The sequence below is a fragment of the Lactuca sativa genome, chromosome 3 (assembly GCF_002870075.4).
Source record: "Lactuca sativa cultivar Salinas chromosome 3, Lsat_Salinas_v11, whole genome shotgun sequence".
NCBI lineage: Eukaryota > Viridiplantae > Streptophyta > Magnoliopsida > Asterales > Asteraceae > Lactuca > Lactuca sativa.
The window spans coordinates 306,686,432-306,830,610 of NC_056625.2; the positions used below are offsets into that span (position 1 = coordinate 306,686,432).

The following is a 144,179-nucleotide window of genomic DNA, read 5'->3' on the forward strand; positions in this document are numbered from 1 at the left end:
CCATTCCTTTTACCTTCCAGATAAAAGCGATATATGTGGGCCCCTCGATGATTTGATGATGACAAATAGAAGTGCTTGGCCGGGCCAGGACTGATTTGATTTGTTCAACTAGTCAGTCGTCATAAATCGGAAATCAGGAAACAACAAATGGACAGAGAGAATGATTATAATCCATGTCTCAGTCCATATGATATCTAGAATGGAGGAATATATGATTCCTTATCTAATGGACAAGTCATTGACAAAGGTCAGAGTTCATCTACAAGGTCAGAGTTCGACAGAAGCTTTTGAGAGCTAGGATTGCCAGTTGGTTCCTGAAGTCATACGCAATAATGGTTTTAGACTTATCCAAGTGGGGGACTGTTGGATTAATGTCTAAGTCCATAACTATAATTGGTAAGACTTGACCCGACCCAGCATGGTCCATTTGGGTTGCATGGCATCATGCACTTGGATAGACTATAATGAGAGAAATAAAACACTTATGCTTATTAATATATTATAAGTTCTAGTATATTAATAATAAGAATAATAATATTATTTAATAGTATTGATCAAGAATTAATCTAGGATTAATTAAGTGATCAAAAGAAGACTAATTAAATATATGGGTTGATTGTGTAAATCATCCATACTTGTATAGTGGGCTAATGCTCTATGGATAATCAAGTTGGGCTAAAACCCATAGGATGGTCCATGGATGCTCCATGGTGTATTTGAACCCATGGATCCAAGGAAATGGAAAGTCATGACAATTAGGGTTTACCCTAATTGTAACACGATATAAAGATCTTATTCTTGACAAAATTGGCGACTAGTATCATTCTAGAGAAGGGCTAGCCGATTTCATGAAGTGTAGATTTCTCTCAAGTTATTCCAAGTGTATTTGGTGTTGTTTGAACCATTTGAGGTGTCACACTTGGGGCACTAGGCACTCAATCTTCATGAAGGCTTCCTACATCAAAGAGGTATGTATTCTATCTTGTTACACTCATTGTTTTGGTGTTGTTAGAATTCTCAAAACCCAACAAATACATCGCTCACTACGTGGTTCGTGCTTGTCATGAGTTTCTCATCTTACGAAATCTTCACAACCCCAAACCTTGATATGTGCCAATGAGGGAGCTTTCCCTATCCACATCTCGTGAGGTGTTTTAGCAATCTTCTTTGTAGGGACTCGGTTAAGGATATGGGCGGCAGTCTCGAAGGCATACCCCCAAAATGAGATAGGTAGTGAAGCACGACTCATCATAGAACGAACCATGTCTAACAAGGTTCGATTGCGCCTTTCTACCACACCATTTATCTGTGGTGTCCTAGGTGGCGTCAATTGCGAAACAATTCCACATTCCTTGAGATAGTTGTGGAATTCAAGACTTAGGTACTCTCCTCCTCGATCGGATCGAAGCATCTTGATTTTCCTGCCCAATTGACTCTCCACTTCATTCTTGAATTCTTAGAACTTTTCAAACGTTTCAGACTTGTGCTTGATTAAGTAAATATACCCATATCTACTATAATCATCGGTAAAAGTCACGTAGAAGCGGTTTCCATCCTTTGTGGTGGATCTAAAGGGTCCACATACATTGGTATGTATGAGATCCAATAAACCTCACCCCTCTCACAAGTGCCAGTGAAGGGTGACTTGGTTATCTTTCCAAGTAAACAAGATTCACACGTGTCATCTTCCCTAAGGTTGAATGACTCCAACACTCTATCCTTTTGGAGTTGGGCTATGCGCTTCTTGTTGACATGTCCAAGACGACCATGCCACAAAGATGCTTTATCCATACCATTGGAAGAATCCATACACAATACATCATTTCCTAGGTTATCTACAACCATAACAGTTTCATAAATTCCATTACAAGGCATTACTTCAAAGTATAAAACACCATTTAGATAAGCATAAATAGAGTCATTCATATTATTAAACGAATATCTAAATCCTTGTCTAAACAAACCATGAAATGAAATGATGTTTCTTTCCATATCTGGCGAGTAGCAACAATTATTTAAATCTAAACCTAATCCATTACTAAGCACTAAAGAATACACTCCAATCTTGGTGACAGGAGACGATCTTCTGTTTCCCATGATTAGATTTATTCTTCCTTGCTCCACATCTCTATCTCTTCTTAGTCCTTGCAAATTAGAACAAATGTGGTAACCACATCCTGTATCAAGAACCCAAGAAATAATATAAGGTGAATTATTAGATTTAATTGTGTAAATACCTGCGAAAGATGGCTTGATCTTTCCATCCTTGATGGCTTGCAGATATTTCGGGCAGCTTCTCTTCCAATGCCCTATTTTGTGGCAATGGTGGCACTCTGCCTCCTTCGGGTTAGGGTTGGGCTTAGCAGGATCAACCTTGGTCCCACTAGAAGAGGAACCATCTTGGGACTTTCCCTTGTGGTGGCTCTTTGACGGAGCCTTCCTCTTCTTACCCCTTCCCTGCCATATAGCCAAAACGGGAGCAGCGGTTGGTGCGGGAGTTGGTGCAACAGACTTGTCCTTTAGGTTGCTCTCAGCAGTCCTTGGAGTTTGCTTAGGGTGACCTCTTCCTTGTTCATGTGGTAGGTCATCCTAAATTGATTGTAGCATGAAGGCAAGGAGTGAAGAACAATGTCAATAGCCAAATCTTCCCCAAAGTTAACATTTAACTTGCAAAGGCGATCAACATATCGTTGCATCTTTTGCAAGGGCATGGTTAACGATTCTCCACTTCCCATCTTGACGGTGATCATGTTGGTGATGATCTTGTAGCGATCTTGCCTCGCGCTTTGGTGGTACCTCTCCATCAAGTCTTGATGCATTTCATAGGGATACATGTGCTCATAGGACTTTTGGAATTCTTGGTTCATAGTGGTTATCATGATGCAATGGACTTTCGTTGCAGCACGTTCGTGTGTTTCAAAGACAACCATCTCTTCGGGAGTAGCGATTTCCGGGTTGACCTTCTCGAGCTTTTCGTCGAGGACATACTCTTTATCCTCATAGCGTGCAATGGTGCGAATGTATCTTATCCATTCGCTAAAGTTTGTACCATCGAAGGTCACCTTTTGGCAAAGACTCATTAACGTGAATGAGTTATCAGCAGCATTGTTTTCGTTCAACATCTACAAATAGAAAGGGAAAAGTTTGATTAGAATTGAATCCCTAATTAAACACCCAAAATAAAAAATTAGGGCTAGGACCCAACAACATTATCTACATATTATAAAAGGGATGTCGTAATCCAACATTCAAATAATTTGGAGGTAAGTGAATGACGATTCACTAATTCTTCACCTTGAAAACATAACTTTAAGTTTTAAACGCATTGAGAATTCCTAGATTTTCTTTGAGATTCATTGAACCTTTCAATGGCATGTTTAAATCTCGATATGCCCCTCTCGTTTGTGACTGGGATGCCGAGGATCACAAAGTGGGTGTGAATTACCATGCAAATCTACATGGTGCCTTCATTGTTACAATCATCTATTCGATGTGCCGGTAAACCACACACGCTCCATCGAACTATGATAAACAATGAATCACCCTTTGCCACCTTTGCTTAGAACCAATTAGTGTTCCGGTAAACCACACACGCTCCACTAACTTCTTAGCAAGGGTGCAAAGTGCAATTTCATCAGATTACATCAATTCACTTTTCCTAAAGTAACTAGGATTGGGAATTTGAAAAAAAAATAGTTACTTTATATATTCATTATACTTATTAATGAGGAGAGAGAGTTGCCCTATCCTCCCATTCGGCTAACGACCCTCCACCGGTCAAGCAAGCGGTGGGTGTGAGTGTACACCCATTAAGCGTCATTTTATAGGCAGCAATCTTATACCCACCTTATAGATCGGCTTCGTGAATGAGGCCTACTAACGGTAAGACTAGCATTTTAATTTTACTTATATATATATATATATATATATATATATATATATATATATATTAAGCCTTTAATAATATAGTATAGCGTTGAATTTTAAACTTGTAAAACTCTAGGGGTTGAAATTTAAATTCTTCTAAATTAAACTATTAATCACAACATTCAAATTTCAAAACTTCGGGATAGAAATTGAACTTTTCAAAACAATAGGGATCAAATAACAAATAATTCAAATTAAACAATTAATTTCATAATTATATATATTCGACCTAATCCAATTTTAGTCATTAGATAATTACCAAATAATCTTAAATAGTCCATATTTATCACATAAATAAACAATATTTAAAAGATTTGAAATTACCTATATTTATGTCAAGGATAATCATTAAATTAAGTTAAAATTCGGATTTTTACATAATAAAACGATTTAGGTATCAATCCAAGACAAAATAGCAATAAAATCCCGAATTATCTTCTGTCTGACGCTCGGACTCGCCGAGCCAAGCTTTGGACTCGCTGAGTAGGGCCAACTCGCCGAGTCCAAATACTGACTCACCGAGTTGGGTCGAATAGAGGTGAAGAAAAATGATTTCCAGCAAGCAAAATAGTTAAGCATCACATTCAATTGAAACCAATCATGGCTCTGATACCACTGATGGGTTTTGGACATAAGAACTTTCCCTATGTGCACATACAACCCTATAGCTTAGATCTAGGTTTCTCTAATTGAACATGCAATATATCCAAGACTTTCATGGCTAGATCTAATGTAAACTAACAATCAAAATAATATGAAAACAGATCTAGAATAATACCTTGAGTTACTTGCTTGAAACCTTCTTCTTCTTGGAGCTTAGAGTCACTAATGTCACTCCTCTAATGGCTTACAAACACCAACTAGCAAGAAGATGATTTGAGAGAGATGAGGAAGAGGGAAATCGGCTCCAGGGTTACTCCAATAACAACGGTTCCGATTTCCACATCCCCAAGGGTCTATTTATATTTGTGAGCTTTCTAGGGTTTCACCTTAAAACCCTAATTGGATAACTTAGCCTCAAAGCAATCCAATTCCCCTCTTGATAAGGCCTTGGACGATTTCTAGGTGATCCACATCCCTAAAATCGTCCAACCCATATCTATAACGATTATCAGCTCAAAATACAACTTTCACACATTTGACAATTTATGCCCCTTTATTCAATTAATCTCTTTAAGTCACCAAATTAATTCCTAATTAATTTATGACTTATATTAATCAAATAATATTATTATTTCTCTAACATATTATTCTTATAATACATTAATAATAATATCTCTTCTCTCTAAATCACCTTGTCAAGTTGCTATGGTAAAGGCAACCCAAAAGGACCATGCATAATCGGGTCAAGTACTTACTAAATATAGTTACAGCCTTAGACACTAATCCAACAGGAAGTATAGTGATAATTCTGGAAGGACCATATTGACATAATCTGTAAGGAGGCAACTCTTGTTCAGAAGTGATAGTCAAAATGGAATATGGAAATGTTTCAAAGTTAGAAATTATTCAATCTGTGTAAGATTAGGAAACTTAATGCAAGAAGGATGTTTCCAAGGTGTTGATCTCCTTTGGAATGCTTTGTAATGATTGTTGTCAAGTCTTTCTGGCTGTGTTCATAATCATTACAAGAGTATCAATGCATACAAGTTAAGAATCTAACATATTTTAGTAAATGGCATGAATTTGGAATTCTTGAATTTGCAGTAAGGATTTGGGACTGTGAAAAGAGTATCATTGGTGTTATGTTCAATTGATCTATTTCACAAAGTAAATATCATAGACAAACATAGTATGCATACTTTGTGTGTGGCATGACTAGTGTTTTGAAAATATAGTTTACATTCTTGGAGCATGGGACAACTATTTTTTTAAATTCAAGAATAAAGTTGATAGCTGAAACAGTATAAAATGAATAATATGTAATCATATGGTGATAAATAAAAGGTGTTTTATTTATATTCATAAGTTCTGACATCATATTGGATTCGATTATTATTGTGTTTCATTTTGCATTTTTTAACTTCCAGAATAAACTAGGTTGTTCTTCCAGAATGACTAAGTTATTCAAACCATCCACAGTCGGTCATATGTTGGAAGTAGATATGAATTAAGACCGTCATGGGTTGGCTTGTAGAGGTCTAAGATGTTGGACAAAGGGCTACAACACTCATGAGTGCTCATAAGTTCTGAGTATTGGATTCAACCCGCGCTCATTGGAATCACTTCATGGATTTTATCATGAGTGATCATGAGACGATAATATATTATATTCTTCAAACCTAGAGATATGAGTTGTTACTATGAGTTGATAGTACATTGATTGCACAAAAACGCATTGGTAACTCGATGTTATAAAACATGCCTTTGTGTATGATTCAACAAGTAGTAGAACAAGCCATATGAGTCGAAGTTTATCCATTCCTTTTACCTTCGGGATAAAAGAGATATCTGTGGGCCCCTCGATGACTTGATGATGACAAATAGAAGTGCTCGGCCGGGCCAGGACTGATTTGATTTGTTCAATCAGTCAGTCATCATGAATCGGAAATCGGGAAACAACAGATGGATAGAGAGAATGATTTATAATGCATGTCTCAGTCGAGATGACAAGTCACTGACAAAGGTCAGAGTTCGACATAAGCTTTTGAGAGCTATGATTGTCAGTCGTTCTTGAAGTCACATGCAATAATAGTTTTATACTTATCCAAGTCGGAGACTGTTGGATTAATGTCTAAGTCCATAACTATAATTGGTAAGACTTGACCCGACCCGGCATGGTCCATTTGGGTTGCATGGCATCATGCACTTGGATAGACTAAATGAGAGAAATAAGACACTTATGGTTATTAATATATTATAAGTTCTAGTATATTAATAATAAGAATAATAATATTTAATTAGTATTGATCAATAATTAATTTAGAATTAATTATGTGATCAAAAGAAGACTAATTAAATATATAGGTTGATTGTGTAAATCATACATACTAATATAGTGGGCTAATGCTCCATGGATTATCTAGTTGGGCTAAAACCCATATGATGCTTCATGGATGCTCCATGGTGTTTTTGTACCCATGGATCATGGAAATGAAAGGCCATGTTAATTAGGGTTTACATTGTGTAACCCTAACTATATATGCATCATATTATTCACCAAAATCGGCCACTAGTGTGTGTAGTAGAAGGGCTAGCCAATTTCATGAAGTGTAGAATTCTCTCAAGTCATTCCAGGTGTATTTGGTGTTGTGTGAACCATTTGAGGTGTTACACTTGAGGCACTAGGCACTCAAGCTTCATGAAGACATTCTACATCAAAGAGGTATGTATTCTATCTTGTTATATTCATTATTTTGTATGCTAGATTAGGATAATACCTTGGATTTTCATAATTGCATGTATAATAGAGAAAACATAAATCCAAGGTATTTAGGGTTGCATGTACACTTAGGAGTGTTAGAATGCTCAAAACCCAACAACTCCATGGAGGTTAAAATCCATGGAGCATAAGGAATGGGTAAAGTTATCAGTTACATGGTGTAACCCTAATAGCCACCATATAAAAGAATCCCATGGCTCAAGAAATCATGCACAAGTTTGTGAATATGAGGGCTAGATGATTTCAAGGAGTGGTACATTTCTCTCAAGCCATTCCAAGTGTATTTGGTGTTGTGTGAACCATTTGAGCTGTCACACTTGGGGCACTAGGTACTCAAGCTTCATGAAGACATTCTACATCAAAGAGGTATGTAATTCTAACTTGAGATATTCATATGAATCAATGTTATTATGCTACTTAGGATGAATACCTTGGAAAGTTCATATTTGCATGTATAATAGAGAAAACATAGATCCAAGGTATTAAGGGTTGCATGTACACTTAGGAGTGTTAGAATGCTCAAAACCCTACAGTGGTATCAGAGCCTAGGCTTCTTTTCTTGTTATACTTGCAAAATTAGCTGAAAAATCGAATTTAGGTGTTGTCTGCATAGCAGACTCGCCGAGTCCAAGGCAAAAAGTATCCAACTCACCGAGTTGGTTCATGCACTCGACAAGTTGGACCCCCAGACAGCATATATTCGACTGTTTTGGCTGGAATTGGACTAGGAACATTACCCTAAGATGTTTTTGGACTTATAAACTTGTTTTTGATGTGGTAATGTTCATGCTTGTAACAGCCCAAAATCTCAAGTATTGTTAAATTGCATTTTGGGGTGTTTAAAGGGGAGACTCGGCGAGTTGGAGCCAGACTCGCCGAGTAGGGTCGCAGATTTGGTCGCGGGTTCGCGACTGGACTCGACGAGTCCAGGTATGGACTCGGCGAGTCGACGCTGTTCAGCGGAAACCCTAGCCGTTTCGTATTGGGTCGTATATAAGGATTGTTATGTCGTCAGTTCACGTCTTTTGGCCGATTGAGGAGAACCCTAAACGACTGTGGCATCTGGAGCAAACTTGAAGGCCATTATTGACTTTGGAGGAATTGTGGTGCAAGAAGAGGAAGGATTTTGGCCAAAGGAAGATCAAGGGGGTCGAGTTCTGAGGTTTGGGGACACAGAGAGTACGTTTTCAGGTTATGTTTCGGATCATTCCTGTTATTTTGATGTGTACACGAATTTAGGGTTTATGAAACCCATTTGGAGATTTGTTGGATTGTTGTGTCGTTACCCAATGTTTATAACCTTGTATTAGGACCCTTAGAGGTCCAGAAGGTCCCATGTTTGTTTATTCGGGAATATATGTATCTCAGGAAGCAGTTCGATCGACTGCATGGCGTGGACTCGCCGAGTCGGATGATCAGACTCGGCGAGTAGCTTGAAGATTCACTGGGACTCGCCGAGTTGTTCTTCAGACTCGGCGAGTGGAGTCGGGGTGGCCCCGCGATTCTTCCAGGAGTGACTCGTCGAGTCAAAGAGGATACTCGACGAGTAGAAGGGGAATCTTAGAGGATTGAAGGACGACCAGACTCGCCGAGTCGCCAGGGAACTCGCCGAGTCCAGTCGAGATGACAATGGACTGTTGACCAGAGTTGACTGGTGTGATTTCTTAGGGACAGTTAACGGGGAAGATAGAAGTATTAATAAGGGATATATGATGTTACAGGGAGCTTGTAGCTCGGAGGATCAAGTGCAAGGGATTTTAGGAGTTGCTATCTTCCAGTGTCCGCGAGGTGAGTCTTCTCACTATACTGTACCCGGAAGGGTTTGACTGTGTGACCGGAAGGTCGGATATGATATGTGATATGTATGCTATATGTGGTAAGTTATTTGTTATGTGTGCTATGTATGCTATGGGCCGGAAGGCGATTATATTATGGGCCGGAAGGCAATATGTTATGGGCCGGAAGGCGATATGATGTGTGATGGACCGGAAGGTCGGCGTGGGTAAGGCCGGAAGGTTTACCCAGCAGGGACGGAAGTCCCCTGAGACACATGGACCGGAAGGTCGGGCCTGGAAAGGCGTATGTGCGTAAGTTGTATATTGGGGAACTCACTAAGCTTCGTGCTTACAGTATTTATGTTATGTTGTTTCAGGTTCTTTCAGTAACGCGGAATGGCATCGGCTCGATTGTACACACCGAAGAAAGAGTTGTGTTTTGGAGGATCCTGGTCTTCTATTATAACGAAAATGAAACTATATTTTGTAATTCGAATGTGAATAAGATTTTAAACAAGTGTTTTTAATATTAAATTGATTATTTAAATGAAAATTTTGTTATTGGAAATTACGGTGTTACAAATTGGTATCAGAGCCTTGGTTTGAGGGATTCGGACGCGCCTACGGGTGAGTCTGGACTCAAACTGAGGAATTAAGAAAATGTTTTCAAATAAATAGTTTTCTAAAAGTGAATAAGAGTTCAAAGAGAAAGCAAGAAAGAGCAGTGTGTACAATCAGCCAGAGCCAAACGGTGATTTCCCAAAATACTCTTACTTTTGTAATATGAAATATCTATTATGCACTTTATGAGATATTATTGCATGCTAGAGACAGGCTAGGTATTTCACATCTTAGGACTAGAGTGGCCTGATTTGTGATGCCTTAGTCTAGGGTTTGCTGTTATATGTGCGTTATGCTTTTGTGTGTATGTGATGAGTGAGAGTATCTAGTTAGAACGCACAAGGGGTAAAGCTACGGGGTACAGAGGTACTTCCGAGGATGAGCCGAGAAGGTGGAGCTACCACAGGTGGGGAGCCCTATGTATGCTTCAATGCTCGAATGCTGCTTGCTTTGTGCTTTGTGGAAGTTATCGATGATGGGAGTCAGCTACTAAGTGAGTATGACGATACTCAGGAGGTAGAGGGCTGGCATCATTAGGAACTCTTCAGCAGCTGATAGCAAAGAAGTGGGAGGACAGCGGAAGGGACTAGGGAGTAAACCTAGCCAGATAAGTGCGTTGGTAGAGTAGAGGATTTCGTTGGAAAGCGAGCACGCGCGATGAGATGGGTGAAAGAGCAGGTTTATCAGTTACTTAGGAACTCTGGGATGGTCCGTGTGGAAAGTATGGGTAGATGTGGCAGGTAGTATGGGCCCGTACTACTGAAAGCAGAGGACCCATACTTGATACAGGGGGCATCCTAAAGGTCCTAAGGAACAGATTGAGGGGTGATGTTATGGTTCGGATACCATACATCGGAGCGGATATAGAGTGATGTTATGGTCCGGGCACCATACATCGGAACAGATTAAGATAGATGTTGTGGTCCGAGTGCTATACATTGGAGCAGATTGAAGGGTGGTGCTATGGTTCAGGTACCATACACTGAAGCATGTTGAGGAGGGATGTCATGGGATGAGTACCATGGTTCGTAGTGGATGATGCTTATGGCTATCTTGTTATCCGGTTATGACCGATGAGGTAGAGATTGGACGCTATGGGTTTCAGGCCTGTAGACCATGATTGAGTACGGAGAGGCGTTCCTCGAGGGGAAAGACAAGTGCCTATCAGAGTATTTTGGTAAGAGTCAAAGACAGGGGAGAATTTCAGTTGAGTCGAGCAATCAGACGACAGAGGAGAAGTCACCTTTTGGGTGGGTAGTGTCATTTATGCTCGTGTGCAAGACGCGAGAGGTCTGGTGTTTCAGTTCTGGATTTGGGAGTACACCCTGCAGGTAGTTATCGATAATGACTTCCCTCAGAGCATCAGGTAGCGGGTGTACCGCGAGACAGAGATTTACCGTGAACAGACAGTCAGTTGGGGCTGAGGTAGTCGAGAACCACAACACACCTAATTGAGAATAACAGGTTGGGTTATGGTGGTAGCAGTGAAGAGTTCAGACGAGTTTTGCAGTGCGGAGAGTTGTCGTCTATGTTGAGAGTAAGTCCCTGTTCTTGGGACAAATCCGGCGTTGGATACGGATTGATGAGTTGAGATGAGAGGAACGATGATGCTGCGGTGCAGGTGCTTAGTATTAGATCAGTATGGGATGTGGAACGATTAGAGGCAACCGTGATGAGAAGTTCTTGAAGAGTTAGCTAGAGGTTCAGAGCATAGGGGATTGATTGACTTCATAAGGGGAGGGACTGTCGGGTGTTACACAGCACTTTTCTGGAGCAGATACGACTTCGCTGATGAAAGATAGTCGTGGGTTGGTTGTATACTAATTGGTGTTGGTTCGAACCTTAGTGGGGGAGAACCGGGTGCAGTATGTAAGAAAGCAAGAATTGTCAAGAGTAGTAATAAGTGGAGTATAGAGATGCAGTAGGAAATCATGAGACCATAGCTGTCAATGATCGAGTAAAAAGGGGTTACATCGGAGCTTGCGGGTCCGGTGGTGCATACCGCAAGTGCGGAAAGGAGGGGCACTGTGCACGGGATTGTTGGCAGTCAGTGCCAATTCGGGATTTGAGAAGGACAGGATGAAGCGGAGCCCCAGAGGGCTCAGGGTCGTGTTTATCTGCGTGCGAGAGAGGGAGACGGAGCAGTGCCGGAGGCAGCTGCGGGTATGATGCTTTCATGATGTCTTAATTGTCTTGCATTGATTTGGCGTATTGTTTGTGCTGGTATCTTGTATGGATTTCGATGCGGTATTCGTTGTTTCGCGGGTCTGGCATGGTTATGGATTGATGCTTCAGGTTTTCGCGTTGACATACGTTATTCCCTGATGGTTGGGTATGGTTATAATTGGCGTTTTAGTGTCAGTAGTCTTGTGCGGTTTTCGATGTGGTGTTCATCCGTTAGGCAGATTGTGAGTTTGGTTATGGGTTATTGTCGAGGTTTCCTTTGGTTATCGTTCGTGGGGGTTGTTAGGGGAGATGCGGCACTGGGTTGCTTGTGCTTGTGGGAAGCAGTCAGTGTGTAATTGTTCTCTTTGTACAGGATTGGTCTGTAGGGTCGTTAATGACGATCGGTGGCAGTTAGTCAGTGCTTTAGTGGGGGAGAATTAGAAAATTCTCCGGGAGATCGATGAGTATGTGAGGGTACCTAGCTGTTGGGATTCAGCAGTGTTTGTCAGCGCAGAGTATAGGCCGACGAGAGCGGGTGTCGGGTATGCGGGGCGGGATACAGACCTAGGGCATTCGATTGTGGAGGCCTAAGAGAAGGCCGGGATCAAGCTTGAGTAAGTAATTGGAATTTTGCGATCAGAGTATTGGTACGTTTGAGGTACGTGATGGGTTGTACTGCATTAATCCCACGGGATTATGTTGTGCATGTTTCTAGAGCTGGAACCGGAAGGTTCCCAGAGTTAGAACCTGAGGGTTCGCAGAGTTTGGGTGTACGGACCCACAGAGATATAGCCTCGAGTGGCTAGTATGTGTTGTGAGAGTCGGTCCAGTCATACTGGAGACTCTGTTGGTATTGCTGGATTAGTTTGAGATTTGCGGATCGCGTATGTTGCAGTGTGATTGCATTGGAAGGTCTGGCCCCGGGTTATTGATCTTGTTTAGCGGAGGCAGTGATTTTGATGAGTAGAGAGAGTGCATGGGATTGAGAGCCCCTGCAATGAGAACCAGAGTATGTGAATAGCAGTTACGCAAAAAGGGTGGTGTCGCTTGGGGCGAGCACCGTGGCACCGGTTGGAGTGGCATTATGTTCAAGAGAGTTCCGTGAAAAAGGATAAGAGGAGGGTATGTAACTCCGAAGGGGGTGCAAGTTCACGAAAGTGAAAGCTGCAGAGCAGAGTTATGGTTAGAGTATTTCGAGTATGGTTTTGAGCATCGTGTTCGCGGCAGTGGAGTAGGAACCCATCCGGCTGGGATGTCTGTTGAGGCTCAGAAGGGATGCATGGAGAGAGAAAATTTTAAATTCTCAGTGTGAATCTGATCAGAGTGTAGGGCGGATATTAGTGGTTCGTCTTGGGAGATGTTCAAGGATATCATCAGTGTATCGGGTTTTTCAACCTGCGAGTGTTGGGACTAGATCAGTATGTGTATGTGATGGCAAGAGGGAACTTGTGAGAGTGATCTGAGAGGGAGAATGGATCTCTCAGTCGGTCCGGAAGGGGCAAAGTGGGCTTTGGATCGGGGATCCGGTGGTTCAGGGTCTCCTAACCCTTATGGGTTGAGTGATCGTTGAGATTTAGAGCAGAGTGCATCTTGGGTAACTTCCGATTACAGAGAGTGATGAGCAGTTCAGAGTTCGTACTTTAGTTGACAAAGCGGACTCAGCAGGTTAAAGAGAGTTAGTGATCGTCTAGAGTTAACAGGAAAGTTATGCAGGCAGACGCCGTTACGAGCATGTGATTCAGGTCGGCGACTTCGTATTTCTGACGGGGTGTTTCGATTTAGGAAGAGGGGTAAATGGGGGCCCCGGTATGTTGGGTCTTTTCGTGAAGGTGCGAAGGTAGGAAGGGTGGCCTGTCGTTTGGAGCCGTCAACGGAATTGGGACGGATCCATGACACTGGTATGTGTCGCAGTTGAAGAGGTGTATAGCGGATGAGTCAGCAGTGGTTCTACTAGAGAACGATTAGGTGGATGCGAGCCTGTGTTACGTCGAGAGGCCAGTGGCCGTCGGAGATCGGAAGATCAAGGTTCTGAGGAACAAGGAGGTACCTCTGGTATTGGTTCAGTAGCGGCCTCGGGAGAGATCGGTAGTGTCTAGGGAAGCCGAAACGTGAGATGCGGGAGCAGCAGCCAGAGCTATTTTCAGAGTGAGACTTCGAGGGCGAAGTCTAATTCTAGTGGGGGAGAATTGTAACAGCCCAAAATCTCAAGTATTGTTAAATTGCATTTTGGGGTGTTTAAAGGGGAGACTCGGCGAGTTGGAGCCAGACTCGCCGAGTAGGGTCGCAGATTTGGTCGCGGGTTTGCGACTGGACTCGACGAGTCCAGGTATGGACTCGGCGAGTCGACGCTGTTCAGCGGAAACCCTAGCCGTTTCGTATTGGGTCGTATATAAGGATTGTTATGTCGTCAGTTCACGTCTTTTGGCTGATTGAGGAGAACCCTAAACGACTGTGGCATCTGGAGCAAACTTGAAGGCCATTATTGACTTTGGAAGAATTGTGGTGCAAGAAGAGGAAGGATTTTGGCCAAAGGAAGATCAAGGGGGTCGAGTTCTGAGGTTTGGGGACACAGAGAGTACGTTTTCAGGTTATGTTTCGGATCATTCCTGTTATTTTGATGTGTACACGAATTTAGGGTTTATGAAACCCATTTGGAGATTTGTTGGATTGTTGTGTCGTTACCCAATGTTTATAACCTTGTATTAGGACCCTTAGAGGTCCAGAAGGTCCCATGTTTGTTTATTCGGGAATATATGTATCTCAGGAAGCAGTTCGATCGACTGCATGGCGTGGACTCGCCGAGTCGGATGATCAGACTCGGCGAGTAGCTTGAAGATTCACTGGGACTCGCCGAGTTGTTCTTCAGACTCGGCGAGTGGAGTCGGGGTGGCCCCGCGATTCTTCCAGGAGTGACTCGTCGAGTCAAAGAGGATACTCGACGAGTAGAAGGGGAATCTTAGAGGATTGAAGGACGACCAGACTCGCCGAGTCGCCAGGGAACTCGCCGAGTCCAGTCGAGATGACAATGGACTGTTGACCAGAGTTGACTGGTGTGATTTCTTAGGGACAGTTAACGGGGAAGATAGAAGTATTAATAAGGGATATATGATGTTACAGGGAGCTTGTAGCTCGGAGGATCAAGTGCAAGGGATTTTAGGAGTTGCTATCTTCCAGTGTCCGCGAGGTGAGTCTTCTCACTATACTGTACCCGGAAGGGTTTGACTGTGTGACCGGAAGGTCGGATATGATATGTGATATGTATGCTATATGTGGTAAGTTATTTGTTATGTGTGCTATGTATGCTATGGGCCGGAAGGCGATTATATTATGGGCCGGAAGGCAATATGTTATGGGCCGGAAGGCGATATGATGTGTGATGGACCGGAAGGTCGGCGTGGGTAAGGCCGGAAGGTTTACCCAGCAGGGACGGAAGTCCCCTGAGACACATGGACCGGAAGGTCGGGCCTGGAAAGGCGTATGTGCGTAAGTTGTATATTGGGGAACTCACTAAGATTCGTGCTTACAGTATTTATGTTATGTTGTTTCAGGTTCTTTCAGTAACGCGGAATGGCATCGGCTCGATTGTACACACCGAAGAAAGAGTTGTGTTTTGGAGGATCCTGGTCTTCTATTATAACGAAAATGAAACTATATTTTGTAATTCGAATGTGAATAAGATTTTAAACAAGTGTTTTTAATATTAAATTGATTATTTAAATGAAAATTTTGTTATTGGAAATTACGGTGTTACAATGCTAATCTAATTTCAAATATTATTGTCAATAGATTCATGTTTTGTATTAGTTTAGTGATTAGGCTAATTACATGAAAAAGTTTGATTTGAATTATCTTGTTCATATGAGTTGCTTAGATTAATAGAAAAGTGAATTGATTATGTGTTTCAATCCATTTTAATCTAAGAGATGATTCTAAAATGTGTTTTTGTAACTTGTCCTCAAGTTATATGAAAAGGCACATTTAAGTTTCATACAACTCATAAAAGTTGGCAATGCTTACAAAAATGAAGAGTCTTGTCCTCAATCTATGGAGGTTCAAGAGTCACTTCATTAAGTAATAAAATGTGTAACCTTAATTAATTCCATAAGTTACAAAATAAAGAAAAGTTACATTCTTTTATTAGTTTAAAGTCTTCCATAACTTATCCTAAAGTTATGGAACTTGAAGAGTCTTTTAATTAAAACTACTTTAAACACACAGGTTATGGAATTAATTAGTTTTGAATAGCTTCAAAACTTTCCCTCAAGTTTTGGAATTTGAAAAGTTTTCACTAATGAATAATTTAATTCCAAGTTAAGCCCTTAGAATTTTAAAAGTTAAAATTCAACTCTTATACTTTATAATATTACAAGTTAATAATATATATATATATATATATATATATATATATATATATATATATATATATATGTATGTATGTATGTATAAGAGTAAACTCAGTCTTACCATAAGTAGGCCTCATTCATGAAGTCGGTCTATAACGGGGCATAAGGTTACTGCCTATAAAATGACAGTTTAATGGGTGTCCACTCTCACCCACCGCTTCCTTGACTGGTGGAGGGTCGGTAGCCGAACGGGTAGGACAAGGACTAAAATTCTCCCTTCATTAAAAGTAGTAATGATAAATGCTAAGTAACTAAACCTTTTATAAATACCCAATCTTAGTTACTTAGGAAAAATGTGAATAAGGTGTTCATCCATGAAATTACACTTTGCACTTTGTTTAAGTCGGTTAGTGGATCGTGTGTGGTTAACCGGCACACTAACTCATATTTAACAAGGTAGGCAAAGGTTAACTTAATGCTTATCATAGTATCGATGGAGTGTGTGTGGTTAACCGGCACATCGATTGAGGGGTAAACACTTAAGGGTACCAAGTAATTTGCTTGGTTACTTCACACCTTGTTTTGTGATCCTCGGCATCCCAGTCACAAAACCTGAAGGGCACACTCGAGATTGAAACATGTTATTGAAAAGTTCAATGAATCTCAAAAGAATCTAGGAGTTTCAAAAACCAATTAAAACATAATAATACATTTTGTTTATCTTGGTGGAAATTGGTGAATCATCATTCGCCTAACTTCAAATATTTTATAGCCTGTATTATGGCATCCCTCTTCCAAGTTATAAAAGTATTGTATTCTGTCCTAGCCTTAATATTTCATATTGGGTGTTATATTAAGGACTTTAAATCAACTATCTTGAATATTTCCCAAAAGATGTCTGGCTTAGACATCTATCATCTTCCCAAATCTCTTGAAGCAAGCTTTCCTAAATGAAGATGATGTCCCATGGAAATCATACTTCTTTCACCTCCTCTAATTATTCTCCTTAACACACAAGTTCCTGAAAAGTTTAAGGTCACTCAAGCCCTATTGGCAAGGCAAGGTCTAGTTGTGATCACATCTTGGAGATGTAGTCACATATTGACAAGCTGTGAGAGTTGGGTGTCAAAGTCTTAAGAAAGTTGGTGGCTCAACTACTTTCTAAGTCACATAGTGAGTGTCTTTAGGAATCCTATAAAACAGACTATGACAAGACCCTTAATGATCTTATCTATTTTCTAAGATCAACTTCCTAAAATTTTATGGACATTGACAATGATGACATTAGATATCCAGTAAAGCTCTCTGCCTTCCCAATAGAAAGGAATCGGCCATAGTCAACTTGGTTGACCAAATGGTAAAGAGAGAGGCTAAGTCTGAGATAGTCCCATTATCAAGGGTCCATTTCCAAAGAATGGGGCATTGGTTGTGAAGCTTCCAAATTTACCTAAGGATGTTAAAACTAATAAGTTTGACCCTACTTCAGATAAAGTCCACTATCTAACTCTGATAAGTTTCTATTCTGAGATTCTTATTACATGATGTGACCTGGTCACATATTGATGTTTTAAGAATCAATGAACAGCAAAGAAACTTAAAGGAAAGAATACGCTGAATCTGATCGCGTAGATGGATTTCTAAAGCATAGTTTGAAGATCGGATTCTTGAGCTACTTCTTAGGAGTTATGATATATTACTTATGAATAGATAACAATAAGTTTTCATGTGCTTTTGCACTGTAAGGATAGTTTTTCTGCAAAGTTTTTAAAATAAAAGTAAAAAAAATTATTTTATTTATTTTAAAATATCCTTACAATGGCATTTGTGAAAATTTTTGTTTCTTATAAGATTCCATTAAGAGCAAGAGTGGAAATATGAATTTGACTCTTTCATTTGTGGTAGTGTCTAAATTTACCAAATAAGGAAAGATTCTCATCACCTAAGTTTCAATTGGACCGAGACTTGGAGTCATGCAAGTTGTATAGCATGATAGATGAGAACTTTCGAGCATTGGAAAATTTAAGACTAACTACTTGTTCACATGGATGTGTGAGTCAAGTAAAGGACTAAGGGGATCTAGTACACATTCTTGTGCACTGGTTAAGTCCACCACAAAAGATCGATAAGACTATTTGTCATAATTTACTATAGCTCAGTAAATATGGTTATACTTACAAGCTTAAGTGTAATTCTGAGACATTGGAAAAGGTTCCAATGTATGGTAGAGCGAATAAGAAGAATCAACTTAGGCAGAAAGATAATAGTTTCTCAAATCTTAAAAGATGGGAGAGTACTTTAGTATCATCCTCTTAGTGCATTCTTATGGCTAAGAAGAGGAGTCATGAATTGTTGAAATGCTTAAATCAAGAAGATGATTCATACTTCGTTCCAAAAACAATTCTTAGAGTTATACACTAAGATTGTAACTTGAGTGACAAGTCTTAAAGAAGGTTTAAAACACTTGTCAAATGTAAGAGTATAAGCTTTCTACTCTTGTACATTTGAAATTGGTAAGTTGTGATGTTTTGGATAAAACAAAGACCAACTAAGACCAATTGTGTGAAGTGTTTGTCTTGATTAGAATCCACACTATCTCTTGAATCGCTGACAAGAAAAGTCTTATATGTCAACAGGACAATGAGAGTCTTAAAGTCTTGAAAATCTCAAGAACTAATCAAGAATAAAACCTGAAGTTCTTCACTAGCACATGACTTAAGGGTTATAACCTATCGTGTTGACATATTTCTGTGCCCATTCCAGTTAAAGTTGGCTTTGCATATGATTTCTTAGAGTTCTCAATTGGTTGCATATCAACTTGGAAGTAATGGTAGGCCCTTGAGCTGCCAGGTGGCAAGAAACTCAAATTGAGTTCACTCCATATGAGTTTGGATTGGTCATTATCCTTGTCTTGTGACTATGGTTTTGACAATTCACATGGATAAGAACACACACACTATTAAATCTAAGTGTCATAAGGTTTCTCTCCGATTCATGAAAATGATGGTGAGGAAACACTTTCACTAAGTAGATTTCAGCTAGATAGCAATTGTGATATTTGCATTCTAAAAGTCGTTAGTGGAGCATGTATGGTTAACCGACACACTGACATGAACTTGTGAGATGTGGCAATGGTCTAAACAATCGAGACTATGATATAGCATCCCTTTTCATAGTTCTTAAAATTTTTTAGACACACAAGTGTGTCATCTAAGGCAAGGTGTCTGATTTTGATAAAGTTTTATCAAAGCAATCTAGTATCAGAAATCTGAACATTGGTAAGAAAGTCAATAAAGTGTTGATTTCTAGAAGTCCAGTTGATTTCTGAGTACATGTTAAAGCTAGTGGGAGCATAAGTGTTATGCTAATAATCATCATGTTAGTGGGAGCATGATAATTATGATAAAGGTTGCAAGTTAGAAATGTTAATTATAGAAAACAAAAGGTATTAATTGGGAAAAAGTTGTTTTGCTATAATTAAGGGAGTGGAAATTATACTTCATCTCAAATCTAAAAGATTAGATTGTGGTTTTAATCGTATTTAGTCAAGGAGATATATATATATATATATATATATATATATATATATATATATATATATATATATATATATATATATTAGAATTTCATGTTGGAATGGCTCAACATAAGGAAATTCTATATATGGGTCCGTTATTTGCGTTCTAAAATTCGATTGTGATTACGGCATCCCTTTTTATAATCTGAATTATGAGAACATGGCAAATAGAAAAGGAAATATTATAGCAAAAGACTGGTTTAGTCTTTATGTGAGACATCATGAATCATGTCCCATATGATTCGGATATAGGATCGATTAGTTGTGCTATATTCATCCTTTCTAAATTTTCCAAATGCCTGGGGCAGTAAGAAAGGAAAAGGTCTAGAATGGATATGACTAAAATGATTAAGCAATTGTCGAGGACAATTTAAGGTTTACCAAAGATTGGTTGCTCAAGGACAGTTGGAAGTATAGTGTTAATTCTGGAAGGACCATATTGACATAATCAGTAAGGAGGCAACTCTTATTCAGAAGTGATAGTCAAAATGGAATATGGAAATGTTTCAAAGTTATAAAGTATTCAATCTGTGTAAGATTAGGAAACTTAATGCAAGAACGATGTTTCCAAGGAGTTGATCTCATTTGGAATGCTCTGTAATGTTTGTTGTCAATTCCTTGTGACTTTGTGCATAATCATTACAAGAGGATCAATGCATATAAGTTTAGAATCGAATAGATTTCAGTAAATGGCCTGGATTTGGAATTCTTGCATTTTCAGTAAGGATTTCGGACTGTGAAATGAGAATCGTTGGAGTTACGCCTGAAGGTGCATTCGAATCCCTCAAACCAAGGCTCTGATACCAACTTTAACGCCGTGAAATCTTAAAACAAATTTTTCATTTTTCAAACAACATAAAACTCATATAATATTCTCAAATCTCATGTGCATAAAATGTCATCATAATAAAACGTATCCCAAGATCAAATACAACCCTCTGTCAGTGTGTACGGATGATGTCGACGCTTTCCTACGATCCTCGCTAGTACCTGAAACACATAACACATAACACTGTAAGCATAAATGCTTAGTGAGTTCCCCAAAATTCCACATGCAACACATATTAGCCACTCGAGGCTATAACTCTGTATGACCCTATAGTTAGTGTGTCTCAGTGGGACCCCTACTCCCATAACTCTGTGGACCCTCTGGTCCTAACTCTGTGGACCTTCCAATCCTAACTCTGTAACTCGGAATCATACATAGCACAAATCAAATAAAAATAATATAGTGCATCACATCATATAAATAACATACAAGATACTCTGTCACATAACTCTAATTACCACTCTTGGTAAAGTATAGTGAGAAGACTCACCTCGGGTAACTCAGATAAATCCCGAACTCGATATACAGATCTAGCCTCCGCCTAATCACCTAAAATAAATACTCATAATCAATATGGCTCTCAAAGGCTAGATTAACCCTTCTCTAAATTCTCTCAGAAGGGTAAAAGACCATTTTACCCCTCTAATGGTTCAACAGTATAAATATTGACTAAACCCTAAAAGTCAACATAAGTCTACTCTCCGAAGTATGCAGCGCGTAACAACTCTGTACGTTGGGCGTACTCTAATACTTCCCAGAATCGGAGAGATCAACCCCCTATGCTGCACGTACTGGGATTATGCCCAACGTAAGTCCCCGTCTTATACTATTTTTGATTTTTGGTCTTCAACGGTTAAGACATAAGCTCAAATTCCAGATCTGACTATTCTAAGGCTACTTAATCCATAAAGTCAAAATCTTTAAGCCTTTACATGGCTGTAAAGGTCAGCAATCACTCCAAACACCTTTCCTCTTTCCTTATTAAGCCCTTATCTCATGCATGACTTAATATCAACGTCCAAGATTGGATTTTTATGAACTTACAACACATATTACACGTAAATAGGGTAGGTCTAAGCTTATGGTGACCATTTTCTCATAAAGACTCCTCCTTGGGACCAAAAACCCTAAAAATGGGTCTATAAAGCACAAATCAAAGATGACAAGGAAAGCTTTGAGCTTTTTACCTCCAAGTGAAGCACCAACCTCTGTAGAACTCAGATCTAACCTTGTACTCCAACTTCTAGCCTCCTCAATGACCTTCTCTTCTTCTTCTCCATCACACAAGGACAATATCAAGCTCAAAAACACACACACACAAGCTTAGAACAATGGTATTGCTCTCTTAGGGTTTCACTCTTTGTAAAATGGTGGTTAGGGTAAGGACCATATCATTCCTTTTATAGTCCTCAAGTCTCATTTAGGGTTTTTCATCTGAGCCAGTTACGCCCAGCGTAACTTTGGTATGCCCAACGTACCTAATTGAGTCCGAGTCCAAAATAAGCGCATGAGTACGCGCAATGTGACACCAGTTAAATTTTGGTCAAAAATTTATTGATCTATAATCATAATTGGGATGAACCAAGTGGTAGAGTTTGTAACAAGGTTTCCAAAAATATAAAGAACGCTGAAATCCGAGTTATAACGAAGAAGTTATGACCAATCGAAAATCCGAGATAAAACCGACAAAACATTGTTCAGTGTAAAAAGAGAATTTTCGATAAAAGGCTTTTTAGACTTAACAATCTAAATAAAATTTGTAGAATATGTTAAACCGAGAACGTTCATAAAAAGAACGTCAAAATCTGACTTCGTATGAGGAAGTTATGATTTTTCGAAGTTTCTGTTTAGCTGTAAACAGCTAAAAATTCAAAATATAAATCGTTCAATATTTAGCCGACACAAACTAAATGAGAATCGAAGGTCTCGTTAAAAGTAGCACGACGGTAAAAAGACAGACGAAAACGGACGTCGGATGAAGAAGTTATGAATTTTTAACGGATTCTCGTCCCGGTCTGTTCAAAATAATAATATTAAAAATAAATTCAAAATTAGCCAACGAAGTCTAAACGAAAGTCGTAGAGTATAATTATACCTACGCGTGCATATAAAGAACGTCAAAAACGGAGTTCGTATGCAAAAGTCATGAATTTTACAAGTTTTGGCAAAAAAATAAAGAAAAATAGTAAAAATCGGGAATTTTCGCATGAACAGTAACGCCACGTCACACTCGCATGCGAGGCCTCCACATGTCATCCTCTGGTTGGACCGAAGTTCTCCGTGTCACCATCTGATTGGACCGAGACCGAGGTCCAATAAGCAGCCGACAACCCTAACAGGAGACACCCCGCGGATGCTCCTCGGACACCTCCCTCGCATCGTGGCATCCTCCTATTGGACCGAAGGTTGGTCAAGTCCGAATCCCCCATCTGTCCGACCCTCGCACGTGTACCCTACGCATGAACGACGCGTGGCTGCTGACTCCTCGCCCTTGCCAACTGTCTCCCTTCGGACCACACCCTCGTACCCCTATATAAAGGGTGCGAGACTTCTCGGATTTGAGAGGTTTTTCACCCCAAATTTCACCTTCTTTCACCTTTTCACCCCCTAGACTTTCTCACGACCCCCGAAGTCCCAGGTATCACATCCAAAGCCCGAAGCAAGCCCCGGAGCCCCGTAATTCTCGAGAATTCATTCTCTCTCCTGTCAAAACTCTGCCCAGTTTTAGCCGGTTTTTCGTCAAACAAACTCTTTTTCAGGAAACGAAACGATGCCTGAATCACCGCTTATCAAGGTTAGTTCATACCCTTATAATTTACATTTTTAATGGTTTCTAAATGTTTTTTAGGGGGGGAATACAAGTTTAACATAATATTAAATTGCGTTAATAACTGTATGTGATAATAATCACGCAAATAGTTTCCGTATGCTTTCAAGAATTACCAAATACATCCAAAATGACTTAAAGCCATGTTAAATATTTAAAGTCATGTAAACTCCGTTAAATTCTTTGAAAAATGTTTTATAAACTATTTCAAATTATAAATGCCAAAAATCATGTTTATATATGTATAAATATATAAATAAGATTTGAAGGACTTAGGATTAATGAATTATCTTATTTCCTTTTCCTTGTTTGGATGTGGAGTTAAAGTTGTGTTATTTGTTCGAAGGTCGTTTCCTTCTTAATTATATATATTATACATATATTAGTATAAAAAGGTCACTCGTTTTGGTATCATTACCTATGTATCAGGCTGAGCAAAGGTGTTCATCCATGAGAAATCATGTTAACCAGATAGAGCATATAAATTATAATAGGTATAATTTATGATTCAAAACTAAAAATACGAGTATGATTCACATTCCAAGGAATGTACCAAAACTTATTTAACTATACCAGGATATGTATAATGCCTTTAATATACGAATAACATATTAAAGAAGTAAAGATACATCATACTAGGTTTGCATTAACAAAGGTACGATACAGAGTACCAGGGTTAGCAATCACGGGGTAATAATACATCATACCGGGTTTACATTAACAAAGGTACGATACAGAGTACCAGGGTTAGCAATCACGGGGTAATAATACATCGTAAATCTCTTTGAAACAATAAATTTGTAAGACCCTTCACGGTGTACTTATCTAAGTACGACTTTAATTCCAGACCTATTAACCAGAATCTCTTGTAGGGAGAGCGTGAATTTGTGTATAGATCTATATGGGACTGACAAACCCGCACCTCTACTGTTCGCTACAGTTTGGCCGGCATGCCTAGGGTGTAAAATATCATTCCATTCCAACGCCTGAATAACGTCGCCGCAGGCATATCAGTCATATTAGTGTTGGATTAGTGTCTAAGTCCATAACTATTTTGGTATGTACTTGACCTGATGGTGCATGGTCCTTTTGGGTTGCCTTCACCAAATCAACTTGATAGGATGAATTATGGAGAGAAAGGATTAAATATGATTTATTAATATATTATGAGAATAATATATTAAAGGATAAATCATATTGTTTAATTAATATTAGTCAAGAATTAATTGGTAATTAGTTTTGTGACTAAAAGAGATTAATTAAACTTAAGGGACTGGAATTGTAATTATAAGATAATTGCAATTTGGGCCATGGATTGCCTTATATTAAGAAGTGGACGAATTCTATGGGTAACCCCATGGGGAAATCGTCCAAGGCCTTTAAGGAAAGGAGTCCATGGGTTGCTTAGGGCTTAAGCATCCAAATTAGGGTTTCCTTGTTAGATAACCCTAATAGCCTTACTATATATAGAGCCCTTATGCCCCAAAAACGTGGCTAAACATCCTTCTAGGGTTTCACACGTTTTAGGGCAGCCTCCATCCTCTCTCCTCTTCATCCTCTTGCTTTTGGTGTTTGTGAACCATTAGAGGAGTGATATTTGTGACTCTAAGCTTTCTAAAGTCAATAGAAGAAGGATTTGGGATTGTTATTGCTACATAACAATCAAGGTAATATCTTAAACCCATTCTTATGTTAATACGATTACTTGTATGCTAGAATTAGGGTTTATAGTCTTGGATAACTTGCATGTACAATAGAGAAACCTAGATCCAAGCATTAGGGTTTGTATGAGCACATAGGATGTTCTTATGACCAAAACCCATCAGTGGTATCAGAGCCTAGATTGATTTCTATTGTATTGATGCCTTGTATGTTGAAAAAATTCGTTTTTTGTGGTTCTGCTTGCTGAACTCGCCGAGTCCATAGATGAACTCGCCGAGTCCATGCTGACTCGACGAGTCCATGCCTGACTCGACGAGTCGGCTGGTCAGTAAGAGGGAAAACCGGGATTTCTTGCTGTTTTTGCTTGAGGATACTTGCCTTATCATATTGATCAATATAAATCCGATTTTTTGATATATATGAGTATATTCTTGATCTAATTGAAGATATTTATCAATTAATAAAATATTTGTTTCCTTATGTGATAATTGATTAATTATTTTGATTAAAATGGTAAATTGTTTTGCAAGAAATCATTAAATAAATCAAATATGGATAATTATGTGATTAAATGTTAATTTAGATTATTTGTTATTTGATCCTTGTGTTATGAAATGTTTCATATTTTCCCCTTTAGGTTTTATAGTTTAAATTTGACCTCAAAAGTTTTGTTGTTTTGAAATTTAAATAGTTAAAACCCTAATGTTTTGAAAAAGGTTTCAAAACTTGCCCTCAAGTTTTGGAATTTAAATTTTGATTAATAGTTTAATTTTGATGTATATTTAAATTCTAAACCCTAATGTTTTGAAATGTTACAAGACTTGCCCTCAAGTTTTGGAATTTAAAAGTTAATTAAAGGTTTAATTAGGAATGTTAAATTCTAAAACCCTAGTATTGTTTTGAAAAGTTTAAATCACACCCTTATGGTTTTATTAATTAATTAAGGTGTGTAATTAAAAGAGGTTTAATAAATCCATAAAAGTTTTGGTTTACAATTTAATTGAATTAAAGGTATAATTATTAAATTTGACCACCTAGTATTTTAAAAGTGTAAAATATACCCTATACTATATATAACATTAAAAGTCTAACATTATATATATGTATGAGTAAAAGTCAGTCCTACCGTTAGTAGGCCTCATTCACGAAGCTGGTCTATAAGGGGTGTTTAAGGAAATTGCCTATAAAATGGCGATTGAATGGGTATCCACTCTTACCCACCGCACTCTTGACTAGTGGAGGGTCGTTAGCCGAACGGGTAGGATAGAACGAAACCTTCCATTATATGTATAATGAAGTACAAAAGTAACTAAATGTTTTTCAAATTCCCAATCTTAGTTACTTAGGCAAATGTGAATTGATGCAATTCCATGAAATTACACTTTGTGCCCTTGCGAAGACATTAGTGGAGCGTGTGTGGTTTACCGACACACTAAATGGTTCTAAGCAAAGGTAGCAAAGGGTGACTCAATGTTTGTCATAGTTCGGTGGAGCGTGTGTGGTTTACCGGCACATCGAATAGATGATTGTAACATGTGAGGTGTCACACCCCCAAACCTGAACGGCGGAAACGTTCGGGGGCGGATGACTTCATGTGGTAACGTAACAAATGAATACATAGTAAAGAAAGCAATACAACCATCATATATATAATTGAAAGTTTACATTTGTCAAAAGTTACATGTTCAAAACTCAATTACAATATGATGTCAAAAATACGAGATTAAACTGGCGCTGCAGCATCCCTTCATTAAAAGCGTAATGAATACCTGAAATTACTGATTTCCTGGGACATACAAGTAATTTTGAAAGAGTAGGTCAGCATTTAAGCTGGTGAATTTCATAAATATTTAAGTGACAATGTTTGAATGAAATGAAATGTTTTATCTTTGTTTGTTTGTGTTTAGAAAATCCTATATTTTCTACTAGTATAAAAGTAGCCTTCACTCAAGACCAATGTTTCTCTCCAAAATGTATGTAAGTGTAAAATAACCAATGAGTTTGAAAACCTTGTAAATCAATGCATTTTTAATACCCCTTGTGAGTTTTATAACCATACTATTGACTCGGAATGCCTATACACAACGTTCTTCAGGCGTTGGAATGTTATGACGTTTGTCACCCCAAACGGTGGACTGGAGCTAACAGTCAGGGCGCGGGTTGTCAAGCCCGTATAGATCTATACACAAACACCATGCTCCCCCTCCAAGGGATTCTGGTATATAATACAGGACTTGAAATGTGTACTCGAACGTACATGAAGTTAGTGTCTCACAAAACCGTGGTACAAAAACAGATCTACTTGTTAAAATGTTACGTTTGTTCTTGTATACGAAAGTAAACTTCTTGAAATTCATGTTTCTAGTACATAAGAGTTAGAAATTTGTTCGTAAAACTATACCTATTATAGTTTTCTAAAAGTGTGTCTTGTTTGTTTAGAAATACCTAGAAAAAGAATCATTTGTTTATGAAAGCATAGATTTTTGGTGTAGAGTCTAAGATAGACAAGAATAATCTAAGAAAAGGTTAGTTTATACATGCATTACAACAAATTTATATTTCAAAAGATAGAATGCTATTTTAACATATATTATATACATATATATATATATATATAAAATTTCCTTAAAGGTTTATAAATCACATGTGATTTGGATATATAACAGCATATAAAAGAGTTTCTTTATGTAACACATGATAATACTCGTGTGTTTTACTTGTAATCCCCCCCTTGAAAGCATATAAAAGCATTTACAATATTTAAAAAGGTTGATTAAGGGGTATGAAACTCACTTGAAAGTTTTGGAGATAGCGAGGTGGAAAACCGGGCAGAGTTTCGTCTCGGGAAACGGATTTTCCTCGGGATTCTCGGGAATCTCGGGAGTAAAATCGACCCTCGGGACTTGAGCCAAAAAGACCAGAGCTTCGGGTTTGAACGGACACGGAAAACGAGGAAAGATTGTGAGAGAGAGGAGAGAAATGAGCCCTTTTCTCGGAAGCCCTCGCATCCTATTTATAGTAAGGCTGAACTGCCTTGGTACGCGGGGCGTACGCTCGTACGCAGCGCGTACGCGTACGTCATGCATGACCGAAGCCTCGACTGCCTTGGCTTCGGATGGGACGGGTTGCTGGGGAGACGGGTCGGACGGGACAGCGGGTCGGACGGGTCGGCGATTCGGACGGGTCGGACGGGTCGGCTTCTTCGGATAGGGCGACGTGGACGATCAGAGGCCAAGTCTCTCGGGTACGCTGGGCGTACAGGGGTACGCAGCGCGTACCTCGGATGAGGACGCTGACTCCCCTTTGGAGAATGTCCGAATTTTGATTTAAATAAATAATTTATTTATTTAATAAACTTCAAAAATTCATATCTTCTTCATACGAACTCCGTTTTTGATGGTCTTTATATCCCCGCGTAGGTGAGACTACGCTCTACAACTTTTGTTTAGACTCCGTCGGAAAATTCCGAAATTATTTTTTTATTATTTATTATAAACTCATCGTGTTTAAGGAATTTCTTTGAAAATTCATAACTTCTTTATCTGATGTCGGTTTTTGCCAGACTTTTTACCGCTGGAATACCATTGTCGAGACCTTCGATTCTCGTTTAGGTCATTCCGGCCAAAAGTCGCTTGATCTCCGATTCGAGTTTTTAGCTGTCTGTTGCTAAGCTGAACTTGGAAAAATCATAACTTCGCTATATGAAGTCGGATTTGGGCGTTCTTTTCACGTACGATCATGGTTCAAAGATATTTAAACATAGAAGGAAATTAAATAGAACTATTTGTACATCTTATTATGAAAGTAGATTTTATTACTCAAAAGTGGTTACAATACTTGACCCATTTTGGTCATTACAAAGAGTTGAAATATCGAGTTGTCACATGAGGGCACCATGTAGTTTGCATGGTTATTCACACCCGCTTTGTGATCCTCGGCATCCTAGTCACAAACAAGAGGGGCATATCGAGATTTAAACATGCCATTGAAATGTTCAATGAATCTCATAGGATCTAGGAGTTTTCATAGATTTAAAAACTTAAATTTCCTTTTTCGTTTTTCATGGTGGAAATTAGTGAATCGTCATTCACTTACCTTCAAATGTTCTACAATTTGGGTTACGACATCCCTCTCCCGAGTTGTAGAATATTGTGTTGGGTCCTAGCCTTAGTATCTCATTTGGGTGATTTACTAACGACTCAATCAATCAACTAACTTGAATTCGTTTTCTCCCGTTTTGTAGATGTCAAAGTTTGACAACTATGGTCTTCCCAAATCCCGTGGAACAAGCATTCCGCATGAAGATGATATTCCACGATTCGATCGAGGAACAAGAGATCATGCTTCACTTCCTCCACCTCCTCCAATTGTTCTCCCTAACCCACAAGTTCGAAGGCTTGAAAAGTTCAAACTCATTCAAGCCCTTTTGGCAAGTAAACATAAAGAAGGAAAGTCGGTGTGTGTACACGTCCTAGGGATGAAGTCACACATTGATAGGCTAAGAATGTTGGGATCCATTGTCTGTGAGGAGATGGCTGTTGATTGGGTTCTTCAGTCACTTCCTAACTCATATAGTGAGTTCGTAAGAGAATACTATATGATGAACTGCGACGTGACCCTTATAGATCTCACCTATAAGCTTATTGCTGCTGAATCAGCAATGGTTTGGCGAAATAGAAAAGCAAAGTTGATTGGTGAATCTGCCTTCAAGACCTCTATGGATATAGACAATGGCAATGAAAGACATGCTATGATCAAAAAGTTTGATCATAAGAGAAAGGCAATGTCTGAAGTAGTTCCATGTCATGTTCCAAAAGAGTCAATTTGCTTTTATTGCCAAGAGAAAGGGCATTGGAGACGAAGTTGCGCCATTTACCTAAGAGATCTAAGAGATGGGAGAGTCGAAACGTATGGCTCTAATATAAGTAAAATCCATTAACTAACTCTTTTAAGCTTCTATTCTAGATTCTTAATACATAATGTGCTAAGATTGCAATTGATGTTTTGTAGGATCGAAGAAAAGAAAGGAAGCTTAAGGGAAGAAGTGAGCAGAATCTAACCGTGAAGAAATGGATTTCGATCGCATTTCTCGAAGATTAGATTCTTGAGCTACTACTTAGAGTTAGAATTAGATTGCTAAGAAAGATGTATTAGCATAGTTTTTCAATGAATTGCATTGTAAGGACAAATTTTTCCGCAATAAAATAAATTTTGATTTTATATTATTTATTTATCCTTGCAATGGCGTATATGAAAAATTGATGTTTGAATATTAGCAATAATGGATTTGGTTCTTATTATGTTATTTATGGAAAGTCGAGAATTTACCAAATAGGGAGAGTTTCTCATCGCCCAAGTTTCAATTGGACAGAAACTTGGAATCATGCAACTTGGTTGCACGATGAATGAGATATTTCATATTTTGGAAATTAGACTAATTCATTGACAAAGTGTCAAGTGAAGGACTAGGAGATCGAGCACACAAAGTTGCGTGTTGATCAAGTCCACCATAAGAGTAATAATGATATTCGTCATGATTTACTAAAGTTTTAGTAAATATGATTATACTTACAAGATTAAGTGTAATTATGAATTGATTGAAAAAGTTTAAATCAATAGCAGAACGAATAAGAATAATCAAGTAGGCCAAAAAATAAAAGTTTCTCAATTCTAAGAAGAAGGGAGAGTACCTTTTATGCTTTATAATAGGTCTTAACGATTAAGAACCACATCTCAATTGATCCTCTAAGTGAGTCTTAGTACAATTGTATGTCTAGGAAGAGGAATCAAGAATTGAAGAAATAAGTCAATCATACTTCGTTTCAAGTCTTAGAGTTAAGATTTTGAAATTGAGTGATAAGTATTAAGAAGGTTTATAACATTCATCAAATATAGAAAGTTGTGATGTCTTGGATAAGACAAAGACCAACTAGGACCAATTTATGAAGTGTTTTGATAAAAGCTACATTAACTCTTGAATATTTGTTTGTCAAGAAATGGTTATTGACAAGAGAATCTCATATGTCAAGGAGTCAGTGGGAGTCTTAATGGTCTTGAAAGGTTTCAAGAACAAATCAAAATAAACCTTATCGATCATCACTAGCACACGAGTTGAGGTTTACAGCCTATCGTGTTGACACTATTTTGTTTATGTGGCATTCCAATTGAGTTAATTATGCATGTGAGTTCTATGAGTTCTCATTTGAATGCATAAAAGGCAAGGACCTTGATCAATGAAAAGTACATTGATAGGAAAAGGTGAGCTACTTAACTACTTGGATGACATGGTGGGCAACTGTGTTACCATAAGGCAAAGAAATCAATATTAATAAAGTTTGGTCCATATGAGTTTGAATTTGTCGTAAACTTTGGTTTTGACAAATTCACATGGATAGGAACACATACACCATTAAAATCTAAGTGTCATAAGATTTCCTCCTTCATGAAAATGACTGTGAGGAAATACTTTCACTAAGAAAGATTTTTTTAGAAGATAGTAATTGTGAAATTGTATTCTCGAATTCGATTATGGTTACGGTATCCCTCTCCATGATTTGAATTGTGAGGTTTGGCAATTAGTCTTAATTGTTTAGACACACATATAAACTATCTAAGGCAAAGGTGTATAAGTTTAAGAAGCCTTGATAAAAGATTATCAAAGCACTAAGTATTAGAAACATGAACTTAAGAAATTCAATAAGTATTGTTTTTCTGAAAGTTAAGCTGTTTCTGAATACATGTCAAAGCTAGTGGGAGCATAAGTGTTATGTTTATAATAATCATCATGATAGTGGGAGCATAAAAGTTATGATTGTATGATTATTATGGCAAGTATTACAAGTTAGCAATATTAATTATAGAAACCAAGAGTCATACTTTGCAAAGTTGTAAGAGTTGAATAGTTGTTTTGCTATAATTAAGGGAGAGAATATTATGGTTCATTTCAAATCTAAAGTCTTAGGTTGTGGAATATTAATAAATTTAGTCAAAGGTATATAGTGTGCTCTTAAAATTTCGATTATGATTACGACCTTCCTCTTCACAATTCGAATTTTGAGAACATAGCAAATGAAATATTATGGCGGAAGATTGATAAAGTATCAAATCTTTATGTAAGGCATTATGCATTGTGTCCCATACGGTTCGGGTATAAGATCGATTGCAGATGCTATAATATTTGACCATTCTAAAATTTTCCAAATGTCTAGCGCATTTAGAGGAAAAAAGGACAAGAATCGGTTTTGACTAAGATAATTAAACAACTATCAAAGGACAATCCAAAGTTCGCTGAGGATTTGTCGCTTGTGAGTAGTTGGAAGTATAATATTGGAAAATATGGAAATGTTCCCATATTGGATGGACCATATCGACATTATTATGAATAGATAAGATTCTATTAAGAATGAGTTGTCATATGGAAAATATGGAAACGTGTCCATATTGGGAATTGAATATTGAAAATCTATGTCTAGATTAGGAACTTTTATGCAAAAGGATGTTCAAAGGAATCTACTTTGAGTGAGAGATATCATATCTAAGGAATTGTATTGTAACAATTTCTGATAGAGGACTTTGTAATTTCATTGGCAATAGTCTTTGTGACCTTGGTGCAATGACATTACGAAAGGATCATTGCATAAAATGTTAGAATCTAACATATTCCATAAGTGGCAGGAATTCGATATTCTTTCACTTATGAAAAAGAATTAGGAGTTGTGAAATGAGAATGATTGGGAATGTGTTCAATTTGATCTATTTCACAAAGTAAGAACCATAGGTAAACATTGTGTACATGCTAAGAGCATGGGACAAGTGTTGTAGTTCAAGTAAGAAGTTGATTACCCGAAACGACAAATAATGAGTAATCGACATGGTGATAAATAAAAGGTGTTTTATTTATGCTCAAAGGGTTGAGGCCATATGGGATTAGTATTATTCTTGTGTTTCACTTTGCATGTTTTGACTTCCTGAATAATTTAATTGGTTTAGAACAGTAAATTATTCGAACGGGCCACAGTCATTCATATGTTGGAAGTAGGTATGAATGAAGACTATCGTGAATTGGTGTGTGGATTGTCTAAAGAGCATTAGACATAAGCAAATGTTTGCTGCAACGTTCATGAGTGCTTATGAATATGATTTGAGCATTGGATTAAACCCACGCTCACTTGGATCACTTCATGGATTGTTATCACGAGTGATTGGTGAGACGATAACATCTTATATTCTTGAAACCGAGATGTATGAGTTGTATCTTGAAAATCGGTTGCACATTGATAATATGTAAACGCACCAGTAACTTGGTGTCATAAAACATATTGTTGTGTGTGATTTGGTGAGTGAGTACAAGCGAGCATTGAATCAAATTTTATCCGTTCCTTTTATCCAAAGTAGGATAAAAGCGATATCTTTGGGCCCCTCGATGATTTAGTGATGACAAACGTAAATGCTCGGCCGAGCTAGGGCTAATTTGATTTGCTTAATTAGTCAGTCGTCATAAATCGGAAATCAAGAAATAGTACAAAGAGAATGATTTGAAATCATGTCTCATACGATATCTAGAATGGAGGAATATATGATCCCTTATCTAAAGGACACGCGTATCTGATAGGTACAGAGTTGACAGCGGCTTTGGAAAGCTACGATTGCAGATCAGGATCAGAAGTCATACACATAATAGTTATTAGACTTATCCAAGTGGGAGACTGTTGGATTAGTGTCTAAGTCCATAACTATTTTGGTATGTACTTGACCCGATGGTGCATGGTCCTTTTGGGTTGCCTTCACCAAATCAACTTGATAGGATGAATTATGGAGAGAAAGGATTAAATATGATTTATTAATATATTATGAGAATAATATATTAAAGGAGAAATCATATTGTTTAATTAATATTAGTCAAGAATTAATTGGTAATTAGTTTTGTGACTAAAAGAGATCAATTAAACTTAAGGGACTGGAAGTGTAATTATAAGATAATTGCAATTTGGGCCATGGATTGCCTTATATTAAGGAGTGGACGAATTCTATGGGGAAACCCATGGGGAAATCATCCAAGGCCTTTAAGGAAAGGAGTCCATGGGTTGCTTAGGGCTTAAGCATCCAAATTAGGGTTTCCTTGTTAGATAACCCTAATAGCCTCACTATATATAGAGCCCTTATGCCCCAAAAACATGGCTAAGCATCCTTCTAGGGTTTCACACGTTTTAGGGCAGCCTCCATCCACTCTCCTCTTCATCCTCTTGCTTTTGGTGTTTGTGAACAATTAGAGGAGTGACATTTTTGACTCTAAGCTTTCTAATGTCAATAAAAGAAGGATTTGGGATTTTTATTGCTACATAACAATCAAGGTAATATCTTAAACCCATTCTTATGTTAATATGATTACTTGTATGCTAGAATTAGGGTTAATAGTCTTGGATAAGTTGCATGTACAATAGAGAAACCTAGATCCAAGCATTAGGGTTTGTATGAGCACATAGGATGTTCTTATGACCAAAACCCATCAATTAGTATGGTTAATAGAACTCACATGGATAAAACAATGAGTGAATTACTAAGTAATATACATCTCTTAAAACAGTAAGAAAAGATAATTACATCCCGACCAAATATACCTTTTGTAGTTTTTACTTACAGTAAAAGCTACGTATCATGAAATCAAGTATGGTAAATATACTTGTACTTCTGTTTTTGAACATTTAAAACCACAAGGCAGTATTATGGATAATATAATATTTTCCAGGATTAATACTAAGGTTTTACCATAGAACACATATAACTAAGAATACTTTTACAATTGAAATGGTTTATGGAATTAAACCACTCTTTCAAAAGAAACGGGTTATGGGATTTAACAACTTATACAAAGGAAACGGTTTATGGGAGTTAACCACTTACACAAAGGAAACGATTTATGGGATTAAACCACTTTTACAAATGGAACGGTTATGGGATTAAACCACTTTTACAAATGAAACAGGTTATGGAATTAAACCACTTATCAAATGGAACTTAGTTATTCAATCTCTGTAAACTAGTATAACATAAAAGACCTTTAATGGTTAATTCTATAAGTCCTTAGTTATTACATCAGAGTTATATATAAGTAATATCCGATTAACAGTGAAATGTGTGACTTCCGCCTTGTTGGAATAGTGTCTAAGGCTGCAACTATATTAGGCAAGTATTTGATCCGGTTGTGCATGGTCCTTTTGGGTTGCCTTCACCATAGCAACTTGATAGGATGATTTATTAAGAGAGAGTAAATATTATTAATATATTATGTGAATAATATAATGAATAATATATTGTTATTTGATTAATATAAGTTATAGAATTAATTAGAATTAATTTGGTGACTTAAAGAGATTAGTTAAATAAAGGGGTATAAACTGTCAATTGATTGATAGTTAAGCTTTAGACTGTAATTCCATTTGGATATGGTATGGACGAATTCTAAGAGGTTTAGGATAGATAAAATCGTCTATATGCTTATCTTAGGAATGGATTTGGATAGCCTTAAGAGAAGATTATCCAATTAGGGTTTAGGTTGTAACCCTTAAGGAGTCTACAAGTATAAATAGACCCTATGGCATAGGGAATTCGACACATCTCCTAAAGCAAGGAACCTCTGGTCGAATTCCTTCCCTCTCCTCTCTCCTAAATCATTCTTATTGCTATTGGTGTTTGTAAGCCATTAGAGGAGTGACACTTGTGACTCTAGAAGCTCCAAGACCTCAAGATCAACAAGGAACTCAAAGGTATCATTCTAGATCTGTTTCAATGTTGTTATTTAACCTAATTAGTCATTAGAAGACTTGGATTCAATGCATGTTTATTAGAAAGCCTAGATCCAAGCATTAGGGTTTTGCATGCGCACATAGGAAAGTTCTTATGGCTAAAACCCAACAGTGGTATCAGAGCATAGCTTGGTTTTCTTTAAATTGTTGCTTGATTAACTGAAACAAACCTACAAAATTCGATTTTTTGGTTTCTGTGTCACTGACTCGGCGAGTCCCAAGGTGGACTCGGCGAGTAGGCCTGACTCGGCGAGTCCCCTTGTGCACTCGGCGAGCCAAAGCGTCAGGAATGGCCAGATTCGGGATTTCTTTGTAATTATCTTATCTAAACTTTCCATAAACTAATTAGATCAATGTTAATTCGTTTTTACGATAAATATAACTGCAATCTTGATCTAATTGAAGATATTTATCTTATAATAAAATATTTAATTCCTTATATGATAATTAATTAATTATTTTGACTATTTTGGTAATTATCTTTCAAAGAAATCTTGAATAAATCAAATATAGATAATTAGGATATTAATTGTTAATTGGAATTATTTGTTATTTGATCCTCCATGTTTTAAATGTTTAAAACCTACCCTCATGTTTTGAAATTTACTTTTGTGATTAAAAGTTTTAATTTAGACAACTTAAATTTCAAACCCTAGATTTTAAAAGTTTTAAAATACAACACTATACAAATATGATATTACTAGAATAATATATATATGTATAACTAAATGCTAGTCTTACCGTAAGTAGGCCTCATTCACGAAGCCGATCTATAAGGTGGGTATAAGGTTGCGTCCTATAAAATGGCGCTTAATGGGTGTACACTCACACCCACCGCTTGCTTGATTGGTGGAGGGTCGTTAGCCGAACGGGTAGGATAGGGCAACCTCATTCTCTCACTAAAAGTATAATAAGAAATATAAAGTAACTACATATATTTTTTAAAATTTCCCAATCCTAGTTACTTTAGGAAAAGTGAATTGATGCAATCCCATGAAATTACACTTTGCACCTTGCTAAGATGTTAGTGGAGCGTGTGTGGTTTACCGGCACACTAATTGGTTCTAAACGAAGGTGGCAAAGGGTGATTCATTGTTTATCATAGTTCGATGGAGCGTGTGTGGTTTACCGGCACATCGAATAGGTGATTGTTACAATGAAGGCACCATGTGAATTTGCATGGTAATTCACACCCGCTTTGTGATCCTCGGCATCCCAGTCACAAACGAGAGGGGCATATCGAGATTTAAACATGCCATTGAATAGTTTCAATGAATCTCATCCGAACCTAGGAATTCTCAAAAACACTTAGGACTAATAGTGTAAGTTTTATGATGGAGAATTAGTGAATCGTCATTCACTTACCTTCAATTTATTTGCATGTTAGATTACGGCATCCCTTTTTCTAGTATGTAAATGTTATTGTTGGATCCTAGCCCAAATTTTCTTATTGGGTGATAATTAGGGATTCTTATTCTAATCTATCTTTGTCCTTTTCTAATTGTAGATGTCCAACGCAAACAACGCTGCTGCTAGTTCTTTCACGTTGATGAGCCTTTGCCAAAAGGTCACCTTTGATGGAACGAACTTTAGCGAATGGATAAGATACATTCGCACCATTGCTCGCTATGAGGATAAGGAGTATGTCCTCGATGAGAAGCTCGAGAAAATCAACCCCGAAATTGCTACTCCCGCTGAAATCACCGCCTTTGAAACTCATGAGCGAGATGCAACGAAGGTACATTGCATCATGATCGCCACCATGAACTCCGAATTCCAAAAGTCCTACGAGGACATGTACCCGTACGAGATGCATCAAGACTTATTGGAGAGGTACCACCAAAACGCGAGACAAGAGAGGTACGAGATTTTCACTAACATGATTTCCGCGAAGATGGGTCATGGAGAATCTCTTACCGTGCACTTGCAAAAGATGCAAAGGTATGTTGACCGCCTCCACAAGTTAAATGTTGACTTCGGTGAAGACTTGGCGATCGACATGGTGCTTCACTCTTTGCCTCCGATGTACAACCAATTTAGGATGACCTACCACATGAACAAAGAAGAGGTCACCCTAAGCAAGCTCCAAGGTCTCTTGAGGGTTGCTGAGAGCAACTTCAAGGACAAGTCTGTTGCACCCACTCCCAATCCGCCCGCTGCTCCTGTCTTGGCTATTGGACAAGGGAAGGGAAAGAAGAGGAAAGCTTCATCGAAGAACTATCGCAAGGTGAAAGCCCGAGATGGTGCCTCTTCTAGTGGGACCAAAGTTGATCCCGCCAAACCCTGCTCTAACCCGAAGGAGGCAGAGTGCCACCACTGCCACAAGATAGGACATTGGAAGAGAAGCTGCCCGGATTACCTGCAAGCAATCAAAGAAGGAAAGATCAAGCCATCTTTCGTAGGTATATATACAATCAAATCTAACGATTCTAATCATGCTATTTCTTGGGTTCTTGATACCGGTTGTGGTTATCACATTTGTTCTAATGTGCAGGGACTAAGAAGAAGTAGGGATGTGGAGCAAGGAAGGATCAATCTAATCATGAGGAACAGAAGATCGTCGCCTGTAACCAAGATTGGAGTGTATTCCTTAGTGCTTAGGAATAGTTTAGTTTTAGATTTGAACAATTGTTGCTATTCGCCAGAAATGGCAAGAAACATCATTTCATTTCATGGTTTATATAGACAAGGATTTAGATTTTCTTTTAATAATGAGAATGGTTCTATTTTGGCTTATCTAAATGGTGTCTTTTACTTTGAAGCTATACCATGTAATGGAATATATGAAACCGTTATGATTGTTGATAACTTAGGAAATAATGTTTTGAATATTGATTCTTCCACTAGTATGGATAAAGCATCCTTGTGGCATTGTCGTCTTGGACATGTCAACAAGAAACGCATAGCCCAACTCCAAAAGGATGGAGTGTTGAACTCATTCGACCTTAGGGAAGATGACACATGCGAGTCTTGTTTGCTTGGAAAGATGACTAAGTCGCCCTTCACGAATACATGTGAAAGGGGCGAGGGTCTATTGGACCTAATACATACCGATGTGTGTGGACCGTTTAGATCAACCACGAAGGATGGGAATCGCTTCTATGTGACTTTTACCGATGACTATAGTAGATATGGGTATATCTACTTAATCAAGCAAAAGTCAGACACCTTTGAAAAGTTCAAAGAGTTCAAGAATGAAGTGGAGAATCAATTGGGCAGGAAAATCAAGATGCTTCGATCCGATCGAGGAGGAGAGTACCTAAGTCTTGAATTCCACGATTATCTCAAGGAGTGTGGAATAGTTTCACAATTGACGCCTCCTAGGACACCGCAGTTGAATGGTGTGGCAGAAAGGCGTAATCGAACCTTATTGGATATGGTTCGCTCTATGATGAGTCGTGCTTCGCTACCAATCTCTTTTTGGGGGTATGCCTTAGAGACTGCCGCCCATATCCTTAACCGAGTCCCTACTAAGAAGGTTGCCAAAACACCTCACGAGATGTGGACAGGGAAAGCTCCCTCGTTGGCAATATCAAGGTTTGGGGTTGCGAGGCTTTCGTAAGACGAGATACTCACGACAAGCTTGAACTTCGAAGTGAGCGATGTATTTTCATCGGCTACCCGCAGACATCCTTTGGATATCTCTTTTATAGACCGAAGGACAATGTTGTCTTCGTTGCAAGGAGAGGAGTTTTCCGAGAGCGAGAACTCATAAGCCAAGGAGACAGTGGGAGGCAAATCGAGCTTGAAGAGATTCAAGAGTCGATAGATGAAGGAACCTCTACCGCTGGCACTCAACCCGAGGAGGAAACTCCGGTTGAACCGATTGACGAATCCTTACCTCTTAGACGTTCCGATAGAGTTAGAGTTTTACCCCAGTTTTATGGTTTTCATATTACTACCGAAGGGGACACGTATATTAGTGATGGTACACTAGTAAACCTTGATGAACCTAATAGCTATAAGGAAGCCATGGCAGGCCCGGAGTCTGCAAAATGGAAAGAGGCAATGGATAGCGAGATCCAATCCATGTATGATAACCAGGTTTGGAATTTGGTTGATTATGTGCCCGGACGTAAGACCGTTGGGTGCAAATGGATCTTCAAGAAGAAGACCGACGTGGATGGAAACGTACACACATATAAAGCGCGATTGGTTGCGAAAGGCTTTACTCAAACTCCTGGAGTTGACTATGATGAGACCTTCTCACCAGTTGCAAAGATTAAATCTATTAGAGTGATGCTAGCTATTGCCGCATTTCATGATTGTGAGATTTGGCAAATGGATGTCAAGACCGCTTTTCTTAATGGGAAGTTGGCTGAGGATGTTTACATGGCTCAGCCCGAGGGGTTTGTGGATCCGAAGCATCCGAATAGAGTGTGTAAGCTTGAGAAGTCCATTTATGGACTTAAGCAAGCGTCTCGCAGATGGAATCTTTGCTTCGATGAGAAAGTCAAAGAATTTGGATTTGTACGAAGCGAAGACGAGTCTTGTGTATATGTCAAAGCCAGTGGGAGTATAGTAAGCTTTCTCGTCCTATATGTCGATGACATATTGCTCATAGGAAACGACATCCCGACTCTGCAGGAAGTTAAGTCCTGGCTCGGGAAGTGCTTCGCTATGAAGGACCTCGGAGAAGCTTCTTACATTTTGGGAATAAGGATAGTGAGAGAAAGAAGTAAGAGACTAATTGGACTTAGTCAGAACACTTACTTGGAGAAGGTACTGAAACGTTTTAGTATGGAAAACTCAAAGAAGGGAGAATTACCAATACAAAGTAATGCCAAATTGAGTAAGACTCAAAGTCCGACTACCGAAGCTGAGATAGCAGAAATGAGCCGAGTACCATACGCTTCCGCAGTTGGCTCAATCATGTACGCTATGACTTGTACTCGCCCTGATGTAGCCTTCGCCTTGAGCATGGTTAGCAGATATCAAGGGAATCCTGGCAAAGCACATTGGATTGCGGTGAAGAATATCCTTAAGTACCTTCGGAGGACAAAGGAATGGTTCTTAGTCCTCGGAGGGAGTGATGACTTGAAGGTGCGAGGGTATAGTGACGCCAGTTTTCAGACCGACAGGGATAACTACCGTTCGCAGTCGGGCTGGGTCTTTACCCTAAATGGAGGAGCAGTGACCTGGAAGAGTTCCAAGCAAGAGACCGTAGCTGATTCAACGTGCGAATCAGAGTACATTGCAGCGAGCGAAGCGTCGAAGGAGGCAATATGGCTAAAGAACTTCATCGGTGATCTTGGAGTCGTACCTGCCATAAAGGAGCCCATGGAGATTTTCTGTGATAACGAAGGTGCGGTTGCCTTAACCAAGGAACCGAGGGATCATGGTAGATCAAGACATATCAACAAAAAATATCACTTCATCAGACATCGTGTAGAAGAAGGACAACTCGTAGTGAAGAGGATATCATCAGAAGATAACCCAGCAGATCCGCTTACGAAGGGACTGAGTAGGGTTAAGCACTTACAGCATGCTAGGAGTATTGGGCTGAAGGATGATATTAGCATAGATTAGATAGTATTAGAAACGTGTAATAGATAAATGTAAATTGACATTTGATGATTAAATAAAGGAGTTTTATTTATGAGTAATGATACTATCTTATGTTAATTGTTTAGCTATTGTTTCACTTTGCATATTTTGACTTCCAGAATAATTGAGTTTATTAGGAATAATCGAATTATTCAAATGGTCCACAATCGTTCATATGTTGGGAGTAGATATGAAAGAAGATTGTCATGAATTGGTGTGTAGAGTGTCTAAATGGTGTTAGACATAGCAAAGGATTGCTGCAACGTTCATGAGTGCTTATGAACTAGTTTTGAGCATTGGAATAAACCCACGCTTGCTGGAATCACCTTGTGGAATACGATATAAAAGGTGATCGCAAGACGATAATATCATATAGTCTTAAAACCTAGATATATGGTTTATTATTTGTTAATTGATTGTACATTGATAATACGAAAACGCATCAGTAACTTGGTGTTATAAAACGTATTGTTGTGTATAGTTGGTTAATTAATAAGTAAATGCATATAAGTCGAAGTTTATCTGTAACTTTTATCTAAGAAGGTAAAAGCGATATCTCGGCCGCTCGATGATTTGATTTGACTTATGTGTCGGGCCCGGTCAGAACTCAATTGATGTGTTCGATTAAGTTCTATGTCAAATAAATCAGAGATCGAGAAACCTAAATGCTTGACTAACCATTCCATAGGATTGTCAGCATGATATCTAACAGAGGACTGTACGTTCCCTTATCTAAAGGACAAGATTGATTAGATCAGAGTTGACAGCGTCTTTGAGAGCTATGATTGCAAACCGAATTGTACTTGTATAGTTACTAGACTTATCCAAGTGGGAGACTGTTGGAATAGTGTCTAAGGCTGCAACTATATTAGGCAAGTATTTGATCCGGTTGTGCATGGTCCTTTTGGGTTGCCTTCACCATAGCAACTTGATAGGATGATTTATTAAGAGAGAGTAAATATTATTAATATATTATGTGAATAATATAATGAATAATATATTGTTATTTGATTAATATAAGTCATAGAATTAATTAGAATTAATTTGGTGACTTAAAGAGATTAATTAAATAAAGGGGTATAAACTGTCAATTGATTGATAGTTAAACTTTAGACTGTAATTCCATTTGGATATGGTATGGACGAATTCTAAGAGGTTTAGGATAGCTAAAATCGTCTATATGCTTATCTTAGGAATGGATTTGGATAGCCTTAAGAGAAGATTATCCAATTAGGGTTTAGGTTGTAACCCTTAAGGAGTCTACAAGTATAAATAGACCCTATGGCATAGGGAATTCGACACATCTCCTAAAGCAAGGAACCTCTGGTCGAATTCCTTCCCTCTCCTCTCTCCTAAATCATTCTTATTGCTATTGGTGTTTGTAAGCCATTAGAGGAGTGACACTTGTGACTCTAGAAGCTCCAAGACCTCAAGATCAACAAGGAACTCAAAGGTATCATTCTAGATCTGTTTCAATGTTGTTATTTAACCTAATTAGTCATTAGAAGACTTGGATTCAATGCATGTTTATTAGAAAGCCTAGATCCAAGCATTAGGGTTTTGCATGCGCACATAGGAAAGTTCTTATGGCTAAAACCCAACACGCCTTACTTCCTGTTTCTTGTTTGGTTGTGGGCTTAGGGCAGATACACCCATTTAGCTATCAGTTCGATATTAGGTTATACATAATTAGTATAAACCAATTAATTATAGAGGGAAACTATTGAGGTTATCAGTTTATCACCTCATGAAATATAGGATTTTCTAGAGGAACCAGTGAACTTTTCCAAAGAACCTAGAGTATACTTAACAGAACTAAAATACTTATGAACTCACCAGCTTAAATGCTGATCTACTCTTTTCAAATAACTTGTATTCTCAGGAATCCAATAGACAGGTACACTCCTGAAGCTCTTGAGAAGACTACCTAGTATAGTACCACGACTCTAGTCTTCTACTATACCTACTTTGGTGTTTGAATATGTAATGTTTAAGCACTTATGTAAAACTTATACTTATTAATGCAATGGTTGTTTGTACTTGGATTACTATATTGCATGTGTTGTGATACTTACATGAAGTCCTCCGCCCCCGAACGTTTCCGCCGTTCTGGTTTGGGGGTGTGACACGCAACGTACTCTTCAGTACGCCCAACGTACTCGTCTTCAACATTTTTCACGTAGGGGCTAAACTTGACAATTTGGTAAAGAAGAAGGGTACAATAGTTGTACCTGAATTTCGGGATGTTATAGGTAAACCTTACAACAATAGACTTCTTCTCTAGTGGCTAATGGAAACTCCAGGTGTCGAATTAATCAAAAAAAAAGAAAATTCGATTGGAAATTTCACTAGTTAGTCGGTGATCTAGGAATTTTACTGTTTGATGTTAAGACGAAAGACACCGGTGTGAGTTATCGTGGTGTAGAAATCGACATGGTGGTGTTCAGAAGTGATGATTGTAGAAGATGATGGAGCTCACCAAAATTATAGTCGCGGAGGACAAATGTTCTCACAGGGAGTTGTTCTTCTTTCGATACATAGAGAAATAAGGTTTGATTCGACAAAACCATCATCGATTTCAAGCATATTTTGATCGTGAAGTAAAATAGATTTTGGCAACTAGGGTTCAGAATGGTAATCACATAGTGGTGTTCATAATACCCGCTATATTCTTGTGTATGTCTAATAAACTAGAGAAAATTGTGTGTGTATGCGTGTGTATATATATATATATATATATATATATATATATATATATATATACTGTTTTTGTACATTTTTTATATATAAAAAATACACATTTAACTGATAAAATAAACATATAATGCTAACCAAATATATACATATAATGCTAACCAAATATATACCGTTTTTATATATTTTATATATCGTAAAATACATATTCAAACCAAAAAAAATACACATGTAATGCTATAATATATATATATATATATATATATATATATATATATATATATATATATATATATATATATATATATATATATATATATATAATTTCAAATATATAAATATAAATTTAAGTATATAAATATGTTTTTATATGTATAGATATCTTAAAAATATATTTATGCATTTAAAAATGTATTTTCTAGCATTAAAAAAAATTATATTAAAAAAATATTTAAAAATATATGTAGACATTCATGAAAATATATAAAAAGATAAATAATTATAATAATAATAATAATATCAAATAATAACAATAATAATAATAATAATAATAATAATAATAATAATAACTAGATATGTTGTCTGTGCTCCGCATCGGCCGTGTTCGTCTGATTTGAGTGTCGTTTTTGTTTATAGATTAATAGGCGTCGTTGATTCTTTTAGTTGACTTTGGATTATTTTTATACGGATAAACAGTCGAAGATGGATAGATAGAGGGCATGAAAAAAAAACAAAAAAAAAGTTAAATATGAGAACCAATATACAAAAAATATACAAAAAAAAAAAAAAAAAAAAAAAAAACCAAAATGACAGACACAGAAAGTGCAAGGATGAAAACAGTCAAAAAAACATGAGTTTGACTATTCATAACTCGTTGTTGACTCTTTTAGCTAAAAAACATAGGCTTTGCTCCGGGCCTTTTTTCTGTGTTTTCTATAAAAAAAAAAATGTAAAGTTTTGAATGTAAGAATCAAAAGTGTCAAAATGGATATAGAATTAAATAGGTTGGAATTACCAAGTTTTTGGAAAAGAGACCATAGCTTTCAATTCCTTAAAGTTTATTGGCTAAACTTTGAATATTAAAAGGTTCCAAATATATATATATATATATATATATATATATATATATATATATATATATATATATATATATATATATATATAATTTTTGATTGCAATGAACAAAAATGTCAAAATTGCTAAAGAACGAGTAGCAAAGTTGAAAAAAAAAACATGATATAAAACTTTTGACTGCAACGACCAAAAGTGTCAAAATAGCTAAAAATTAAAGGGGTTGAAATTAACAAGTTTTTAGAAAATGGACCAAAATTATCAATTCCTTAAAGTTTTGTGGCCAAACTTTGAATATTAAAAGGTTCCAAAAAAATATAAAAATTTTGATTGTAAGGACCAAAAATGTCAAAATAAATAAAAAATAAGGGGCAAAATTGACAAATACATGCTACTTTATTATTCCTAACTTGAACATAATAATAATAATAATAATAATAATAATAATTATTATTATTATTATTATTATTATTATTATTATTATTATTATTTTTATCGGTTGTTGTCAATCCTTATGTCCAGAGTTCGAATCCCGTCTGTGGCTATTATCGTGCTTAGTTCGTTTCTTTTTACTAGAATTGACAACTATGCGTCAATTCAATGTCAAGTCAACAAAAAATACACAGAGGGTGTTTGAGATTACTTCAAAAAAGTCCTTCTTATAAATGGACTTTTTCTAAAAGACCTTTTCTTCAAAAGATTTTGTTTAAAAAAGTGTTTGTGATTTTTTTTTTCAGTCTCAAATCTTCAAAAAGACAATAAGTCATGTAAGTATGACTTTTGAAAATGCTATTTTTTGTGTTTTGCTAAAAGTTGATTTTAAAAGTTTTTTTCATTTACCAAACATTTTTTAGACTTTTTTAACTTTTTGAAAAAATTAAAAATTAAAAAGTTATATTTAAAAAGAAAAACAAACACCCTCATAGTCGTCCTTGACGTGGGGTCCCACTTACTCACGTAACGTGCAAGTGATCGGGAAACCCATAAAAGGATTTTTGACAAATACGAGACTTTAATAAACTTAAAAAAAAAAAAAAAAAAAAAAAAAAAAGACTTTAAAAGATAAAATTATTTTTAAAAACTTAAAAGGCTTTCTATTTATATAAATATTAAATATAAGTTCCATCATAAGATTCTCCTATTATATTCACCCATGACGTAATCAAATGAGTTGAGCGGATATTATTTACTTGCATGAAAGAGGAAGAGACAAATAATTTGTAGGAATTCGGTGGGGTTTTTTTTTCAATAAAACGGAAAAATTCTATATTTCTTCTTGTGATTTCATTTTCTATCCTATCTCTCACATTTTATTTTCCCCACTTGCACTCACCAAGACGCCAACGCGTGTTTACAGTCTATTTTGTACATCATTAAACATTTTGTTATGACCTACAAAAATAGTATTTATGGTTTTTTAAAAATCACAAATTTAATTGTTGTTAATTTTTTTTTTGACATAAATCGTTTTTAGAGAAATTAAATTTTTTTCTACTTTTTATGTCTATAAATATTCTTACCCAATAAAATTATGACAAGTATCATCATCCATATTTTTTTTAACTAAGTCATTAAGGTTATATTAAGAATATATCAAATAAAGTTTAATTGAATAGTGATTTGCTATAATTTTAATGGGTATGAATAATTATAAGAATAAAATGTAGGAGATAATTTAATTTTTCTAGTTTTTATGGTTTACAAAATTTGCTTCTAAGACCTTTTTAAGTCACGCCGTCAATTTTGAGGAGTTAGGACATATCACTTGTCTAAGACCGGACGAAGTGGCTCAACGGGGAAGGAGCGGGACCGATCCCGCACCTGTGCACATCACACCGTGGGTCCAAGAAAGGAACCGCGGGAATGGACCGGGGGGAGAGAGTCTCTCTCTCTCTCTCTCTCTCTCTCTCTCTCTCTCTCTCTCTCTCTCTCTCTCTCTCTCTCTCTTCCAACTATTGGCCATGCAATTCTTTTTTTTTTCTTTTTTATACTCAAACGGCTATATAGCGGTTAACATATATATATATATATATATATATATATATATATATATATATATATATATATATATATATATATATATATATATATATATATTCTTTTTTCCTTTCCTTTTCTTAATCTATAAATACTCACCCATTCTATCATTTTTTAAACCATAATCTATATTTCTCTATATTTCTTTCTTAAAAATATTACTCAAAATGTCATCATCTTCATCATCCAATTCGACGGCAGTAGAGGAGGCTAAGTTTATCGGTTCCGTCATGGCGAAAACGGTTGCATACTATCAAAACCGACTTGGTGAAAGATCACGTGCACGACCTAACCTAAGAAAGCCGCCATTGCGTAGAAATCAAGAAGTCGGACACGATCGTCTTATAGAAGATTATTTTGCAGATGACGCCGTCTACGCTGTAAAATTTCGACGTCGGTTCCGGATGAGGAAGGAACTATTTTTACGTATTGTTGGCGATTTGGAAGGCCGTTTTCCATATTTCCAATGGAAAAATGGATGCAAGGGGAAAAAAGGTTTCTCTCCCATTCAAAAATGCACGGCTTCAATTCGTCAGCTAGCATACGGCATGGGCACATACAAATGGGACGAGTATTTTAGAATGTCAGAGCGTACCGTGAGAGACTCTGTGTACAAGTTCTGCAAAGCGATCTGTTTGGTTTACGGGCAACGATATTTGCACAAACCAACTATCAACGATATCCACCAATTGTATACGGTACATGAAGGAAAACATGGATTCCCTAGAATGCTACGTAGTATCGATTGCATGCATTGAAGTTGGTCATTATGCCCCAACGCATGGCGTGGTCAATATATGAGAGGCGACCACAAAGAGCCGACGATTATTCTAGAGGCTATCGCATCACATGATCTTTGGATATGACATGCATTCTTTGGTCCAGCTGGTGCAAACACTGACATTAACGTGCTAGACTAGTCGTCTGTATTCAACGATATCTACCTTAGAAAGTCACACGATGTACCTTTTCAAGAAAATGGGGTAGCATATAAGCGTGGATACTATCTTACTGACGGTATATATCCTCCTTTTTCTATTTTTGTGAAATCGTTTACATGTCCTAACGACCCGAAAAGGAAAAAGTTTAAAGAGGCGCAAGAGTCAGCTAGGAAGGATGTGGAGCGAGCATTTGGTGTACTTAAGAGACGTTGGCAAGTACTAACGGTCAGGGCAATGTCATATGAGGTGAAAATGTTACAACACGTAATGTATGCATGTATCATATTGGATAATATGATTCTTGAAGACGAAGGAAGAGCGATATGCCGATATAATGAAAATGAAGTTTTGCCAAATGTCGAAGGAGTAGCCGTTGGTACACAAGAATATAAGGTGAACAGAAGAGAAGTACACAATCGCGACCTTCATCAGGCCCTTCGTGCTGATTTGGTGGAGCACATTTATAGGGCTCATGTTCAGCCCCCGCAGGAGTTATCTTACGATGATGATTTGTTTGACGAATCAGACGAGGATTCTGATATGTTCGTCGAGAGTGAAGATTCCGACGACGAGAATGACGTTGGGGAGAATGATGTAGATGATCTAGGCGAGGACGAAGATGATGATTCCGAGTGACGTATCTAGATTTAAATAAAATTAGGATATTAATTAATAGTTTTTACTATGTTGTAGTTTGTTTGATATTTTTTTGGGTTTTTTTTCTACTTATTTAAATATTAGGGTTCATGTAATTTTTATTTTACTTAATGAAATGCTTTTTATTTTTAATTAAATTTTATGTTTGATATTAATTTGTAAATTATAAAAAAGAATAAAAAAAAAAGAAAAAGAAAAAAGTGAGGGAATGACTTCCCTCCCACTCATTGGCTTTTAGGTGGGGGGAAAGGAGAGTGAGGGAAGGAAAGATATGGCCCACCAAAATTGAGGGAACCATCCTCCCACTCCTTCCGGTCTAATATTTGTTAAACCATATGTTCCTTTTTATAATTTGTTTTAAAATATATAGAAATGGCAAAAAAGTAAAGAGAGCCTTTCTATTGGGCCCCAACTTAGCCGAGCGAGTTGAAGGCACGTTTGGTTTGTGTCTTTATAAAATTTATATAAGAAACCGTTAAAAGCTAAATGATAATAATAAAATAAAAAAAGGCATTATGTAAAAAGTTTTATATAATCATCACCCTTGTTTTCCTATAAGTTACAACCACAAGTTACCTAGGTTGTGCATATCACTTTTAGAAAAGTTTTTGGCATGTCATATTTTGATAATTGTTACTATGGATTGAGAATTTGGCACAGAAACCTGAACTGAACCGAAACTCACCCGAAACCCAAACAAGTAATTCGATTCTTGATTCGGTTATCTATATTATGTTTATTCGGTTCTCGGATTATTCGGTTCGGGTTACCTAAATAAGAGCTTATTGGGTTTCAAATACCCGAACTAGATAAGCATTCATCGTCCTATTTCTCTTATCGAATGAAATCAAAATCACGATTCACACTTGTGTCCTCATCGTTCATATTAGAGAAAAAAAAACACATTCTTGTTCTCGTCATTTCAAAATCGATAAATTTGCTCAATTATTTTCAAACTTGAAATCACTTTTGTGGATTCTCTTCTTGTTTTAGACTTTCAAAAATTGATCATTCCTATTGTCTCTAAAGATTTACGAATTTCTACTTTGTCTAGTCAAGTAAGAAATTAATTTTTATTATATTAATCTATTGTGTAAATGCTATTCTTCAATGTGTTATTGTGTTATATTAGTCTTTTAATGTTTTATGTTGATGTATAAAAGTACATTATTATTCTATTATTCGGGTTATAGAATCTTAATACGGTATATTCGTTTTTTTTTTTTCCGGTTATATTAGGTCATTAATCATCTTGTACATGCTATTTGGGTTATTCGGGTAATAATCGAACCAAGCCGATTAATACCCAAACCAAACTGAACCCATATTGGTTAATTGGTTCGGTTTATGTTCACGCAATTACCCTATTCGGTTTTCGGGTAATTCTGGTCGATTCTGACCTGAATAACATCCCTAATTGTTACCGAAAACGATTTTTTTCTTTAGGAAAAAAATCTAAAACTTTAATTTAGAATTAAAATGATAGATCATATAGTAGTTTGTAACAATCATATTTGTTTATACTATTATAAAGGCTATTTGTTCTCAAATAATAATAATAATCGTAATGAGATTCAATGATACAATGACTATTTTGGTATAGAGTTTTTTTTGTCCACATTTACCCCTTCAACCTTTTAAACAGTACACATTTCGTTCTTATGACCGGCTACCGCCGGTTAGCCAGTAAAAATGACTTAATAGGGTAATATATTTTTCACTTTGTATACATATAGTTCTTAATATATTTGTACACATTTAATCCTTAATCTTTTTTGTTGCAAAATAAGTCATTTTTGTTTTTTTATTGATTAAGTACTTATGAATTATTTCTTTAGGTTTTCTAACGACATCTTATGTGGGACAATCATTAATGAGTTGTTTGGGGCTTTTGATATGTATGTCCATCTCGATCTCGACTACTTGGTAGCTTATGTCATATGTTTAGAACATCATAACTTCTTCATACGATCTTGGATTTTAACGATCTTTATATCCATGCGTTCGTACTTTAGTCTATTACAACTTTTGTTTAGATTATTCCTATTAAAATTGATATATTTTTTACGTACAATCTTTATATTCATACGTTTTTTTATGAATGCATGTATGCATGATTTTTTATAAAATCATAAGTAAAAATATATTACATTTTAATGGGGGTAATCTTAACGAAAGTTGTAGCAGACTCAAAAAACGAATACATGGATATAAAGATCATTAAAATGTGATATCGTATGAAGAGCTACGACGTTCAGAACACAAGACCTAAGCCAAACCGCAAGATCTACACAACCAAGCAATCGAAATCGCGATGGACATATGCATCAACAGCTCCAAACACCTCATCAATGATTGTCCCACGTAATATGTCAGTACAAAAACAAACAACACTTATTTTGAAACAAAAAAACTATTAAAGACTAAATGTGTACAACAATATTAAGGTCTAAATGTATACAAAATAAGAAATATACTATCCTATTAAATTATTTTCCAGGCTAACCTGGAATAATCGGTCATAAGGATTGAATGTATATAGTTAAACAAGTTGAAAGGGTAAATGTGGACGGAAAAAAACTCAGTGACCAATGTGTATAAATCAAAAAAATATATTACATCCTTCAATCTTTATCCCTTCGGTGTATGCTGAAATAAAATTAGAAAGGGATGAAATAGACAAAATAATATAGTATTTGGTATTCAATAATAAAATTAAAATGAAATAAAGTATCACAAAAAAGGTGAAATAACCTCAAACATGTTTCTATAGTTCTTATAAACATATTTCAATAATTGTAATTTTAAACATATAAAAAAACTTATTTTACGTAAAATAAAAACATACAAAAATATATAAATCGTTTCTAAAAAAATAATTTTTTCCTGAATACGTAAATTTATTTAATTAAAACTTTTTATGTAAAAATATGTTTTTTAAATTATTTTAATATTTATGTTTTACTGAGTTTTCATATTGTAAATAAGTATAAGGTTATATGAAAGAGGTAAACATTTAACCTAGTGCTTTAAGGCATTAGCCAATGAGGCTGATAATTGCTGTATTAATTGTTTCTCTTATACTCTTTGTCATACTTTCTTTTAAGACCAAATTACAAAAAATTCGATATGACCTAACGGCGGAATATGATATACTAAGTATTCAGTCTCAACTTATATTATATTTGAAAAGACCAAAATATTATCACATGAGAGGCATATTATATGGCCTAACGGCCGAATATGGGTGGAGCTATTAACAACGGTCGTATGTACAAGTTTTACAAACAAAAAGGACCATTTGCATAAAAAAACAGCAGTGAGTGTCAAAGTCCTTTAAACAAAAAAATTTATTGAAATCATCCATGTGGTTTGTAAAAATTTCACGTTTAGTTCTTATCTTTTATTTTGCACTTGGAGCGTCTCTATAGTTTGTTTTTTGTTGCATTTTTCATCCCTAGCAAAAAAGAAATGACTTTTTTTCCATTTATATTTTCCTTTTTAATTTTTTAATTTGTTATTTATAAATTTATAAAAAAAAAAAGTAAATTGAATAAGTTATCAATTTATGGAACCTAGTCCAACTCATTACCATCAGCACTAATGCCACCCAGCAAAAATCATTAGTCACCAACAACCGTTAGCGACTACCTCTGACAATCACCGAAAACTTGAAATCATATATGAAAAAATGGAATCCACCACCACACTCACGTAAGAAACATGGTTGGCTAGGGTTTAAAAAGATAACCAAATTCAAAAAAAAAAATTCCGAAATTTTGGATATTCGGATTCGGATACGGGTAGTGATATTCCAAATTTTCCAATAGTTCAGATATTCAAAATCCGAAAATATAAATTTTATTTTCTTTGATTATTGTTGAAACATACAACATTTTAGCCTTATATATATATATATATATATATATATATATATATATATATATATAATTGCTTACATGGTTCTATTTTTTGCAAGAGGTAATGTTTATGTTATTTATATTTTTGATTTCTAGTTCATAATTACTAGTCATATACATACTTATAAAGCTAGCATTTTTTCTTGAATCTCATGCATTTGAAACCCCCATTCTTTTTTCCTTTCACCACATTCATTTGAAACTCCCATGACTTTTCAATTTCTTTATAATAATAATAATTATAATTTGGTAATTAGGTTAAATAAATATCAAATCTAAAGTGTAATCATATATAAACTAAATTTCAATATTAAAATAATATCTTTAATTCTACTTATAAAATTATGTTTTTTTAAATTTTAACATATTATACTTAATTTATTAGTTTTAATATATTGTTAGATGTAAACCATTATCATTTTAAAGGTATAATTTTTGAACAATTTGTATAAAATACTTAAATTATTATTTAAAATATAACATTATAGGCTCAATTTAAATATAAATTTTATTTAACTTAAACAAACCAAAGATTATTTTATAAATAGTTAAAAGTGATAAATTGTAGTGTCTTTCTAATAATGATTATAAGTTGGTTAATAAGGTTAAATAAACATCAAACCTAAAGTATAATCATAAATAGAGTAAATTTCAATTTTAAAATAATATTTTTACTTCTATTTATCAAGTTATGTCTTTAAATTTTAACATATTATACTTAATTTATTTGATTTAAAATGTTGTTGCATGTAAACCATTATTAGTTTAAAACTAAAACTTTTAAACAGTTTGAACAAAATACTTAAATTGTTAATTTAACTATAACATTATAGTGTCAACTTAAATATAAATTTCAGTTCCACTAAAAAAACCAAATAATATTTTGTAAATAGTTAAAAGTGATAAATTATAGTGATAAATGCAAAAACTAAATTGTAATATCAGTTTAACTAAAATATTTCCTAAATATATTTATATAATCGTTAAAAATTTTCAAATAAGTAGCTTAAAATAACTTATAATAACAATAATTAAAAATAACTCTTTATAAATGATTATATTGTTACCTTTAAAAATAACTAAATAATTAAAAATAAATAATTAAAAATAACTCTTTATCAAGTCACTAACCCTGATAATGGCAAATGATATGGGCTGGGAAACTCTGAAAGACCTCATGATAGAGGAATACTGCCCGAGGGGCGAGATCCAGAAGTTAGAACAAGAGCTATGGATCCTAACCATGAAGGGCTCCGACATAGTTTCTTATACTACCAGATTTAGTGAGTTGGTTTCCCTCTGTCCCATCATGGTTCCTACGGAGGGAAAGAAAATCGAGAGGTACATCTGGGGGCTGGTGCCTCCATTTCAAGGAAATGTCTTATCTTCAAATCCCTCTACATTCGATAGTGCCAAGCGATTGGCACGACGACTCATTGACCATGGGGCCCGTACCCCATCATCAACAACAACCCTAGCCATCTACGAACCTTCCAAATCCGCTGACAACAATCAGAAGTTTTGGGATGACAAGAAGAAACAAAAAGTTGCCAAAAAGCAGCAGGTTGTGGGGATTCATGCCACGATAGCGCCTGTCGTTGCTACTCCGATAAAGTAGTACTCTGGAAGCTTGCCAATGTGCAACAAATGCAACTTCCACCAAAATGGACCATGCTGGGATTTGCAGTGCTCCAACTGCAACAAAAAGGGACTCATTGTCCGCTTTTGCAGATCCCCAACAAAGCCAATCAACCAACTCCCAGGCGCTGGTGTAGGCCAGCCTTGCTACGGTTGTAGCGAGGTGAGCCACTACAAGAGGAACTGTACGAAGGCAAAGAATGTCAATGGAGTAGGCAGAGTTTTGGCCATAGGCCATGAGCAAGTAGTTGTCGACCCTACAGTGGTCACTGGTACGTTACTCCTCCATAACTCTTTTGCATGCATTTTGTTTGATATTGGAGTGGAGAGGAGTTTTGTGAACAGAAAATTTGCTGAAATAATTAAGCAAAAATCACGAACACTTAAGGAACCTTTCACTTTAGAAATGGCTAATGGAAAAACTGAGAGCACTAGTAGTATATACATAGGTTGTACTCTAACTCTAGATAATCATTCATTTACAATCGACCTCATGCCAGTCTCAATTCAAAGTTTCGACGTCATTATCGGCATGGATTACTTGAGTCTACATCGTGCCGACATCATGTGTTATGAAAAGGTTGTTCGCCTTAATCTGCCGTCTAGCAAAATTCTAGTAGTCTATGGCGATAAACCCGACACGAGCCTTAGTCTCATCTCGAGTATTCAAGCCCAAAAGTACCTACATAAGGAATATCATGCATTCCTTGCTCACGTTGTTGATACGAGCCAACAAACCAAATACCTAAAGAACATTCCCATGGTATTCGACTTTCCTGACATCTTTCTAGAAGAAGTACCGGGATTACCTCCCCAATGACAAGTCGAGTTAAGAATCGACTTAATTCGAGGAGCTACCCCAATAGCCAAATCGCCTTATCATCTAGCACCAGCTGAGATGCAGGAACTCTCCGGCCAACTTAACAAACTGCTCAGCAAGGGCTTTATTAGACCAAGCTTCTCACCCTGGGGAGCGCATGTCTTGTTCGTCAAGAAGAAATACGGATTGTTCCATATGTGCATCGACTATAGGGAGCTCAACAAGCTAACGGTTAAAAATCGTTACCCTCTACCTCGCATAGAAGATTTGTTTGACCAACTGAAAGGGGCAAATTACTTTTCTAAAATTGATTTGAGGTCCGGGTATCACCAGTTGCGAATGTTGGGAGAGGATGTTCCGAAGATGGCCTTCCGAACTAGTTATGGACACTACGAGTTCGTAGTGATGCCATTCGGATTAACAAATGTGCCCGCAGTGTTTATGGATTTAATGAATCGGGTATGCCGTCCTTACTTGGATCAGTTCGTCATCATCTTCATCGATGACATATTTATCTACTCTCGAAGTAAGGAGGAACATAGGGATCATCTGCGACAAGTCCTAGCAACCCTACGAACAGAGAAGCTCTTCTCAAAGTTCTCTAAATTCAAATTTTGGATCCGAAGGGTCGAATTCTTAGGACACATGGTTAGTGAAGAAGGAATCCACGTAGACCCATCCAAAATTAAAGCCACTGAGAACGGGTTAGCCCCGAAGACACCTACAGAAATTCGTCAATTTCTAGGCCTCGCTGGCTACCACCACATATTCATACAGAGCTTATCGCATATAGCGAAGCCTTTTACGACGTTGACCCAGAAGGGCATGGCCTTTGACTGGAAAGAGAATCAAGAAAAGTCATGCCAAATGCTGAAGTGAGCCTTATGCACCGCATTGATACTATCCCTCCCAGAAGGAATAGAAGACTTCGTAGTCTGTTGTGATGCATTAAATCAAGGGCTCGGTAGTGTTCTAACGCAACGAGGTAAGGTCATTTCCTATGCCTCAAGACAGCCAAAGACACACGAGGTCAACAACACCACACTAGATCTTGAGTTAAGAGCAATCGTGTTTGCTGTGAAGATCTGGAGACACTACTTGTATGGTACAAAAAACACTATCTTCACAGACCACAAAAGCCTACAACACATATTCAACCAGAAGGAGCTCAATATGAGACAACGACGATGGGTCGAGCTTGTCAATGAATACGAATGCGACATTCATTATCATATCGGTAAATTGAATGTAGTAGCAGACACCTTAATTCGGAAAGAATATTCTGTTCAAAGAGTCAAGTCATTGACTATGACTATCCATTCTCATCTATCCACACAAATTAATGAGGCTCAGCTCGAAGCCTTTAAACCTGAAAATGTGGCGGGTGAATCCCCGCGGGGAGTGGATAAGAACATGGAAGTTAAGGGTGGTGGAGCTTTATATCTCATGGACCGGGTCTGGACACCGAAACACAGTGGCATCAGTGACTTCGTCATGACGGAAGCGCACACCATTCGATATTCCGTCCACCCGGGGTCAGATAAAATGTATATGGATCTTAAAAAGTTATACTAGTGGCCTAACATGAAATCAGATATTGCTACCTTCGTAAGTAAATGCCTTACTTGCGCCAAGGTCAAGGTCGAATACCAAAAAACCTCCGGTCTATTACAACAACCACAAATACCGGAGTGTGTCACACCCCAAAACCAAGAACGGCGGAAACGTTCTGGGGCAGAGGACGTCATGTACAGTATTACAACAATGAAAAGTAGTAAACAAGCAACAACATTATCCATTGCATTAATAATATAATTATTATTCAATTGTGTTCTATCAAATTTTGATAAACACTAAAGTATAAATCAAAATGAAAGATGCATCTTGATCGAGCACCATCTTCCCGAACCTTGCATTGGTACCTGTCTATGATGACCTGAGGAAACCAGTAATTTTGAAAGCGAGTATCAGCTTTGAAGTTGGTGAGATCATAAGTATTTTAGTGTCTTAATTTGTATGTAAATACTTGTATGTATTTGAAATGTAAGTATTTGTATGTATATGAATTGTAGGTATTGAAAATGTAAATGAAATGTAAGTATGAAAATGTATATGAATTGTAAGTATGAACATGTTTGTAAAACAACTGTAAACGTTTGAAAAACCCTAGAAATCCCTATGATTCCTACTAGTAACAAAAAGGAGTCTTCTACCGAGACTTAACTGTTCTCAATGTAGCCTTCTACCAAGACCTAACTGCTCTGAATGTAGTCTTCTACCAAGATCTAACTGTTCTGAATGTAGTCTTCTACCAAGACCTAACTGTTCTGGATGCAGTCTTCTACCAAGACCAAGCTGTATTTGTATTACCCTTTGGAACAAGGGCAACTAACAATGTTAACTGAAGTCATCCGTAGATGTACATTTACCTCTGTTGCTAACAGCTGGGTATAGGAATAGTCAGTCCCTAAAAGTATACCTGTAATGGTATCAACCGTTGACATCCATGGATGTGCTTTTACCTCTGTAGCTAACAGAGATTCTAGGAATGGTCAGTCCCACAACGTATCCTTGGGTACTAGGATATTAAATCCAATCTATCTCGTCGATTATGTGATTGAATCACAAGGTAAAGATAAGAATGAGGATTATATAACAGAATCTATACATATAAAATGTACTAGTAATTCTTGTAAGTGTACTCATGTAAATGTAATCATGTGACCAGATCTATGTAATAGTATGGTAATATACTGTAATGTTCTATCTATAGTGTACGTGCTCTTTATCTAGCAAGTATAGTAATGTACTGTAATGTTCTAGCTGTAGTGTACATGCTCTCTATCTAGCAAGTATAGTAATGTACTGTAATGTTCTAGCTGTAGTGTACGTGCTCTCTATCTAGCAAGTATATTAACGTACTGTAATGTTCTAGTTGTAGTGTACGTGCTCTCTATCTAGCAAGTATAGTAATGTACTGAAAAGTATTGACTCGTGAATGAACCGACTCATTGTATGGTATCGCGTTCTAGTATCTTCCTAAACTACCCATACGGTAGTTTACTAGTAACCTAACTGGGACGTATGAATATGGATGTATACCCTTGCTACCCAAGGGTATTGGATGATCTGGAAGGACCCTTTTATGACTATATATCTACACATGATATATAACTAATATTTAAACGACCTTCGGACGAGTACCCGATATCCTATCAGACCACATCCAAATCGAGGAAAAGAAAACAAGGTGGATAGCCTTCCTAAGTCTTTTAAACATTACTTATATAACTATACATATAGAGGCATGCAATTTATAATATAAAAGCATAAAATAAGTTTTGTAAAACCTTTGAACATAATTATTATCTAAGAAAAGATAGACTTTATGTCAATATATAAAACGTTTTGAAGGCATGGGTTTGATAAAACAACTTTAGTATAAGGAAACATTTGTTTGAGTCACAATTGTAAATAAGTTCGAAATAATACATACAGAGTAAAATGTAGAGTGTAAAGAGGAGTTTTAAACACATAAAGTGTTTATGAAAAACATTTGAAGTAAATTGTTTGGTAAAACGGCTAATGAATAGCCAACCATTTGTATGCTGCTTATTAACCACATGTGATTAATATAATAACTAGCATTATTCTACTTGTATCCCCCCATAAAACATTTAAAAATAGTTAAAACATTGATTAAGGGGTATGAACTCACCTGTAGTAAGTGGATCGGAAGGAAGTGTCGGATAAGTGCTTGGTGTCAAGTGAAGACTTAGACACGCACAAAGATCCTAATAACATATAAGGATATATGTATATACAGAATTAGTCTTTAAACAACTAATAAACAAGTTAAGACACTCTAGGACATTCTAAACACTTTATACAAGTGTTATAAGTCTCAAGGGTTGCATCTAAGTGTTGTAGGAAAGGCTAGTGTGTTTGGGGTCCAAGGGTAAACTCCCTTGGAGTTTACGGTTTTGATGGTCATGACACCAAGAGTTTATGGCAGTAAACTTTAGAGTTTACAGTCATAAACTCTAGTCCTAATGACTAGGTGTTGTTTGGTGGTTTAACAATGTCACACCCCGAAACCGAAGGCGGAAACGTCTCGGGGCGGAGGTGACTTCATGTGAATATCATAACCAATGTACATAGTAAGCGAAGTAAAACACAAAAAATTACATTACATAGATTTCATTATATCAGTTGAAAAGTAAAGTAGTACAAGTTTCATAGATACATATGTTTAAACAAAAGAAAGACGTGACTCCATACGCTCCGTCTTCTGCAAAAGGCCGCGGGGTACCTGTCTAAGGAGAACCTGAGAATACAAGCATTTTAAAAATCAGCATAAAGCTGGTGAGTTCATAAGCGGTTTGTTTTTATGAAAATGTACGAGATTCCTTTTTGGTTTTCTGAAAAAGTTATGACCCAAGAAAATCCCATATATTCTTAAAAGTAAATTTTAGTTGTTCTGTTATGTTACACGGTTCTGATTATGAATTGTGATTACCCCAGGAAAATCCTATATTTTCCTAATGTGAAAGATGTGTACTGAAAATCTGATTAACCTTGTGAAGTGTGTGTTTGTTTACCAACCAAAAAATGTAATGTAAAAGATGTACACTGAAAACATGATTGTTCTTGTGAAATGTAAAGTTTAGTTATCTGAAAATGTTACACGTTTCTGGTTATGTACGAGTGTCTTTCCCAGGAAAATCCCATATTTTCCTAAATGTTGGTTATCAATTGTGAAAGATGTATTAGTTTTAACACATATATAAAACTAATATTAACAAAGTAAATTAATTACTTTATCCATTATTACTATTAAATAAATTTATGTTATCCTAATTGCGAGTTCCATAACCATACAATAGACTAGATATGGCAATAAGTAGTCCACATCACTTTATGACTTTCGTCACCCTTGAACCATTTCAGTTCGGCTGTAGCTAGCAGCCAGGTGCGGGGTAGTCAGCCCCGTATAGATCTATACACTCAAGTCACGCTCCCTATCTGTCACACCCCCAAACCGATAACGGCGGAATACGTTTCGGGGTGGATGACGTAGTGTACGGTATCATCACAATTGCATAATAGTATGAACAAGAAACATACAACCATTGCATTTACATAGTGAATTTAATTACAAGTGTGTTTTGTAATGTTTAACAATCACCCAAAAGTAAAACAAAAATAAGAGATGGGTCTTGTGAGCTCCACTTTCTCCAAAAATGCTGTGTCTGTACCTGTCTATCTTTGACCTGAAGATACAAGTTATTTTGAAAACGAATATCAGCATAAAGCTGGTGAGTTCATAAGAGTTTAGTGTGAGTTTTTGTATACAAAGCATTAGTGCGAAAAATGTGTCATTTATATTCATAAGTAGTAGAAACTTAGAAAATCTCATATTTCCCAGAAAATACATTGTAAGTGACAATCTGTGAAAAGTATGCATTCTTCATTTCTTTGAAACAGTTTATTGTAAAAGTATATTGGAAAATCTCCAAAGAGTAAATGTGATAGAATAGGTTAAGCCTGTAATCAGTGATAGAGGTGCAAGCTTCCTTTAGTGATAGATACTTACTTACTTCGGGATGTAGTTTAGCATTTAGTGTAGTATTTTAGTATAGTTATAGTGTATTCCTTGTATATACTAATAGTGAGGATAATAGAGGATCCCATGACCTTCCCAGTCATGCACAGTATAGTGAAGTAGTGGCATCCCTGGGCCTGCACGGTGCAGACTGAAATTAACAGTCGGGATGTAATAGCGTCTGCCCCGTATAGATCTATACATGTAGTGTCGTCTTCCTATCGGAAAACTCCGGGCGTAGTGGGTAGCGAACAGAGTACCTCGTAGTGGGTTAGTGTATTATTGTTTGTTTAGTGTTTTCCCTTTTGTTATAGTGTAGTAATCTTTTAGTATTGATCATAGTGTATTCTCTTACTAGTGTATTGTCTGGTAATAGTGAGTATTATAGCGTAGAGAGTAGTGACTTTAGTGAGTAGTAGCAGTAACAACATTAACTATACCTATTATAGTTAACTTAGTGTGGATGGTTCTTGACATGTTAATGACTTTAGTATTTTGTGAAAGAAGCAATATTCGTATCCCATACTAATATACAAGTTATATAACTAAGAAATCAACAACAGTCGGACAGATAACTACTACCCTAAGCCCACAATCAAACAAGAACAGGAAATAAGGCGAGATATCGGTCCTAAGTCCTCCAAGTCTTACTTATATAAGTATATCAGAGTGGTTACATTTTATAAGTAAATTGATTTAATAAAAGTATTTTCCAAAAGAACATTTAAAATCTAGCTTGCTGTCTAAAAATAGTTTTGAAAATGTAAAAACTTGTTTATAAGGCATAGTGATAAATCACATGTGATTTGAATTAAGGATAGCGAATCACATGTGATTAATCCTCGTAACGAGAAACATCATTTTGTAAAACTTTCCATAATCATACATAAGTAACTTGTATCTCCCCCCCCCCTAAAACATTTAAGACATTTGAAAGGTTCATTTAAGGGGTATGAACTCACCTGAAATCGTGTAAATCGGGTGAATCGGGTAAATCGGGTAAAAGTGTCACTTGAGCGTTTGGTACCAAATAACGACTTGAGCACCTTTTAGGACCCTAATTTCATATGAAATATGTATTTTACAAGAATTTAATCATCTTATGCCTTTCATTATAGTATTTGGACATTCTAGCATCGTTTTCGGGGTTTTAGGGCCTAGAACGGGTTCCCGGGAGTGGTACAAGGCCAAGAATGATTTACGGGAGGGTCCATGAACTCACTCCCTTGGAGTTTACGGCCCAAAGGCCACTCCTTGGGAGTTTACGGCCGTAAGCCCCCTAGGCTTGGCCGTAAACTCATGTAGTCCTCCATATTGTATGTTTAAGGCCTTATTTCACTTCCTTACTTTAATGGTATGTGTCTTGGACCAAAATGGAGGGATTAAACTTTTAATTTGTGACATTTTGGGGAGTTTACGGCCAAGGATTTCTCTTAGGCCGTAAACTCCATTTAATCCATCAAAATGGTTGTTTAAATGGTACAACATGTTCTCATTCACCTTAGATAAATCCTAGAAGGCCTTAGAATGAGTTTTGGGACAATTTGGCATGAAAATTGGGGAGTTTACGGCCCAAGAATATCCTTGGCCGTAAACTCTTCATTTGGCCTCAAAATGGGAAGTTTAATGGTACAACACACATCCAAGGGCCTTAGCTAAATTCCTTACATGCATTAGAGGTGTTTTGGGACTTGTTTGACACAAAAACTTGGGTGTTTACGGCCCAAGCTTAGCCTTGGCCGTAAACTCCTCTTTTTGTGTTCAAATGATGTTGTTTGATGCATTTAAACCTTCCTTAGTGTCAAGTCTAAATTACCAAACACCTTAGATGAGTTTTTGGGGCTTTAAACAAGGATTTGTGGGGTTTTTGGGGTGTTTACGGCCTAAGCACAAACTTGGGCCTAAACTCCTTTTTAAGCTTCAATTTCTTGTGTTTTAGTGTCCAAACTCTCCTAGGTATATGCCTTAATTAGTCCATAAGCTTAAAGGAAGGGAAAATGAGGTTTTTGGCATGTTTCTAGGGGTTTACGGCCTAAGGGGCTTCTTAGGCCGTAAACTCCTTTTTGGTCCTTGATTTCTATGATTTTGGCCTCTAAATTCAGTGAAGTATGTCTAGATTAAGATAGGGAATGAGTACTTACGTTTGGAAGTCGGAAATTAGCGGAATTGGGGTCAATTTCGGGTCTAGAGAGAGAAAGTAGTGAGAGAGAGTGAATGTGTGGTAAAAGAGTGTTCAAATGTTGTGTACACTCATTTCATATGTCTCGGGTATCGCACCCGATACACGGCTACCCGATGCTTAAAGTTAACAGGGTTAAAACTTTTTACCCGGGTGAAGTGGTTGAGAAAGTAATACAACTCTATTAGGTTAAACGAGGTTAACACATACGAGTTATATTTCTTATGATAATATCAAGACATGCATATAACTAGATATTCGGTTATTGACGATTCCAAATATTACATAAAATAACGTATAGTGACGCATTCTGTTAGTGAAAATGGGATTTGTAACGGGAATAGATTTGGGGTTGTCACACTATCTAAGAGATTCTGGTTACGGGGACGGTCCTCCACTCGCGTATCTCTGTGGAGTGTTCACCGAGGACATGTCTCCAATTATATAGGATTAACAAATTTACAAGTAATAATGCTAAAGGTGTTGTTCTATGTTCTTTTTATAAAGACGATCGTCCACTCGCGTATCTCTGTGGAGTGTTAACGAGGACAAAACATATAAACTAATTTAAGGCTTTTAACAATAATATTATGGTGCAAATCACTTGTGAAATATATAATATAATCATTATATAATAAGATATGAAATCGGTTTGTAACTGGTTCTGCAAGTTAAACAGTAAATTAATACGGTTTTAATTGTTAAAAGCAAGTGAAATATGAAACATTCTTAATGAAATAAAATGTTTAAGTACAAGATATTCTTTTACTCTTGCTTGTATTCCCCACCTGAAAACATTGAAAAACCATTGAAAAAGGGTAGGGGTATGAACTCACCGGACGCGGAATGTGACGACTAGGATGCTAAACATCGAATCGAGGTTTGAATACGAGTGAGGTTCCTATGTAATATCAAATAATACACAAATATATCTAATTAGATTTTAAATCATTAATTAGATACGATTATATACTCCAAAACGCGAAAACACATCAAAATAGGCGTTTGGAGTGACCCGGGTGACTTTTCTGGACATTAATGACTAGGATATGGAGTTTACTCTTCAAGAGTAAACTCTAAGGAGTGTTCACGGCCCTAAACACCACATCCCCATGAGTTTACGGCCGTAAACTCATGGTGGGTGTTCTTACGTGCTAAATGGACTTAAATCAAATGAGGGGTGTTGCTAGGTTTAGTTCTAGGGCATTATCAAGGAATGAATTTAACCATATGGACCAATAGATGAGTTTATGGCAGTAAACTAAGTGTTTACGGCCGTAAATTCTCATCCACATCATTCTTAAGTGTTTTGAAGGTCAATGATTAATCACAAATGATTCAACTCAATTTTACAAGTCTTGGGGTGAGTTTAGGATATCAAATGACACATATTTAGGAGTTTACGGCCCTGGAACATATGTTATGGCTGTAAACTCTCAAATGGAGGGTTTTTGTTATGTTTAAGGTCCCCAAATAATTTTTGGTTGGTTCTAGGATTTATTCCAAGGCTTATGAGGTGTGTAAGTTGCATTTTAACACCCAAACACGAGTTTACTCCCCATGAAATGGTGTTTACGGACCAAGCTTGTTCTTGGGCAGTAAACTCATTTTTACTCCTCAAATGTTGAGTTTAAGGTGTCCTAAGTCCAATCTAATAAGTCCTTAACCCATATCTAAGCTCCAATGGTGATTTGGAAGGGTTTTAAGGCTCAAAAACCCCATTTACATGTGTTCACGGCCTACGGCTGTTCTAGGGCCGTAAACACATGTTTATGGTCCTATTCCATGATTTGAACATGAAAATGAAGGCTAAGGATGTTATACTAGGAGCTAGGATGATTACCTTGATGTTTTGAAGCTTGAAATGGATAATTTTTGGACCTAAATCTTTGATTGAGGAGAGAGGTTAGAGAGAGAGTGAAAAGGCTCCAAATGAGTCTTAATTCACTTTAAATATGGTTTGAATTTGATACATGGTGGAATTCTACCTGATACCGACGTTAACCGATGCTTTGGGTCGCACCCGATTAGGTTGTTGTTACCCGATATGGTCGAAACTAAAATTTTTCTAATTACTAGTTTGGGACGTTTTCACATGTTTCCAACATGTTTGGATACTTACAAGGTCAAAAATAAAAGTTTTAACTTAATTGACCTAGTTCAAAGACGAAATCGGAACAATTCGCTTAAGATGAGTTTTATTGACGAAACGGTTATGGCAAGGGAACAAATTTCGGGCTCTTACATTATCCCCCCGTTAGAGGGAATTTCGTCCCGAAATTCAAGAATTAAGATACAAGATTATGGACAAAGGTGTGGATATATCTACTACATCGAATCTTCCACAATCCCATATGATTTCAGGTCTCCGCGTGTCGTTCTAGCGAACCTTCACTATCGGGATACGACTTGGTTTCAAACGTTTGGTTGCTTGGACTAAGATCTTACTTCGTTTGTCCAGAAAGTTTGGGTATATCGATGTTCTCGGTCACATTAGAATGGATTTCTATGGTTTTATCAGACAAATGTTCATTAAGAATAGAGGCGCAAGGTACAGGATGAATGTTGCTGAGTACTGAAAGTACCCGGAGTTTGAAGGCTACGGAATCAATCCTAACAGGGATCTCGAGAGGTCTAATGTACTACGAGCTAAGTTCTCCGTGCTTTCCAAAGTGTATCATGTCTTTCCAAGATGAGACCATTAACAGGACATGATCTCCAGCCTGGAATTCCCAATGTTTATGTTGTATATCGGCGTAACTCTTCTGTTGATCTAGTGAAGTTTTTTCAATCGTTCTCGGGTCTGGATGATCTTCTCGATGGTCTTGCGGATGATTTCAGGATCAGTGAGGGTACTATCGGGGAATCGACTCTTGGTTAATTGTGTGACTCCCATTTCGACCTAATACGAAGGAATTTGTACTTTTGACCGCAGGGGGTTCCAAGTGGTGCAGTCTAGATACTGGTATGATAACTGTTGTTATACGAGGGCTCGATCAAAGGTAAGTGGGTATCCCAAGTTACTTGGCAGTTGATGACACATGCTCCCAACATGTTTTCCATGACCTGATTAACTTTCTCGCTTTGTCCAATTGTCTGAGGATGATAAATTGTACTCATGACCAGTTTGGTTCTGTGAGTTTTCTGGAGGGGCTTGCCAAGACCTTGAGGTAAACTTGCTATCTCAACAGACGATAATGGACTTAGGTATACTATACAGTCGGACTACTTCTTGGATGTGGGTTTGCGAGAGTATTTTTATCATGAATGATTCTCGGATTGGAAGGAAGTGAGCGGATTTTTATCCAAGGATCGACCTTTTTTTTTCCCAAATGGCATCATACTCACTTGGGAAAACTGGGTAACGTGATGGTGAAATCCATGTTGGTAATTTACTATTCCCAACCGGGTATCTAGGCTGCTGGAGCAATCCCGAGAGTTTTCTAGCTAGGCTTTTCAGGTCTGAGCGAGTAAACGGGGGCAGATGGTCATTATCAATGTGTTAGTCTTGCTGTCTAAATGCATAGTCTAAACTCGAATTCGGCGTACTGCAAAGGAAAACGAAGTCATCTGTCTCTTCTAGCAGGGACAGGATAGGTGTGATGCATAAGTCTTACTTCAATGCTTGGAGTGACGTATGTCGCTTTTCACTCCAATGAAAAGGGTACACCTTTCTGTGTCGGAGTGGTTATGGGTTTGATGATTTCGGAAAAATCTTCTGGATGGGTTTGCAACAATAGTCGGTGAAACCCAAGAATTGACAGGTCTCCTATGGGTGTCTTCGGTGCTGACCAATTTACTATTCTTTCGATCTAAGGAGGATCCACACGTGTGTCTTCATCGTCTACTACATGACCAAAGGAAAATGGTTTGACCGAAGGGTATTAATTCGAACTCTTAGTGATCATATCGAGTCCTGAATGCTGTTTTGGAAACATTATTCTCGTGAACTCGTAACTGATGGTGTCTTGACCTAAGGTCTAACTTATTAAGCCGACTAGATAACTCCTGCATTTCGGCTGGAGCAAAACGATACGGAGGTTTGGCAACGGGGGTAGTTCCAGGGATTAAGTTGGTACGAGACTCAACTTGGCGTTCGGGAGGAATTCTCGGGATCTATTCGGAAAGATATCATGAATATTACAGTCTTCGGAGACGTTCTTGGGGTCTTTAACTTCTTGTTTCTCGCTGATCACATGGATTAGGAATACTTGACACTTCTCTCGCAGAAACTTTTGAGCTTTGATGTAGGAAATGATGCGAAGTTTTTGGCTAAGCTTGACACTTAACCATCATGAGGGTCTGGTCAGAGGGAAGATTGAGATGAATAACTTTTTCATCACGAGGTATATCAATAGAATCGGGGCTTAATCGTTACATACCAAAGATAACATCAAAGCTCTTTACTGAAACAAACATCAGGTCGATGAGGAAAGAATGATTAATCGAGGTAAGGATACAACTTAGGGATAAGTCGTTAGTGCACTCATTCTCACCGGTAACCGTCTTGATGGTCAATGGTTCGGTTATTAGACGAGGACTATGTTTAACAAGATAATTGAATGAATGACTAATAGAACTTTCTTGACACCAATTTCGAAAAGGATGCGAGTATAAGGATTGTCGAAAAGAAATGTACCAGCGACGTTGGTGGAATAAGAAACTGCCTCTTCTTGCTTCATAGCTAAAATCATCTCGGCGATGTTGACGTTGTTGGCGGTTACGGCTTTTGGGCAATTCCGCTTGAAATGCCCGATCTCTCCACAACTATAACAAGCACGTACGGTACTTGATCCAGAAGCTTGACTGATTATTTGGATTGGAGTTTTGCAGTTTCGAGCGAAGTGGCCCTTCATGCCACATTTGTTGCAAATCTTTTCAAAACACGGGCCGGGGGTATAATGGTGATATTTGCACTTGTCGCACCAAGGGAGGTTACCAGCATACCTAGTGGTAGGTACTGGAGCTGTAGGCACAACAGCAGGAACAGTGGTAGTTTGAACTATAGGAACAACGGCAGAATTAGTAGCAACTTGGACTGCCATAGTTTCATGCCTCTTGGAGGGTCCTTAGGAGTTCTGACTCTTTCGCTTTCTCCAGAAAACTTTCTTCTTTTTCTGATTACTATCGTTTTGGTGCTCTTGATCATCTTCATGGTTTTGAGGGTACACGTCACTTCCCTGACCACTAGACTTGCCAGGGTTCAAAATCGTCATTGCAACCGTCACTGTAGCGGTAACAGCTGTTTGAATCAGGACGAAGTCGAGCGAAGAAGAGTAGGATGGCGGAGAGTTGTTGTTCCTTGGGTTGGGTTCTTTCTTTGAAGATATTTCGATCTAAAAAGATAAGGAAAAAGAGGATGGTAAGTCCTCTGAATTAAATCAAAAGATATGAAACAAGGAATATCTCTTTATGACAGACATATAATTCTATTAAGCGATAAGGAAGGAATGAATTATCATAGCAGACAAACTATTGCTAAAGGAATGATCGAAGGGCAACGCTTGAATGAGAATTCTCTACAACAAAGTTGGATCTAGAAACACTCCCATAGTATTTCACGATTCACCACGATGACGACTCGTTGTTTGTGGTATTTAGGTAAGTTTTAGGCATGCTGAACACCACAGTCACTCCTAAGCACATGTTGGCCGTGTCTCGAATGAATATAGTTGATCGGGCTATATTGATCCTAGACACGACGACATAACTGCCCAAGTTTAACTGCAGCATACAACACCCATTTACTTATGTTCTGTTCTACTTGTACATACGATTCTCGACGGTTAAGTATACTTGTATAATTTTTGAAAATACTTATATTTTGAGGTATACTTTTAGTTCAGAGCACTTAGGCCCCTTAGTGTTTATAGTCTTATACCATGTAAAGTTTGGTATACTTAGTTCACTATAAACAAGGGCTCTGATACCAATCTGTCACACCCCGAAACCGAAGGCGGAAACGTCTTAGGGCGGAGGTGACTTCATGTGAATATCATAACCAATGTACATAGTAAGCGAAGTAAAACACAAAACATTACATTACATAGATTTCATTATATCAGTTGAAAAGTAAAGTAGTACAAGGTTCATAGATACATAAGTTTAAACAAAAGAAAGACGTGACTCCATACGCTCCGTCTTCTGTAAAAGGCCGCGGGGTACCTGTCTAAGGAGAACCTAAGAATACAAGCATTTTAAAAATCAGAATAAAGTTGGAGAGTTCATAAGCGCTTTGTTTTTATGAAAATGTACGAGATTCCTTTTTGGTTTTCTGAAAAAGTTATGACCCAAGAAAATCCCATATTTTCTTAAAAGTAAAGTTTAGTTGTTCTGTTATGTTACACGGTTCTGATTATGAATTGTGATTACCCCAGGAAAATCCTATATTTTCCTAATGTGAAGGATGTGTACTGAAAATCTGATTAACCTTGTGAAGTGTGTGTTTGTTTACCAACCCAAAAATGTAATGTAAAAGATGTACACGGAAAACATGATTGTTCTTTTGAAATGTAAAGTTTATTTATCTGAAAATGTTACACGTTTCTGGTTATGTACGCGTGTCTTTCCCAAGAAAATCCCATATTTTCCTAAATGTTGGTTATCAATTGTGAAAGATGTATTAGTTTTAACACATATATAAAACTAATATTAACAAAGTAAATTAATTACTTTATCCATTATTAATATTAAATAAATTTTTGTTATCCTAATTGCGAGTTCCATAACCATACAATAGACTAGATATGGCAATAAGTAGTCCACATCACTTTATGACTTTCGTCACCCTTGAACCATTTCGGTTCGGCTGTAGCTAGCAGCCAGGTGCGGGGTAGTCAGCCCCGTATAGATCTATACACTCAAGTCACGCTCCCTATCTAAGAGATTCTGGTTACGGGGACGGTCCTCCACTCGCTTATCTCTGTGGAGTGTTCACCGAGGACGTGTCTCCAATTATATAGGATTAACAAATTTACAAGTAATAATGTTAAAGGTCTTGTTCTATGTTCTGTTTATAAAGACGATCCTTCACTCGCGTATCTCTGTGGAGTGTTAACGAGGACAAAACGTATAAACTAATTTAAGGCTTTTAACAATAATATTATGGTGCAAATCACTTGTGAAATATATAATATAATCATTATATAATAAGATATGAAATCGTTTTGTAACTGGTTCTGCAAGTTAAACAGTAAATTAATACGGTTTTAATTGTTAAAAGCAAGTGAAATATGAAACATTCTTGTTGGGATTAAAACCCTAATTGTGATTTGATGAACAAGATGCGGAAAATAAGAACAAATACAATAATGAAGATTATGTCGAATGATCACTCGATTTATTGAATTGTGAGGAACAAATTACACTTAAGAAATAATAATCTAACTCTACAAGAAACCTCACAATGTGGCGGCTACATTTTGCCACACTCTTAACCCTAATAATGAATAATACATGACTATTTATAGGGAAAAGACAAGTCTTGGGCTTTTAACCTAGAATTCATCAAAGGGGCCCATTGCCATCATCCATGGAGTGCTTTAAAACCCTACAATCTCCCCCTCAAAGTATGGAATGGATGACAATGCTTTAACTTCCAAAACAAGCATCTAGCAAATAAGAAGATCTGCAACGAGGAATATATGAAGCAATCCACAAATCTTGATTCTTCAATGGTCTTCAAACACGGGCTCTAGGATATATAAATCAAGCACTGAAGTAATGTCTTTAAACTTCACTTTCGAATGTAATCCCAAAGAATCTTCATGAAAACCAAACCCGCCATAAAACCCATCTCAGAACAAAGAAACTGAATCACTTCTTGTCTTTGAAGAGCTCCCCCTCCAAGTCACAACGATCTTCAAATAAGCTAATGATATAAGCCATCAAAAAATATCATGTAACAACCCAAACTTTAAGATTCATAACGCCACTTGATCGAGAAAATACAAGAAGTCGGAGATATAACAAGTCCTTAGCAGAGCTCGATGAAGAACTCTTGCTGTAAAGGATACTTCTCTGTAAAAACCTTAGTAGAGCTCGATGAAGAACTTCTGTAAAAAAGCTACCTTCATAATTCTCCCACAAGCTTTATCAAAAATCTTCGACTTTGAAAGTCACAAATCCAATTTCGAATGGCCATACCAAATTCTCCCCCGATTTATAATCAAAAACATGATTATAAAGCCTTCAAATGGTCATGAGAATGATCTTGAATGGATAAAAATTTACTATGCTCCCCCGCGACAAAAAGATAAAAAAATCCGAAAAAATCGTGAAAACTTGACGTTAAAAAAAAACGACTTTCCGAACTGCCAAGACTTGATGGAATCTTTATTTTTCTGTTCACAAAAAAAATATGAGCGTTAAAGAATCCAAAACTGTTCACCGGCCCTCAATGTAGTAATTTTTCTGAATATTGGGCCGAAACTGTCACTTTCTGAAAGACAGGGGCTGGAATGGTAATTCAGCATCAACAAACCCTTTTATATGTAACAAAATCTGCAAATGGTCCAAAACTGCCAAGGCATGAAAAGTATAGGGACCAGATCGTTAAATTCTTGAAGTGGCAGGGACCAAGTATGAAATATTAAGTCATCTTCCCCAATTTAAAGAACACGACTGGAAGAGATGCTCGACCCCAAAAATTAAAACATGCAGATCACACTTTCGTTTCTAGCACAACCAACCGAACCAAGGTTCATTTCAAGATCGCCATCTATTCACGCGAACCGAACGTTCGGTTCGTTTCTTATTCCAAATCAAGCTTCATCAGGCGAAACTCCTTTCGCTTTCGGTTCATCCTTCAATCGCTCCAACCATTAACAACCGAACCCAGCTTAAACACGCGAACCCAAGATCGAGGTTCGTTCCATGAGCTGCTAACGTGAATCTCCCCCCTTTCGTTCCAAGTGCTACCAACCGAACTCAAGTTCGTTCCAGGTACATACCAAGTCCCATGATACAAAAGCGAACTCAAGATCCAATAGTTTAATTTTGACTTTCATTTGACTTAAGTTCTTCCCGATTGAGTCCCGATTTCATTCATAGGTTATTGAAACGAATTTGAACACAAGTTCGCTGTGAGTCGCGAACAACAAACATTCGTAGGAAAGCTCACAATTTTAACCATGAATCCGATTCCAATGACAGATGAAAGATGCGCTTCCGATACCTGTACTTCAAATGCGATTACACCCTTCACAGATCAATAATTCCAACTTTGACCTTTTCAATTTTGACCATCAAGAACAACCAATTTAGATACCAGCGCTCCGACAGCCTATGTTCCGACTATCTTCATAGCATCGCACCAACTACCCTCGACCATTTAACTCAATTTTGACTTTTCTGTTTGACAATTCAAATTGAGATTCTTGAACCGAAACCAACCAAACGCTCGGGTTCGGTTTTTCAACTTTTTCCCAACCGAAACCAACCGAAGGTTCGGGTTCGGTTTTCAAAATTTTCTTGAACCGAAACCAACCGAACGCTCGGGTTCGGTTTTTCAACTTTTTCCCAACCGAAACCAACCGAACGTTCGGGTTCGGTTTTTCATTTTTTTTCTTTCAAAGTTTTTTTTAAGTCCTAATTTTTTTTATTTTTATCTTTTTAATTATCAAAACTCCAAAAATATTTTAATTTTTTTGTGTGTATGCTCATTTGTTTATGGGATATATTTGATGACTTACTTAAGTGTCCCTAGAAGCATGCTGCTTTATGTGTCCCAAGCCTCATAAGATTTTGAATAATAGCCTTCATGACCTGGTATACACAAACCTTGTCTTCCCAATAAGGCTAACATATGTATTCTAATCGTGAGCTACCTCACTCTCTTCTCACATGAGTTCAGAGTCTCCTGCTTGGTCCTTATTTTCGCAGCAGAGGTACTATGTTTTCTTTCACCATCCCCACTACACTTCTCCATTACATTCGTTTCATCACTGTAACCCTTGAGACTCTCAGAAACTACCACTGAGGTTTATGGTAACACAACATCTGTGTTTATGATCTTAGTTTCGTGCCACTACGAGCTGAGTGAAACCTAAAATTCAACACCAACGAATTGACGGTGCCCAATTATCTTGATCAAGTTTTCACCAATGAATTGACGAATGTACCTTCATGAAATCTCAATTTTTTTCTTTTTGCATGATTCCAATGAAATTGTTACACACCATAACATTTCTTCCCAAGGGATCCAGTTTTAAATTTTTATCTGAGATTTCATATTAATCCAAGCCACTACAAAATCAACTCCAACCTACTTGTTCAACAGACTACACTGGTCTCACAAGTACTTTGTTCACATTCGTTCTTATATCAAGAATTGAATTGTTGATTCAAAGCGAAACCACCCTTAATTAGCCTAATTAAAAGAAGCCTTTTAACATTTCTTAATAAATGTTTGATCGTAATTCAACGGGATTCCACATTAACACTTTGAGGTCTCTCTTGACCTTGAAGGAAGAGATTCGTGCCCGGGATCATCAGTTTCGTGTCATTATTGACATCACAGAATATCCTAAAAAGAGTTGCTTTATTTCCTTTTCTTTTACACTCTTTGCACGAAAATCCAAGATTTTCCAACTTCCGTTGCTAATTATTTACAGGCTGGATTTTACTTCCTTGGTTAATTATGCAGCTGTGGTAAAAAACAATCCACGTGGCAATTTAATTCAAAAATGGCGTTTAAAAGGGATAAGACGAAAGGTTGCTGACTCGGCGGGAGATTAAAAGGATTGAATTTCAAACGACAGTAAAAAGTGGGCGCGTGTGAAGGTGAAACGGCCCCGCTTTTACTGACATTTATGGACGCGTGTGCGATTATCAAGCGTCATCTCTCTGGCATTAATTGCGCGTGTGGAAATGGAAACGGTTTCTCTCTCTGAAACGACGCTTGTTGGGTAGCGTGATCCTAGGAATCTGACACTCTCTCTCCTACGTGATCATCGCATAAAAGATATCAAACGATTTTTCTCTCTCCAATTCCTCACTATAAAAGGGCGTCTACAACACTATTTACCTTTTTACTGCCTCCATATTTTCTAAAGAGCAAAACCTCCAGAGCACTTCACTATTCATCTTCTTCTCCAACCTGCAACAATGGCTGACTCTTCTTCCGTCCATGCTACTTCTCAGATTCTTCCAATCCGTCCTCAGCAATGCCTAGTCATTGATCTGAATCCACTGGCGTATGATTCCTATATGTCGCCGGTCATTGAATGCCTCAAATACTCCCAGCTTGCTCCTGCACTATCAAGGATTGAAACGGTGCCAATGGTGGCCTTATCTCAGGTCTACGTGACGACTTACTATGACAAGGCCGTCGACAGGGTATTCTTCGAAGTGGCAGAACACAAGACGTCGATTTCTCGCCCCCGTTTCTGTACTATGTTGGGGTTTGCTGCTGACCCATCGCGAGTTCACCCGGAGACGATTCCGGTTGGTATGCTGTACAACATGTTTTACAACATGGGCTACACAGAGGTTCTCACCTCCGTCGCCAAATTTAAGAAGTCCTGCCTACCGCCCCAGTGGAATGGGTTATTTACTGTTCTCTTCAAGGGCTTATCAGAAAGGAGCTCAGGATCGGACGGGGCCAGTCGTCTTTTCCTGTCGATTATGTATGGGGTGTACAACGGGATAAATCTGGACTATGGGTTTGTCCTTTGGCAACAACTGATTCAGAGCCTCTCTTCTTCTTCCCGACACTCCGAGTTGTCGCTGGCCCGGTTCTGGATTCTGATCACAAGATGGGCCATGGACAAGTTTAACGTTTCAACAGCCGACGGTGCACCGATGTCTTCTATTGGTACGTTTCATACCAAGAAGATCATCGTATCCGATGCATCAAAATTCTCATTCATTGGCTCTATCCCGGAGTCGATGTATGCCGATGTGCCCGTTGATAGCAGACTGATCAGAACGATCAAGGAGTTTCGCCCAACTGGTCCGAGGGAACTGACACCGGACATGCTGGGATCGATTCATGATGCCGATAAACCGGTGGCCAGGGGCAAAAAGGGTGACAAAGGGAAGCAAGTGTCCAAAGCTCCAAAGGGACCTTCTCCCAAGAAGCGTAAACAACTGAAGGCTGCTTCGTCCCCACAGCCGAAAAGGAGGAAGACCCAACCGAAGCGAAAGCTCATTATTTCCTCCTCTTCAAGCGAATCCGAAGGTGGGAGTTCGGACTCTGAGGGATCACAAGGAGACGAATCTCCTCAACGAGGCAACACACCCCCTCGGTCCCCAACCCCGGAGATGGAACTTCATCCATCCCCAGTTCCTTCACCTCCACCCACAATACCTATTTCCATTCTCACCATAAACCCTACTATTCCCCCAACCTCTATCCCTATACCTCCACCCATATTCACCACATCAACCGAAACACCCCCAGTTACCGAAACCCCTCCAGTAACCGAACCTCCACAAACCGAACCTGCCCATACACAACCACCACCCGAAACTAACCCCCCACCTACTCAACCTGAACCAACCAAACCAATAACACCCCCAGCTTCACCACCACCTCAATCTCCAGAAGACGCCTCCGATGGCGACGATCAATACCTTGGTGGTGATCACATGAATTTTGACTCGGTCTACTATAGTCCGTTTCAAGTTCAGCGTGATGAGGAGGACGATGCTCCAGTGACAAAGAAGCATCTTCGTGAGCTTAACGAGAAGGTTGATCAACTTCTCGCCTCCTCTTCCAACCAGCAGTCATCTTTGTCTGAAGCTGCCCTTCAGAAGATAGTTGATGCCTTCTCCAGGGCTCAACATGATTCAGTGGCCTCAGCAACTGCTGCGATAGACGCCTGCACCAGAGCCTGTGAGGCCGCGACCGAAAAAGTCGATAAACTATTCTCCGACGCTTCTGACCTGCTGAAGTCCTTGCAGGAAAGCGCCGACGCCACAAAGACAACTCTGGAACCGATTGTTTAGCAATTGGCCAAGTTCGTCTCGACGGAGTTGACTTCGTTCGCTACCCTCAGACAAAATATCAGCGACGACAACTCGGCACTCCGTGCCTCCATTGATGCCCGCCTGGCAAAGCTACAAGAGGATCTTGCAGCTGAGAACTCTCTAATGGACGTTTTGGCGAGTAAAACAACCGCCCTAAAGGTCAAGAGCACACAACTTTCCAACTCTCAAGAACAATTGGAAGCTCTTCGATCCGAGAGGGAAGTCATAAAGACGTGTGTTTTGGATGTCCACGCAGCTCTATCCAACATCCTGGAAGCACACGACCCCATCCTTAATCATTCGGTGAGGCGCACCCTCGCTGAAAAACTCTCTCCGGCCATGGACTTATTAAGCAAGATTGAAGGCCTACCGAGTTTCGTGTCCATTCCAAAACAAGGGGGAGATGAGAAGAAAGGATCGAAACCACCTCCTTCCTCCAAAGCTACTCACACAACCGAACCACCCCCAACTGGTCATGCCTCGGGTTCGGGTGTGAAGAACAAGGGCAAGAACATAGCAGAGGGAGGAGATGAAGATGAAGATGAAGACAAGGAGACCATTGCTGACATGTTAAAAAGAAAGAACAGTCGCAATGCTGAAGATGATGCCAGTCGTGTGGCGCGTGAGGCTGAAGAAGCCGAACGAAAGCAAAAAGAAGCCCACGATCTCCTTGAGAGCCGAAAGTTGCTCTTCCCTTCCTGGACCAGGGATCGTTTGATAAAAGAGGCCATAGAGACTCCAAGCATATTATGGCTCGAGCCGGTGATATCGTTCGACTGCAACAACACTATCGATTCGCAGTTCGATATGCCGCTGACTCGAAAGGCGTTCATCTTCCACGCCTTCTCTAACATTTTTGAAGTCCCGCATCCGAACGATGAGCTTGATAGGGAGCTTATTGACTTCTACCTGGAGGCCGCTCGCCGTCAATACCTCACATGGAGCGCCCAGAAGATTGTTAATGTTCGAGTGCTGAAGCCTTTTGCCGTGGGGAGATTTACAAACGTCAAGTTCAAGCTTATCCGAGGATCTGCAAGAACTGCCCACATCATCACCCTGGCGGATCTGCCGAATCTAAATCCTCATGACTGGATAGTCTTGTACAATATCCTGCTGACAAATGAAGCCGAATATGGTCCCATCTTAGACCATGTCAAAAGGATGTTGGCTTGCTACATCATGGAGGTTGCCCAAATGGATTAGGAGGTCGCCGCTGTTTTCAAGAAGAAACCGAAAGTAGCACCAGTGGGATCGGCCAGTGATCTAAACACAATGCAAATGGGTAAGATAGATCCGAGGCGAAACTCAGTGATGTTCACCAGAGCCGAAGGACAGAAATGTCTCTTCGCTTTAGCAGACAAGCACCTTTACACCACGACTTGCTTGGAACACGTCTTGTCGATTATCAAGCGGTGTAAGGAGAATTCGGCTGATGACATCAAGTACTTCAATGATATGATAAATTCGTACATCCGGTTTAGACAGACCATCCTCTCCATAACCAAGTGTCTGTTTAGCACCGTGAAGAAGAAGGTACCAGCTTCAGCTGCCGGCCCAAGTAAGAAGTGAAGGTCTCGCTCCAAATTGACGCAAAGGGGGAGATTGTTGGGCTGAAAATAGTTTTGATGTTGCGTCTTTTGGGCTCGTTAGATTAGCCTTGTATTCTCCGGTTTGGGCCTGTCCAACCGTGAGCCTTTTATGTATAGTATTTAAGTTAATGCTTGCATGCATATTAGGTTAAGATTGCAGAGACTGTCGTGATAGCGATTCATCAAGAGTATTATATTTTCCTGTAATCGTTCTTGTAATCTTCCAATCCTTTACAGTTGATGTTCTTAATCGAGCTCTTCTAAGGATTTTATTTAATCATTCGACACGTTTTATTCAAGCTGTTTTGTTCTTATTATTGCGTTTTTGCTGTTTCATATTCATATACTTGTTCAAGATCTAATCGATCTTCATAGATTAAAAGTTGTTTTAATCCCATCAATTGGTATCAGAGCTAGGGCACGGGTCGATGTGTTCGACGGGGACATCGAACCCTATAATGGGGGGTGAAAGTGGGTTAGATATGATCCCACATCGGCTGGGAAGGAGAACTAAGCATTCCTTATAAAGGGTGTGGATACCTTCCTTATCACAACGCGTTTTAAAGCCGTGAGGGCAGCAGATCCCATAAGAACTCTGCAGTTAAGCGTGCTCGGGCGGGAGTAGTACCAGGATGGGTGACCCCCTGGGAAGTCCTCGTGCCGAGTGGCCCAAAGCGGACAATATTGTGATACGTGCCAGAGGGGGATGTTACAATTCTTAATGAAATAAAATGTTTAAGTAAAAGATATTCTTGTACTCTTTCTTGTATTCCCCCTGAAAACATTGAAAAACCATTGAAAAAGGGTAGGGGTATGAACTCACCGGACGCGGAATGTGACGACTAGGATGCTAAACGTCGAATCGAGGTTTGAATACGAGCGAGGTTCCTATGTAATATCAAATAAAACACAAATATATCTAATTAGATTTTAAATCACTAATTAGATACGATTATATACTCCAAAACGTGAAAACACATCAAAATAGGCGTTTGGAGTGACCCGGGTGACTTTTCTGGACATGAATGACTAGGATATGGAGTTTAACTCTAAGGAGGGTTCACGGCCCTAAACACCACATCCCCATGAGTTTACGGCCATAAACTCATGGTGGGTGTTCTTACGTGCTAAATGGACTTAAATCAAATGAGGGGTGTTGCTAGGTTTGGTTCTAGGGCATTATCAAGGAATGATTTAACCATATGGACCAATAGATGAGTTTTCGGCCGTAAAATCTCATCCACATCATTCTTAAGTGTTTTGAAGGTCAATGATTAATCACAAATGATTCAACTCAATTTTACAAGTCTTGGGGTGAGTTTAGGGCATCAAATGACACATATTTAGGAGTTTACGGCCCTGGAACATATGTTATGGCTGTAAACTCTCAAATGGAGGGTTTTTGTTATGTTTAAGGTCCCCAAATAATTTTTGGTTGGTTCTAGGATTTATTCCAAGGCTTATGAGGTGTGTAAGTTGCATTTTAACACCCAAACACGAGTTTACTCCCCATGAAATGGTATTTACGGACCAAGCTTGTTCTTGGGAAGTAAACTCATTTTTACTCCTCAAATGTTGAGTTAAAGGTGTCCTAAGTCCAATCTAATAAGTCCTTAACCCATATCTAAGCTCCAATGGTGATTTGGAAGGGCTTTAAGGCTCAAAAACCCCATTTACATGTGTTCACGGCCTAAGGCTGTTCTAGGGCCGTAAACACACGTTTATGGTCCTATTCCATGATTTGAACATGAAAGTGAAGGCTAAGGATGTTATACTAGGAGCTAGGATGATTACCTTGATGTTTTGAAGCTTGAAATGGATGATTTTTGGACCTAAATATTTGATTGAGGAGAGAGGTTAGAAAGAGAGAGAGAGAGAGAGAGTGAAAAGGCTCCAAATGAGTCTTAATTCACTTTAAATATGGTTTGAATTTGATACACGGTGGAATTCTACCCGATACCGACGTTAACCGATGCTTTGGGTCGCACCCGATTAGGTTGTCGTTACCCGATATGGTCGAAACTAAAATTTTTCTAATTACTAGTTTGGGACATTTTCACATGTTTCCAACATGCTTGGATAATTACAAGGTCAAAAATAAAAGTTTTAACTTAATTGACCTAGTTCAAAGACGAAATCGGAACAATCCGCTTAAGACGAGTTTTATTGACGAAACAGTTACGGCAAGGGAACAAATTTCGGGTTGTTACAAACAAGCCTCCTAGAGCAATTCTACTAAGTGGTTTGGCCTTTGGAATGGACCAGGGCATCAAAAACCACATTTGAGGAGTTTACGGCCTCATGGCGTTTTCCCTTGGGTTCATAAATCGTAAACCCATATGGAAGAGTGTAAAGCCATGTTTTCAAGTCCCTAACACAATTTGGTAAGTGTATGTGCTAATTTCTAAGCCTAAGGAAGGAAAATGACCAACTTAAACTCACTTTAGGGTGTTTACGATTTTGGGAGATCCCCAAACCGTAAACCCCTATTTTGATGGTCTTTGATGTTTTTCTAGGTTTAAACTCAATGAGGAAGGGTTTAAACATGTCACGGAAGGTTTAAACATCAACTAGGGCTTAGATTTGAGGCTTAGACACACTTTGGTGTCATTTATGGTGTTTACGGCCCAAGCATCTCCTTGGACCGTGAACACCTCAAGTCTTGTGTTCTTGACATATTTTCTTGATGTTTAAATGTAATACTAGCTTAAAATCACTTAAGGATAGAAGCACTTACTGATGGAAGGCTTGATTTGTGCTAAAAGGCCAAGAACACTTAGTGTGTGTTCTTGGTGTTTTGGAAAATGTAGACAAAATACATAAATGAATGGATGAATAGATGCACAAACATTAGATTAAGTTTTTTACTAACTTGAAATGGTTAGAACACTTACAACTTTGAAGATTTGGAATTAAATATTGGATGATACTTGAGAAGATATTTTGGAGTTTACTCTTTTGACTTTTGGGGAGTAAACACAAATGACTAACTTTTTGGGGAGTAAACTCATACATAGGCATGAGTTTACGGTTTTGGGTGATTTCTAAACCCAAAACATAAAAGTTTGGTCGGGTGTTTATAATACGCGAAGTGTTTGCGGTTTTCAAAAATCAAAACCCTAGACGACACATTCTTTCACCCGTTTGTTTAAAAATAATATTAAAATAATCAAACGAACTTTATATTTCTTAAAAATAAAAAATAATGACATTGATTTATGATACGAAGGGGTTGACTTTTAAGGTTTGACCGAATGGAAATTTTGGGTTGTCACAGAGTGGAAGTGGGAGCAGATCACAATGGACTTCATAACCAAGTTGCACAAGACATCGGGTGGACTTGATACCATTTGGGTCATCGTTGAAAGATTGACCAAATCTGCACACTTCCTGCCCGTCAAAGAAACTGACAAGATGAAGAAGCTTAAAATAACTTACATTAGGGAAATCGTACGACTGCATGGATTTCCTGTATCCATTATCTCCGATAGAGACAGTAGATTCACTTCGAGGTTCTACAGTCGCTACAAATTTCCCTTGGAACGAGGCTGGACATGAATACAACCTACCATCCGCAGACCGACGGACAAAGTGAGAGAACTCTCCAAACCTTGGAGGATATGTTGCGAGCCTATGTGATCGACTTTGGGAAGGCATTAGATACTCATTTTCCCCTTGTCGAGTTCTCCTATAACAATAGTTATCACACGAGCCTAAAGGCTGCTCTATTTGAAGCCCTCTATGGATGGAAGTGCAGATCCCCTCTATGCTGGGCTGAAGTGGGTGACACGCAATTAGCTAAAGGACGAGTTCCTAACAACACTCTCACAGGTCTAAAGATCATTCGGGAAACGACAGAGAAAATCGTTCAGATTCGTGAACGATTGAAAGGCTCTAGAGACTGACAAAAAAGCTACGCAGACAAGCGAAAGAAACCTTTGGAATTCCAATTTGGAGACCATGTTCTTTTAAAAGTCTCACCCTGGAAGGTCTTGATACGCTTTGGAAAGCTAAATCCAAGATACATAGGGCCTTTCGAGATTCTTGTTAGAATTGGCCCTGTAGCTTACAAACTCAACCTACCCCGCGAACTTACTGATGTACATTCTACTTCCCACGTCTCGAACTTGAAGAAGTGCCTATCCGACGAGACTCTTGTAATTCGACTTGACGAGATCAAGATCAACGAGAGCCTCAACTTCATGGAAGAACCTGTAGAAATCATGGACCGAGAGGTCAAGCAAATGAAGCAAAGCCGGATCCAGATAGTGAAGGTTCGCTGGAACGCCAAGCGAGGACCTAAATTCAATTGGGAGCGAGAGGACCAAATGATATTGAAATATCCTCATCTTTTCGCTTAGGTAATTGTAACTACTAAATTGCTTAAACTCTAATTTCGGAACAAAATTCTCTCTAAAGGGGGATGATGTGACAACCCAAAATTTATGTCTTATACAAACCCTACATTTCAATCTTGCAAGCTTGCTCCTGATAACTTTTAGCACTTTTGGAGACTGTTTGAGCATTCTGAGCTTTAATACATCAAAGGAATAAAGGAATGAGAGTGTCAGTTGAACTTGTAACCTATCAAACAAGCCTTAAGCCCTCAAAAGAGGAGTTCACGTCCAAGACACTTGGGTTTACGGCTGTAAACTCCTAGTGGCAGTAAACCCCTAGCAAAAAACTGACACTTAGCCATTTTTCATTCATTATTCACACTTCTAGCTAGAGAAATCAGATTTCTCTACCAAGGATCTTCATTTTTTGTTTCAAATTCTCACTCAAGTAAGTAAGATCCTTCCATCTTTATGTTATACATCATTTCTCCTTGATTCACCCTTGAATCCATCCATAAATTCCATCTTTTGTTCTAGATCTTCAAGATCCTCAAGAACACCAAGAACATTTGTGTGTTTTTGGCCAAAAACGCCCCTCTTTAGCCTTCAAATTGTAAGTCCTTACCTCCCTTACATGTTAATAAGTTATTATAATGAGTTAGGGACTTGAAAACACCAATAATCAAACAACCAAGGGAGTTTACGGCCAAGGCGATTTCCTTTGGCCGTAAACTCTAATAAAGGGTGCAAAGTTGCCCTAAACTCCTTCCTAAGGCTTAGAACTTGGTCTAGAACACTCTCCCCTTGAGCTAAGGACCTTAAAAATCGAATTGGTACAAGTCACCATGGGTTTACAGCTGTAAACCCATAAGGGCTGCAAACCCGAGGCCGTAAACTCATGGAGAGTTGGTCCTTGGGCCGTAAACTCTAAAGAATAGCCATACAACCCTTAGATGCAACCCTATGATCTTATAACACTTGAATCAAAGTGTTTTCCATGTTCTACGGTGCCTATACTTGTTAAATTAGTTTTTTAATCACTAATTAGATACATATATGTGTCATTATATGCCAACTCGGATCCTTGTGTGTGCTCAAGTCTTCACTTGACACCTAGCATCCTATTCAGAAGTTTCATCAAAACCACTCACTACAGGTGAGTTCATACCCCTTAATTAACCTTTTGAATGTTTTTAAATGCTTTTATGGGGGGATACAAGCTAAATCACTATGGTTATAATATCAATCACATGTGATTTGTAATTATCAAACATGTGGATTTACTATACTTTTAACTGTTTTGCCAAAGAACTATTTCAAAATGATTATCAAACTCTTTTACATGTTAAACTCTTTATAAAACTTGTTCTTTATTACCAAACCTTCATTTCCAATTCTTTAAACTTATAAATTGTCAAAACCATGTCCAATACATATATAGTTATATAAGTAAGGTTTGAAGGACTTAGGACTGATAACTCGCTTTAATTCCTGTTCCTTATTTGGTTATGGACTTAGAGTACTCTATTGTTTGTCCGAGTGTCATTTGATACATATTTATATATTATGTATATATGTATGGATATAAAATTTTTACTTCTGTTCCATCACCTTTGGGTAGCAAAGGTGTATAAGCTTGCTAAGACATTCAAACAACAGTTCTAGTAAACTATAATAGGTATAGTTTAGGGATATACTACTTGATAGTTTCTAGTACAATGAAACATACAATGAGTCAGTTCATACATGAGTCGATACATACTATACACTATATAGAGAGAACATACACTAGTACATACAATTCCTTCACACTATACACTACACAAAAGAACATACACTAGTACATACAATTCCTTCATACATGACATCAGTCATGGATCGTCTTGTAAACAAAGTCTTTTAAAAGGAGAGCGTGAATTCGTGTATAGATCTACACTGGACTTACCGTCCTACACCTTGCTGCTAGCTACAGTGGGACTTGCAAGTCTTCGGGTGATGAATTTCATACCATCAAGACGTATTCGAGCATCGTGTTTTACTAGGTTGATCAAGTATGGTTACAATTATATCACATTATACCTTAATTAACAATTGGTTTAAGGTAGTTTGTATAGGAGTAGTCACTGTAACATAAAACTACAGTACTTCTTTATTTTCCCCATTACATTTACATTGTTATCTTCACATAAATAGAAATGTACAAACTATATATCATTAATGATAGTTACCTTTGGGAGGAATACTCACTTTTACAATGAATAAACATTCATCATATTTGATGCCTTGGTAGAAGGCTACTTTTAGTAGAAAATATAGGATTTTTCTAGGAGATACAAACAATTGCTACAAACATTTACAAACTCATACATTCAAACACATACAAACATTTTCATACAAACAATGACACTAAAACGCTTATGAATTCACCAGCTTTAAAGCTCATAAACTCTTTCAAAATAGCTAGTATTCTCAGATCATCAGTAGACAGGTACCGATGCCAAATTTTGAGAAGATGGAGCACTTTCAAGACTCATCTTTTATTTTGATTCATACTTTGGTGTCTTTTAAACTATATAGAGCACACTTGTTTTAAAATACATTATCAATGCAATGGATGATGTTGTTTGCTTGTTTACTATTATTCTGTGTTGTGATACTGTACATGACGTCCTCCTCCCCAGAACGTTTTCTCCGTTCCAGTTTTGGGGTGTGACAGATTGGTATCAAAGCATTGTTTATAGTGAATTGAGTATATCAACCCATAAAAGATATAGTAACTTTAAGCACAATGGAATTAAAATACTCTGACTAAGAGTTTATACTTTTAAATAATAAAATATTTAATTAAGTATACAAACCTTCATTCATACTAAAATCAGTGTCACTAGGACAGAACAAAAGTATTACGATTATTGAATATCACAAGTAAGCTCGGGGATGTATGGCCAGTTCTGGGAGTGGCATAGCATGATCAACTATCCTGGTATGAGAAGTGATTAGCATATGCCCAAGAATGGTTGTGATATGGCAACAAGTCTAAACACTTACCAACACTACTACAATGATAACATTAGAACAAAACATAATTCTAAAATACTATAGGAGTATTTTGTGTTACTATAATTCTTATCTGAGAACTAAAAAGGTCTATATTGGTAGGTCAATAGTTTCTAAGTGGATACGCTAAGGTTAGATGTAACTAGGATGTCATAGACTTAGAATCTATGATCTTTGCTTTACTCCATGTTCCTTGTTTGGTTGCGGATTTAGAGTTAGGGGTAGTTACTCGAAGGTCTATCATGTTTTGAATTGAAGTAACTGATAAAGATCATATTATAATTATCTAATCAGTATGTCTATTAATTATTTCCATATCCCTTTTCTCGCGTAAATTTCATGGATAGATTCCATCCTCCTGGCGACCCGTACTTCCCAAATCAAGGCAATGTTGGATGGCTTGATTATGAGCCGGAAGATGACCATCTAATCCCTTTGGATGATCACCTCGCAGAAGGCTTTTCTGATGGTTCCGACTACAAGCCTGAAGTCAACAACCTACCCCAAGTGGGTCAACTCCCAAATTTCAACCACCGACCAACATTTCAAGGTCTCACACCCTTGTGGGCGACAAAGTTAAATCGCTGGAGTGATGAGCAGGGTCAGCCCTTACCCTACAATGGGGACCCAAGCCTTTACAAATTAAGCGAGGGTGGCTCAGCTGACCGTATCCTGCCCATCATAGTCCATAGGATTACTCAGAATGTCGAGCAAGGTTGTGCAACCATCTACTGAGTCATGGAAATTGACGCCAACTCTAGTGTTAACACGGTCCGCATTCGCCATCTCCAAACAGCGATAGAAAGGTCTAGAAGAACCAATGAAGCTCTGCAGCAACAGCTAGCTGCATCCCAAGCTGAAGTCAAGGAACCTCGAGCTCGTCAGGAAATGTCTAAAAGGTGCATGAGAGACATGGAGCACCGTCTGTCAGAGACAAGGACTCATTCTAGTGGTACTCGTCGTAGATAGAGCCTACTTAACTCTCTCTTTTAGATATAACTTAGTTATGTAAAACTCTAGTTTAATTTCATATCTATGTAAAGACTTTGGATCTGTTTAGTCTTGATTGGGTTGTACTTCTGTCAAAATTTTCCCATCATTGGTTTGATGTAAGACCTACTCTTAGGTCATTTTTCCTGAACTTGTTACATCAATAAATACCAGTAATATTCATAGATATCTAACTTGTTGGAACAGTTGTACAATTGTGTCTCTCTACCCTTCTATTGTGCCTCTATTTTAAAACATGCGCTCATTCAACTATTGGACTTTGGCAATTTAGCCCATGGATCACTCTCACTATGCTTACAATTGATTGTTACTATCATGTTCATCTTTTTTTAAAGCTTATAGTTGAAAGATGCCTCCTCGACAGTCGGCAAGGCGTAATCCTCCGATTATTCCAACTCCAATATCACCACCTCCTTCACAATTGGATGCAGCAGGTCTTACTGTTGCGGTAGTTGCGGCTGTGGCAACTGCCATGGCTCAATATCACTCTACGGGTGCCAGCGGAGGTGGAACACCTGCTAATTCTACTCAAGGTGAAATCCTCGTGAGCTTGAGAAAGTATTCTTACAAGGACTTCACAAATTTCAATCCAAAGTCCTTTAAAGGGACTGGCGGAGTCATTTCCCTCTCGTAGTGGTTCGAAAAGACAGAGTCAATCTTCGAGATCTGCTCCTGCCCAGCAGGGAGCAAGGTCAATTTTACCGCTTGCACCTTCGAAGAAAAAGCCCTAACATGGTGGAACAGCCATGTCAAGTCACTAACCCTGATAGTGGCAAATGATATGGTCTGGGAAACTCTAAAAGACCTCATGATAGAGGATACTGCGTGAGGGGCGAGATCCAGAAGTTAGAACAAGAGTTATGGAGCCTAACCATGAAGGGATCCGACATAGTTTGTTATACTGCCTGATTCAGTGAGCTAGTTGCCCTTTGTCCCATCATGGTTCCTACAGAGGAAAAGAAAATCAAGAGGTACATCTGGGGGCTGGTGCCTGCATTTCAGGGAAATGTCTTATCTTTAAATCCCTTTACCTTTGATATTGCCAAACGATTGGCACAACGACTCATTGACCATGGGGTCCGTACCCCTTCATCAACAACAACCCTAGCCATCTCTCAACCTTCCAAAGCCGCTGACAACAAGTCGAAGTTCTAGGATGACAAGAAGAAACTAAAAGCTACAAAAAAGCAGCAGGTTGTGGCGGTTCATGCCGCGATAGCACCTGTCGCTGCTGCTCCGATAAAGCAGTACTCTGGAAGCTTGCCAAAGTGCAACAAATGCAACTTCCACCACAATGGACCCTGCCGGGATTTGCAGTGCTCCAACTGCAACAAAAAGGGACACATTGTCCACATTTGCAGATCCCCAACAAAGCCAATCAACTAAGTCCCCAGCGCTGGTGTGAGCTAGGCTTGCTATAGCTGTGGCGAGGTGGGCCACTACAAGAGGAAATGCATGAAGGCAGGGAATATCGGTGGAGTAGGCAGAGTTTTGGCCATAGGCCACGAGGAAGCAGTTGTCGACCCCACAGTGGTCACTGGTACGTTACTCCTCGATAACTCTTATGCATGCATTATGTTTGATAGTGGAGCGGAGAAGAGTTTCGTGAACCGAAAATTTGCTCAATTAATTAAGCAAAAATCATGAACACTTAAGGAACCGTTCACTATAGAAATGGCTAACGGAAAACCTGAGAGCACTAGCAGTATATACATAGGGTGTACTCTAACTCTAGATAATCATTCATTTACAATCGACCTCATGTCGGTCTCAATTAAAAGTTTCGACATCATTATCAGCATGAATTGGTTGAGTCTACATCGTGCCGACATCATGTGTTATGAAAGGGCTGTTCGCCTTAATCTGTCGTCTGGCGAAACTCTAGTAGTCTATGGCGATAAATCCGGCACGAGCCTTAGTCTCATCTCGAGTATTCAAGCCCAGAAGTACCTACGTAAGGAATATCGTGCATTCCTTGTACACATTGTTGATACAAGCCAAGAAACCAAATTCCTGAAGAACATTCCTATGGTATGCGACTTTTCCAACATCTTTCCATAAGAACTACCAGGATTACCTCCCCAAAGACAAGTCGAGTTCAGAATCAACTTAATTCCAGGAGCTACTCCAGTAGCCAAATCGCCATATCGTCTAGCACCAACTGAGATGCAGGAACTCTCCGGCCGACTTAACGAACTACTCAGCAAGGGATTTATTAGACCAAGTTTCTCACTTTGGGGAGCGTCGGTCTTGTTCTTCAAGAAGAAAGATGGATCGTTCTGTATGTGCATCGACTACAGGGAGCTCAACAAGTTAATGGTTAAAAATCGTTACCCTCTGCCTTGCATAGACAATTTGTTTGACCAACTACAAGGGGATAATTAGTTTTCTAAAATTGATTTGAGATCTGAGTATCACCAGTTGCGAGTGTTGGAGGAGGATGTCGCGAAGACTGCTTTTTGAACTCGTTACGGACACTACGAGTTCGTAGTGATGCCATTCGGATTGAAAAATGCGCCCGCAGTGTTTATGGATTTACTGAATCGGGTATGCCGTCCTTACTTTGATCAGTTCGTCATCTTCTTCATCGATGACATACTTATTTACGAACACTCTTTGCCTATGCCTCAAGACAGCTAAAGACACACGAGGTAAGGTCATTGCCTATGCCTCAAGACAGCTGAAGACACACGAGGTCAACTACACCACACACGATCTTGACTTAGGAGAAGTTGTTTTTGCTCTAAAGATCATTAGACACTACATGTATGGTACAAAAAGCACTATCTTTACCGACCACAAAAGCCTACAACACATATTCAACTAGAAGGCACTCAATATGAGACAATGATGATGGGTCTAGCTACTCAATGACTACGAATGCGGCATTTGTTATCATCCAGTTAAAGCCAATGTAGTAGCAGACGCCTTAAGTCAGAAAGAATATTCTAGTTGAAGAGTCATGTCATTGACTATGGCTATCCATTCTCATCTGTCCAAACAAATTAAGGAGGTTCAGCTTGAAGCCTTGAAACTTGAAAATGTGGCGGGTGAATCCCCATGGGGAATGGATATGAACTTGGAAGTTAACGGTGGTGGAACTTTATATCTCATGGACCGGGTCTGGACACTGAAACATGGTGGCTTTAGAGACTTGGTCATGATGGAAGCGCACAACACTCGATATTCCGTCCACCGGGGGTCATATAAAATGTATCTGCATCTTAAAAAGTTATACTGGTGGCCTAACATGAAAGCTGAGATTGGTACCTTCGTAAGTAAATTCCTTACTTGCGCCAAGGTCAAGGTCGAATACCAGAAAACCACCGGTCTATTATAACAACCAGAGATACTGGAGTGGAAGTGGGAGCGGATCATAATGGACTTCATAACCAAGTTGGCCAAGACATCGGGTTGACTTGATACCATTTGTGTCATCGTCGATAGATTGACCAAATCAGCACACTTCCTGCCCATCAAAGAATCTGACAAGATGGAGAAGCTCACAAGAACTTACATTAGGGAAATCGTACGACTGCATGGAGTTCCTATATCCATTATCTACGATAGAGATAGCAGATTCACTTCGAGGTTCAGGCAGTCGCTACAAAGTTCCCTTGGAATGAGGTTGGACATGAGTACAGCCTACCATCCGCAGACCGACGGACAAAGTAAGAGAACTACCCAAACCTTAGAGGATATGTTGCGAGCTTGTGTGGCCGAATTTGGGAAGGCATGGGATACTCATTTTCCCTTATCGAGTTCTCCTATAACAATAGTTATCACACGAGCATAAAAGCAGCTTCATTTGAAGCCCTCTATGGCCGGAAGTGAGATCCCCTCTGTGCTGGGCTGAAGTGGGTGACACGCAGTTAGCTAAAGGACAAGTTCCTGACAACACTCTCACAGGTCCGAAGATCATTCAAGAAATGACGGAGAGTATCGTTCAGATTCGTGAACGATTGAAAGCATCTAGAGACCGACTGAAAAGCTACGCAGACAAGCGAAGGAAACCTTTGGTATTCCAGGTTAGAGAACGTGTTCTTTTGAAAGTCTCACCATGGAAGGGCTTGATACGCTTCGGAAAGCCTGGAAAACTAAATCCAAGATACATAGGGCCTTTCGAGATTCTTGCTAGAATCGGCCTTGTAGCTTACAAACTCAACCTACCCCGCAAACTTAGTAACGTACATTCTACTTTCCACATCTCAAACTTGAAGAAGTGCCTATCTGACGAGACTCTTGTAATTTCACTCGACGAGATCGAGATCAACGAGAGCCTCAACTTCGTGTAAGAACCTAAAGAGATCATGGATCGAAAGGTCAAGCAAACAAAGCAAATTCGTATCCTGATAGTGAAGGTTCGCAGGAATGCCAAGCGAGGACCTGAATTCACTTGGGAGCGAGAGGACCAAATGAAATTGAAATATCCTCATCTTTTCGCTTAGTTAATTGTAACAAATAAATTGATTAAACCCTAATTTTCGAAAGAAATTCTCTCTAATGGGGGCATGATGTGACAACCCAAAATTTCTATCTTAAACAAACCTTACATTTCAATCTTCTCAAGCTTGCTCCTGCTAACTTTTAGCACTTTTGGTGTCCGTTTGAGCATTCTGAGCTTTAATACATCAAAGGAATAAGGAATGAGAGTGTCAGTTGAACTTGTGTAACCGGTCAAACAAGCCTAAGCCCTCAAAAGAGAAGTTCATGGTCAACACACTTGGGTTTACGGCCGTAAACTCAAAGTGGTCGTGAACCCCTAGTATAAAAGTGACACTTAGCCATTTTTCATTCATTATTCACACTTCTAGCTAGAGAAATCGGATTTCTCTCCCAAGGATCTTCAAGTTTTCTTTCAAATCTTCACTAAAGTAAGTAAGATCCTTCCATCTTTGTGTTATACATCATTTCTCCTTGATTCACCCTAGAATCCATCCACAAATTCCATCTTTTGTTCTAGATCTTTAAGATCCTCAAGAACACCAAGAACAATTGTGTGTTTTTGGCCGAAAACTCCCCTCTTTAGCCTTCAAATTTTAAGTCCTTACCTCCGTTACATGTTAATAAGTTAGTATAATGAGTTAGGGACTTGAAAACACCAAGAATCAAACAACCAAGGGTGTTTACGGCCAAGGCAATCTCCTTTGGCCGTAAACTCTAATAAAGGGTGCAAAGTTCCCCTAAACTCCTTCCTAAGCCTTAGAACTTGGTCTAGAACACCTTCCCCCTTGAGCTAAGGACCTTAAACATCGAATTCGTACAAGTCACCATGGGTTTACGGCCGTAAAGCCATAAGGGCCGTAAACCCTATGCCGTAAACTCATGGAGAGTTGGTCCTTGGGCCGTAAACTCTAATGCAAAGCCATACAACCCTTACACGCAACCCTATGATCTTATAACACTTGAATAAAAGTGTTTTCCATGTTCTAGGGTGCCTATACGTGTTTAATTAGTTGCTTAATCACTAATAAGATACATATATGTGTCATTATATGCCAACTAGGATCCTTGTGTGTGCTTAAGTCTTCATTTGACACCTAGCATCCTATTCAGAAGTTTCATCAAAACCAATCACTACAACTGAGTTCATACCCCCTTAATTAACCTTTTAAATGTTTTTAAATGCTTTTATGGGGGGGATACAAGTCGAATCACTATAGTTATAATATCAATAACATGTGATTTATAACTATCAAACATGTGGATTTACTATACTTTTAACTGTTTTGCCAACAAACTATTTCAAAATGATTTTCAAACTCTTTTACATGTTAAACTCTTTATAAAACTAGTTCTTAATTACCAAAGCTTCACTTTCAATTCTTTAAACTTATATATTGTCAAAACCATGTCCAGTACATATATAGTTATATAAGTAAGGTTTGAAGGACTTAGTACTGATAACTCGCTTTAATTCCTGTTCCTTGTTTGGTTGTGGACTTAGAGTACTCTGTTGTTTGTCCGAGTTTCTTTTGATCCTTAGTTATGTATTATGCATATATATATATATATATATATATATATATATATATATGGATATAAAGCATTTGCTTCTGTTCCAACACCTTTAGGTAGCAAAGGTGTATAAGCTTGCTAAGACATTCAAACAACAGTTCTAGTAAACTATAAGAGGTATAGTTTAGGGATATACGACTTGCTAATTTCTAGTACAATGAAGCATACAATGAGTTAGTTCACACATGAGTCGATACATACTATACACTATACAAAGAAAACATACACTAGTCCAAACAATTCATACACACTATATATTATACAAAAGAACATAGTATGATGAGAATCAGAGAGGACATTCACTACACTTGTACATACAATACATACACACTATAACATAAATGTGAGGCACTACTTCGAGGCATGACATCAGTCATGGCTCGTCTTGTAACCATAGTCTTTTGAAAGGAGAGCGTGAATTCGTGTATAGATCTATACTGGACTGACCATCCTACACCTTGCTGCTAGCTACAGTGGGACCTGTAGGTCTGCGGGTGATGAATGTCATACCATCTTGACGTCTTCGAGTGCCGTGTTTTACTAGGCCGATCAAGTATGGTTACAATTATATCACATTATACCTTAATTAACAATTGGTTTAAGTTAGTTAGTACAGAAGTAGTCACTATAACATAAAACTATAAAACTTCATTATTTTCCACCATTATATTTACTTTGTGATCTTCACATAAATAGAACTGTACAAACTATACATCATTAATGATAGTTACCCTTGGGAGGAATACTCACTTTTACAATGAACAAACATTCATCACATTTGATGCCTTGGTAGAAGGCTACTTTTAGTAGAAAATATAGGATTTTCTAGGAGATACAAACAATTGCTACAAACATTTACAAACTAATACATTCAAACACTTACAAACATTTTCATACAAACAATGACACTAAAACGCTTATGAATTCACCAGCTTTAAACCTGATAAATTCTTTCAAAATAATTTGTATTCTCAGGTTATCAGTAGACAGGTACCGAGGCCAGCTTTTGAGAAGATGGAGCACTTTCAAGACTCATCTTTTATTTTGATTCATATTTTGGTTTCTTATAAACTGTACAGAACACACTTGTTTTAAAATACATTATTAATGCAATGGATGATGTTGTTTGCTTGTTTACTATTATTCTGTGTTGTGATACTGTACATGACGTCCTCTGCTCCAGAACTTTTCCGCCGTTCCGGTTTTGGGGTGTCACACATAAGGAAACATATCTTTCACATATATTTTTCGGATATAGAAAAATTATAAGCATAAGGGTATTTATCTTGTGTATTAATTATAAGGAAAAATACAATGAAACTTGCCTTTTAAATCAAGTTTCCGAATTTAGAACAGGAGAGCAAATGTAAATAAGGATCACTTTTTTATAGTAGATTTCAAAATAAAAACAAGATGTATATGGTAAAAGGCGTAATTAAATATATCAAAGTTGACTAAATCAAACGCATGCCTCATGTAAAGTTCATGCCATTTGACGGGATGAATAAAAACAAGATGTATATGATAAATGGCGTAATTGAATATATCAAAGTTCTTTTTCTTTGGACTGAACGAGATGCAAGGAGGGTGGCCGGATGAATCCCCATCTCCAATGTAAAGTACATGCCATTTGACGCTTCCAGCCCCACCATCCCGAAAAGTTTTCAATTTAAGTCCCTAATTTACCCTACAACCACTTGCTTCCAAGAATCCTTTCAATCTAAGTCCAAATGTTCCTGCATAAATCCCTCTCCATAAACATATTTACAAATTAATTTCCAAACTGACCAAACGGCCCTCAGCCTTCAGAATACTTTAAAAAACCAATCCAGAACTTACACTTTTAACCCCCAAATCCAAAACTATGATTTTAAGTCCTCGAAGCAAACACCTTGCTAAATATTATTGATTTGGTTATAAAATAAAAAACAAAATTTACATCTTGGAGCTTTAGAATTTATTATTTATTTAATTAATTTAAAAGGGAATGTTACTATATATATACATATATATATATACATATATATATATATATATATATATATATATATATATATATATATATATATATATATATAACACAACTAATACATTTAAACATACATTCTCACATCTACTCCATCTTATTCCATGAACACTGATGAGCATGTTTACAAAAGTGTGACTACTAGCTTGCACTTGTAAAACACTTTATGCATCACCAATTCCAATGTTGAAGTGATAGATCTATAAGAACAACTTTGATACACTTAAGATCTACCATCTCGATCTCTAACACAAAAAGGTATTCCAATGTTAAAACTTCAAGGACATGGCCAGTAATTGTTAAATAGTTGAACAAGAAGGTGTTCCAAGACATTCTTAAGCCTTAGACTGTTTTAGGAGGCCTATTATGGTTTTTGGGATATTCCTTAAGGATAGCTGGGGAGTTGGATAATGACCTAATTTGAAATATTAGCATTATATTTAAATTAGGGTTTCCAAGGCTCCTTGTGTCAGCTATATATAAGGTATGTTGGCTCCTTTTTTTGGACACTCTAATTATAAGGATAGCCGAAAATCTCATCCCCTCTCCTCTCTGCTCATGTTTTCTAATTTCTATGGTTTGGGTACAATCCTAATATGCATTAGATTTCTGGTGTGTACTTTCTAAGAATTTCTTGAAGAAGGAATTAACTGGTTATTTTAAATAATAATGAAAAGGTATGTAAACCCTAATCCCTTGTAATTTTAGAATATATTAGGGTTTCTTTAAGGTTCTTGATGTTCATAGATTATTGTTATCAATAGAGTAAATTTAGATCCAAAGAGGTTGTATGTGAACTTAATGGTTATGTTTTTTTTGTCGTTTGCTTTAATTATAACCTATAAAATCCATCATTGGTGTCAGGGCCATAGTTTTCTATTTAACTATTCATAATAGTGAATAGATCAAAGTTACGATTTATAGAAATTAAAAGCTAATGGCCATGGATTTTCGATTTTCCTAGGTTTTTTTGGAAACCTTATGGGCGTTCATTTAGGGTTTTATCTAGTTTCCTTAATTATTATTTTGAAAGGCTTAAACTTTTAATAATTAAAACCTGATAAACCCAACCCTAATTTTTGAAAATTAGAAGGGTGTGGATTAGGATTAAATTTGAATTATTTTATTAATTGTTTAATTTAAATAATTTTTTAATCCCAAGATGATTCAATTAATTTAATTAATTAAAAGATAATGATAAATCATAATTGGCTTAATATTAATTAATTTAAAGGTTTAATTTAGATATTTAATATTTAAACATTATGTAAGGGGGTATAAGGAAACAACCTATAAAATAACCATCATTAAGTGTCCTCTCTCAACCACTGCTCCCTTGTATGGTGGAGGGTCGTTAGCTGAATGAGTTTGATAGGATATAATCTCATTAAAAGTATAATGATATAAAAAAAATACTAGAACCATCTTTAAAAATTCCCACTCTATTTCTTTAGGAAAAATATGAAAACTATGCTAATCCTTGAAAACACACATCAAACTTTAATATATCGTTAGTGGAGCGTGTGTGGTTAACCAACATACTAATAGGGATTTTAATAAGAGATGATGGCATCTCGAATATTATCATTGTTAATGGAGCATGTGTGGTTAACCATCACATTAATTAGAGATGATAAATGACATCAAGGTGGCCAAGCTTTTTCGCATGGTTATTCACATCTTGTTTGTGATCCTCGGCATCCTAATCACAAATCGAAGAGCATAATATGAGATTAAACATGTCATTGATAATATTTAATGAATCTCAAAAGAATTTCAAAGATTGAAATCGGTGAAGGAAACCCAAAAGGACCATGCACCATCGGGTCAAGTACATACCAAAATAGTTATGGACTTAGACACTAATCCAACAGTCTCCCACTTGGATAAGTCTAATAACTATTATGCGTATGACTTCAGATCCTGATCTGCAATCGTAGCTTTCTAAAGCCGATGTCAACTCTGATCCTTTCAGATACGCGTGTCCTTTAGATAAGGGATCATATGTTCCTCCATTCTAGATATCGTATAGACTGAGACATGGATCTAAATCATTCTCTCTGTCTATGTGCTGTTTCCTGAATTCAGATTTATGACGACTGACAACAGACTACAATTGAACACATCAATTTAGTCCCAGCTTGGCCAATAACTTAGGTGCCATCACTAAATCATCGAGGGGCCCACAGAAATTGCTTTTATCCTACTTTGGATAAAAGGAACGAATAAACTTTGATTTAATGCTTGCTTGCACTCACTTACCGAATTACACACAAAAATATGTTTTATAAAACAAAGTTACTGGCACGTTTACATATTATCAATGTGTAACCGACTCGCAAGATACAACTCACACATCTCGGTTTCAAGAATATAAGATGTTATCGTCTCACCAATCACTCGTGATACTATCCATGAAGTGATCCAAGTGAGCGTGGGTTTAATCCAATGCTCAAATCATATTCATAAGCACTCATGAACGTTGCATCAAACATTTGCTTATGTCTAATTCTCTTTAGACAATCCACACACCAATTCACGACAGTCTTCATTCATATCTACTTCCAACACATGAACGACTGTGGCCTGTTCGAATAATTTCACTCTTCTAAACCAATTAAATTATTCAGGAAGTCAAAACATTCAATGTGAAACACAAGAATAATACTAATCCCATATAGCCTCAAATCTTTGAGCATAAATAAAACACCTTTTACTTATCACCATATCGATTACTCATTATTTGTTGTTTCGCGTAATCAACTTTTTACTTGAATTATTACTACACTTGTCCCATGCTCTTAGCATGCACACAATGTTTTACCTATGGTTCTTACTTTGTGAAATAGATCAATTGAACACAATTACAATCATACTCATTTCACAACTCCTAATCCTTTTTCATAAGTGAAAGAACATCAAATTCTTGCTACTTATAAAATATGCTAGATTCTAACATTTTATGCAATGATCCTTTCGTAATGTCATAGCACAAAAGTCATAATGACTATTGCCAATGAAACTACAAAGTCCTCTATTGTTACAATACAATTCCATTGATATGATGTCTCTCTCTCAAAGTACATTCCTTTGAACATCCTTTTGCATAAAAGTTTCTAATCTAGACATTGATTCTCAATATCCAACTCCCAATATGGAAACCTTTCCATACTTACCATATGACAACTCATTTTCAATAGAATCTTTTCTATTCACAATAACGTCGATATGGTCAATCCAATACGATACTTCCAACTACTCACAAGTAACCAATCCTCGACGAACTTTGGATTTTCCTTTGATAGTTGTTTAATTATCTTAGTCAAAACCGATTCTTGTCCTTTTCCCTGTAAATGCGCTAGACATTTAGAAAATTTTTGAATGGTCAAATATTATAGCATTTGCAATTAATCCTATACCCAAAGCGTATGGGACACGATGCATAACGTCTTACATAAAGCTTTGATACTTTATCAATCTTCTGCCATAATATTTTACGTGCTACGTTCTCACAATTCGAATTATGAAGATAAATGCCGTAATCATAATCGAAATTTAAGAACGCACTATGTATCCTTGAAAAAATTTATTAACATTCCACAATATAAGCCTTTAAATTTGAAATGAAGCATAATATTCTCTCCCATAATTATAGCAAAACAACTATTCAACCCTTACAACTTTGCAAAGTATGACTCCTGTTTTCTATAATTAATACTGCTAACTTGCAATACTTGCCTTAATAATCATACAATCATAACATTTATGCTCCCACTATCATGATGATTATTATAAACATAACACTTATGCTCCCACTAGCTTTGACATGTATTCAGAAACCAGCTTAACTTCTTGAAAAACAATACTTATTGAATTTCTTAAGTTCATGTTTCTAATACCTAATGCTTTGATAATCTTTTATCAAGGCTCCTTGAACTCATACACCTTTTTCTTAGATAGCTCATATGTGTGTCTAAACAATTTAGACTAACTACCAAATCTTAAAATTCGAATCATGGAAAGGGATACCGTAACCATAATCGAATTCGAGATTCCAATTTTCATAATCACTATCTTCTTAAAATCTCTTTTAGTGAAAGCATTTCCTCATAGTCATTTCCATGAAGGAGGTAATCTTATGACACTTAGATTTTAATGGTGTATGTGTTCTTATCCATGTGAATTTGTCAAAACCAAAGTTTGCGACAAATCCAAACTCATATGGACCTTACTTTCTTGTTATTGATTTCTTGACTTATGGTAACACAGCTACCCACCACGTCTTCCAAATAGTTAAGCAGTACACCCTTTCCTATCAACGTACTTTTCATTGATCAAGGTCCTTGCCTTTTATGCATTCAAATGAGAAATCATAGTACTCACATGCATAATTAACTCAATTGGAACGTCACAAAAATAAGATAATGTCTACACTTTAGGTTGCTAACCTTAACTCGTATGCTAGTGATGATCGATAAGGTTTATTCTTGATTAGTTCTTAAACTTTTCAGGACCATTAAGACTCCCACTGACTCCTTGACATATAAGATTCTCTTGTCAATAAACATTTCTTGACAAACAAATATTCAAGAGTTAGTGTAGCCTTTACTAAGACAAAACACTTCACAAAATCGGTCCTAGTTGGTCTTTGTCTTATCCAAGACATCACAACTTACCAATTTCAAATATGAAACAATAATGAAAACCTTTTCTAAATTCTACATTTGTTGAATGTTATAAACGATATTTAGACTTGTCGCTCAAGGTCATAATCTTAACTTTAAGATTTGTTTTGGAACAAAGTGTGATTGACTTTCTGATTTAACCATTTCTTCAATTCTTGATTCCTCTTCTTAGACATACAATTATACTAAGACTCACTTAGAGGATCAATCGAGATATGGTTCTTAATCATTAAGACATATCATAAAGCATAAAAGGTACTCTCCCTTCTTCTTAGAATTGAGAAACTTTTATCTTTCTCCCTACTTGATTCTTCTTATTCGTTCTGCTATTGATTTAAACCTTTTTAATCAATTCAGAATTACACTTAATCTTATAAGTATAATCATATTTACTTAACTTTTAGTAAATTATGACTAATATCTTTGTAACCCTTGTGGTGGACTTGATCAACACAGAACTTTGTGTACTCGATCCCCTAGTCCTTCACTTGACACTTTGTCAACAAATTAGTCTAATTTTCAAACATGAAATTTCTCATTCATCGTGCAACCAAGTTGCATGATTCCAAGTTTCTGTCCAATTGAGCCTTGGGTGATGAGAAACTCTCCCTATTTGGTAAATTCTCGACATTTCCACAAACAACACAATTAAGAATCACATCCATTCGTTGTAGAAATATACGAACATCAACTTTTCATAACGATTTCACTGCAAGGAAATAAATAAATAAATAAATGAGTCAAAACAAAATTTATTTTATTCATAAAAGCAACGAAAAACATTTGTCCTTACAATGCAAAATCAACTGAAAAACTATGTAGTCAAATATTCCTATCAATTCTATCATAACTTTCTAAGCTCAAAATCTAATCTTCAAATCCATGCGATCGAGATCAATTTCTTCGTGATTAGATTCATCTTGCTTTTCTATTAAGCTTCCTCTCTTTTTCACTGATCCTACAAAACATTCAAATGCAATGTTATCACATCATGTATTAAGAATCAACGAATAGGAAATTAATGGAGTTAGATAGTGGATTTTACCTGAAGCGCAGCCATACTCTTTGACTCTCCCATCTTCAGGACTCTTCAGGCTCTTAGGGCAGACTTGTATCCAATGCCCTTTCTCTTGGCAAAAACGCAGGTCGATTCTCCTAGAACATCCTCGGAAGCATGGTTGGTTGACTTTCCCAACAAATATGCTCCATTGCTTTGCCAAATCATTTCTGATTCAGCAGCAATGAGCATGTAAGTTAGGTCAATGAGGTTATCGTCATGATCCATCATGTAATACTTTCTTTTGAACTCATTATATGATTCAGGAAGTGACTGCAGAACCTAGTTCACAGCCAACTTATCAGGGAATGAGCTCCTAACATTATCAACCTATCGATGTGTGATTTTACTTCTAGAACGTGGGCACACACGGGTTTACCATCTTCATGTTTCATTTCCAATAGGGCTTTAGTGACATTGAACCCTTCAATTCTTCAATCTTGTGGGTTAGGGAGAATAATTTGAGGAGGAGGAGGAAGTGAAGCATGATTTCTTGTTCCTTTAGATAAGGGAAGACCATAGTTGTCGTACTTTGACGTCTACAAAACGAGAGAAAACGAATTCAAGTTAGTTGATTGATTGAGTCCTTAATAAATCACCCAAATAAGATATTAAGGCTAGGACCTGACACAATATTTTTCAAATCGGGAGAGGGATGCCGTAACCCTAATTGCAGAACATTTGAAGGTAAGTGAATGACGATTCAGTAATTTTTCCACCACGAAAAACGAAAGACTAATTAAGTTTTAAATGCTTTGAAAACTCCTAGTTTCTTTGAGATTCATTGAACTTTTCAATGGCATGTTTAAATCTCAATATGACCCTCTAGTTTGTGACTGGGATGCCGAGGATCACAAAGCGGGTGTGAATAACCATGCAAACTTACATGGTGCCCTCACATGTTACAGTCACCTATTCGATGTGCCGGTTAACCACACACGCTCCACCGAACTATGACAAACATTGAGTCACCCTTTGCTACCTTTGCTTAGAACCATCTAGTGTGCCGGTAAACCACACACGCTCCACTAACGTCTTCGCAAGGGAACAAAGTGTAATTTCATGGAATTGCATCAATTCACTTTTGCCTAAGTAACTAAGATTGGGAATTTAAACAAATTTAGTTACTTTTGTACTTCATTATACTTATAATGGAAGGTTCTGTCCTATCCTACCCGTTCGGCTAACGACCCTCCACTAGTCAAGAGTGCGGTGGGTAAGAGTGGATACCCATTCAATCGCCATTTTATAGGCAATTTCCTTAAACACCCCTTATAGACTAGCTTCGTGAATGAGGCCTACTAACGGTAAGACTGACTTTTACTCATACATATATATAATGTTAGACTTTTAATGTTATATATAGTATAGGGTGTATTTTACACTTTTAAAATACTAGGTGGTCTAAATTTAACAATTATACTTTTAATTCAATTAACTTGTAAACCAAAACTCTTATGGATTTATTAAACCTCTTTTAATTATACACCTTAATTAATCAATAAAACCATAAGGGTGTGATTTGAACTTTTCAAAACAATACTAGGGTTTTAGAATTTAACATTCCTAAATTAAACTTTTAATCAACTTTTAAATTCCAAAACTTGAGGGCAAGTTTTGAAACATTTCAAAACATTAGGGTTTAGAATTTAAATATACATGAAAATTAAACTTTTAATCAAAATTTAAATTCCAAAACTTGAGGGAAAGTTTTGAAACCTTTTCAAGATATTAAGGTTTCAACTATTTAAATTTCAAAACAAAACTTTTAAGTTCAAATTTAAACTACAAAACCTAAGGGGGAAAATTGAAACTTTTCATACAAGATAATTCAAATCTAAATTACAAATAATCAAATTTTATCTAACAAAACAAAAGATTATCGAAATTTTGACAATTATCTTCTATTTAGGTAAGGATAATCACCAAATATTGATAAAATTCGGATTTTATCACAAAAACATGTTTATGGTAATTATCTAAACCCAAAACAGGAAGAAAATCGCGAAAATTAGCTGTCAGACGTTTCGACTCGTCGAGTACACCAAGTTACTCGGCGAGTCAAGCACTCACAACCCAAAAATTTTGATTTTCAGTGCTGATTTTGATTAAATATGCATCAATACAATTGATACCAATCTAGGCTCTGATACCACTGATGGGTTTTAGCAATAAGAACATCCTATGTGCTCATACAAACCCTAATGCTTGGATCTAGGTTTCTCTATTCTACAAGCAAGTTATCCAAGACTATAAACCCTAGATCTAGTATATGATAATCAATATAACATATAAATAAGGGTTTAGATCATACCTTGATTGTTATATAGCAATAACAATCACAATTCCTTCTTGTAATAACTTTAGAAAGCTTAGAGTCACAAATGTCACTCCTCTAATGGTTCACAAACACCAAGAGCAAAAGGATGAAGAGGAGAAGAGAAGGAGGCTGCCCAAAACGTGTGGAAACCCTATAAGAAGTCTTGTCCACGTTTTTGGGGCATAAGGGTTCCATAAATAGTGAGGCTATTAAGGTTATCTAACAAGGAAACCCTAATTTGGATGCTTAAGCCCTAAGCAACCCATGGGCTCCCTCCTTAAAGGCCTTTGGACGATTTCTAATGGGTTTCCCCATAGAATTCGTCCACCCCTTTAATATGGAGTCCATTAGCTCAATATTCAACTATCATACAATTGATAGTTCTACTCCCTTAAGTTTAATTAATCTCTTTTAGTCACAAACTTAATTCTTATTAATTCTTGACTAATATGAATTAAACAATATGATTTCTCCTTTAATATATTATTTTCATAATATGTTAATAAATCATATTTAATCCTTTCTCTCCATTATTCATCCTATAAAGTTGCTTTGGTGAAGGCTACCCAAAAGGACCATGCACCATCGGGTCAAGTACATACCAAAATAGTTATGGACTTAGACACTAATCCAACAAATCATACATCTCACTGAAACCTACTAGCCCTCTCACAACACACTGTCCAGCGACCATTACTAAGCAAAGGTGAGATAGCCACATGAACAGATGATCCTACTCTAGAGCCACAATCAAACAAGCAATTGACAAGAAAGCCTATATTAAGAAATCTCAGAATATCGAGCATTACCACATACAACCCTTAAGGAACTCCAATAGATAATAACCAGTCTACTAGCACTCTAACTACAATTCCACTACTACATCGTCCTATCATATATGGATTATACATAGATCTAGCAGATCACTACAGAATAACAACATCCTATATACCAATATACAGATCAAACAGATCATCATAGCATAACAACATCATATATACACCAGGACACATTACCTAGTGGATCGGCATTGGGGCTTTCGACCCACAAGTACATTGAGGAAAACTCACCTCAATTGAAGAACTCGGAAACACACAGATACGATCCCTTTTCTACACTGCTTGCACTTGTGAATCCACTAACACCAGAACCAGATAGAATCTTAATCAATAACCTAAAATCCTCAAGTTTGACCCAAAGTAAAACTTGGTCAAAAATTTAACGGTCAACAAACGTCAATGAAAGTCAAAGTCCAAGACTGCTGAGTACGCCCAACGTACTCAACGTATGCTCAGCGTACGCGGTCTGTTCTCATTCCTCCATTAAGCTCTTTATCCATGAAGTTCATTTGTCCAGAGCTTAAATCTAGACTAAAAACATCATCTTAAAACATAAAGTATCCACATTTATGACTTTTCATGTCTAGAAAAGTTCCAAAATCTAAAATCTTAACTTATTAATCCATTAAGAGATCATAACTCTTGCATGGAAGGGTAGAAGGATGAAGATCACATTTTTATGGTTCATAATAGCACCATAATGGATAAAGTTTCCATGTTTATCAATTATAATGGTCCCAACAACCAAGATCTATTTTTTAAGTCTCAAAGGGACGAAAAGTGCATCTTTCTCAACTTAATCCATTAAGTCTAAGTCTACAACCTTCAGATCTGAATCAATATGATAATTAGATGGATAAATTTCAAAATTTATTCATAAGAAGGTCACAAAATTTCATGATCAAAACTTTATGCACTAAAGTGACTAATACTTATAATACTTAAAACTAGCTAGATCTCACAAATGCATCATCAAGATTCAAGATTTATACCTCCAGAAGAAAGATCAAGGTGAACAAGGTATGGATCTACAAGCTCCAAGGCAACCAACATTTCTCCAATGAGATCCTTCTTCTCCAAGATGCACTAAAACACTCCAAAGAACTCAAAAACTCAAGGATCTCACAAATGGGGTTTGGGTTTCGAAATTACGTTTAGAGATGATGGAGGCTGAAGGTAATAAGGGTTTGGAATGAGTTAAGGTCTTTAAATAGGGCCTAAAATCCATATATCAGGGTTTTCATCAGGATTGTATACGCCTAGTGTACCAAGTAGGACCAACGCAATCAGTCAAGCCTAGTACACTCAACGTACTAGGCTAAACCCAAAACTTCCTAACTTCGAACGATCACAGCTTCTTCATTCCAACTCCATTTTCAATGATATTTATATCCACAGAAAGGTATTGAAGAGCCCCGACATATTATCTAGTTATCTTCGACTACAAACTTCTTGAATAAAAATCCATATTTCATGCAAGACCATGTCCTATGATTTTCCGTTTTCTCCCCTTCGGCCCAAAACACAATTCAAAGGTTAAGATCTCACAACCATCATTTCCTCCTTCCAGAAGGTCTAAAAATTACCTCCTTAAAGCTGATGGGCTTGGATCTTGCGGAAAAGTTTCACAAGAAAGCATGTCAAGAAAGGTATGAGGTCGTTAATGCCTTATTGGCTTGCAAATTGAAGGAGGGAGAAATTGTCTGCAACCATGTGCAAAGAATGCAGAGATACATGGAGTATTTAGAAAAAAACTCGATGTGTATTTTCCCAACGATTTCTCCATATACATGGTCCTAAACTCCTTGCCTCCATGTTATGATCAATTCATCTTTACTTATGGCTTGAACAACACAGAGACCACATTGAGCCAAATCCACAACTTGGTACAGACAACTTAATTAGGGATGAAAAAAATCAGGTCCTTCTGCTACAAGTACTCCCGTCCATGCCATTGGGTAAAATAGAGGAAAGAAGGGGAAGGCTAATCCTTAATCGAACTGAAATGGAAAGGCCCATGTTGGATCGTCTAGTAGTGGGTCAACAGAAAAGTCCAATTCAGATATTCTTGTTCTTAGTGACCCTAAAGAGGCAACTTGCAACTATTTTAATAAAAAAGGTCATTGGAAATGAGGAGGTGGAGCATGGAAGAATAAATCTGATCATAGGTAATAAGTGATCTTCACATGTTACCATAATTACAACTTATGGTATTGTACTCGGGGGAGATGTTAGGGTATATTTGATTAATTGTTGTTGTTCATCAAAAATGACGTGAAACATTATTTCTTTTCTTGCATTGTTCAAAAAAGTTTTCCGATTTTCTTTTGATGATATCAATGGTTCAATTTTATCTTATAAAAATGGAGTTTTTTTGTTTAAAGTTTTACCTTGTATTGGTGTGTATGAAATTCTGATATGTGTTGATAGCTTAGGAAATAGTGTATTTCACATTGAAACGTCTAATGGTGTAGACAAAATGTGGTTGTGGCATTGGAGTCTTGGACACATTAAGAAGAAACGCATCGCCCAAATCCAAAAGGATGGAGTGTTGGAATCATTTGACTTAAGTTCAGATGATGAATGTGTTGGATAAGGTGTCTAAGTCCATAACTATTTCTGGTATGTACTTGACCCGGTTTGGCATGGTCCATTTGGGTTGCATGGCATCATGCATTTGGATAGACTAAAATGAGAGAAATAACACTTATGGTTGATTAATATATTATAAGTTCTAATATATTAATAATATTATATAATTAGTATTGATCAAGAATTAATTTAGAATTAATTAAGTGATCAAAAAGGTGACTAATTAAATATATAGGCTGATTGTGTAGATCATCCATACTTGTGTAGTGGGTTGATGCTTCATCGATTATCAAGTTGGGCTAAAACCCATATAATGCTGCATGGATGCTCCATGGTGATTATTGAACCCATGGGTCATGGAAATGAAAGGTCATGACAATTAGTGTTGAGTTTGTTTCTGTTGCATCTTGGGCCTGTCCATCCGTGATTTTCTAGATTAGTTAGTAGGGTTGTTATATATATATATATATATATATATATATATATATATATATATATATATATATATATATATGCATGTATGCATCATATAGAGTTGATTATCACGTTCATTATTTTGTAACCCTAGAACACCTCTACAGTTGAAGTTCTTAGTTGAGCTCTTCTGAGGTGTTGAAGTATTAATCATATGACTTATTCAAAGCCATACTCGTGTTCTTTATTATGTTCTTAATTATTAGCTTGCTTAGAATCTATTGATCCTGATAGAACTTTGTTCTAACAATTGGTATCAGAGCAGGAGACTGTATGATCAATAAACATTCCTTCTGTATTCAGAATTCCTTAGGGTTTCCGCTTTTATCGTATAAATAAGAAGTCGTCTTCTTTGTTTTGACGGCAACTCAGTTTTAGATAAAACCCTAATTTCAAATTTACAGGTCTGATTCTAGCAGCTCACCATGTCTCACGATGATTCACAAACAAAACCAATCAACATCTCAAACATCATTGGATCTACAACCAGGATACCCATTCTCTACACTTAAGACTATGAAGTATGGGCACATCACTTCAAAAACTACATGGTTGGATCTGAAGATAATGGCTATCTTATCTGGGAAGCTATCACACTTGGGTCGTTTGTTCACTTAGGAATGAACACTACTGTCGAATCGCAAAAGGAATATAAAAAGCTGGTAGTGGATGTAGACAAGATGCCGCAGGACAAGAAAGACAAATTGCTATGTCATGTGAAGGCCATGAGGATGATCATATTCTCCTTACAATCTGACAACTTTCTGTTGGTTGGTTCATGCACGACGGCCAAAGAAATCTGGGATAGGTTGAAAGAACTCTATTCGACCGATGAAGATCTAGAGCACTCCATTCAAACCTTGCTACTCTCAGAATTTGGAGTATTTGAACAGAAACCTGACGAAAAGCTCATACAAACTTTCGATCGGTTCAATCCTCTCCTAAGTAAGATGATTAAGCAGGGAATAGAGAGGAAATTGATTGAGTAGAAAGTAACTTTCATGAACAGGCTAAGACTAGAATGGATGGATGTTGTTTCTACTGTAAAAGCGCGTGAACAGTTTAAGTCTTACTCTCTAGCGAAACTTGTGGGAATACTTGATTCCCATGAAAGTGTAGTAACCAAAGAAGCCAAAGTGGTTTCTGGTGTAGGATCATTGGCTCTTGTCTCTAAAGGAAAAAGTATTGCGGAAGAAGAAGAAGAAGAAGCTGTTATGTCGGAGTGTGACCTCACAAGCGAGGAGTATGCTATGATGGTCACCAATCCAAAGAAGTTTGCATGGAGAAAATTTCCTATCAACAAGAACCGAAACTGGCAGGGGAGTTACATGCTCTGAGAAGGTGAAGGATGAAGCAAAGGTCACCTCTCAAAAGGATGAAGAAAAAAGGACAGTGAGCTTGCAGGGGACTCAGGACACGACTGCAATTACTGCCACGGCAAGAACCACTTTGCCAAAGATTGCATGCTAAGGAAAATGGCTGAGAAAAGTGACGGAGAAGATGATGAGGCATACTATATGTGCAAGTTGGAACAGATCAAGAAAAAGAAAGAAACTAACAGTTCTATGAATGCTTTGATTGTACATGAGAATACAAATGAAGACGAGTTCGGTGGCATCGAAGTTTGGTCAACCGACTCAGAAGACGAAGAGGTGAGAAAGCCCACTCATGGAAAGGCTTGTGTGGCAAAGGAAGTAGGTCTGGCTGGAAAATGCTTGATTGTCATAACTAGTTCATCAACTACAAGTACAAGTGAGGAACCGAACCTGACTGAAAACAAATGTTTTGCAGCAAAGCCAGTTAGTGAGCAGATCAGCGACTGCAATCTGCTGATCAAAAAGGTAAAATCTATCTTAGGTTCTCTTAATGTTCCAATAACAGAATATGAAGAAGAATTAAATGAATTAAAACTTAAATTTTCTAATCTAAGCGGCAGTCTTATGCAAACTCTGTTAACAAATTCTAACCTAATTGACCAAATCAGCATGGTGACAACGAAGAGTGAGAAGAGAAGATTGTGGATAGAGCTGAAGGAGCAGGAGTTAGTTAGGGCTAGGGATGAAAGTATTTATTTACAAAGAGACAATCTAATGTTTTTAAAACAAAGGAATGTTTTTTGTTTGATTGCTAAGCGTTTATATACTAATATATCTCAATTGCATTTAAGTTGTGAGATAGGAAAGAAAATTCATAATATGATTTTGACATTTATTGAATTTAAGGAAGATGAAGTCATAGCAGAATGTGAATCAGAAGTATAATCTGAAGAGACATCCATGTCCTACAAAATAGGACTGGACAAAATAGAAACCTTCATTGATTCCAAGGAACACAAATGCATGCTAAAAGATATTCAAGATGAAAATGATAAGTTGAAAATTAAGTCAGACATTATTCACTCATTTGATCAATCCAATGCCAAATTGGCTTCTGGTAATAAAATAGACTTAACCCAAATAAATGCCAGACTTATTCCTGCTATTATTTAGCACAAATTAGAGTCTGTCCGAGCAATTCTGAACCCAGTACACTGAAGGAACAAGTGTTGGGGTTTATCTGCCAAAGCTATAGTACAATGAATGGGCCGGAAACACATCTACCTGGAGTTCACAGCCAGCACATGGAAGTTTACAGTCGTAAACTCCATGTGGGCCGTAAACTCCACCTTATATGGTGGAAAGTTGGCCATTTGTTCATTCCACCCTTTCCTTTGGCTCAAATCCTCTCAACTATCATCCCGTTCTTCGTCCCCGATCTCAAAACCCGTAAGTTTCTTGTCCTAACTAGTTGATATACTACTTAAACTAGTGATCTTACATGTTTTCATCCATGAAATTCATGTTTTCATAGATCTTCAAGTCTCACCAAGAACACCAAGAACATACACTAGTGTTCTTGGCCAAAATCGACCATTCGAGCTCCTAGATCGTAAGTACTCTTATCCTAACTTCTTATATGCTAGGTTTAACATTTTTAGGTCTTAGAAACAACAAGAAATCAAGGATGAATGAGATTTTATGGCCAAGGGATGTTCTTGGGCCGTAAACTCCCTTTTAAGGGTGCAAAGTTGCCTTTTATTCCTTCTTTATGCCCAAAATTCAACCTAGAACCAACCACCATTGAAGTAGGAACCTTAATCATCAAAGATAACATGTCCTCATAGAGTTTACGACCGTAAACCCCTTAGGAAATGGTCCTTGGGCCGTAAACTCCCTAAAGGGGTCATATGGTGCCCCTAACACCCCCTACAACTTGTATAATTGACCTGAACCTTGCATGCTTAATCTAGGTACAAAAAAACATGAAATGAATGGGCAAACATGAGTTTATGGCCGTAAAATCATGTGTTTACAACCGTGAACTCCTCCAAAGGTCCATTTGGAGCCCCAAATCACTTCGTATGCCCTAGATTCGAGTCTAGCTTAATCCCTTGAGTGATATAAGACCTTTGAACACCCAGTGACACCCTTTCCATGAGTTTACGGCCGTAAACTCATGGGGTTTATGGTCCAAAAACCGTAAACACCCCTAGGGGCCACCATTTGAGGAGTAAACTCCAATGTGAGTCCATACTCTCCTTATATGCAACCCTTGGTACTCCTAGCACTTGTAGCAAAGTGTTTTCATGTAGTAGGACATCCTTAGTTGCTTAATTAGTTATTAAATGACTAATTAGATACTTAAATGTATCGTTACTTGTTAAATAGGATCCGAGTGTGTGTTCAAGTCCTCAATTGACACATATCATCCTATACCATCCGTTCATCTGAATCACCCAAGTCAGGTGAGTTCAAACCCATGAATTAACCTTTTAAATGATTTTAACTGCTTTTATAGGGGGGGGGAATACAAGCTAAACTATATAGTTATTAGATAAATCACATGTGATTAATAACTGTATAGCAAATGGATTTTTACATGTTAAACTACTTCATCCAATAAAAGGTTTTCCAATCCCATTTTGAAATCATGTTTAAAGTATGAGTTTCTCTTTTAGATTATCAAAAGTATTCCAAAGGTTTTTCAAAGCTTGTTTTATAAACTGACGTCAAGTCATAAATTCTTATTTGTAAAGATTTTGCAATGGTTTAACGAAAGTTTTCTTTTATGCTTTTATTTCGTTAAATGCATTCCTATATTTGTATAGTTATATAAATAATGTTTGAAGGACATATAACGGCTAGCTCCCCTTATTTCCTTTTCATCGTTGGGATGTGGTCTGGTGGTTCTCGGTTATTCGTTTGAAGGTCGTTTAAATATTAGTTATATATATCGTGTATACATGTATTGAGATAAAGGTTTCCATCAACCAGTTCATTTCCTTCGGGTAGCAAGGGCATCCTTCCATTCATCATTCATATACCTGAAACATTAGTAACTATTATAGGAATAGTTAGGAGATTCTATTTACTCTTTCTAGTATGAATAATTCCACAAGACTCATTTCATTCGTGAGTCTATACTATTACTATACTACTTTAAATATAATGTGACATACTATTTCTCAGTAGGCCGCTTCCAAGCGCCATCGCCGTGTAACCAGAGTCTCCTGGAAGGAGAGCGGGCATCATGTGTACAGATCTATGTGGGACAAACACTCCCACACCTTGACTGCTAGCTATAGTCCGAGCCGGTAAGGCCCAATGGGTGACAAATGTCACTATACATCGGGTGACCTGGAGGGTCATCAAGGATTCGATCATCAATCAGCATGGTTACATACGAGTTCACATTCACCCTTTTGTCCACCCTTTTATTTAGACTGAGCCAGGCGTATCATTCATTCGATACCCTCCTGGAGTCTGTGTTTTCCCTTGTTTTAGACTTTGCTAGCTGTATCCTTCATTTGATACTGTCTAGAGTCTGTGTTTCTTTTATTTAGACTTTGCTAGCTGTATCGTTCATTTGATATTGTCTGGAGTCTATGTTTCTTTATTTTAGACTTTGCTAGTTGTATTGTTCATTCGATGTTGTCTGGAGTCTGTGTTTCTTTGTTTTAGACTTTGCTAGTTGTATCGTTCATTTTATACTGTCTGGAGTCTGTGTTTTCTTGTCTTAGACTGAGCCAGCCGTATTGTCCTTTCAATACCCTCCTGGAGTCTAAGTTTTATTTACTTTTAAGTCAACAGTGTTCCTGCTGAGGAAAAATATGATTTTCCCTTATTACTTTTACTTGAGGCTTTTCTCATAACTCCTTTAAAGTAACAACTATATATTTTGATAATGATATTACATTTTGGGAAATTACTCCTTAAACATAAACAATTGGGTCTTGGTAGAAGACTGCTTTTATTTAGAAAATATAGGATTTTCTGGAAAGAATTCTAATACTCTGTAGATTCTAAACCATTTTCTTTCATGAGGTTATCTTGAATAAAAATGTGTATTTATACTAATGTCATTAAATACTTATGAACTCACCAGCATTCAAATATGCTGATACTCGCTTTCAAAATAACTTGTATTCTCAGGTCATCGATAGACAGGTACATCCCGGGAGCTTTTGCAAAGACAGCCTAGTACCAAGCTGCATCTATGTTATTCTCTGTATTTACTTTGATGTTGCTATGGAATGTAACCTATGTAAGAATTATTACTATTAATGCAATGGTTGTTGTACTTTGATTACTATACTGCATATGTTGTGATACTTGACATGACGTCCTCCACCCCAGAACGTATTCTGCGGTTCTCGGTTTTGGGGTGTGACAGATTGGTATCAGATCATTGTTTATAGTGAGCTCAGTATATCTAATCATAAAATATATACAACCTATAAATACATTGGGATAAACCACTCTGACCAAGAATTATACTTTAGAATATAACCATATTTTACAAAAGTATAAGAACATCCAGAATCTAAATACCCGAACAAAGTATCACAAGAAGAACAAGAATAAAAGTCTTTGGATGTTGACCATTACCATCAAACCTGGGCAGTTATGTAATCGTAAGCTGGAATAAATGTAACCTGATCAACTACATTTATTTGAGATGCGACTAACGTGTGCTTGGGAGTGATGGTGGTGTTGCAACAAATCCGAAATTTACCAATTAGGAATGCTAGAGATAAACATAAAGTTTAAAATACTATGGGAGTATTTTAGAATACTAAAAGACTCAAATTAATCCTATAATCATATTCAAAAGTTAAGAGTCAAACAAGTAATTAAAATACCATAGGGGTATTTTAAGATCCATAGATAACCTTGTGTGAAAAACTAAAAAGATCCTTATTGATATACCTATGAGTACAGAGGGTATACTTCCAAGGTTATATATAGTAAGGATCCCATAGGCTAAGAGTGTGTGGTTTCGCCCTACTTCCTTTTCCTCGTTGGGATGTGGATATAGAATAGTATCACATATTCGAAGGCCTATCGGATCTAAGTTATATATGATTTGTGTATGCTATGTAATTGTAGCAGGACTCAATTTGGATCACCCAGTGAAATGTTTTGATAATCTCTTAGGATTCTTTAGACATTTCCATTCTCGCACGAACCCTGTAGAAAACCTTATCCACTTCAATGTTCGACAGAAGAGTTGATTCAGACCCATAAGAAATTCATTAAGAAGATTTCCATTTCGGAAATAAATGAACAAGGACGAGACTATTGAAACCACCAAGTGCCTATACCTTTAAGGGACATCGGTGGGAAATTTTCCTGAACTTTCGAGATTCCCAGTCATCCATCATGAAGAGATGACACTCAGGGTCAGGATCAGAAGTAAGGTAGAGATGACACTTGGGATCAGGATCAGAAGTAAGGAAGTGATGAGACTCAGAGTTAGAACCAGAAGTAAGACGGAGTAGAGATTCAATATGTCTACACAAAAAGAGAACCCTAGGTAACTACCGGAAGATAACCAACGCCGGTCCCAGTCAAGGATAAGAGGGAGACAGAGGGAGCCAATACATGGAACCCAAGAAGTGTCTTTTCCTCGTTATTGTTGTGCTAATACACCCATAAAATAATACAATTTAGTGAATTAGTGATTACACTACTCACATTATGTGCTAGGGAAATCGCCTTTCCCCGTCACTAGTAATACGATTAGATCGGATCCCAAAACCTCGATTGAGAGTGTTTAGTCATAAGTCTTCATGAGCCTTTTCTTCCGTGATCTTCGTTCCAAACTGTCCTCAGATCTATCCAAAGTCGGAGAGCAAATCTCTCCAGTATAAAGATAACTTAGTAGGAATGACTCCCATCTTATGGCTTTCCGATAATTTTGCTCCTACCTTGATACCGAGACTGCATCATAGGGATGTAGGTCGTCACTGAGATAACCAATATCGGAGGCATGGGAAAAATTTATTCCTAATATAGTGAGGATAGGTACGTCTAGAGTTAATCATCATCTCCCATCAGCTTGTGTTCCTTTTTCATATATGAAAAACCATGCCTCCAAAGACGCGTAACCAGTCTGCTGGCAAAACACCGACTCTCTTATTCGATGAAGCTACGTTTCAAGCTGCAGTTTCAGCAGCCGTAGCAGCTGTCATGGCTCACCTGAACGCTAGCAACGCCAATGTTAGCAAGAGCCCTATCGAGATTCCCGGTCAAATCAATGGACAACAACAACCAACACCCGCATACCCAGCCACCCAAGAACCTCAACCAGACCCACTGAAGAGAAAGTTCAAGAGCGAAGAGGGAAGTACCTCGACTCAAGGACCTTCCAAAGGGCAACATGCTGAGGTAGTCAATACCCCTGTCAACCCTTCCATCCTGACTTCAAGAAAACCATACCTAGGAAACCTTCCCCGTTGTAGCAAGTGTAGATACCATCATCATGGTATTTGTCGAGAATTCTTTTGAGTTAGGTGCAACAAGCAGGGGGCATACCTCTCGTACCTGCAGAGCCCAGGTTGAGTTCATTTCATCAACCACCAATGTGGCGACCAGTCCAGTATGCCATTTATGTTGAGAAATTGGGCACTTCAAGAGGGACTGCCCAACTGAAGGAAATGACAAAGGCGCAGAAGGAGTCTAACCCTAATGCCTAGGGAGAAGCATCAAGGAACCCGGTAGATTTTTGGTACGTCTCCCAATCCTAGGTAACTAACCGAAAACATTAAATGATTAATTCTAATTGTAATTACTCTCTCGTTAAGGCGAAAGTCGCAGCACTATTGTAAAATTCAAAAATCCATCAGGTAAAGCTATAATGGCTCGATATATACGTTAAGGCCATGTATAATTAAGATGGATTTAGGGCAAAGTCGCTCAGTCAACAGTCCTTTCCACCTTAATTATACATGACTACTGTATACTAGGCGATTATAGAGAGACCTCGCGAGAAATCCATTCATGAAAAGTACATTATTCCGAAACCTCAGGACCCCCTATAGTCCCGCTTCAACTCAATCGGTCCAAGTATCCGTGATAGAGATACCATGGACGAAACCCGAGACACTAAGAACTTGTGTTCCATGTTTAGCACATGGTCCTATCGACCTTCATTCCATATCATGTCGATGTATGTCAACTTCGACGCATCTATCAATCATGTTTCGACTTAGTGCAACCATGTGTAAATTTCTAGTGCTGTGTAAAGAGACCTTTCAGATGGGTTTTAGCCATAAGAACTTTCCTATGTGCACATGCAAACCCTATAGCTTGGATATAGGTTTCTCTAATTGAACATGCAATATATCCAAGACTTTCATGGCTAGATCTAATGTAAACTAACAATCAAATACATATGAAAAACAGATCTAGAATACCTTGAGTTACTTGCTTGAAAACTTCTTCTTCTTGGAGCTTAGAGTCACAATTGTCACTCCTCTAATGGCTTACAAAGACCAACTAGCAAGAATATGATTTGAGAGAGGGAGAGAGGTGAGAAATCGGCTCTAGGGTTTCCTCAAACATGGAGTGGCCGATTTCTCCAACCCTAAGGGTCTATTTATATTGTGAGCTCCTAGGGTTTCACCTTAAACCCTAATTGGATAACTTAGCCTCAAAGCAATCCAAAGATCCTTCTAGATAATTACTTGGACGATTTCTAGGTGATCCATATCCCTAAAGTTATCCACCCCATATCCATAAGGATTCTTAGCTCAAAATACAACTATCACACATTTGACAGTTTATGCTCCTTTATTCGATTAATCTCTTTAAGTCACCAAATTAATTCCTAATCAATTTATGACTTATATTAATTAAATATTATTATTATTCCTTTAACATATTATTCTTATAATATATTAATAATAATATCTCTTCTCTCTATGAAATCACCCTATCAAGTTGCTATGGTGAAGGCAACCCAAAAGGACCATGCACAATCGGGTCAACTACTTACCAAATATAGTTACAGCCTTAGACACTAATCCAACCGTCTCCCACTTGGATAAGTCTAGTAACTCTAAACGCAAACACAATCCGATTAGCAATCGTAGCTCTCAAAGACGCTGTCCACTCTGATCTTATCAATATCATGTCCTTTAGATAAGGGATCGTATAGTCCTCTGTTTTGATATCGTGCAGACGATTTCATGAAACATTGTCATACTTATTGTCTAGGAACTATTTTCTCGGTCTCAGATTTATTTGACATAGAACTTAATTGAACACATCAATTTAGTCCTGACCGGGCCCGGCACATAAGTCAAATCAAATCATCGAGCGACCGTGATATCGCCTGTACCCTCTTAGAATAAAAGTAACAGATAAACTTCGACTTATATGCATTCACTTATCGACTAATCAACTATACACAACAATGCATTTTATGACATCAATTTGCTGATGCGGTTTCGCATTATCAATGTACAACCAATTAGTAAATAATAAACAATATATCTAGGTTTTAAGACCATATGATATTATTGTCTTGCGATCACTTTAAGGTGATTCCAGCAAGCGTGGGTTTATTCGAATCCTCAAAACTTGTTCATAAGCACTCATGAACGTTGCAATAAACTTTTGTTATGTCTAATACCATTTAGACAATCTACACACCAATTCATGACAATATTCATTCATATTTACTTCCAACATATGAACGATTGTGGACTGTTTGACTAATTCGATTATTCTTAATAAACTCAATTATTCTGGAAGTCAAAACATGCAAAGTGAAACAATAGCTAAACAATTAACATAAGACAGTAACTTTACTAATAAATAATACTCCTTTATTTAATCATCAAATTTCAATTACATTTATCTATTACATGTTTCTAAAACTATCTAATCTAAACTAATATCATCCTTCAGTCCAATACTCCTAGCATACTGTAAGTGCTTAACCCTGCTCAGTCCCTTCTCAAGTGGGTCTGCTGGGTTATCTTCTGATGATATCCTCTTAACCACGAGGTGTACTTGTTCTACTCGATGTCTAATAAAATGATATTTTCTGTCGATATGCCTGGATCTACCATGATCCCTCGGTTCCTTGGTTAAGGCAATCGCTCCTTCATTAGCACAGAAAATTTCCATGGAATCCTTTAGGGCAGGCACAACTCCAAGGTCACCAATGAAGTTCTTCAACCATATTGCCTCCTTTGACGCTTCGCTCGCTGCAATGTACTCTGATTCAAACGTTGAATCAGCTACAGTTTCCTGCTTGGAACTTTTCCAAGTTACTGCTCCTCCATTAAGGGTAAAGACCCATCCCGACTGCGAATGGTAGTTGTCTCTGTTGGTCTGGAAACTGGCGTCACTATACCCTCGCACCTTTAAGTCATCAGTCCCTACGAGGACTAGAAACCATTCCTTGGTCCATCGAAGGTACTTAAGGATGTTCTTGACCGCAATCCAATGCGCTTTGCCAGGGTTCCGTTGATATCTACTGACCATGCTCAAAGCAAAGGCCACATTAGGGCGAGTACAAGTCATAGCATACATGATCGAGCCAACCGTGGAAGCGTAAGGTACTCGGCTCATCTCAGCTATCTCGGCTTCAGTACTCGGACTCTGAGTCTTACTCAACTTGGCATTACTTTGTATCGACAGTTCTCCCTTCTTCGAGTTTTCCATACTAAAACGTTTTAGTACCTTATCTAAGTAAGTATTCTGACTAAGTCCTATTAGTCTCTTACTTCTATCTCTCATATTCTTATTCCCAAAATATAGGAAGCCTCTCCGAGGTCCTTCATAGCAAAACACTTCCCGAGCCACGACTTAACTTCCTGCAGAGTCGGGATGTCGTTTGCCATGAGCAGTATGTCATCGACATACAAAATGAGGAAGCTAACTATACTCCCACTGGCTTTGACATATACACATGATTCATCTTTGCTTCGCATAAATCCAAACTCTTTGACATTCTCATCAAAGCAAAGATTCCATCTGCGAGATACTTGCTTAAGTCCATAAATGGACTTCTCAAGCTTGCACTCTCTATTGGGATGCTTGGCTTCGACAAAACCCTCTGGCTGTGCCATGTAAACATCCTCAGCCAACTTCCCGTTAAGGAAAGTGGGCTTGATATCCATTTGCCATATCTCATAATCATGATATACACCAATAGCTAGCATCACTCTTATAGACTTTATTTTCGCAACTGGTGAGAAGGTCTCATCATAGTCAACTCCGGGAGTTTTAGTAAAGCCCTTCGCAACCAATCGTGCCTTATAAGTATGTACATTCCCATCCACGTCGGTCTTCTTCTTGAAGATCCATTTGCACCCAACCGTCTTACGTCCGGGCACATTGTTAAACAAATTCCAAACTTGGTTGTCATACGTTGGCTGAATCTCGTTGTCGATTGCCTCTTTCCGTTTTGCAGACTCTGGGCCTGCCATGGCTTCCTTATAGCTATTAGGTTCATCTAGGTTTATTAGTGTACCATCACTAATATACGTGTCCCCTTCAGTAGTAACATGAAAACCATAAAACTGGGGTTGAACTCTAACTCTTTCGGAACATCTAAGAGGTAATGACTCGTCAATTGGTCCAACCAGAGTTTCCTCCTCGGGTTGAGCGCCAACGGTAGAGGTTGCTTCATCACTCAACTCTTGAATCTCTTCAAGATCGATCTGCCTCCCACTGTCTCCTTGGCTTATGAGTTCTCATTCTCGGAAAACCCCTCTTTTCGCAACGAAAACAACATTGTGACTCGGTCTATAGAAGAGATGTCCAAAGGATTTCTGCGGGTAGCCGACGAAAATACATCACTCACTACGAGGTTCAAGCTTGTCGTGAGTCTCTCGTCTTACGAAAACCTCAGAACCCAAAACCTTGATATGTTCCAACGAGGGAGCTTTCCTTGTCCACATTTCGTGAGGTGTTTTGGCAACCTTCTTTGTAGGGACTCGGTTAAGGATATGGGCGGCAGTCTCTAAGGCATACCCCCAAAATGAGATAGGTAGTGAAGCACGACTCATCATAGAATGGACCATGTCTAACAAGGTTCGATTACGCCTTTCTGCCACGCCATTTAACTGTGTTGTCCTGGGTGGCGTCAATTACGAAACTATTCCGCATTCCTTGAGATAGTCATGGAATTCAAGACTTAGGTACTCTCCTCCTCGATCGGATCGAAGAATCTTGATTTTCCTGCCCAATTGATTCTCCACTTCATGCTTGAACTCTTTGAACTTTTCAAATGTTTTTGATTTGTGCTTGATTAAGTAAATATACCCATATCTACTATAATCATCGGTAAAAGTCACGTAGAAGCGGTTTCCATCCTTTGTGGTGGATCTAAAGCGCCCACATACATCGGTATGTATGAGATCTAATAAAACCTTGCCCCTATCATATGTACCAGTGAAGGGTGACTTGGTCATCTTTCCAAGTAAACAACCCTCCACCAGTAACCTTATACTTATTAATGAGGAGAGGATTGCCCTATACTACCCATTCGACTAACGACCCTCCACCAGTCAAGCAAGCGGTGGGTGTGAGTGTACACCCATTAAGCGCCATTTTATAGGTAGTAACCTTATACCCACCATCACACCCCAAAACCATGAACAACGGAAATGTTCTGGGGCGGAGGACGTCATGTACAGTATCACAACAATGAAAAGTAGTAAACAAGCAACAACATCATCCATTGCATTAATAATATAATTTTAATACAAGTGTGTTATGTCAAATTACAATAGACACTAAAGTATAAATCAAAATGAAAGATGAGTCTTGAACGAGCACCATCTTCTCTAAACCTTGCATCGGTACATGTCTATGGTTGACCTGAGGATACAAGTTATTTTGAAAGAGAGTATCAGCTTAAAGCTAGTGAGATCATAAGTATTTTAGTGTCTTAATTTGTATGTAAGTATTTGTACGAATGAAATGTAAGTATTTGTATGTAATTGGAATGTAAGTATTTGTATGACATGTAATGAAAGACATGAAAATGTTTTGAAAGAAAGTTCGTGTAAGTATGAAAATGTTTGTAAAACAACTATAAACATTTGAAAAACCCTAGAAATCCCTATGATTCCTACTAGTATAAAAGGTAGTCTTCTACCAAGAGCTAACTGTTCTAAATGTAATCTTCTACCAAGACTTAACTGTTCTAAATGTAGTCTTCTACCAAGACTTAACGGTTCTAAACGTAGTCTTCTCCCAAGACCCAACTGTGCTACTATTATTATTATTATTGGAATTTGTATCCTTTGGTGCTAGGATACTCAAATAATTCACCTCATCGGTTATGTGAATGAGTCACAAGATAGAGGTAATAATAGAAATAACCCAAGTATTATCCTTTTGTACTAGGATAACCAACAGTGTCAACTGAAGACATGCGTAGATGTACATTTACCTCTGTTGCTAACAGTTGGGTGTAGGAATAGTTAGTCCCTTAAAGTATACTTGTAATGGTATCAACCGTTGACATCCGTGGATGTGCTTTTACCTCTGTAGCTAACAGAGATTCTAGGAATGGTTAGTCCCGCAAAGTATCCTTTGGTACTAGGTTATTAAATCCATCTATCTCGTCGATTTTGTGATTGTATAACAAAGTGTAGATAAGAATGAGGATTATATAACAGAATCTATACATCTGTAAACGTGTTCATGTAAGCGTATATATGTAAACGTATTCATGTAAGTGTACTTATCTAAATGTATTCATGTAAGCATATATATGTAAACGTATTCATGTAAGTGTACTCATGTAAATGTATTCATGTAAGCGTATATATGTAAACGTATTCATATAAGTGTACTGATGTAAATGTATTCATGTAAGTGTATATATGTAAACGTATTCATATAAGTGTACTCATGTAAATGTATATACGTAAACGTATTCATGTAAGTGTACTCATGTAAATGTACTCATGTAAGCGTATATATGTAAACGTATTCATGTAAGTGTACTCATGTAAATGTACTCATGTAAGCATATATATGTAATAGTATAGTAACGTATTGTAATGTTCTGCATGTCCTATTTGTAACATGTGTTCTCTCTCTATGTAGCATGTATAGTAATGTATTGTGTGTACTAGTTGTAATGTGTGTTCTCTCTCTATCTAGCAAGTATTGACTCATGAATGAACTGACTCATTGTATGATATCGCGTTCTAGTAATAGTTCTAGTATCTTCCTAAACTAACCATATGGTAGATTACTAGTAATGAAACTTGTACGTATGAACATGGAAGTATACCCTTGCTACCCAAGGGTATTGAATGAAATGGATGAACCTTTATGACTATATATGTACACATGATATATAACAAATATTTAAACGACTTTCGGACGGATACCCGATGTCCCACCAGACCACATCTCAAGCGCGAAAAGGAAATAGGGCGGGCAGTCCTTCCTAAGCCTTTTAAACATTGCTTATATAACTATACATACGTAGGCATGCAATTGATAATATAGAAGCATAAAATAAGTTTTGTAAAACCTTTGAACATAATTATTATCTAAGAAAAGATTGACTTGATGTTAATCTACAAAACGGGTTGAAAGCATGGGTTTGATAAAACAGTTTAAGCATAAATAAACATTTGGTGGAAACACAATTGTAAATGAGTTCTAAATGAAACATACAACGTAAAATAAGGAGTTTTAAACATATAAAATGTTTATGAAAATCATTTGAAGAAATCCGTTTTGTAAAACGGTAATGAGTAGTAAATCATTTGAATGCTGCTTATTAATCACATGTGATTGATATAATAACTAGCATGATTCTACTTGTATCCCCCCCATAAAACATTTGAAAACAGTTAAAACATTGATTAAGGGGTATCAACTCACCTGTTGTGAACAAATCGGAAGGAAGTATCGGCCAAGTGCTTGGTGTCAAGTGAAGACTTTAGACACACACAATGATTCAAATTACATATGAAGACATATGTATATAAACAATTAGTGATTATAACACTAACTAAACATGTATAAACATTCTAATGCGAGGAAAACACTTTGGTCAAGTGCTAGGAGGCTATCGGGTTGCAACAAAGGAGTGCAAGACCTCATACGGGAGTTTATGGTCCAAAGACCATATGTGTTGGAGTTTACGGCCCAGGGAAGTAAACTCCTAGCCGTGAACTCTCATTTGGGTCACTAAATGATGCTCAAAGCCACTACAACTTAAGTGGTGAAGTGCTTCAAGGCTTAAACAAGTGTTTAGGTGGGTTTAAGGCCCTAAAATGGCCTTCCTTAATGTTCACGGCCCTAGGACCACTCCCCCATGTGTTTATGGCCGTAAACTAATGGTAAGGAGTACCATTTCATGAATCTTGGTCCTTAGGTCCATGGTGTAATGTTCTATGCTAAAAATCAAGGCTTACTAGAGTGTTAGGGCATCCTTTTAACTCCCTTGAGGAGTTCACGGCCTAGGGACCAACCCCTTGGAGATTACGGCCGTAATCTCCTATGAAAGGGTGTTTTTGGTGATTTCAAGTCCCTAATTTAACTAGGACCTAATTCTAAGCTAATGTCCAAGGCTTTAGGGGAGTTTAAAGCACCATTTGGCCCTATTGTTTGGAGTACACGGCCCTTGAACTGCTTGGGACGTGAACACCTTACTCTTGGTGTTATAAGGGTGTTTGGTAGTGTCACACCCCAAAACCAAGAACGGCGGAAACGTTCTGGGGCGGAGGACGTTATGTATAGTATCACAACACAGCAAATGTAAATAAGCAAACAACATCATCCATTGCATTAAATATATAATTTTAATACAAGTGTGTTCTGTACAGTTATAGACACCAAAAATAATGAAACACAAAATAATATGAGATGAGTCTTGAAAGCACTCCATCTTCTCAAAATCTGGCCTCGGTACCTGTCTACTAATGACCTGAGAATACAAGTTATTTTGAAAGAGTTTATCAGCATTAAGCTGGTGAGTTCATAAGTATTTTAGTGTCAATGTTTGTTGTAAAAACGTTTGAACCTGTCTCAATGTATAAGTTGTAAAAATGTAAGTAAATGTTTGAAAGTGTTTGTAAAAGTTTGAATCTCTCAGAAAATCCTATATTTTCTATAAAAGTAACCTTCTACCAAGGCTAAACTGTTTTGTAGACTTGTCTGTTGTAAAAGTATGTAATTACCCAAGTATAACTATCATTTGTTAAAAATATAGTTTGTACACTAATGCTTAAGTGAGATTATCACTAAAATATGTAATGGGTAAATCATTGTAGTACTGTAGCTTTGTATAATAAGACTACTGTTGTACTAAATACTACTACCTTAAATCGGATTTACATTAAGGCATAATGTGATAAATTGTACCATGCTATCGACTGGAAATCAACGACATAATGAATGGTCGTAATAAGAAATGACGCTTGGCGCCCGCAGACCTGCAGGTCCGGCTGTAGCTAGCAGCAAGGTGTAGGATAGTCAATCCAGTATAGATCTATACGCAAACTCACGCTCTCCCTCCAGGAGAATTCTGGCTACAACTCGGGCCATGACAATTAAGGCATGCCCGATACAGTGGATCACAATTATTACGTATTTATGTATATGTATTGTTTCTCGTATGTCTGTATATGTGTTGTTTCTCGTATATCTGTATATGTATTGTTTCTCGTATATCTGTATATGTATTGTTTCTCGTATATCTGTATATGTATTGTTTCTCGTATATCTGTATATGTATTGTTTCTCGTATATCTGTATATGTATTGTTTCTTGTATATCTGTATATGTATTGTTTCTCGTATATTTGTATATGTATTGTTTCTAGTATATCTGTATATGTATTGTTTCTAGTATATCTGTATATGTATTGTTTCTCGTATATCTGTATATGTATTGTTTCTAGTATTTCTGTATATGATCCTGCGTTACCCCGATGGTAACCAACTAAAGATGTACTGATGAATATGAATATGGAAGTGCCTTTATGTCTATACATGTATATATGATATATAAGTAACATGGAAACGACTTTCGGATGGTCACCCGAAATCCCACCAGACCACATCCAAATCGAGGAAAAGGAAATAGGGCGGATGGCATTCCTAAGCCTTTTGAACATTATTTATATATCTATACATATATGGGCATGCAATTTTATATACTAAGCATAAATAAGTTTTCATAAAACATTTTGAAGCATAACTATAATTTCAAGAGAAGATTGACTTGATGTCGATCTATAAATCATTTTAAAAGTATAAGTTGCTAAAACAGTTTAAGTATAAGAAGCATTTGATTGAATCACAGTCTATAAGTAAGTTTGGATAGTAAAACAGTTTGTAAAACATTTCAATAGTAAAGCAGTTGAAAACAGTTTGAACAGTGGTAAAAATCGTTGTTTTCCTAGTTATTAATCACATGTGATTAAACACAATCACATGTGATTGAAGTAATAACTTATAAGTATTTGACTTGTATTCCCCCCCCCATAAAGTGTTATAAAACATTTAAAATCATTTCAAAGGTTGGTTCAAGGGGTATGAACTCACTTGTGGTGAGTCGTTTGAATTGCAGTTTCGGCTACCGTGCTAGGTGACAAACGGAGACTGGTTTACACGCACGAGCCTAGTTATCATATAATAAACATATATATAACTAATTATACATATAATAACTTAAATAAATAAGTTAAGACACTTAGAAAACATTTAAACACTTTTATGAGTGTTTATGGTCCAAATGGTTGCATCTAAGTTGCTACGGGACAAGGCAAAAGGGTTTGAAACATCTAATAGCCTTGTATAGGAGTTCACCACCCAACAAACCCCACACCTTGGAGTTTACGGCCGTAAACTCATAGGTTTATGGCCGTAAACTCCTCAAATGGTGTTTTTGGGTGTTTTGTGGTGTTATCTTGCATCTAGAACACTCCTAGCTTTATTGGAATAATGCATGAAGTAGTTTTAAGGCTCTAGAACACTCCATAAGGGAGTTTACGGCCTAAGGTCCTTCACCTTAGAGTTTACGGCCGTAAACTCTAGGAAATTAATTGATTTGAGGCTCTTAAACATCAAGAATGGCATCCATGATTTTATCTAAGGCTAATGGGGACAAGAGGCACACTTTGGTGCCTTCACTTGGAGTTTACGGCCCAAGCCATGTTCCTTGGCCGTAAACTCCTTTCAAGGAGTGGTTTAGATGTGTTCTACTCTCCATTCTAGTCCCAAAGGTGCAAGGTAAATTGTCTAGAGGCTTAAGGATAGCTTGGAATGATTTTTGTCCCACAAAATGGGGTTTACGGCCCAAGAAGGGTTCTTGGCCGTAAACTCCTAAAAACTTATGGTTTTTATGGGCTTTTGGTGTTCTAAACAAGTACAAGTACTAGAAGATAAAGTCCTTAAGCATTTGGGGGAAGTTTTAGGGCATTTAAGCCCTTGAAAAGGGGTTTACGGCCCAAGGGAGTTCCTTGGCCGTAAACTCCTAGAACTTATGTTTCTTGGATGATTTCTAGGCTATAATGATCATACACATTGTCCTTGATAAGTCCCCTAACATGTGGATGGGTCTAGAAAGCATTAAAGTTTCATTTTGGAGTTTACTCCCCAAGAACGCTCTAGGGCGGTAAACTCCCGGATCTTGATATCTAGACAAGTAATTGTTGTTAATATGCATTAAACAAGTATTGAAACACATATAGAAAAGTAGACTCACAATCTGGGATGAAAACCCGAAGATCCGTCAGAGAGAATTTGGCTTTTCTCTATTTGGAATTGTGAATAATGAATTAATTTAATTCAGAAAACTATTTATAGTCCTGGAATATTTTGACAGAAAATATTTTCATTCCTGATATTGAACTGTAACAGTATGAAACTTGAAATGCCCAAGTTTCACAAAACCAGGAGTATCCACTCTCCTGATATCATCTAAAACATAAACCCTAATGTGCACAAACTTGTTCGGAAAAGCTTGAAAATCAATGAAACTGAACTAGCTTCTATTGAATAGATGATGTTCGTACAATGGAAATTTCGGGTTGTCACAGGTAGTCCTAAACACATTAGGGTACAAGTCTAAACTAGTTGCATTGCAAGAGGAACAGACTAGGGCATCATTTGACCCCTAAAGAAGGGTTTATGGTCCAAGATGTTCTTGGGCCATAAAATCTTTAATCCTAGTGTTTTCCTATGATTTCTAGTGTATTAAGCACATAAGAAGCTTTATAGCACAACTAGATAGAAGTACTCACTTTCCGGGACGAAAGTCCGAAGATCCTTGAGAGAGAATTAGGCTTTTCTCTAGTTGGAAACGAAACTAATGAAATAATATGGCTCAGAATCCTATATATACTCCTGGGGTTTTTGGCAGGAAATATTTTTTTCAGGCATTGAACTCTAATATCATAGAGTTTTGGAATAATAGAGTTGCACAATACCCTAGTGCATCCTCTCTCCTGATATCTCCTTAAGTGTAAATCCTGAAATACTCAAACTTATACCCAAAGTCTGGAAACTTACTGCAACTGTTGTAACTTCTAGTGACTGGATATGGTTTGTACAGAATGGAAATTTCGGGTTGTCACATCATCCCCCTGTTAGAGGGAATTTCGTCCCGAAATTAGAATTTAGGTAAGGAAGTAGGTAGGAATGATCGAGTCATGAGGTGTGAACTTCCTAATCGATTGGTTCTCGCACTCCTAAGTGAAATCGGGTCCTTGGTTGGTATCCCAACGAACCTTCACTAACGGGCGACGGCGTTGTTTCATCCGCTTGACCACTCAGTCGAGGGTCACTACAGTTCTATTACGAAGGCGTGGATCTCATCGTGTGGACTTACAAGAGTCCTAAAGGAAAGGTACGTTTTCAAGATCGAGTTGCGAAGGGTAGAATGTACGTTACTGAGTTCGCGGAGTAGATCTAGTCTGCGAGATACAGGACCGATTCTGGTAAGAATCTCGGAGGTCCTGGCTATCTTGGATTTAGCTTTTCACGCGATGCGAAGCGTTTTAAGCCATTCCCAGAGTGAGTTTTCCTAAAGAACTTGGTCTATCACTCGGAGTTTCCAAGGTTTTCTTTTTCTTGCTTATCTTCCCAGTCAAAGGACACCCTCTGCTGGGTCAAAGTCATAAGGGTTTCTGTAATATATGAGGAGTTCTGAATGGACTATGACAGTAGGTCTGTAAGACCTAGAATTTGGCAAATTTCTGTCGGCGTCTCTGGTGTCGAAAAATTGCCAACGGTTTTGGATAACTTGATAGAGTACTCAAGGATTTCCCAACACTAAAATTGTGTCTTGGGAATTTGACTCTTCAATTCTAATACTCGTGTTCAGAGAACTTTGCGAAAAGTATCTCCCAGGGTAATGTTTCCACGGGTTCCTTCTTACTACGAGGGTAGATAAGTAAGTCATTACAAGGAGAATGACGAACTGATCCAAGTAAGAATGGCGTACCCTACTCATTCAGCTCATGGATGCTATGGGCGTATTGGTCCTATCCGAGGGGTATCACTACGGACTTGAAGTGTCCGCATCGAGTTCGAAAGGTATTCTTTCGAACATATTTTCCTAACACTCAAACTAGTGATATTCGGATCTCAGGTCCATTTCTGAAAGTAATTCTTTCCTTGCATTTGTTCAACCAATTCATCTATGCGAGGCAGAGACAATGATTTCTAATGGAAAGTCTTGACGGAGTCCTCAATAGCCGAGGTACGTATGATGTAATCTGTCGACCTCTGGAAGAATAAGACCGGGGCTCTCCAAGGTGAAAAGCCTAGTCTTCCAATTCTATTTCGGCGTAGTTCGCTAAGTTGTCTGGACTGTTCCTTTATCTTTGTGGTTGTTTAGATGGTAGGGCGATCTGTTTACAGGAGTCCTACTAGGTTCTAAGTTTGTTCACATGGCGATGCGATTACTCGTATTCTTGGGCAGTCTCCGTCTTGAAGTTCATATTAGAATTCATACATGGTTCAACGATCACAATGTAGCGTATACGAGTCGTATATAATTAAGATTGAAAAGACAGTCGAATAACTTATTCTTCTTTAAGCTCACATCCCATCGACGAAAAAGAAGTTAAAGTGGAATCATCTATTCTAAACCTGTAGAAACCTTGTTATATAACACCCCTATGTATACATTCTTCAGCGACAGATCAACCGTATGAATCTTTGGATTGAACTTGACGTACTGCACGAGTGATACTTCAGGGAGGTCTGCTGAGTTTTCTTCAGAAAGGATAAGAGATGTGAGGTACTCTATGTAGGAGTACTTCCGAGTTCTGCTATGATGGCTTCGCTAAAAAGATGTTTACGGGGAAAAAGATGTATGTATGAAGCTGGTTGTTTCAGGATGACGACATGATTCAGATAACACGAAAGCTAAAGATTTTGTGAGCGATTCTAGTTGACCCTAGATGTACTTCGATCATTCAAGTAAAGAGTAAGAGTATGTTATCGATAGTTTGACCTACATCCCTATGATGCAGTCCTAGTACGGATTGGAAATATGTTCGCGAAGGTTTGACCTACATCCTTATGATGCAGTCCTAGTACTGAGTGGAAGTACGTTCGTAGAATGGTCTCAAGATGTTTGTCGTTCGGGCCGAGGTATCGTTGGTTGGTAAATAACATGATCCAACGATTAAAAGAGACTTGGAAATGTCTCCGGAGTTAAATTGCTATAGTCCAATGACTTGACTAAAGCATGTTTAAGGTATACTCAAATGAAAGCATGATGAGAGTACTTGAATAAAGAATGACACAGAAGTTAGCCGACTGTTAATATCTTTGATATTCATGACGTAAAAGTTCTGGAAAATGACCTTGTAAAAGGTCTTACATCAGATCCAGAAAAGATAGTCCTTGACAGCATAAAGACCTGACCAAAAGTACTTATGGTACAAGATAATTTCATAGAAAATGCCACATCGGGCAAAGACAGAAAAACGATTCCTTCAAACAAGGAAGATAAAGTAAAGCATCTACTACTGGCGACGGTCATCCTAATGGTGAACTCTCAGTTCAGCCAGCTAGCATTCCACATCAAGTAGGTGTCTTTCATATACCCTCTAGCGTACTCGGAGCTCTATGACTTCGGCTCGTGATTCAGCCAGTGCTTGTAGTCAACCCTCGGATAATATAGTTGATCATGCTATATCTTCCCAATTTTGACTATATGTCTCTAAGTCCACCTGTGTTGCCCAACAATCGTAATTCTTTTGTACTGTCCTAGTGACACTGATTTTAGTATGAATGTAGGCACGTATACTTACTTAAATAGTTTACTATTTAAAGTATAAACTCTTGGTAAGAGTATTTTTAATCCATATGTATTTATAGTTAGTATATCTTTTATGGGTTGATATACTTAATTCACTATAAACAATGCTCTGATACCAATCTGTCACACCACAAAACCATGAACGGCGTAAACGTTCTGGGGCGGAGGTCGTCATGTACAGTATCACAACACTGAAAAGTAGTAAATAAGCAACAACATCATCCATTGCATTAATAACATAATTTTAATACAAGTGTATTTTTTCAAATTATAATAGACACTAAAGTATAAATCAAAATGAAAGATGAGTCTTGAACGAGCACCATCTTCTCTGAACCTTGCATCGGTACCTGTCTATGGTTGACCTGAGGATACAAGTTATTTTGAAAGAGAATATCAGTTTAAAGCTGGTGATATCAAAAGTATTTTAGTGTGTTAATTTGTATGTAAGTATTTGTACGAATGAAATGTAAGTATTTGTATGTAATTGAAATGTAAGTATTTGTATGACATGCAATGAAAGACTTTAAAATGTTTTGAAAGAAAGTTTGTGTAAGTATGAAAATGTTTGTAAAACAACTGTAAACGTTTGAAAAACCCTAGAAATCCCTATGATTCCTTCTAGTATAAAAGGCATTCTTCTACCAAGACCTAAATGTTCTAAATGTAATCTTCTACCAAGACTTAACTGTTCTAAATGTAGTCTTCTACCAAGACTTAACTGTTCTAAACGTAGTCTTCTAGCAAGACCCAACTGTGCTACTATTATTATTATTATTATAAGAATTTGTATCCTTTGGTACTAGGATACTCAAATAATTCACCTCATTGGTTATGTGAACGAGTCACAAGAAAGAGGTAATAATATAAATAACCTAAGTATTATCTTTTTGTACTAGGATAACTAATAGTGTCAACTGAAGACATGCCTAGATGTACATTTACCTATGTTGCAAATAGTTGGGTGTAGGAATAGTTAGTCCCTTAAAGTATACCTCTAATGGTATCAACCGTTGACATCCGTGGATGTGCTTTTACCTCTGTAGCTAACAGAGATTCTAGGAATGGTTAGTCCCGCAAAGTATCCTTTGGTACTAGGATATTAAATCCATCTATCTCGGCGATTATGTGATTGTATAACAAAGTGAATATAAGAATAAGGATTATAGAATAGAATCTATACATCTGTAAACGTGTTGATGTAAGCGTATATACATCTGTAAACGTGTTCATGTAAGCGTATATATGTAAACGTATTCATGTAAGTGTACTCACATAAATGTATTCATGTAAGCGTATATATGTAAACGTATTCATGTAAGTGTACTCTTGTAAATGTATTCATGTAAGCATATATATGTAAACGTATTCATGTAAGTGTACTCATGTAAATGTATATATGTAAACGTATTCATGTAAGTGTACTCTTGTAAATGTATTCATGTAAGCATATATATATGTAAACGTATTCATGTAAGTGTACTCATGTAAATGTATATATGTAAACGTATTCATGTAAGTGTACTCATGTAAATGTACTCATGTAAGCGTATATATGTAAGCATATTCATGTAAGTGTACTCATATAAATGTACTCATGTAAGCATATATATGTAATATTATAGTAATGTACTGTAATGTTCTGTGTGTGCTAGCTGTAATGTGCGTTCTCTCTCTATCTAGCATGTATAGTAATATATTGTGTGTACTAGCTATAATGTGTGTTCTCTCTCTATCTAGCAAGTACTGAATTATGAATGAACTGACTCATTGTATGATATCGCGTTCTAGTAATAGTTCTAGTATGTTCCTAAACTACCCATATGGTAGCTTACTAGTAATGAAACTTGTACGTATGAACATGAAAGTATACCCTTGCTACCCAAGGGTATTGAATGAACTGGATGAACCTTTACGAATATATATGTACACATGATATATAAGTAATATTTAAACGACCTTCGGACGGATACTCGATGTCCCACCAGACCACATCTCAAGCGCGAAAAGGAAATAGGGCAGGCAGTCCTTCCTAAGCCTTTTAAACATTGCTTATATAACTATACATACGTAGGCATGCAATTGATAATATAAAAGCTTAAAATAAGTTTTGTAAAACCTTTGAACATAATTATTATCTAAGAAAAGAGTGACTTGATGTCAATCTATAAAACGGGTTGAAAGCATGGGTTTGACAAAACAGTTTAAGTATAAATAAACATTTGGTGGAAACACAATTGTAAATGAGTTTGAAATTAAACAAACAGTGTAAAATAAGGAGTTTTATACATATAAAACGTTTATGAAAATCATTTGAAGAAATCCGTTTTGTAAAACGACTAATGAGTAGTAAAGCATTTGAATGCTGCTTATTAATCGCATGTGATTGATATAATAACTAGCATGATTCTACTTGTATCCCCCCCATAAAACATTTAAAAATAGTTAAAACATTTATTAAGGGGTATGAACTCACCTATTGTGAACAGATCGGAAGGAAGTATCGGGCAAGTGCTTGGTGTCCAGTGAAGACTTTAGACACACACAATGATCCTAATTACATATGAAGACATATGTATATAAACAATTAGTGATTATAACACTAATTAAACATGTATAAACATCCTAATGCGAGGAAAACACTTTGGTCAAGTGCTAGGAGGCTATCGGGTTGCAACAAAGGAGTGCAAGACCTCATACGGGAGTTTATGGTCCAAAGACCATATGTGTTGGAGTTTACGACCCAGGGGAGTAAACTCCTTTCCGTAAACTCTCATTTGGGTCACTAAATGATGCTCAAAGCTATTACAACCTAAGTGGTGAAGTGCTTTAAGGCTTAAACAAGTGTTTGGGTGGGTTTAAGGCCCTAAAATGGCCTTGCTTAATGTTCACGGCCCTGGGACCACTCCCCTATGAGTTTACGGCCGTAAACTGATGGTAAGGAGTACTAGAGTGTTAGGGCATCCTTTTAACTCCTTTGAGGAGTTCACGACCTTGGGACCACCCCCTTGAAGATTACGGCCGTAATCTCCCATGGAAGGGTGTTTTTGGTGATTTCAAGTCCCTAATTTAACTAGGAACTAATTCTAAGCTAGTGTGCAAGGCTTTAGGGAGTTTAAAGCAACATTTGGCCCTATTGTTTGGAGTTTATGGCCCTGGAACTTCTTGGGCCGTGAAAACCTTACTCTTGGTGTTCTAAGGGTGTTTGTTAGTCCTAAACACATTAGGGTACAAGTCTAAACTAGTTGCATTGCAAGAGGAAGCGACTAGGGCATCATTTGACCCCTAAAGAAGGGTTTACGGTCCAAGATATTCTTGGGCCATAAACTCTTTAATCGTTGTGTTTTCTTATGATTTCTAGTGTATTGCGCACATAAAAAGCTTTATAACACAACTAGATAGAAGTACTCACTTTCCGGGACGAAAGTTCGAAGATCCTTGAGTGAGAATTCGGCTTTTCTCTAGTTGGAAATGGAACTAATGAAATAATATAGCTCAGAATGCTATATATACTCCTAGGGTTTTTGGCAGGAAATATATTTATTCAGGCATTGAATTCTAATATCACAGAGTTTTGGAATAATAGAGTTGCACAATACCCTAGTGCATCCTCTCTCCTGATATCTCCTTAAGTGTAAATCCTGAAATACTCAAACTTTTACACAAAGTCTGGAAACTTACTGCAACTGTTCTAACTTCTATTGACTGGATATGGTTTGTACAGAATGGAAATTTCGCGTTGTCACACCCAATTTATAGACCGGCTTCGTGAATGAGGCCTACTAACGGTAAGACTAGCATTTTAATTTTACTTATATATTAATTAAGCTTTTAATAATATGATAGTATAGGGTTGAATTTTAAAGTTGTAAAACTCTAGGGGTTGAAATTTAGATTCTTCTAAATTAAACTATTAATCAAAAAATTCAAATTTTAAAACTTCGCGATAAATTTCGTACTTTTCAAAACAATAGGGATCAATAACAAATAATTCAAATTAAACAATTAATTTCATAATTATCTATATTTGACCTAATCCAATTTTAGTCATTAGATAATTACCAAATAATCTTAAATAGTCCATATTTATCATATAAATAATCAATATTCAAAAGATTTGAAATTATCTATTGTTATGTCAAGGATAATCATTAAATTAGGTTAAAATTCGGATTTTTACTTAATAAAACGATTTAGGTATCAATCCAAGACAAAACAACAATAAAATCCCGAATTATCCTCTCTCTGACGCTTGGACTCGCCGAGTCAAGCATTGGACTCGCCAAGTAGGGCCTACTCGCCGAGTCCAAACACTGACTCGCCGGGTTGGGTCGGACAAAGGTGAAGAAAAACGATTTTCAGCAAGCAAAACAGTTAAGCATCACATTCAATTGAAACCAATCAAGGCTCTGATACCACTGATGGGTTTTATCCATAAGAACTTTCCTCTGTGCACATGCAAACCCTATAGCTTGGATCTAGGTTTCTCTAATTGAACATGCAATATATCCAAGACTTTCATGGCTAGATCTAATGTAAACTAACAATCAAATACATATGAAAAACAGATCTAGAAGAATACCTTGAGTTACTTGCTTGAAAACTTCTTCTAGGAGCTTAGAGTCACAATTGTCACTCCTCTAATGGCTTACAAACACCAACTAGCAAGAAGATGATTTGAGAGAGGTAGAGAGGTGAGAAATCGGCTCTAGGGTTTCCTCAAACATGGAGTGGCTGATTTCTCCAACCCTAAGGGTCTATTTATACTGTGAGCTCCTAGGGTTTCACCTTAAACCCTAATTGGATAACTTAGCCTCAAAGCAATCCAAAGATCCTTCTAGATAATGCCTTGGAATATTTCTAGGTGATCCATATCCCTAAAATCGTCCACCCCATATCCATAAGGATTGTTAGCTCAAAATACAACTATCACACATTTGACAGTTTATGCCCCTCTATTCAATTAATCTCTTTAAGTCACCAAATTAATTCCTAATCAATTTATGACATATATTAATTACATAATATTATTATTCCTTTAACATATTATTCTTTTAATATATTATTAATAATATCTCTTCTCTCTATAAAATCACCCTGTCAAGTTGCTATGGTGAAGGCAACCCAAAAAGACCATGCACAATCGGGTCAAGTACTTACCAAATATAGTTATAGCCTTAGACACTAATCCAACACTTTCACCATAGCCAATTCGGCAAATAAAGGTTCTTCCAAACTTAATAATATAACCTAATGCAATTCGTCGATCGTCTCTCTTATCTAAAACCTTCCGAAATACCTAGGAGAAGGGTATCGTGCGCTGTTAACCAACCTCTCCTTAGGCAAGATAGAATCCTAAGCGAAAGACACTACAGGTATTCTAGGAGACGATAACCACCCGAAACCTACCAAGTGGATCCCCGAGAAAGACCCATAGCACCTCACAATCAGATTCGTGAATCAAGAGAAGGAACTCATGGAATTTACTTACTACTAACTGAGTATATGCATAAGAGTGGTATATAATTTAGATCAAAATGATTTAAGATGTGTGCTTCCTCCCTACTCCCTGTTACTCGTTGGGCTGTGGGTTTGGGGTGGGGCCACACAACTGAACATCCCGTCGATCTCAATTATATACGGCTTGCATACACGAAGTATTAGTGGTTAAGCTGGGTATGAGCTCTACCACGAACCGTATAGAAAAACTCTTCATCCTATCCCGTAGAATAGGAGCCGGAGTCAAGGGAACCATTTTGGATTGAGCTGCTAGAATGACCACAAATCCGAAAATTGTTGTCCTCCCGGTTAAGCAAACATAATTGCTAACACCCTTAGTTAGTAAAGTAACTCAAGTCGTAGGATTCAAGAATATTGACTGCGACCATCCATTCACGCTTAATCCCACGAATTAAGCATCTCAGTAGAGATCCCGGAAACTTGGAAGCTGTGATAGGTTAAAACTCTGAGAAGAGTGGATGAGGAAGTTAGAAGTTCCGAGTGACGGAACCCTATACTCTCTAGATTTGATTTAGATCAAGGAAACTCATAAACACCGGAAGAGTAGTTGCAAGGGATACACGCACTACTCAGGCGCTTTTGTCCATCCCATTACCGACGAGTAGTGCCTAGGACACACCGCCTCCTCACGTGAAAGAAGTCACCGTCGCCCTACAGACGATAGACTGCACTCTCCAAAGTTAAATACTAGAATTCCCAGAACCACATGACCACCTCCACAACCAAGAATACTCGAATAAAGTAGAATGGTATGTTATGTTGAGCCTTATAACCCAGGTCACAAAGAGAATGTAGACTTGACACCAGTCTAGGTGTTAGTCGATGGGTTATACAAGAGCTTGCGCGTTTCCTATAAACTGGAAGGAGCCGACACCTTAGAGAATAGGGCATGTCTTAGAGATTCGTTGGACTACCAGGTGTTCCAAGGAATACTGTCTCTAAAGAGATAGTAGAACCACCTCCTGAAATAGTCTAGCACTTATGAAAATCTCTAAGGGCCAAGTTAGCCCTGATCAGAGACTGCTATCCATGAAACAACCAAGTGAGTAAGAGCATGATTCTTTCCGTTTAGGGATCATGCTGTGAAAGCATCTATGAAATGATAATGAAAATTTAAATTTTCTAAGCATCGTCTGGTAAAACCCCCTATCTCACCGACTACGAGGGTTTTCGTTAGAAACACCTCAAGAGTTAGAAGTGCAGGTCCATTTTTGCACTAGGTCGCGATAGATGTCACAAAACAAATAGAGGCCATAACATAGCCGATACATCCGATGATCCAGAAAACCTCCGAAAGCCAACCATTAAGAAGTACGAATCCGAAGACGATCTGAGCCTTCTAAAAAACCAAACCGAAGATTACACCCCCCAGTATGAAGGAACTTTTGGAATTTCATAATGGCGATCACATAGAGTGATGATCTAACCATGTAAGTACATTATGTTCCAAGTACTGAAAAGCTCTATCATCCCAAGAGTGTAGGACCATCCGAGATTCTCGTTAAGAATCGATCCAACCCTCGTCAGACCTCAACCACTTTCGGAATTCCGTAAATTCCACCCAAACCTGTCCACGTCTTAGACTTGAAAAAGTGCTTGTTCGACGCGACTCTCGAAACCCCTCTCGTCAAGATCAAAATCAACGAGGGCCCAACTTCGTGAAACAACCTATAGGAATCATGGACCGAGATGTCAAGCAACCGACACGAATCCGCATCCCAATCGTGAAGGTTCGCTGGAACGCCAAGCGAATACCAGAGTTCACTCGGGAGCGCGAGGACTAATCAATTAGGAAGTACCCTCATATCTTTCCTCGATTGTTTATATCTAGTTCCTTTCCTAAACTCTAATTTTGGGACGAAATTCCCTCTAATGGGGGGATGATGTGACAAACCGAAATTTTCTATTGCCTTGAAAGCTCAACCATTTAACCCAAATAAATGCCAGACTTATTCCTGCTATCATTTAGCACAAATTAGAGTCTGTCCGAGCAATTCTGAACACAGTACACTTCAGGAACAAGTGTTGGGGTTTATCTGCCAAAGCTATAGTACAACGAACGGGGCGGAAACACATCTACCTGGAGTTCACGGCCCGCACATGGAATTTTATGGCTGTAAACTCCATGTGGGCCGTAAACTCCACCTTATATGGTGAAAAGTTGGCCATTTGTTCATTTCACCCTTTCCTTTGGCTCAAATCCTCTCAACTTGTCACACCCCGAAACCGAAGGCGGAAACGTTCCGGGGCGGAGGACGTCATGAATATCGCAACCAATGTACATAGTAAGCATAGTAAACACAAAACATTACATTACATAGATTCATTTACATTGTCTGAAAACAAAGATTTACATGTGTTATACATATACATATACATATCATATGAACAAAAGTAAAGACGTGTCTTCTACGCACTCCGTCTTCGCCAAAAGGATCGCTGGTACCTGTCTAATGTGGACCTGAGAATACAAGCAGTTTCAAAATCAGCATAAAGCTGGTGAGTTCATAAGATGTTTGTTTTCTGAAAATGTACAAGTTTCCTTTGGTTTTCCGAAAAGTTTGATATCCAAGAAAATCCCATATTTTCTTGTAGGTATAGTTTAGTTATCCATTAGTTACACGGTCTAGTTAAGAACAGTTCAGTTATCCCAGGAAAAACCCTTGTTTTCCTAAAAGAAAAGTTTAGTTATAGTTCTATATTTCCATTCAATACAACAGTAGATAGTTTAGTACGTAAAACTATATATATTTGAAAAAAATCCACTGGGAATACCATCCAATAAAACTATAGATTAATAGAAGATATAGATTTAAAACCACTGGGAATACCATCCAGTAAAACTATAGATTAATAGAAGATATAGATTTAAAATCACTGGGAATACCATCCAGTAAAATTATAGATTAATAGAAGATATAGATTTAAAACCACTAGGAATACCATCCAGTAAAACTATAGATTAATAGAAGATATAGATTTAAAACCACTGGGAATACCATCCACTAAAACCATAGATTAATAGAAGATATAGATTTAAAACCACTGGGAATACCATCCAGTAAAACCATAGATTAGAGAAGATGTAGATTCAGAACCATGGGATTAACATCCCGTACTAGATATAGATTAAAACCATGGGATTAACATACCGTACTAGATATAGATTCAAAACCATGGGGTTAACATCCCGTACTACATATAGATTCAAAACCATGGGATTAACATCCCATACTAGATATAGGTACTAAAGGTCGAAGATAGATATAAATCAAATTCATGAATAAACTTATTTTAATATGTATTGTGAGTCGGGTAACCATGCTAATGCCACACCGAGACCTCCTTGACGTTCGTCAGACGTAAGACGATTTCCAGAATTTGTCACCCCAGGCATGCCCGCCTAACTGTAGCTAGCAGTTTAGGTGTGGGTTTGTCAGTCCCGAATAGATCTATTCACAAATTCCACGCTCTCCCTCCTGGAGACTCTGGTTACACTTCCAGGGACGATTTTCTGATAACCCAAAGGGGTAATGACGAATCTCACAAGCTAGTATTTAATTATTCACGGTGTTCTCAGACGTTAAATACAATGGAAATATCTAGCAATATACTCTAAATTAAAAAGAGATAAACTGAATCAGACATAGCTTATCTAATAACATTACATAAATTTGTGCTCGTTAAACAAGAACTAAAGATCCCAAATTATTCCCATAATAATTTGATTGATTTGATTGTTTCCTTTACTAAAATCCATGTAGTTATAATCGATAAAACATCCCTTATGCTAACCATAATACATAAGGGGTAAAGATATCTAAAAGTTAGCCAGATATTTATAGAAATACATCAGTTTCAAGTCTTGAAAGCATTTATAGTTTTCTTGTACTCTCCCCTGAAAACATTGAAAAACACGGAAAAAGGCGTAGGGGTATGAACTCACCAATCAAAGAACGTGTCGTGTAGGATGCTAAGTGTCAGATCGGGGCTTGATAACGCGTGAGGTTCCTATGTAATATGAAATGATACACAATTGTATCTAATTAGACTTTGCATCACTAATTGGATAAGATTATACACTCCGAGACGCGAAAACACTTCAAAATAAGTGTTTGGAGTGACCCGGGTGACATCTAAGGACGTATAAGGCTTGGATATGGAGTTTACTCCTCAAGAGTAAACTCATAAGAGGGTTTACGACCCTAATGACCTACTTTCCATGAGTTTATGGCCGTAAACTCATGGTGGGGTGTTCTATGATGCTAAATGGCCTTATATCACTTAGGAAAATTAGCTAGGATGAAATCTAGGGCATTGGAATGAATTAAACTCACATATGAACCATTTATTGGAGTTTATGGCAGTAAACTAGGATTTTACATCCGTAAACTCCCCCACACTAAATCCTTTGATGTTTTGGGGTTCTAGGTCATTACAATGCACATAGGAAGGTTCTAGGGTTGATTCCATGGCTTAGGAAGTGTTTAGGACATAAATTGACCTTGGAAAAGTAGTTTACGGTCTATGAAGATGTTCTTGGGAGTTTACTACCTTAAACACATGAGTTTACAACCGTAAACTCTTGTTTGTCCAAGATTCATGGGTTTTGGTGGCTGAAAGTTAAGCATACTAAGATCTAGACCCATTTTTAAGGCATACAAGGTGTTAAGGGCACTTTAACACCCATTGAATGAGTTTAAGGTCTAAGGAGATGATTTTACGGTCCAAGAATGTTCTTAGGCCGTAAACTCAAGCTTGCCCCAATTGTGTAAGTTTTGGTGCATTTCTTGAAGGATTACAAGGTGTTATACTCTCATGGAAGCTTGTTGGAGGTGTTTAGGGGAAAACTAACACCTTAAATTGAGTTTACTCCCCATAATAGGTGTTTACGGTCCAATCATGTGCTAGGGACGTACGCTCATGCTTATGCCCCAAATGATGAGTTCAAGGTGTTCTAAGTCCATGCAAACAAGTCCTTAGGTCATATCTAGGCTCCAAATGAGGTTTTGAAGGGTTTTAAGGCTCAAAACCCCCCCATTACATGTGTTCACGGCCTAAGGAGGTTCTAGGACCGTAAACACATATTTATGGTTCTATTCCTCATATTTTTCACGAATTTGAAGGCCAAAGGTGTTATACTAGGAGCTAGGATAGTTACCTTGATGATTTGGAGCTTGATTTGGATGATTTTGGCTTGATTTCGAGTTTTAGAGAGAGAAATAGAGAGAGAGAGAGAGAGTAGAGAGAGAGAGTGGAAAAGCTTCAAATGAGGCTCTCTCAACTTTATATATGCTCAAAGTTTGGGACATGGTGGAATTCTACCTGATACTGACGTTAGACGAGGCTTTTGGTAACACCCGATTAATTTACCGTAATTACGACTTAGATGAAACTAAATATTTTCTAAATGAAAATAGAAAATATTTTAATGTTTTAAAATGTATCTCGTCATTTATGAAACCTAAATAGAAGTCGCAATTAAATTAAATTAAAACAAATTTATCGGAAAATTTTGGAACGTAACGACTTTATTAACGGAACCGGGTTACGATGAGGGAACAAACTTCGGGTTGTCACAAAACTATCATCCCGTTCTTCGTCCCCGATCTTCAAAACTTGTAAGTTTCTTGTCCTAACTAGTTGATATACTACTTAAACTAGTGATCTTGCATGTTTTCATCCATGAAATTCATGTTTTCATAGATCTTCAAGTCTCACCAAGAACACCAAGAACACACACTAGTGTTCTTGGCCAAAATCGACCATTCGAGCTCCTAGTTCGTAAGTACTCTTATCCTAACTCATTGTACGCTAGGTTTAACATGTTTAAGGCTTCGAAACAACAAGAAATCAAGGATGAATGAGATTTTACAGCCAAGGGATGTGCTTGGGCCGTAAACTCCCTTTTAAGGGTGCACAGTTGCCCTTTCTTCCTTCTTTATGCCCAGAATTCAACCTAGAACCAACCACCATTGAAGTAGGAACCTTAATCATCAAAGAAACCATGTCCTCATAGAGTTTACAGCCATAAAACCCTAAGGAAATGGTTCTTGGGTTGTAAACTCCCTAAAGGGGTCGTATGGTGCCCCTAACACCCCCTATGATCTGTATAATTGACTAGAACCTTGCATGCTTAATCTAGGAACAACAAAACATGAAATGAACGGGAAAACATGAGTTTACAGCTGTCAAATCATGTGTTTACGACCGTGAACTCCTCCAAAGGTCCATTTGGAGCCCCAAATCACTTCCTATGCCCTAGATTCGAGTCTAGCTTAATCCCTTGAGTGATATAAGACCTTTGAACAGCCAATGACACCCTTTCCATGAGTTTACAGTCGTAAACTCATGGGGGTTATGGTCCAGAAACCGTAAACACCCCTAAGGGCTACCATTTGAGGAGTAAACTCCAATGTGAGTCCATACTCTCCTTATATGCAACCCTTGGTACTCCTAGCACTTGTACCAAAGTGTTTTCATGTAGTAGGACATCCTTACTTGCTTAATTAGTTGTTAAATGACTAATTAGATAATTAAATGTATCACTACTTGTTAAATAGGATCCGAGTGTGTGTTCAAGTCCTTAATTGACACATAGCATCCTATACCATCCGTTCATCCGAATCACCCAAGTCAGGTGAGTTCAAACCCATGAATTAACCTTTTAAATGATTTTAACTACTTTTATGGGGGGGGGGGGTATACAAGTTGAACTATACAGTTATTAGATTAATCACATGTGATTAATAACTGTATAGCAAATGGATTTTTACATGTTAATCTGCTTCATCCAAAAAAAGGTTTTCCAACCCCATTTTCAAATCTTGTTTAAAGTATGAATTTCTCTTTTAGATTATCAATAGTATTCAAAAGGTTTTTCAAAGGTTTCTCAAAGCTTGTTTTATAAACTGACATCAAGTCGTAAATTCTTATTTGTAAAGATTTTCCAAAGGTTTTACCAAAGTTTTCTTCTATGCTTTTATTTCGTTAAGTGCATGCCTATATTTGTATAGTTATGTAAATAATGTTTAAAGGACTTATAACGGCTAGCTCGCCTTATTTCCTTTTCCTCGTTGGGATGTGGTCTGGTGGGTATCGGTTATCCGTCCAAAGGTCATTTAAATATTAGTTAGATATCATGTATACATGTATAAACATAAAGGTTTCCATCTACCAGTTCATTTCCTTTGGATAGCAAGGGCATCCTTCCATTCATCATTCATATACCTAAAACATTAGTAACTATTATATGAATAGTTAGGAGGTTCTATTTACTCTTTCTAGTATGAAGAATTCCACAAGAGTCAGTTCATTCGTGAGTCTATACTATTACTATACTACTTTAAATAGAATGTGACATACTATTTCTCGATACGCCGCTTCCAAGCGCCATTGCCGTGTAACCAGAGTCTCCTGGAGGGAGAGCGGGCACATTGTGTATAGATCTACCTACAGTCCGAGTCGGTAAGGCCCAATGGGTGACAGATGTCACTATACATCGCATAACCTAGAGGGTCATCAAGGATTCGATCGTCAATCGGAATGGTTAAATACCAGTTCACATTCACCCTTTTATCGACCCTTTTATTTAGACTGAGACAGACGTATCGCTCATTCGATACCTACCTGGAGTCTATGTTTTCCCTTGGTTTAGACTTTGCTAGTTGTATCCTTCATTTGATACTGTCTGGAGTCTGTGTTTCTTTGATTTATACTTTGCTAGCTGTATCGTTCATTTGATACTGTCTGAAGTATGTGTTTCTTTGTTTTAGACTTTGCTAGCTGTATCGTTCATTCGATGTTGTCTGGAGTCTGTGTTTCTTCGTTTTAGACTTTGCTAGCTGTATCGCTCATTTGATACTGTCTGGAGTCTGTGTTTTCTTGTCTTAGACTGAGCCAGCTGTATTGTCCTTTCAATACCCTCCTGGAGTCTAAGTTTTATTTACTTTTAAGCCAGCAGTGTTCCTGCTGAGGAAAAATATGATTTTCCCTTATTATTTTTACTTGAGGCTTTTATCATAACTCCTTTAAAGTAACAACTATATTTTGATAATGATAGTACTTTTAGGGAAATTACTCCTTAAACATAAACAATTGGGTCTTGGTAGAAGACTACTTTTATTTAGAAAATATAGGATTTTCTAGAAAGAATTCTAATACTCTGTAGATTCTAAACCATTATCTTTCATGAGGTTATCTTGAATAAAAATGTGTATTTATACTAATGTCATTAAATACTTATGAACTCAATAGCATTCAAATGTGTTGATACTCGCATTCAAAATAACATGTATTCTTAGGTCATCGATAGACAGGTACATCCTGAGAGCTTTTGCAAAGACAGTCTAGTACCAAGTTGCATCTATGTTATTCGCTATATTTACTTTGATGTTGCTATGGATTGTAACTTATGTAAAAATTATTACTATTAATGCAATGGTTGTTGTACTTTGATTACTATACTACATATGTTATGATATTTGACATGACGTCCTACACCCCAGAACATATTTCGCCGTTCTCGGTTTTGGGGTGTGACAGAAAATACGTCTGAATTTGATGAGGAAAGTGAGATGAGTGAGATATTTGTAGAAGATGTAGCTGATTGCTCTTAGTTTATGAAGAGCGAAACTGAGAATGAGAAACCACTAATCTCAGAAAATTCAGTTGAATTTGCTTGACATGAAAAAGATAAGGAAAAGAAATTCAAAGAAAAGGCTATGGTTTACCAAAAGGTTCAGACTGTGCAAATCAGGTTTATGCAGTTACAAGGGTCACTCCTAAGCAGACGTCAGAATTAAGAATCATGGTCGAAAATGATAATGTTGAAGGATGCGATGACTACTTCTGGTCAGCTCCTGTTGACAATGCAGACGCAACTGTAGGCTTGTCTGAACAGACTTCTTGGAGGGCTAAAGGAAGATACGTTGTTGAACCTATAGATAAACCTTCGAGTTTTGACAAAGCAAGCACAAGCGGAACCAAAGAAATCCCTGAATAACCAACGGAAGAACAGAAAGTTCCGGTAAAAACAACCAAAACTCATAAGGAGAAGCCAAAGGTCAGCTTCAACATCCACAAATCACAAAAGGAGCTAGTTGAACAGAAGCACCTAAGAAATTAAAGATATGCAAAGAATCTGAATGAGTAAAAAAGTTACTGGCAATCTCAAAATCCAAATCATGTTCCCTCTAAGAGAGCATCATCAGATAAAGGAAAGGAAAATTTCAGTCCAAGTTCCTACTATTCCAAGACTCAGAACCAAAAGTCAACATTCGGTCCTAAACCCAGTTTCGGTCCCAAACCTAGTTTCGTCCATCGAAGTCCCAGAGCAAGGAAAATTCTTTGAATGACATCAAAGGAAAGGGAAAGCTAACTTCAGATTTTGAGTTCCACAATAAGAAATCATCAGCTAACCCTAGATCTCAAAAGAAAAATCAAAAGCCAATACCATCTAACAAACCAACCAATGCACTTAAGTTTAAACAAGATAAAACTAAAATCAAAGTGTATACAATTAAAAGAAAATATCAAACTACTCTAGTAAAAAGAACATATTTGGTTGATATTTCCACTGAAATTCCGTTTTCTGTGAAAAACTCACAATGACCCAAGAGACTTCGGGTTCCTAAATCTGCTTGAATTTGTAGGTAATTAGTGACGAGCAGTTCGATGAGGAATCGTATATAGACAGTGGTTGCTTGCGTCACATGAAAGAAAGGAAGGAAGAGCTAAGGGAGTTTCGGTCCCTAAAAGATGGTGGGTGTGTGAAATATGGAAGTAACTCCTATGGAACAATCATGGGATACGGTATGATAACAAATGGAGATTTCTCGATTCGAAAAGTGGCATATGTGGAAGGACTACAACACAACCTCATTAGTGTGTCACAATTAGTTGTGGGCACAGGTCTAAAAGTGTCATTTGACGATGAGGGCTCTGAGATAATTGAGAAACAATCCAAGAGGGTTCTCTTGAAATCTGAACGTAAGGGAGATATGTACCCTTCAAATCTCAACCCTATACGAGGAAACCGAACAATTTGTTTGCTGTCAAGGGCAAATACAGAT

At 37.4% G+C, this 144,179-nt stretch overlaps 1 protein-coding gene across 1 annotated transcript; it reads left to right on the forward strand.

Moving 5' to 3' along the window:
- Positions 1–47,424: 47,424 nt before the first annotated feature.
- LOC111911045 (uncharacterized) lies at positions 47,425–48,015 on the forward strand. The gene has a single exon (XM_023906828.1). It carries the CDS (start codon positions 47,425–47,427, stop codon positions 48,013–48,015), a length of 591 nt encoding a protein of 196 aa, XP_023762596.1.
- The last annotated feature ends 96,164 nt before the right edge of the window (positions 48,016–144,179 follow it).

Coding starts and splice junctions, on each gene's coding strand:
- LOC111911045 (XM_023906828.1), top strand. CDS start 47,425: ATGTCATCATCTTCATCATCCAATTCGACGGCAGTAGAGGAGGCTAAG.